At 44.2% G+C, this 119,344-nt stretch overlaps 2 protein-coding genes and 1 long non-coding RNA gene across 5 annotated transcripts; 2 read left to right on the forward strand and 1 right to left on the reverse strand.

The window, feature by feature from the left end:
* Nucleotides 1-5,129: 5,129 nt before the first annotated feature.
* On the forward strand, nucleotides 5,130-20,769 carry LOC307199064 (transmembrane protein 151B-like). Its single transcript, XM_079946643.1, has 2 exons — nucleotides 5,130-5,393; nucleotides 17,783-20,769. The coding sequence occupies exons 1-2, from the start codon at nucleotides 5,301-5,303 to the stop codon at nucleotides 19,211-19,213; spliced, it is 1,524 nt and encodes a 507-aa protein (XP_079802769.1). The 5' UTR covers nucleotides 5,130-5,300; the 3' UTR covers nucleotides 19,214-20,769.
* Nucleotides 20,770-34,622: 13,853 nt separating this feature from the next.
* TYRO3 (TYRO3 protein tyrosine kinase) lies at nucleotides 34,623-116,231 on the forward strand. Of its 3 annotated transcripts, XR_013835568.1 has the most exons (20): nucleotides 34,623-34,876; nucleotides 42,961-43,168; nucleotides 47,469-47,569; nucleotides 57,578-57,748; nucleotides 62,356-62,442; nucleotides 67,214-67,329; nucleotides 76,769-76,943; nucleotides 78,424-78,566; nucleotides 81,026-81,170; nucleotides 90,765-90,894; nucleotides 92,049-92,146; nucleotides 93,891-93,986; nucleotides 94,828-94,908; nucleotides 95,975-96,067; nucleotides 97,222-97,343; nucleotides 98,331-98,440; nucleotides 105,648-105,807; nucleotides 107,652-107,788; nucleotides 108,250-111,728; nucleotides 115,261-116,231. XR_013835568.1 is itself a non-coding variant. In XM_079964423.1 (19 exons), the coding sequence occupies exons 2-19, from the start codon at nucleotides 43,002-43,004 to the stop codon at nucleotides 108,623-108,625; spliced, it is 2,508 nt and encodes an 835-aa protein (XP_079820549.1). In that variant the 5' UTR covers nucleotides 34,623-34,876; nucleotides 42,963-43,001; the 3' UTR covers nucleotides 108,626-110,108. The 3 variants fall into 3 exon arrangements, 2 of the variants coding, with proteins under 2 accessions (XP_079820549.1, XP_079820548.1); XM_079964423.1 differs by lacking the exon at nucleotides 115,261-116,231 and having other exon boundaries at nucleotides 42,963-43,168; nucleotides 108,250-110,108; XM_079964422.1 differs by lacking the exon at nucleotides 115,261-116,231 and having other exon boundaries at nucleotides 42,985-43,168; nucleotides 108,250-110,108.
* Nucleotides 98,604-103,458, reverse strand: LOC307214504. The gene is made up of 2 exons (XR_013838166.1): nucleotides 103,425-103,458; nucleotides 98,604-98,725 (listed from the first exon to the last, which is right to left on the reverse strand). It is a non-coding gene; the product is annotated as an uncharacterized lncRNA (long non-coding RNA).
* Nucleotides 116,232-119,344: the final 3,113 nt, after the last annotated feature.

Raw genomic sequence — 119,344 nt, forward strand, 5'->3', positions numbered from 1 at the left:
CGTCACCCAACCCTTTGATCATCTCCCCATGAGCTATAGTGGAAAATGTAGTGAAGCTCTTTCAAAATGGTGTTGTAATCACCATTTTAAATATTTTCCCCTCTTAAAGTTGTCAGCTGTAGCCTTAAAATAGCTGCGGCAGATAACGGTCAGAACCAGCTTCTGCTCAGTAAAATTAATTCCAGATCCTCATTTTCTATTCGTGTGAAAAACTGCCCCGCTCTGATGTTCAGCTATTAAGAGGTAAAATTAGCAGGGGGCAGCTGAGTGTGATATGCCTGCACACAAAGCACTTATCACACATTTAGCATGAAATACATAATTAATGTGTGTTAGACTAGGAAGAAAGGCTTATGAGGAAAGATAGCTCTCCTAGGCAGCTAATGCCAATGACACTGATCCTAAGCATTGATGGAATCCCAGAATTAACTTCTTAATGTGGATTTTGAAAACTCTGTTTGGTTCACTAGTTTTAGGACAGCTTTCTGAAGTCAGCCTTAATTGTAAAATATAGGCCATCTCTGCAACCATAGATACAAAATGGCATCGGACCCTACACAAATCCAGAGTGGATGGTGCCTTGTACACCTCCTTCTAGGTGCAGCCAAGCTGGCGCTAATCTTATTGCTCTGCTTTCCTTTGGATCACATCAGTGGATCACATCAGTGAGGCTAAGAGAGGGATCTTGTCATCTAGGCAGCCCAAGACCTCTATACACACTGCCCAGGGTGTATTTGCACCCTGGAGAGGTCACTTTAGTGCTGCTAGCGCAGGGGTTTGACTTCATCCTCAGAGGCAAACTCCATTGTCTCTCGAGACAGACAGGTGCCAGCACCTTACTAAAGAGGTTATGTTTATTTTATCATAGTGGTTTTTGCAGTTAGAATGTCTCTGTAGAAATATATCTGTCTGGACATTGAACATAAAGCATATGTCAGTCTCCAAGTAAGGTGTATGTGTTTGTGTGTGCACATGTGTGAGAGCCTGTACCATTATTTTTATTCATTACAAAATGTTTCTTACAGAAGCTGGCTTCTACATTTCTGCTTCTACCTGGTGAGACTGAAATAATTACAGATGAATGTGTCACTGAATGTCCTCATATTGCATTTGAACTAATCCTCAGGTGTGGTGTTTGACAAAGGAAAGTGAACCCATGTTGTCTTTAAAAAGTTATATGAGAAGTAGCAGGAAAAGTATGAAACTTTGAGCATGTTGTGATGCCCTCACCTTGGCTGAGCTGCTGTGATATAACGAACACTCAAACTGATGAGGGGAGGACACAGTCCCCAAATGCTGAAAATCAGTACAGTTGTGCTCAGAGAAACTAAGTACCGTATTTTTCGCTCTATGAGACGCACCAGACCACAAGACGCACCTAGTTTTGGGAGGAGGAAAACAGTGAAAGCAGCAATCCCTCATGCTGTTCTGGCTTCTGGGATAGCTGCGCAGCCCGCATTCGCTCCATAAGATGCACACACATTTCCCGTTACTTTTTAGGAGGGAAAAAGTGAGTCTTATAGAGCAAAAAATACGGTAATTTGGCTGGACTTTCCTTTCCTTTCCAAAGAGCCCCAAGGCAGAGGATGTTGTGTATGTGTTTACCTGTGACAATGCACACTACAGGCCAACGATGCTGCACCCAGATTGCTGAATGGTGCTGTGCTCTTAATTTGGCTGGAGGGACCTGACAGCAATAGATGTGTGACAGGGCACAGCTGTGGATTGAAGCAGCATCTGGAGGATCACTCCTCAGTCCTAATTTGGCACACCTTAATTGGCTTTTAGTAAATTACACCTTCAGTTAATCTGTTTGCTGTGGTCTCATTGCCCTGAGACTCTGTCCTGCTGTAAAAAGAAGCAAGAAGGAAAAGTTTGCAGGGTGGTCAGCTGTGGTGCATCCCTGTTCCTGAATCTGTCTGGATTCTCCACTGCTACTTCCTGGTTTCCCGGTGGGTCAAAACTCAAAAGGACACTGTCCCATTATCTCAGCCAGCTCTCAACCAGCCCCCACCTGCCTGCCTTCTTACTTGCAACCAGTCAGGAGATGGCTCTGCCTCTCATTGGCTCTGGCCCCACCTACGCCCAGCCTCCCTGCCTTCCACCCTGCTAATCCCAATGAACACCAGCCATCACTGCCCCCCCAATGCTAAACCTTTTCCAGCTCTTTGTCTGCTCCCTATGGTGCTGAAGCTGCATAGATCACCCCCCTGAGTCAGTGGTGTAGTTTATGCCCTAGCCTGTGAGTCCCTAACACAGGAATTGGGGGGGGGGATTTGGGGCCCTCAAATTTTTGCTGGACTACAACTGCCATCATCCATGCCTACTTGGGCTGATGGGTGCTGGAGTCCAACAACATCCAGAGGGCCACAGGTTTCTGATGGACACTTTTTATTTTTGTGTTGCAGAAAGGGAAGGGAAGGGAAGGACAAGGACTTTTTTATTTAAATCCCTATGCTGAAGGTTGGGGGTTCTGCAGGAAAGGGTTGAGCTTTTGAAAGTGCTAGTGGCATATGAATATCCATTCCCAAAATGAAAAGGAAAGCCTGCTCAGGACACCCAGGAGAAACAGCTTGGATGAGAAGGGTCATCAGAGGCTGCAAAGGTAATGAGACACGAAACAAACAGGCAGCAGTGTGGTGGCACCGCAGATATTCCTGGACAGCAGAAGAGAGAGAGAGAATAAGCACTCTGAGCTGAGAATGCAGGCAGCAAATGGGGGCAATTGCCCTGCTCACCAAAGCAGAAAAAGTAGTGGTGGAAGTTGGTGATTGAAAATGCAATGGAACACCTAAAAGGGAATATGTGCCCAGTGATATTTAGAGGAAGGGAAGCAGAGGGAGAGAGCATGCAAGGAGGATGCATTTCTATGACCATTCAGAAGCTGAAGTGGATCCCAATGACTATTTGGAAGGAATCAAACCAAAGTATGCCACTGGCCACTCAGTGCTATTCTTTTCAGCTTCCAGAGGGCAAAGCACCTACCCCACCACTTCTGCTGCCAAGAGGAAGATGTTCTGGCATGTGGTATTGCTGCTCACCTTCCCAAAGGTGCAACACTTTGAGGAGTGCCCTGGCTCCAGCTGAGTTTGGCAAGAGCTGAGCCATAGCAGTGGTAGAAGGAAGGGGGCACAGTAGGGAAGGGGGCAAGAGGCAGTAATTCCCAGAATGGTTTAGCAGTCAATCCCTCTTTACAGGGAACTCTAGGAATTGTATCTCTGTCAGGAGAATAGGGGTCTCCTAACAATTCTCAGCACCCTTAACAAAGTACAGCTCCCAGGATTCTTTGGGGAAAGCCATGATTGTTTAAAGTGGAATCTTTAAATGCATGGTGTGAATGTGGCTTTTGTCGCTTGCATCTAAAACAACAAAAAGTCTTGTGGCACTTTAAAGTCTAACAAATGGTACAAGCGTTCCTGGACGAGAGGCAGACAGAAACAGAAACTGGGGAGGGGGCTGTTTTGTTTGGCTTTGGTGTCCTAGCCCCTTTGCTAAATAACAGAAGAGGGACACCTTGGGATGAGGGGGTGGCAGCAGCATAATTTATGCATTTAATTAAATACTTTATACCACTTTTTTTTTTAATATTCCATTTATATCCCACCTTTTCCTCCAAGGAGCTCAAGATGCTTCTCCTCCTCCTTGTTCCATCTTCACAACAACTCTGTGAGGTAGGTTAGGATGAGACCCAGTGACTGGCCCAAGGTCACCCAGTGAGCTTCATGGCTAAATGGGGATTTGAACCCTAGTCTCCCAGGTGGCTAGTCCAGCTCCCTAACCACAACACCACCTCAGGAGGGGTATTCAGCTAAGTGCTTCACAGTGTAGATCCACTGAAACTGATGGATGCAACTTAGTCATGCTCATTATTTTCAATGGGTCTACTCTGAGCAGAAGTTAGTTAAATGCCACCCTTAGTACAACACTGTAAGTCAGAGGTTTTCAACCTTTTTGAGTCCACGGCTTTCTTGACCAATGACATTCTTTCTGCAGCACCCCTGTGGGGCTCAGTCACCCCTTGGCTGCAGAGCTGGCAGCCTCTCACCTTTTTTCAAACACCCTCCCTTGTGGAGCGTTCCCTCTGCCGCTCCCCTCTCCTTGGGAGTCCTCCATCATTCAAGGCACCCCAGGGTGCCACGGCATACTGGTTGAAAACCACTGCTGTAAATAAACAATGTCAAAATTAAAACCACCACACCCACCCAAAGAGAGACAGAGAGATCCAGGATCACATTGCTTCTGTTAGGAGATGATGGACAACATCCCTGCTGCAGGATCATAGGACCAGTGGGATCAGAAGGGAACTAGCCACAAGTTACCCGAGCAGAAGGCAGACCCCATTATGGGAGAGTTCTACTCTTAGATTATGCCCGATATCCTAAAGTGTTGAATGGGGATCACGCATAACTTCCCGCGAGGCAAAAGCACTTCCGACTTGGCTCTCGGCAGAGGCGACGAAGAGCAGGAGAGGCCTCTTGTGGCTTCTAGTCCTGGCAGGGGGGATCTGAATAGTGTCTTCGGCTTCTGGGATGGCTCTGGCTGGGGTATCCGCTCACTAGCTGGCTAGGGAAGAGGAGTCAGGTTTCCGTGCCACCCTGCTGCCAGCTGGGCACTGGGCAGATGCCGTCAGCTCCCCTGGGATCTGCAGGAGAATCGCTCTCGGGGAGATCTTGCTTTCCTACGGCCAGCCTCGGGAATGCCAAGTGGGAGAGAGAGAGAAAGAAAGAGAGAAACCCACAGGCAAAGGGAAGCCCGAAGTTGGCAGCCCAGTGGCTCCACTGCAGAGTTGGGAACCGCAAAGGTTGAGGCTGCACCGTCCCCGGCGAGAGGAGAGGGGGGGGACCCGTCTCCCTGGGCCAGGCATTCTCGCCAGCCTCTCGCCAGAGGCGCCTTCCGCGTCTTCACAACCCCCCCCCCTTCCCACCGCTGCCCGCCTCAAAGTTAACGAGCAGCCGCAGTGTTGTTTGCCGACCTGCCAGACAGGCGATGGTCACGGCAGCGGGAGCCCCCGAGCCCGAAGCGCCGAGGCTGCCCTGGAAGGGGACCACGCAACGCGCCGGATTGGTTCCCGCTCTGGGAGGCTGGCCGGCCGCTGGTAAGCACAGGCGATCGTTCAGAACCATGGACAGCGACCTGCGGCAGTCCCGGGGCAGAGTCCGGTAGGGGCCACCCGGCCCGCACCTGCACTCCGGCCCGGCCCGCCAGCCTGCTCGCTGGCTCCCGGGGAGGAGGAACTTTCCGGTCCTGTTGGCTTCTATCGAGACGCGCGAGTAGGGCAGCGAGATCTGTAATGGCAAAGCATGTCTTCGGAGGGGGAGCCAGAGCCAGCCGCTGGAACAAGCGCAAATACTCCAGAAGAAGCAGGAGCTGCAGCTACAGCGGCTGGCGAGGAGGTGAGGACAAAGGGGAGGACAAGGACAAAGGGAAGCCTCGGTTGTTGTTGTTGTTGGTTGTTGGTGTGTGTGTGTGTGTAATTTTGAAGGGGGGAGTCGTGTGGTTGAGTGTATACAAGCAGACACGCAGTGTTGTATGCATGCGGGGACACAAACACACACAAGTTGGAGGGCGAGAGTGGAGCTGTGCATTTTGAAGAATCACTCAACTCCAGTGTGGTATTGGAGGGATGAGCTCTGGGTCAAAGCCCGGGACCAGGGTGCTTTCAGATTCCGGGTTGGTGAAACTCAAGCAAAATTGCCGCAAAAAGAACCGGGTCAGGAAAAGCCGCACCACTAAATGACAAGAACCGTTTTCGTATTCCACCTCTACCCACCCCCTTGAAATTTAGGAGGTTTGGAGAGCGGGAGAGGAAGAGAGGGAGATAAGTTGTGGTGTAGACTTCTTTCTTGCGGATGCTCAGCTGGGGCAGTAAGCAGCCAGCTAGAATGAAGGTTCCAGCAAGTCAAAAGCGATCAAGCGAAGGGTATGCAAGGGTAGGGAGCTCTCCGAGGTTCTGGAATTGGAGTAAACCCTGAATATGCTCCACCATAATTCAGGTTTAAGGAGCTCCAAAGACTGAAGCTTGGGTTTCTCTCCCTCCTTCCTTGTATGAAATCATCCCGCACCATCGAATGTCCTGCACAAACATCAAAGGCACATCCTAGTAATTAAGGGGCTTTTTTCATTCCATACACAAACCTCTGCTTTTCTCTTATAAGAAAGTCAAAACAAGGGTTCTGCTGCTGTCTGGGTGGGATTGATACAGCTGAGTTTCCAAAATGCCCTGCTGCAGTCTGGTGGATTGACCTCAACAAATCACTTTTCTCCATCAGGGTCATAAAGCAGTCTGCAAAGATTTGTGTGTTTGTGTTTGTGTGTGTGTGTGTGTGTGTGTGTGTGTGTGTGTCTTTCTGTGGACTGTCAACCATGTCAACAAAGTCTAAATAATCAGCAATGATTGTATGTTTGGTGCTTTGGTTGTTTTATATTATAATATTTTTTTTTTAAAAAAATATTAATATTAGGCAATATATGTTTCTGATTTTACCCCATTGCAGAAATATCTTACTATTTTAATCTTTTACGCACACAAAAACCCACTCGATTTTACAATTAAAAATAAACTAGCCTGCAGCAACATAATTAAAAGATCATACAAACATATGTGATACAAAACGTTATGAACATCAGCATAAGAAAATAATATAATATATGGTGCATGAAGTTAAGCACTTTGTTGCTCCATTGATTTCAGTTATGACATAACCCACTTCACTGTGCATCTCTCATGAAACTTTGTGCCACAATAAATGGGTTAGTTTTTAAGGTGACACAAGGCTCTTGGTTGTTTTCACTGCAACCGACTAGCATGGCTATCCCTGTGAAATTTGATTTGAATTAGAGATAGTGCCATCCATGACCAGCTATCACAGTTGAAATCAATGGGACTTGGGTGTGAATAACTTTGACTTGATAAGGCTCAAAGTAAATATCTCATTAATATGCTATAATATTCCTATCAAGCATGACTTTTGTGACAAATGGAATGTAAGGGGCAAAGTTTCTCAAATGAGCATGTCAGCTTTATGTTTCATAATATCCAACAATTTATTATTAAAACATAACACGTCAGTCTTATTCAATGAGTTCAGTGGAAATTTCTGGAATATGGACGTATGGACAGGCATCATTTGCCATGCTACTGCTAAATGGCAGATCTGTCGCAACTGACATAACTTGAGCAGCTGCATTTCTCACACTCAGACCTGGCCTTGTGGCCTTGAGACATGATGAGCATTGGAAGAGACTCATGGGGCTATCACATTGGCACCTTGCTCAGAGCAGCAGCCATCAGTTTCACCACCTCTTAAATATGTGTGAGCTAATAACATCTGATCAATATCACCATAGGAATATTTTGAACTATTATTTCTTCCATGAAATCATTTTCATTTTACACAGTGGTCATTCCCTCCTAAAGAATAGTATCTAAATAGCAAGTCTACGTTCACAACCCTGGGCCATCCCAAATAAAGGGGAAATCCTTAGGACATAAATTCACACCTGCCTTTTATGTCCCTTCCAGAACCTACTTCTGTTAAACTAGTGGCTGTAATTATGAAACTTTGGAGAGCTAGTGTAGTGCAAAGATTAACAGAGTTAGGAAATGCTTAGCTCAAATCTCACTTAAGCTATGAGCCTCTGGATTGCCTTAAGTAAGCTGTTATCTTTCAGTAGCAGCCTCCCATTTGTAATAAAGAGATGGTAATGATATTCGCTTATTTCAGAGAGTTGTTGTAAGGAATATTGAGGCAATATCAGTCTCCAAAGGGGTTGCCATGTTAGTCTGTTCAAGCAAAAACAATAAATTTACCCAGAAGTGCTGTTATCACCAATCACTGCTGCTGTGGAAGGGTCACTGTGCTCATTTTTGCATATATTTAAGTTCTAGCTGTATTGTCACTTAAGACAATCACCTTGGCACTGGTGAGAAATCACCAGTTACGGACGTGAATTGCTGTTTTGCATATATTTGAGCTCTAACTGAATTGTCACGGACTATACTTTTGCATTCTGTTGTTATTTTCACTCCAATATTTACACTGTTTCTGCTTTATACCCCTGTGCAAACTGAGCAGCATGCCCCAGGATTCTTGTTTAAACTGACAAGCGAGGATCATTTCCCCTGCATTTCATGCAGTGAACTCTATTCCATGAAAGCTCATGCGGTAATAAAATGTCTTGGTCTTTACAGTGCCACAAGACTTTTGCTGATTTTGAGACATTGTATGTGGCCGTTAAAAAAAAAGCTAAAAGTGATATGTGAATACTACATGCTATCATGAGAAGCACTAAAACTTAAAAAGCTAAATCTGACTTTGCAAATGCAAACAGACGCACCTGTTCTAAGTTCAGTTTTCAAAAAGTGATCACCACAAGCCTTCCATTTTACGCTGGGAAAAACATAAGGCTGCCCCTTCCTATCACATTTCGGTTTGCCCTCTTTGGGTTGGGGAATTCACAAAATTTTGAAAGTGAAACATTCCTTTCAGCACTAGCTGTAAGTGCTAGTGACTGAATCTCTGGATTAAGTCTAGTTGTTCCGGTTCTGGCTGTGATCAGTAGCCCACAGTGTAAGGCAAAGTTTTTGCGAGACAGATCCTGCTAAAAGGATGCCTCCAATCCATCTGTTAAAGAAACATGTTTCCTTGGGCATGGGCTGTATGCCAGCTGTAAGGATAGAGACAAATTAAGCTCTTCCATTCTTGTGCAGACCCAACTAAGCTCTGCCTTTCCCAGGGAGGGCCTCTCTGAAGTGACCATACTTGCCCTGGGAGCCTGCACTCTTGTGCTCCTCATGGCTTCTTTGGAAGGCCCTTCAGCATCTCTGGCAGGTGGGGCTACACCTGAGATGATCTGGAAGAACACTGCTAGTTGCCCCCCTGGGTTTCAGATAAAAAGTAAAGGTAAAGGTACCCCTGCCCGTACGGGCCAGTCGTGTCCGACTCTAGGGTTGTGCGCCCATCTCACTTAAGAGGCCGGGGGCCAGCGCTGTCCACAGACACTTCCGTGTCACGTGGCCAGTGTGACGAAGCTGCTCTGGCGAGCCAGCACCAGTGCAGCACACGGAAACGCCGTTTACCTTCCCGCTATAAAGCGGTACCTATTTATCTACTTGCACTTAGGGGTGCTTTCGAACTGCTAGGTGGGCAGGAGCTGGGACCGAACAATGGGAGCTCACCCCGCCGCGGGGATTCGAACCGCCAACCATATGATCGGCAAGTCCTAGGCACTGAGGTTTTACCCACAGCGCCACCCGCGTCCCGGGTTTCAGATAGCCATCTTCAAATATCCAAAGGTCTGTCACATGGAAGACATGGAGTGAGCTTGTTTTCTGTTGCTCCAGAGGATAGGACGCAACCCAGTGACTCAAAGTGACAAGAAAGGAGATTCTGACTAAACATCAGCAAGAACTTTCTGGCTGTTTGGCAGTGAAATGGACTCCCTTGGGAGGTGGTGGACTCTCCTTCCTTGGAGGCTTTTAAGCAGAGGTTGGATGGCCACCTGTCAAGAATGCTTTAGTTGAAATTCCTGCATTGCAGGAGGTTTAGGCTAGATAACCCTTCCAACTCTACAATTCCATGTTCCTTCATGATACCAGAGCCTCCATTGTACACTCTCTCCTCCTCAACGAGGTACATGTCTGGCTTACTGAGTGGGGCCATGACAATTTAAATGAGCCCCATTATTCAAACAGGTTATTTCCCAGTGGACCCTGTATGCCCATCCATTTTGGACCCATTTTGACACTGTCTCCTTAGGAGTCATTGGAGTCCACATTGGAAGACTCCTGGCTTTCTGGAATTGTAAGGAGGAATGTCAGGCTACAGAAGGAGAAGGACTAATGGAAAGGGGTGGAACTCCTGAGCATAAACAGCAGCTCAGCCCGCAGCTCTTTGGATCATGTTATTTATTTTGCTCACTTATCCCTGCAGTATTAAATGGCTGTAGTCCAGGGCTGCTTTTAACTTGCCACTTACATTTCAATATAAACATGGGAACTGCAGAATCAAATTAGTTAATCTTTTTAAATGAAAGAGAGGGAGCTTCAAGGAGCCAAGGATGTGTATTAGTGAAATCTATTCTGTTGGGCAAGATCATACTCATGATACTGCAAATATAAAAATGGAAGTTTTAAATTAGCTCGGCCTGCCTCCTGTTGCCAATATGGAGACATGATGTAAGCGTACTTCCTATAATTTAAAAAGCACAGAAATGTTTGCTTGGTCTCCAATGTCTAAAAATACTGACTGCCAATTTGAAAGCTTGTCTCTTCCACACTTAATTATGAATCTTGATGTTAGTAATGAACAGCAGTGAACAAAAAAAAGCTATACTACCCAAACACCTGCCTTTGTATTGTGTTTGTAATGTTCTTGCCTGCCAAAATACAGAAATCTGCTCACAAGGATTAGTCAGTTTCCTGGGGATCTGATTGCCGTTTTAGTATTGTTAGTGTTTCAGTTTAATTATTTTTTAGATTGAATGCCTAAAAGGTTTTCCTTCAACTGTCCTCCTCACTCCTGGCCTCCGCTCAGAGTTATCCTCTGATAAAAGGTGGGCTATAAATATGCATCATAAATAAACAATACTGGAAAATCCAAATATAAGGTCAATTTTAAGAACAAGACCCATTTCCCCCACACGTTCCCCATTACCTTGGTTGCTCTCCATTATTCATTCATTCATTAGTTTATTCGTGTTGGATCACAACATAGACATATAGAAAGAATAATTTCTAGATGTCAAGATCCAAGTTTGGGGCAAGTACTCTTTGGTGAGAGAACACCAGCAAAGCAAAGTATGGAAATATAGGCTGCTAGACCTTTAAAATGTACCCTTCCAAGTGTGTTCCAAAAATTTCCCTCTTCCCTCAGCATAGGAAAAGACCACGTTTGGTAAGTTTAACATTGGTTTCCTTATAAACTCTTCAAAGGTCTGGTTCATGTGCCTTTCTATACATCAGTCAGAAAAGTTGCACAGGTAGTAAAACTGTAAGGCAAGTGATATAACTAAGCCTGACAGTACAGCTTATTCTATGGTATTAACTCCTTCATGCATTAATTAGACTTAAGCATGTTGGTTATATGAGACTGCTTATCCCACAATTTTCATGCCACATATTCACAAAAAGAATCATGCTCAAAGCAGCTTACAACAAAGAAAACAAAAAATCAACTATTACAACAACAATTTCATAATAACACAATAAAGCAACAACATAATAGCAAATATAACATAGAGAACATTTCAGAATTATGAATACAACAAGTTTTTGTTGACAACATCCTTTCATTCACTGAATATGTGTAAATATCTTATGGCACCTCCTGTTCTCAGAAGGAAACATTACTTTTCTATACTCTATTGCTTCTGATAAATGTAACACCCACCACAGGACACAGAGATGGGGAAAAACTATGGCCCTCCAGATGTCATTGGACTCCAGTTCCCATCAGCCCCAGCCAGCATGCCCACTGGACAGGGATGGTGGGAGACGTAGTCCAACAGCATTTCAAAGGCACCATGTTGGCTGCCCATGCAGTGAAAGATATGAAGAAGTGGCTGTTTGTTTTGTATTGGTGATAGAGCTGTAGTTACTGTGGAGCTTGAAACAGAAAATAGATCCCAACTTAAAGCACACTGCTGTTTTTCAATTTAGTCTTAAGTGTATTCAAGCACAGGACATTGATCCTTATCTGAGTCTCTCTCTCTCCTTACTAACATCTCTTTGCCCACCCGCATTTGATGCCTGAAATGGTGTTCGTGTGTGTGTGTGTGTGTGTTTGGAGCTGGATGGCAATCATTGCTTCCCTGTGGCAAAACAGCCAGGACAAGAGGTGGTAGCTGGTCCATTTGTTACAGAAGAAATGCAAGGAGGCAGCTTTCTTTTAGCATCACTCTACTATTAATAGCAAAATCTTGATTGCATTTTTATAGCTGCCTCATTCTAGGTTTATATTTCTGAACAAAGACTGATTCACACAGCCCATATCCCTGATTGTAGTGCTTGAAGATTGATCCACTTAGTTCATACTCCTCTCTAGTGTTATTATCATTCCTTTATATCTGTTTGCTCTGGAGTGTTTGCCTTCTGATGGCCCATTAGTCAGAATATGCAAAATCTTTGGAAGCAGGACCGAAAATTAGTGGCTATCCTTTCATTACCCAAGGAAGCTACCTATTAATAAGGCTCCATACAAATGCAGCCATCTTCTAAAGCACTACATATCCTCTCCCTATAATCCATATTAACAGTATTTATGATAGGTCAGTATTCTTACTTTGATTTTGCGGAAGGAAGTTGAGAGGCAGTGGCTTTTCTTAGGACATGCTAGGAGTGCTGGGTAAGACTTCAAACATTTGTAGCCATTTACTTGGGAATAAGGGACGCGGGTGGCGCTGTGGGTTAAACCACAGAGCCTAGGACTTGCCAATCAGAAGGTCGGCAGTTTGAATCCCCGCGACGGGGTGAGCTCCCGTTGCTCAGTCCCTGCTCCTACCAACCTAGCAGTTCGAAAGCACAGCAAAGTGCAAGTAGATAAATAGGTAGCACTCCGGCGGGAAGGTAAACGGCGTTTCCGTGCACTGCTCTGGTTCGCCAGAAGTGGCTTAGTCATGCTGGCCACATGACCCGGAAGCTGTACGCCGGCTCCCTTGGCCAATAAAGTGAGATGAGTGCCGCAACCCCAGAGTCGGCCATGACTGGACCTAATGGTCAGGGGTCCCTTTACCCTTTTACTTGGGAATAAGCACAATTGAACTTACTTCCAAGTCTACATATACGACTGTATACATACTCCTGTTTACTCTGTATCCAGTGCGCTCCCATTCCTGGTTTGGGAAGTGATATATGTACACAAATTAGCCACAGCCCACATCTATCCTGTTGTTTCTTATGAAATATTGCATTTTGATGCACTTCCCCCCCAACCAGCTTCAAATCAAATTAAGAAAAGAATGATAGCTGTGTTTTAAGCCACTAATGTGTACACAGCCCATTTAAGGATTGACACGGGCAACAATTTAATAAAGAGTTAGGTGCACTTGAGCCTGCATTATTGGCTGCAGTTCTCTGTTGCGTCTACATTCAGTGGCAACCAGGATTTCTTTCTAATGGGTGAGGCATATAGGGATGTACTTTGAGACTATCGAAATCCTACTAGCTTTAGCATTCATTTCAGCCAGCGAACTCTGTGAAGGGATTGCAGCCAGTTTCTTTAAAAGTATAGCTTCTTTTCTCCTCTCTCCAATTTCCTTTTCAGAAAGCCTGGATGGATTGCAAGTGTACCTCAAAGTTCTGCTGCTGCAGTATTGGGCAGTGACCAAAAATGAAGGTGTTCAGATTGAGTCAGTTGGTAGAGCTGTGCCCATTCACAGAGTCTGGGCATCACAAAGAGAGTTTTTATCTATCATATATTTACCCCAACTCTCCTCTAAGGCAGGGGTGAACCCATGACCCTTGACATGCATTGGACTACAGCTCCCATCAGCTGTGCCCATTAGCCATGCTGGCTAGGGTTGATGGGAGTTGGGGCGCAGTAACACCTGAAGGGCCACTTGCTCACCCCTTCTCTGAGGAGTTTAGAGCCCTGTACATTAAGCATTCCTGTTTTACCTTCACAACAACCTCATTTGATAGGTTGAGAGATGGTGACTTGCTCAAGAAGACCCACCAAGTTTGTTTAATGGCTGGACACAGCACTGAATCCAAGGCTTCCTGGTTCACAACCAGGTTCCCTACACTGCCCTGGTTCCCTAGAATGCCAGCCTGCCATGCACAGCCCTCCTTTTCTAGTCAATCTGGTACCTCAATTTAATGAAATGGAAGCAGATGTCTTGCAAGAGCTAAAAAGGCAAAACGAGAGAGAGAAAGAGAGGGGGGGGGAAAACGATTTTTGCAAGGAAAGTGGTGGGAATGAGATAGGTACAGTCTTTGGGCAGGAATAAACAAATGCCTTTCCATTTATAAAAATGCAAAGGCACTGAGTGTGTGCAGGCTCCTTCTTTTCGTTTTAAATCAATGGCAAGGAACATCCCTGTTCAGCTTACAAAAGAAAAGATTGCCTAATGATCTCTGAAAACTTGTCCAGCAGCAAAGAACAACTTGTTGGCACACCCAGTAACAAGCAATAAACACAACATTTGTCCAGGTGCTGTGGGAAAATCCTCCCTAAAGCTGTTTTATTTTGCTTATGGCAGAGGCTCACAGCTTGGTTTCTTAGATGTGCTGGGCCACTCCCAAACCTCCCAACCAGGTATTTATGGACCCTGAGAAGATGATGCACCAGAGGCAGATCCTAGATGGCTTAATTAGAATGATTGAGACAAACTCCTGATGAGGCTGAGGAAGGGGGCCAGTTGCTGATCTGGAGGGTTATACTGTAGGGCAGGAAGAGCCAAGATGGTGCTGGTTTGCTGTTTCTGAACTACAACTCCCATCATCCCTGATCACTGTCACACTGGCTCAGGCTGATAGATGCTGGAATCCAACAACATCTGTAGGGTACCATACTGGGTGTCTGCTGTAGGGTGCTGAAGAGTGGAATTCACCCAGTATGTACTCCAAAGAACCCCAAATCTCCAAACCAAAAGACTCTACTTGCTGAGACTTTAAACTAGGAGAGTCCAGAATTTCACTGCCTTATTCTACATGATGCATAGATCTGATTTCAGGAAGCAGCCTTCAAAGTTCTTGCAGAGCTTAATACGAATCTATGCATGTGAAAGCACTGCTCTCAGGCACTGATATCTTGTGGGGGGGGGGAGAAGAGTATCAGGTAAATTGGAATGATGTTAGGTTAGCTTGGAACAGTATGTAGCAATCAAAGTCATGAGATCAAAAGTAACTACAATTTTGTCTGGTTTTAATGGAATACCTGTTGGGAGTTCTCTGAGAAATGGGTGGATGCTGTAATCATAAAACATGCTTGAAAATCACAGTCCTTCCAGACTGTCACTTTATATCACTAGAGAAAGATCAAGAATGCCTTTCTCATCCATCCTGGGAACCACACACTCAGCTTTAAGCAGGCTAGATAAAGTCTGCAACTGTCTTCAACATTCAGGGCTATCAGGACTGGGAATCCTTCAATCTCTTTGCCCCTGACTTCCCTGTCCCTTAGCTTTCCCATGTCTCAAGATCTCTTCTCAATCTTACTGGTTATGCTGAAGCTGAATGAGGTTTAGTGCCAGCCAAACTGACAATCTTTCACTCCATCACAGGAGTACAAAGTGTTCTGCATCTGAACAGTCTATGAAACCAGACAAGCTCAGCTAATTTCAATAAAAGGATTCATCCTCTCATGCACAATACAATAGAGATCCCATGAAGATCTGGCAAAACAGCGCTACTGACTGGCTAGAAGCCAGTTATCCCTCATCTAGAAGTAGAATCATAGAATCATAGAATCATAGAGTTGGAAGAGACCACAAGGGCCATCGAGTCCAACCCCCTGCCAAGCAGGAAACACCATCAGAGCACTCCTGACATATGGTTGTCAAGCCTCTGCTTAAAGACCTCCAAAGAAGGAGACTCCACCACACTCCTTGGCAGCAAATTCCACTGTCGAACAGCTCTTACTGTCAGGAAGTTCTTCCTAATGTTTAGGTGGAATCTTCTTTCTTGTAGTATCAAAGGTTATTAAATCTGCTGGTATTTACTCTTCAGCACCTCATTTATGGCTGCAAAGAGTGTGTACAAGTGCTAATAACAGGTGTTGTGAACTAGATTCTAGGCTTCAGTCATTGACAGAACTTTTGAAACCCTATAAAATGACTGGTGGCCAGGGTCATGCAATTAATTTGGGATTCCAACGCTTTGTTGTTGTTGTTGTTGTTTAGTCGTTTAGTTGTGTCCAACTCTTCATGACCCCATGGACCAGAGCACGCCAGGCACTCCTGTCTTCCACTGCCTCCCGCAATTTGGTCAGACTCATGCTGGTAGCTTCAAGAACACTGTCCAACCATCTTGTCCTCTGTCGTCCCCTTCTCCTTGTGCCCTCAATCTTTCCCAATATCAGGGTCTTTTCCAGGGAATCTTCACTTCTCATGAGGTGGCCAATGCTTAATAAGCTGCAAATGAATGAACATTTAAGCCTTAACAGGTGTATCTTAGAATGAGCAGCAATGCAGCTGGGCTGAATATATTTTGAAAAACGAAATAAATCATTCATACCAGATTTTCCGCTCATTTGCCTGTGTGGTAATATGCATGTGGCAAAGGTACTAGAAATTCCAGTTCTAAATCTGCAGCCTCTGAAAGGTTTGTAAATATAATAACTACAAGAGCAATTTATATAACCCACCTGAAACAAGTCCTGCATCAGAAGTTTTCACACCATAAGCAGTAAACAAAGGATGACTGATGCAAGTGCAAGTGATTAGCATGTTTCCATTAGCATATTTATTAACTTCAAATGAGTTGCTCTTGGAAAGCTTTTCGTAAGGTTCGGGAGTGGTCGATTCATTTGTCGCAAATAGATAACAGTATGTAGCAACCGTTATGCAAACATCTCTTCAGCTGCACATTCTGATGCTAGGCAGGGATGGGGTTTTTCGTTTTTACTATATTCTGTTTCATTTCGTTTCTGTGAAAAGCAGCAATACGTACAATAAAGGTAGCTAGGAATAAATTTGTCAAACTGGGGTGAATGGGACTAGGATTGGGAAGCATTTTATTCTTTGGTGTGTGAGTGTATCACACAAGCCTAATGACCAGGAGCTGGTCCAAGAGGCAGAAATCCACTCAGCGAGGGTCAAGCCTTGCATCCAGCTTGTATCAGGGTGTTTGCAAATAGTCAGCATTTTGTGTGAAGGATTCAAGTGCACACCGAAGAAATTTAGGTTTGCTCAGTTAAAGAGGGTTAAAGAGCTGTTCCCCCAGCACACCAGATCCAATTTTTTTAAAAAAAGGAAATTTAAAAGATTGCATCTAATACTTAAAATAGCAGTCCTGAACACCCTTCAGAAACTGGGTTTAGCTCCTCAAGGCCTTCTAAGTCTGGGGTTGGGCCAGGCAAAAGCTACGGTCAGGCAAAGAATCATAGACACTGAGAGACAACAGGACTGCTCAAGGTGCCCCAACTATAAAATTGGAGAAATCGAGAGACATATAGCCACAGTGGCAGCATCTCTCTTCTTTCTCATATCTGAAAATGCAAGAAGAGCTTTTACACTCGCCAGAAGCTTGGCTCTGCCCTCGCCGGTCCTGGAAGGATCCTTTTAAAAAGTCCCATATGCTCCGAGACTTTGCGCCTGTTCATTGGGGGATACAGGAAGCCCAGAGCACTTGTTCTTTAGATGTCCCTTTTATGAAGAGGCACATAGTGAGACCATTGATCCCCTGCTGGTGAGGCTTACTGACCTCCCGGAAAAGCAAATATTTGACTTTTTCCTGTTAGACAAAGATCATAAGACGACCTGAATGATTGCCAGATTCTGTGTACAGATCTGTAGGTGCAGACCATCCCCCGACCCAAAGTAGTTCGTTAAGAAAATTCCCAAACTCGGTTCCATGGGTGACTCTGGGTTCTTTCTCTGTGGTAACTTATCTTAAACTTTTAAGTGTCTATACGCTTATTGCATTTATAAATTTTAAATTTATTGTTGTACATTGTTTTAAATGTTTGTTTTCCTTCTGGGATTGTACCCCCAAGTGTGTTTTATAAGCTCTCTGACCGTAAAAAATATTAAATTACTTAAAATGATCTCACAATAAATCCTCTCTTTCTCTCCCCTCTTCCTTTCCCCACCCCCATCTCCTATTTTGCTGCCTGATTCTTAGCAACAACCAGTCAAGCAGTCTTTGAGCTCTTCCATGTGCAGAGAGTCCCACTGGAAATGCCTCCTTCTCTCCATTCTCATGTACGGCTGCCTGGGAGCTGTAGCTTGGTGCCAACTCACACAAGTCACTAAGCTTAGTTTTGACAGCTCTTTCAAAGGCAAGTCCATGATCTACCACGACAGCCCTTGCTCTGATGGCTATGTCTACATTCCATTAGCGTTCCTAGCCATGCTCTACGTAGTCTACTTGGTGGAGTGCTGGCACTGCCGCGCCAAAAGTGAACTCCAGTACAAGGCTGACGTGGAAAGTGTCTATGACCGAATTGCCAGGATGAAGCAAGCCACGCCATGCATATGGTGGAAGGCCATAAGCTACCACTTTGTCCGGCGAACCAGGCAAGTGACTCGGTACCGCAATGGGGATGCTTATACAACCACCCAAGTCTACCATGAAAGAGTCAACACCCATGTGGCTGAAGCTGAGTTTGACTATTCCCACTGTGGGTTCAAGGACATCTCTAAAGAGCTCATGGGCCTGGAATGTTTCTCAGCCACCCGACTGAAATTCACCAAATGTTTTAGCTTCGCCAACACAGAGTCTGAGAACTCTTACCTGACACAGAGGGCTCATTTCTTCACAGAGATCGAAGGGCTAGATGACTACATGGAGGTCAGGGAAGGCATGAAGCTCAGGAACATAGACTTCAAAGAGCTCATGATGGCCTACGGTGACCCTGATCACCTTCCATGGTACGTGTCACACTATACGTTCTGGGTGGCTGCTTTGATGATGGTCTCGTGGCCGCTGAGAGTTTTCATAGAGTATCGAACTGCCTATGTGCACTACCACGTGGAGAAGCTCCTTGGAGTGGAGTACAGAGTGCCCACCGGGGCGGAGGAGCCCTTGTACAGATATCGCATCCCAAGGGTCAGCACTCAGGACAGCACGGAGCTCGAGTGGCACATCTGCACCAATCGCCAGCTGATCCCCAGCTACTCAGAGGCAATGCTCATGGAGCTGACCAGCTCTCCCGTCTGCAACGGCTACTCCATGTGCAGGTACAGCGAGATCACGCGGGGCTGCGAGCGCTGCCACCACGCCTCCAGCACCTCCTCCATCTTCTCCCGACATGCCTTCCACAGCTGCAGCGGGAATTCGCAGCTCTCCCTCAACACCAGCCGCTTCTCCCTGTGCCGGATCCATGGCTCTCACAGGACAGGCCTCTGGAGGAGCCGCAGCAGCAGCATCGCTGACCGGGGCGGCCAGGACGACCCGTGCTGCTCCCACTCGAGTCAACTGGCCCTCAACGAAAACCCACCCACCTACCACGATGCTCGGTTTTTCCCAGTGCTCATTGTGCACAGGCCTGAAGGCCAGGAAGCGAGGCACTTCTGTCTCCGCCGAGCATCCTGCCTGGAAACGTCACTATGAAAGGGCACCCTGTCACTTTCCCGGGACAACTTCACTGCCAGAAGGCTGCTTGCCAGTGACAGCAATACTAGGACGGCTGTGGGATGCAACTGGTTTAAAGTCCCAGCCGCCCACTTCTCCAAATAAGGAAGCATGTTCCCCCAGAAGCTTATGAAGAGTCAATTCTAAGCCAGTTCACGTGTTTTGTTTGTTTCTATTAAGTTAAAAGTTTTCCAACCCACTCTTCATTAAAACAATTCCTGGATAGGATGCAATATATAGGATCCAAACATAAATAACACAAACCAAAAGAATGTTAAAAGAGCACCGGTACAAGTCAGACGGATCCCGTGAGTCTCCACCAAGGAACAAATTAGCAAATTTAACCAAAGTTAGCAAATTTAACCAAATTTAACTGGTGCTGAAAACTGACCAGGCTTTGTTTGCCCTTCCAAGGAGCTTGGGGCAGTCTTCACAGAATTAGCCTCTTTTAACGTGGGATTATCCCTTTTAACAGTAAGAACCTAAGGAGAGCGGTGCTGGATCAGACAGAAGGCCCATCTTGTCCATCCCCCTACAGTAGCCAACTAGATGCCCACGAGAAGCTCACAGGCAGGACATGAGAGCAACGGCACTCTCCTGCATGTGATCTCCAGCAACTGGCGGCAACGTGCTTCTGAAGCTGGAGGTAGTCCCTAGACATCATGATGTCCCTAGACACTAGTAGTTCTTGATAGCCTTATCCTCTGAAGGTGTCTTATCTGTTTGTAAAGCTGTCCACGTTGGCAGCTGTATGCTGTGGTGGCAAATTCCATAGCTCAACCAAGTGCTTAACTTAAGGATTTGGGCCAGGGGGAGAGAAAATGACTTCCCCAAAGCCGTTCAGTGAGCTCCATGTCTGAATAGCAATCTGTGCCCCAGTTTCCTCAGCTGAAGCCCCCCCCCCCCCGCCCACTGTCTAGTATGCAACACTACCCCCCATTTAGATATGAGGTGGCAGAACCCACTCATGGTGACTTTGGGAGGAGTTCATTGTAGCGCTATGGCAATTGTTCTGTGAGTGCAAACTTTTCAGTTCTCCCTTCTTCTCCCTGCTTGCTGTTCTGGGGTTTCCCTGGGTCAATTTCAGGGAGGAACAGGGGAGAAGAGGGAGAAAACCCCATTGTCTTAAAGGAAGTCCTTTCACAAGCATCCACTAGGAAGACTAGTTAGTTGAATCCTCCCCTTTGCTATCTCATTTCCACCCAGGGTAAACTATTGTGACTGAATCGCAAGACATGACTGAAACATTTGTCTGAAATGCCCTTCTCCATCTAACTTCCTCTTCCTCTTTAATACAGCCTTTCCCCTTTACTTCCCACATTCTTATGCACTTCTCTTTTTCATTTCCCCCTCTTTTTTGCATTCATCTAAGTATATGCATTTGGCATCCACATGTTTGACATCTTCTACCCATCACTGTGGGATGCGGGTGGCGCTGTGGGTTAAACCACAGAGCCTAGGACTTGCCGATCAGAAGGTCGGCGGTTCGAATCCCCGTGACGGGGTGAGCTCCCGTTGCTCAGTCCCTGCTCCTGCCAACCTAGCAGTTCAAAAGCACGTCAAAGTGCAAGTAGATAAATAGGTATCCCTCTGGCATGAAGGTAAACGGCGTTTCCGTGCACTGCTCTGGTTCACCAGAAGCAGCTTAGTCATGCTGGCCACATGACCCGGAAGCTGTACGCCTTCTGGAGCAGCTGTCTGAGTTAGCAGTGGGTGACACTGCTTTGTGGTGATTCCAGTCCTTCCAAGATCTGTCCTGAGAACATCTAGTCTAAGTGTCCATCCTCATTTTCAGCTGGCTCTGATATAAACTGTTTCCATTCAACCTATATTTAACTGGGCAGGAGCTCTGGGGAGCTAGAAAAGATCAGCTGGCTTTAGCTGCGGGGGCAGAAGTGGTAATTGGAGCATCTGGGTCCCACACCTTTTATAAGGAGTGTTGGACAGACAACTGGGCACTACATGGCTATTTCTTGCCTAACTCATCCTGTCTCACAACACAGGAGACTGTGCAAGGGAGGTGGAAAAAGCAAGAAGCTCCATTTCTGCCTTTGTGCACAATAGTATCAAAGGTTGTCAGAGGTTTAGATAGGATGCCAGAACAAATGTGGAGGCTTAGCCATGTGCCAGTACTGGGATCCTAGTCTTATGTATGTTTCTGATTATATTTCTAGTGGGCAAAATGCATTACAGAATTTATATTGTTTATCCTTAGAACAACCCAACAAGAGCAGCTGATATATCCTGCCCTGCCCATGAGGGTTGGCTACAGGACCTTCAAGGCCCCATTCAACACCTATCCTAACTCTGATTCTCATTTTACATATAGGACACTGAGAAGATGGCTCATGCACGCATATGCTTCAATGTATGTCTCATTACTCAATTAGCTGACTCATGTGAACACAGAACTGTTTCCATTGGGGGGGAACTGCATTATGAAATGTTAATATTGGTGATACCATATTCAAACCTGCAAGTCGCTACTTGATGCTATAGTCCATGAGTGGAAAAGATATGTATGAGGTGCATATATCATATCACAGACCAAAGGTGACAGCTGCTCCACTTCCCTTTCACTGTAAGTCCCACCCCTGCTTAGGATTGCTTTTGCTTTAAGGATGCCATGGAAGATTCCCCCCATAGGCTATTTTGAGGTACTACCCTAAACAACTTTCAACATATGTTATGACCCCTCCATGTGTTCATATCATGTGATGCAATCATGTGACCCCAGAACTCCATTTTGGTTTAAGGGCTTGATGAGCAGGAATATGGTTTTCAGGATGGCTTGAAACCCCTCTACATGACTATCCTATCACCCCCAATCATATGAAACAGGTTTTGAGTCCCCCACAAAACTAACTGTAACCCTTGAAATCCCATTTCAGTTTACATGCCCAATGATGGAAGAGATTTTTTTTGGTTGCCATGTCTACGGTCCCATGCCATCATCCTTGATAAAATAAAATGTTTTGTGTGTTCCCCAATCCTCCATGTGGCTTCAGGGTTTCTGGGGCCCAATGAACATAGAGTTTGTTTCAGGGAATCATGTAAGAACCTAAAGAGTGTTTCAGGGTTCAGGGGCCGCACAGAAGGTCGGGGGAACTCAAAACCCATTCCTTTTTAGATAGCTGGATGAGATGCATAGAGGAGTCACAGTCTGTCCTGAAAACTATGATTAGGGAATCTCCTCCAAATAGCCCACGGGGGGGTCCTATATGGCATCCTAAAGGCAAGAGTGATCCTAAGTGGGGGGGGGGGCTTCCAGTGGATAGGGACTGGGCCACCTGCCACTTTTTCTTTGCGATATAGGATATGTTTGCTATTCTTCTCTGGTGACTTACCCAATGGGACCTAGTGAATCTATGATGACTGTACAGGGATTTGAACTCAGGTCATTTGTCCAGTGCTCTCCCCCTTGGACCACACCAGCACCCTGCTCTCCTCAGACAGTGGCTCATATGAAAAGAGCCTGAGCAGCTAACACTGAATCAAAATCATGAGCATTGACCTCTGTTAAGAAGCGTGGGAAACAAAGCTTTCCCTGCCTTTCTGAATATTCACTCAATCTCTTTAGATCTCAGAATCATAGAGAAGAATGTTAGAGTTAGAAGGGACCCTGGGGAGGGGGTTATCAATCCAATGCAGGAATCCTGCTTGCAGTTGTCTCTGGGTGGGCTTGAACCATCAACCTTCTGGTTAACAGCCCGACTCACTGACTCACTGCACAACGACTGTTACTGTCTATACGGTCACTGGACCTGGTGTCTACCCTTGTTGCCCCAATTCCTCTGCTTCTACACTTTGGATTTTAAAGCCATGTTATGTTAAGCATCCTTTAGTGCCAATCAGGAGCTGATGTGAAAATCTTGTATTAGAGCAGCCTTGGGCACTTTAAGTTTTGCTTTTCTTCCTCTTGTCCTCAAACACAGAATGTGGTGTGTTAAGCTATGCACCCTGGCCCACTCTCACACTTCCAATCCATACACCTTGCAAGGAACACGATGAGCAGAGATGAAATCAAACGTTCATTTTTGTGTGATCTTCTCAGGTACAGCTATGGACCACTTCAAAACACCAATTCCCTTCCCATCATCAGTCTTCACACACACACACACACACACACACACACACACACACTGAAGAAACCCTGGGAAGCGATTTTTTTATATGGGTGGCGAATGCTGATGATCCTCGTTGGCCAAATGTTATTTGTTGTCTTTTCAGAGCAAAGTGTTCCAACCCCACAGCAAAGCAAATGTCATTAGCAAGCAGTGTCCAACTAGGGAGTGAGTCTTCGCTTCCATTATTTCTACCTGTATGTTGAAATTTGTAGTGTCTAGTATGTGTAGATAATTATATATGCATATCTGTGCACATATACGATTGTTTCTTACGGCACTGACTGTTGCATCACCTGAAATATAATTCCTTTTGGTATAATGATCCTGTTTTGCAATGGTGTGTTCCTTTTACCACAGAAGACGCAGGGTTTGTCTTACACAACTTGGCTGGTTGCACTGGAAGGTTACTGGAAACAGTGCAAAAGTCTTTCTGGGGTTTTTCCTGATAGCTAAATGGCATTCTGTTATATAAAATGAAGGCTTACATCATGATGCCTTTATCTTGACAGACATTCTTATGGATTATCACATGCCCAGTTTTAACATAATTGTCCATCAGTCAACATAAATGGACAAACGAGCTAAATTATGGAGGCACATTAGAGTCCATATTAAAATATGTGGTTCTTTCTGTTTTACATTTCAATTCTGAGAAATATTTAAGACTGAATCGCTACAGCATTGAGTCAGTATTGAGTTGTGTATGCCTGGGCCCCCTTCTAATTCCTGGCTCCAGCATGGATTCAATTGCTGGAATAGCCAGGACAGCCTGGTAATGGCTCGCTAAATCTTCTTCTTCTTTGACGATCACTTGTAGCCAAGTAAGATTGTCTTCAATAAATATGGTCTTAACAGTGAGTCCGTAAGTGACCATGGAGGCCAGTTCTGGATCCACATGTCTTTTCACAGTGAGGGTTTGCCAAATGTGCCTTCCTCTTAGTCTTCCCTTTCGTCCTGAGTTCGAGTGTCTTTGAAGTTCATGACACCTTTGGTAAAGGCTGTTCTCCAATTGGAGGGCTCGCAGGCCAGTGTTTCCCAATTGTCTGTGCTTATACTACATTTTTTTAGATTTGCCTCAAGAGAATCTTTAAACCTCTTTTGTTGACCACCATTGTTACGCCTTCCATTTTTAAGTTCAGAACAAAGGACAGTTGTACCTCAGTTTTCGAACTTCTTGGAAGTCGAACATTTCGGTTTTTGAATGCTGAAAACCCAGAAGTAAATGCTTTGAAAACCGAGGTACCACTGTAGTTGCTTTGGAAGATGATAATCAGGCATCCAAACATGACCAGTCCAATGAAACACTGGTGATCTTTGCTTCTTCCAATACACTGACATTAGTTCATGTACTTTGCTCACTAAGTATGGGTCATTAAGGGAGCAAAGCTGGACAAATGGGTGGGCTTCTCCCCCCCAACTATCTTTTGGTTAGAAAGACAAAAGGTCAGAGTGGAAAGGCAGAGAGAGAGACAGGCCTGGTTTCTGCTGGAATCCAAGGCTGTGGCTATGGGAGAAGCAGGACCTTCTTGGGGTGTTGACGGTGTGAACTCCTCCATCACAGGCTTAGGTTGTATACTGGTATAAATAAACCACATATCACAAAGACACTACAGTCTCCGCTGTGCTGTGCCTCATTCCAAAAGGAAACATGAACCCTGGGTAAGTGCCTGGAACACATGGAATCTCGCACCACTCAGAGTTTGGGGCAGCGTGCAACTATATACCCTTGATTTGATCAGCGATACAATCTTTTCAAAATGTGATAGTCATTTACACCTCCAGTGCCCACCTACATAATCCTCTCACGGGGGACATGGGTGGTGCTGTGGTCTAAACCACTGAGCCTCTTGGGCTTGCCAGTTGGAAGGTTGGTGGTTTGAATCCCCACGATGGAGTGAGCTCCTGTTGCTCTGTCCCAGCTCCTGCCAACCTAGCAGTTTGAAAGCATGCCAGTGCAAGTAGATAAATAGGTACCGCTGTGGCGGGAAGGTAAACGGCGTTTCTGTGTGCTCTGGCTTCTGTCACGGTGTTCCATTGTGCCAGAAGCGGTATAGTCAAGCTGGCCACATGACCTGGAAAGCTGTCTGTGGACAAATCCTGGCTTCCTCGGCCTGAAAAGCGAGATGAGTGCCGCAACATTAGAGTTGCCTTTAACTGGGCTTAACTGTCCAGGGGTCTTTTACCTTTACCTTATCCTCCCAGGGGACGGTACTATCCACTTTGGAAACCACTGCACAAACAGCAACTCATGTGTTAACACTGCACCAGAGTGGTAACACTTCAAAGTGCAGGTGGGAGAGTGGCAGGCCCAAGGCTATGTGGTATAATTAGGCAGGGGCAGAGGCAGGTCTAGATTTGAAGAAACACTGGGCAATGGCCTCTCTGATGGAGTCTCTCCTGCAGCAGTGCCCCCCCCCAGCAAGCTTACCCGGTGCCAGGGGCAGCAGTGGCAGGCAGCAGTGCAGAGCGACTAGGAGCCAGCAAGCCACCACCTACATTTCCTACTATGTGCTGGAGTGGCACTACATCAAGTGAAGTCTGGCATCAAGAAGAAATGTTTAAGGTGGGCCAAGGGCAGAATTTCTGGCGCCTGGACAGCTACTTGAGATCGCCAGACATAGGTGGGGGCAGCAACCGGAGGGGAGAGAATAGTATGGAGAACAACACACTTCATGCAAGATGCACTGCAAGAATCCAGAGTATTTAAAGATTTAGCTGTGTCAAGGAAGAGGCACTTACGTTGCAACGTGATCCCTAGTCAGAGTTGTCATTGTGCAATTTTGCTATGCAATGTTTGCAAGTCTTAGAAATCCCATTATTGGAATGGGCAGGGCAAGCCATCACCACCCAGGTGAAATCACCATGCTCATCATTTTTGTGTACACTCAGCCCAACAGAATGTTCTTAGTTTGCATTCTCCTCCTCCTTTTTGTTTTGGTCCTCCGAGAATCTTAAGAAGCCATAAGAATTCTCCCTGTCCTTTTGTGTTCGAACATGCCTTCCACTATATATCAAAGCTCACCTAGACCACACAGATAACAAATCAATAGTATCTCTTCTTCAGGACACTCCTTAACATCAGATCCTGAATGTACTTGTTGCAAAATAAACCAATAACCAAGAAATTTAAAACGTAGCACATTGTTGAAGCAGAGCAAGGAGTCATTCTGGATTTAGATTCCAATGCTGCTTGAATGCCATCTCACTGTCCTGTTCTTCACTCCATCAGTGAACCAAGGCAAAGATTTGTCTGCTAAAGGAATAACTGTGACCTCTCATGTGAGTGGGCAAACAAACCACAAAGGTTTGTATCACATCCAAACACAGGACCATGGTTTGTTTTGTCCTAACAAACCACAATCACTAGCCAGCTTTAGTCCGATGTTTGTTGTCGGCTTAGTGATAATTTCTACTCATTTGTTTCATTGACAATTTTTAAGCAGCTTGATCAAAACATCCCTAAGTGGTGATTTTTATAATATACAAAAGATATATATGAAACAATTATCAGTAATATACAAATAAAAGCTTTTTCTAAAAAGGATACATAACTAGCTTATATTTCCTGATAAGCTTGCTGTTCCATACCTCTTGACAAGCACTGCAGAGGACATAATAAGTAAGGGGAACTAATTCCTCTCTGCCGCTGCAATCACTGAGTCTTTTGTGTGCCTCTGCTTACCAACCTCATTAGTGAAACACTAAACAGTGACTTCATCAGGGATCTAGAATAAATGGTACCAGGAGTCCCCAAGACATATCCCAGGAAACAAACTAGTGCAGAAGAACAGATAAGGCTCAAGCTGAAGTGAGGGTAACAGTGACAGACAGCTCAGTAAGAGTCCTCAGCAGACTTCCTTTAGGAAACTATATTGCATGCAAAAGAACAGGTATGCTTGCTTGGGATGACCTCACAAAAGCTTAGTTTTATAGTAGCTAAAGGTTATGCCAGGGATTAAGAAACAGCCAATTTACCTTTGTTCCAGCACTTGGATCCCTGCTGAACAAAACAGGTGCACATGTATATATCAGCGAGAAATGTTGATATTTCTCTACTATTTAGCACCTTTAAAGTTATTGTTTATGTCTGCTATTAATTGAAAATCCGGAAGAAGAAAACTACAAAAACACATTTCTTAAAGTGTTCTGGGTTATTACAAACAATTGTTTATACTGAACAACTTTCAATAATTATTTTCCAGCAATGAGTAGCAGCCCGGTCTATAATGTGCATTGAACCAAAGTATTTGTAGTGAGATTTGCTTAGATCCATTGATTTCAGTGATATTAAACTGGTTTCAGTCCTTCATTATATCTGAATTACAATATTCACTAGTTTTGCAGGGCAAAATGAATTAACAGCTGCGCCTGCACTGCAAAAGGAAAGCATAGTGTCATCAAAAGGAAGTGTTCAAAGCAGATGCCCATCTTCCTCTCTTCTCCCACTTTTGTCATCTGCTCAATGTAGCTGCATCTCTGAAACTGAGCTGTTCAGGGCCTCACCACGACTTCGATAGGTGTGTTCAGGGCCTGATTTAGGTTTGATGAGGCCCTAAGCTACTGAAGGTAATGCAGCCCTTTATACGTCCAGCTGTCCTTTGAAAATAACAACGAATTGTACTGTTTTTTTGTGTTGAATATATGCTATATGGTAATTTATGGACCTAATAGGTATCTAAAGCCATTTGCACATGTTGCCATGCAACCAGTCCATGCAGAATGTAGGCACCCTATATATAGAAATGAGCAAGCCAGTGATATTTTAGGGAGTGGGGCCCTAAGCTATAGCTTGTTTAGCTTATACGTAAACCCGGCACTCAGTGTGTTCCAAGGAATCCAGGTACACTGCGTGAAGCTCTTTGGAAATGAGATATAAATCCAACAATTGATAAATAAAACATTGTTTTAAATTAAACTATAATGATTGATGGAATCATTACCTTATACCGAAGCTTCTACAAGAATTGGTTAGAAACACCCAATGTAATCAAATGCAACGATGAACTAAATACAGCATAACAGAGCCCTTGTTAGCAAACCAAAAGTAACTAAAAGAACTGCAAGGTCTTCACCTCTAAAAGCACAATCATAATCGCCATCAAGTGGATTGAAAGCAGAAGAGCGGGATTAGTTGGCAACCAATGTTAACAATTCCTAGAACAGTTATTCCATCCAGTAGCCAAACATATTATAATATTTCCTGTGTTTTTTAAAAGTGTGCAAGGAAGTCAAGGAGGAGACAAAAACATTAACAAAGTGGGTTCCTCCACTATTCAAGGCAATATGCCTCTGAGAATATGAATTGCTGGGAACTGCATAAGGTGGGAGTGCTGTTTGTGCTTCAGGGCTTCTTCTATGTATCTGGAGTAGGATGCTAGACTGGATGGGTCATTGGCCTGGTCCAGCAGTCCTCTTCTTAAACTCTTGTATTCTTATAGGGGATTTGTGTTTGTGTGTGCCATTGTGGAATATCTGACCCAAATCTGTTTTCAGGGCAGACAACCACTAGCTTGCTACACTCAGGTGCAGTGGAAGATATTGTCCTGTCACCCATCACGCAATGGGATTCATTCTTATTCACTTAAAAGGAATAAGGAAAAAGGAAAATCAGTACAAGATTTTTTTGGATATGGGAACCATCTGATTTATTTTCTTTTATTTTCTGAAAGGCAATCACTCTACAGTGTAGGTTTAGCACAGGTACCTGAACTATGCATAGCTATCAATCCACATTTATATCTGAGTTATACTCAGAGTAGATCCATTAAAATCATTGGATTTAAAGACTCCCTTCATCTTACTAAACTTAAGCAATGTAAAAATCCTAACGGAGAACCAATCATTAGACAGTGCAAAAGATTAGTTGAGGCTGGATAGCTCAGTCGGTAGAGCACGAGACTCTTAATCTCGGGGTTTTGGGTTCGAGCCCCACAATGGGTGAAAGATTCCTGCATTGCCTTGCAGGGGGTTGGACTAGATGGGCCCTGAGGTCCCTTCCAACTATACATTTCTATGATTCCAAATGTAATCAATGGATGTACGAAATGGATCCCCAGTTAAATGCAGTCAATGAACATATGCCAGTTTACACCAGCAAAGACATTGTGAAACAATTGTAGGATCTTGAAAAAAAAAGTTTATATATTGAATACAAGTGAAAAATGTTTGGTTGAAATAATTAATTTCCCTGAGATCACTTCAGCTAATGCAGGAGGAATAGTAGCAGGAGAAATGTCATGCAACAACATCATGTCAGTACAACTCATTAAAGATCCGGACTGCATTGCCAACATGCTTTGTTCAGAGTAATTGGAAGCCAGGTTAATGCCCAGGCAGTGCAGTTTCTGCGCGAGTGGTATGCACTAGAGAACTTTAAATGAGCACCAGGTGGCATTAATCTGAAAGCACAAATACTGTCTGTATATGGAAAAATATACATGTGTAACTCCTCCACTCCGTTGGGAGGACGGGCAGAATCTAAACTGAATAAATAAATAATAAGAAATATAAATTCATAAAAATATACTGATGTTTTTAAAAGTGCTTCCCATAATCAGGCTCTGCTTATATTTATTTACAGTTTTCACCAACATGCATTTCAGTTGTGGACTTTGAGGGGACTTATTCAAGCAAATAGTATTGTGAGGGGTTTTTTTTAATCATTATTATTTCACAGAAATCAATAATGACCATGAAAAACAGCACATTGTGAAGTAGAAAAGCCCAACACAGAAGAAACCATTAGTAAACCAGCAACCATCCAGAGCTTGGTAACAAATATATGCAAAGAATATATTTAATAGCCTGAGACAGTACCTGAGAACACCGTGCCTCTGAACAAGACCTTTCAAAGGATGTCATGCCCCAAGAGAACCAGGACATCTTCTCAGTCTCTCACCTACATGTGGTTTATCAGCCTCTCTTTTGGTGATTCTCCATTGAACAGGAGCAAAAGAGACACGTATTCTTATTCCAGTCATGGAGTCTGCTTGGCATTGTTCCAATGCTAGGGATTCCTCAAGGATATGAGTAATAGTATGATTGCAGAGCAGGCTTGGCAACTAACAGAGCAAAATAATTCTAACCAGGCCCCTTTGCATGCTGGGACGCAATAGGACTTGCCATGTCTAGAAAGAGAAATTTAAGCTTAACACGTACAGATTGCTTTAGCAAGCAGGCACCTTTAAAGTGCCACACGTCACCAGTGAGTTTAAAATAACTGCCTGCCTTCATCCTTTTATTAAAAGTGGTACCCTTGCCTTTTGCTCTGCACAAAGCTTTCCACAGCAGCCTAGAACAGACTCAGGCTACGCCCACTCGATGGCATTCTAGTGCAATCCTAAGAATTTGTTATCAGACGTAAGCCGTCTAAAGCTCTATGGGACTTACTCACAGGTAAGTGTGCATAGGATTGCAGCCTTAAAGTCCCAAAAATCATTTAAAGCAAATGCTCTACAATTTATTTATTTTTTAAGTTTGGGGGGCCTTGTAGGAGATTTTAGACTCAGAAAAAGTAGTAATCACCAAATGGGTACTTTCAATAGATTTTAATGCTTTTTGAATTGTCTTTTGGTCATGTAAAAAGCAAACAGATAACAGAACGGAGCATTTTAAGCCACAGGGGCTGAAATCCATAAGCATGGTAGTGCAGTAAAATAAAACAACAGGTTCTATATTAGGAAATCAGAATCACATGGCACTAAATCATAAAAGGAAAGTAGGCATGTAGAAATATGGTAAGCAAAGTTGGCTTAAAAAGAACAAGGCTCATCCTTTCAAAGGATTTCATGGAACAGGAAACAGATTCCATGGAATAGGAAGCAGCCATTTGGATACGGTTACCTAGATTTTCAGGACAGATGAGCAGGATCAAACACATTTACTGGGTACCCCATAAGGGAAAAGGAACAGTTTTTTCTTTTAACAATATCAATACTGATCTGCACCTGCAAATCTGAACGTCCCGGGAACTAGAGCTGTGACCTTTTATCAGGTGAAACCTCAATGATTGGAAAAATTGGCAAAATCCCTGTAGGGATCTCAATGCTTTAGAAGCAGAGCTTATTAAAAAACCAATCATAGAATCTTATGTTAATAAGAGGTCTCTATTTCCTATGCAAATAAGGGTAATTTGAACAGAGCACTCGTAAAGTGTTTAACTACTAGGCAGAACTAAGGGGGGGGGGGGACACATAATGGCTACTTGAAAGCCCATGAGTTAATCTGACAGAAATTAGGGCATTATTCCAGATCATTGATGTGTTGATGGGCAACAACCAACTTGGCAGAAAGAAGTGGGAGGGAAGTTAGGTTCTTGTTGCTATGGCAACAGACTAGAAATGCATGTGAGACATGCTATAGGCTGGCAGAGTTGGCTGCTGCAAAAAAAGGGGGGAGGGGTTGGATCTTTTTACCAATGGAAGCCAGAATGTCAGTCTAAGGGATTATGTGCATTATAGGTTTGCTCATTGCAGGCCTAAACTTCAAGTTATACACACAAACTTGTGTTATAAAAGTCCAATAGCTGCTTTGGATTCATCTACAGGAGGGGGATTTGCTTCAGAAATAATAGCAAAGGAAGAGGAGTTGCCTGTTGCTTCTCTACTCTAAATACCCCCAAACCATATTATAATATTAATGACTGTGTCAGTATCTATGTTCCCTGTGCTATGAAGAAACTCTTGCAATCTCAGTCTCTGTGAGAGGTAAGCAAAGGTGAATATATATACAGTGGTACCTTGGGTTACATATGCTTCAGGTTACATACACTTCAGCTTACAGACTCCGCTAACCTCGGGTTAAGAACTTTGCTTCAGGATGAGAACAGAAATTGTGCTCCGGCGGCGCGGCGGCAGCGGGAGGCCCCATTAGCTAAAGTGGTCTTCAGGTTAAGAACAGTTTCAGGTTAAGAACGGACCTCCAGAACAAATTAAGTACTTAACCCGAGGTACCACTGTATATGAATTTTGGACATTTAATTTTCACGAGTCAGAATGTTTACTCAGTTCCCATTTATTTTGACAATATTTGGGCAAATCCCAAATTCATGAGGAACGAAGAAATCAATGACTAACATATTGGAGCTAAGAAAGTGGGGTCAGAAGTTGAGGGCCCCACACGTGGGGAGATGGCATTGGAACTCCGTGGGCTAGTTCTACCCTCTCCTCCTGATGTGTGCTGTAGCCCCCAACAACATCATGGGTACATTCATTTGAAGGGGCTCTGTGCTTGCCTTGAACCACATATACAAAACTAATCAGAAAAGAGCACCTCAAATGATCAAAGGGATGGAGCAAGGCACCTATGAAGAAATGTTAGTTCAGAGAAAATGTGAGCAAGAGTTGCTATATGATACAAGTGTAGAAAAGAACCCTGGAAACTGTTGGTTACCCCATGGGATTTCACTTCCCGAAAGCCCAGGTTCACAGCTGTGGGGGCCCCTCCTAGACTACGCAGTAGCGAGAAGTGACTTTTGCCAACTTAACCAGCTGATATGCCATCTCAACCTGTTATGTATTGAGTTGAATAGGATCCAAAATGCAGCAGTCTGATTGGTCCTAGAACAACGCAGCAGTATGATTGGTCCACAGGAGCTACCCAATCCAGCTCCAGATGGAACTGAATCCACAACCTGATTGGCCTAAAGGAGAATCCCGGAATTAGCCAATCACGTGCAGCCCATTGTGTAAATAATGTATATAAAGCAGATACTGCGGGGGAACTTCCATTCCTCCTCACCACTATGAGCTGAATAAAGAGCATGAAATCCATTCTCGACTCCGAGTATATTTCACAACCCTATCAAGAGAAAGGACCTTACAGCCAGTCCATACCTTAGTTAGAATGTGGGTTGTGAAACCCTTGCAGCTCCTTTAATTCCTACATACCCATTTCCTATGCTTCGAAAATCCAAACAGGAGAGCTACATTGATTGCATGGCGAATCGCTGGAACTGTGGGAGAGCAGCAGAACCATAGGTCATCTAGTGGGGCACCTGTGGGTCATCTAGCCCAGCCCCTGTAATGCAGGAATCTTTTGCCCCATGGGTGGTTGGAAGAGAGCACCACACGCGAGGTGGGGTGTTAATTAAGAGAGACACATGGGTTCACAGTCCTCATTAAGCCAAGGTATGGATGGGCCCTTCCTTAGTTGCTCTGGTTCCATCAAGACTCAACTATTGTAATGTGCTCTTGGGGGGGGCTGCCTTTAAACATGGTCCAGAAACTTAAAATGCAAAAATGCAGAATGTAAAATCCATGCAGCTTTTGAAAGAAATAACTAAGGACGACAGAATTTAGATCTGTGATTTCTCGCCCAAAGCCACACGGGTACTTCATGCTTTCAAACTGCCTGGTGTGTGTTTACTCAGTATACATTCCTCCCCGGCTGTTCCTGCATGGAGGAAACGTATTACTTTATTTCAGAACTGGGCTTGGTGTCTGATACTGGCTTTTCCTTTCCCGTTGTTAGACACCACCAATGTATTCATCTGAATGTTGGGTGAGGCCGACTTGGCCAGCGCGACGAAACTGCGTCTCTTTCCCCGGGTTGCTGGCGCAACAGGGGGTTGTGGGCGCGCGCGCTTCCAGCGCCCCTCTCGCGCCTCCCTCCGAAGGCGTAGAGAGGCTGCGACCACCCCCGAGAAGAAGCCCGCCATTTCCCACTCGGCGAGGCGGGTGGGAGCAGAGAGGGAGAAGGGCAATAAATAGACAGGCTGGATAAATATTCATGATGAGGCCGGTGATGTCACGATGAGAAGCCGGGCTCTGCCGTGTGGCCTCGCGAAAGCGCCATTTCCTGGAGGAGAAGAGGCGGAGAAGGAGCAGGAGGAAGGCGAGGAGGAGGAGGAGGAGAAGGCGACTTGTTGAAGGAAGTCGCGGCGGCGGCGCAGAAGCGGCGAGAGGGGGAGCTCCGAGCCCGGCCGAGGCGAGCGGCGCTTGCTCGCCGACTGAACTCTGCGAGGCCGGCAGGGGGGGAACTCGTCGGCTCGCGGATCTTGGATTACAAGCGCAGCGAGCGGAGGAGGAGGCGGGTCAGCCAGCCGGGAGCGAGCGCTGGTGCGGCTCCCCAATCTGCCGCCACCTCAGGCTCCCCTGCCTCGCTTGCCCTCTCTCACACGCGCGCGCGTGGGAAGGAGAGACCCTCGACGCGGCGGGACCCCCAGCCCTGCTGCTGCTGCTGCTGGAGGCGCCCAGCGCATTCCCGAATCTGAGGGCATTGCTTTGGCTCTCCTCGCGGCTTCCCCTCCCTCCCTCCCTCCCGATCCCGCTCTCTCCCCCCCCCCCCCAACATCCCCAAACCGCCTCTCCTTCTCGTTCGCCTCCTCTCCCCCCGCCCCCGCCCCCGTTTCATTTCTTCCTTGGAAGCGAGCGGAGGCAACCCGGCGTGGAGGAGGATGACAAAGATGATGATGTGGAAGAGATGGAGATGAAGCAGACTATGCAGATCCGGGGACTCCTGTTGCTGCTGCCGGCACTATGGGCTCTCCTTCTGCGGGACGTCGCGGCTGTCACAGGTAAGGCGGAGAAGGCATGGCTGACCCCATGGACTTACTTGGCTGGTTGCTACTACTCTCCTCCCCGCGCTTCCTCTCCGGACTCGTTGGGGATGCCTCTCCCCCCCCCCAACTTTGTCCCTGTGGGAGCCCTTGCTCAGGTCTGACCTCTTGCGTGGATCTGTGGGTTTGGTCTAAAAATGCCCTCTTGATTTGATCCAGAAATGGGAATCCCTCCGCCTCGCGCGTGCCCACCCCCGTCGTTTGCAAGGCTGGCTTGTTCGGGCGGTTCAACAGACAAACAAACAAAACCCCTCACGTTGACAGCTCACTTTTTTCTCCCGGAAGGGACTCCCGGGAAGAGTTAGGAACAAGAGCTGTTTGCCACCCTTAAGTACAGCGGCCATACATCCCAGTGTGTTGTGGAGCTGGTCTAAATCAGAGTTGCTGGTCTGAGCTGAAACAAGTTACAGAACTTAATTGGGGGAATGTGTCTCTTCCCCACCCCTTACTTTCTTTGTCGAGTATCCTTTATTTGAATTGTGTATTAGTATTATTTCATCTCCCACCTTGTTGCTGTGCACATCAATAGTATCTGCAGCAGAGCCAAGCTTGTAGTTCTTCTGTTTTCTGAATTTGACTCGCTTCCCCATGGCCCCTTGCTATCTGCAGGATGCCAGCTCTTCCAAAGAGAATGAATGCAGTCTTGGAGCTGTCACGATTTCAGATCTCACACCCCTGTTGTGAAATATGATCTCTTCACCTAAGTGCCTTAAGCGCCTCATTACTTTTCCAGAGGTCCTGAGTGAGGGCACAGCAACACTTACTGGCCTCAAGGGGACTGCTCTGAGGCTGGCATATTTGGAGGTGGAGGGGAAAGTCAGAAAATCTCAGATTGGATTGACATTCCTTGAAGCCATATTTTGGCAGCTAATCTATGGAGTACATCTGTTTTGAAATATTCCTGTCTTTAAAAGATCACTTGCTTTGACTGGCGTAATAATCACTGGAAATTTTGATCTTAGGGTTTGCTTATTGAGCAGGCACTTTAAATGTGTGTAAGGCTTTTGCCGCCTAATTAATAAAAATAACTTATATTTTTGTATTTGAATATTGACCTACTTGTTCCATGTAACTTCTCCTTTTTCTGTGTAACTTAATCCCATACGTTCATCATTATAGCAAGATACACACCCACCCACCCACCCAGTGATACAAAAACTTTGGGAAACTTAAAATTCCCATGTGTGCTCATTGAGTATTCATTGTATTCATAGGGTATTTTGGGAATGCACAGTGTTCTGTCTATTGTGACCCATTTGGTGATGGCATAAAAAGAGACATTCCTGTGAATGCTGCAATTGCAGAATATTTCCATTGCAGCAATATTTCCTCCTTTAATATAACATAATCCTAAATACTCTTACTAGGGAGTAAATCCTAGTGAGCCCAGTCAGAACTTACTTCTGAGAAAACATACATAAAGTTACATGGTTAGTATACATCATGAAGGTAAAGTGGTTATTCATTTCTACAGGTATCTCATGATTTCACCTCCAATAGACAGAGTCAGTTGCGGAGACAACTGGAAGGATTCCAAACATTTACATTGAGAATTCATCTTCCTGTGGAATTGAACTAGCCTAAATAAAGCACTAATGAGTGAAACTGAATATGTGGCATGCTGTCACAAGGTGCAATTTCTCAGTGTTGCTTGATAGGACGGGAGCCCACCTGTAGGTGAATCTGATGCTCTTGGCTGGGCTAGTTATTTGACTTCAGGTTTCTAGCTCCTAATCTGAAGACACAGCAAGGTACATTAACAGATCCAGGACACCTGCTGACTCCAGCCTTGATAACTGTGATGATCCATTTTCCCACTATTGTACTGGAATAGGAGTTACTCTTCCTGAATGATGTCTAGTGTCGTCGCGTTCTGTCTGGGCCATGAGCTGACAGTTTTAGGTGGGAGCTGTCAGGCATCAGTTTCCAGGCTTAGGTGCTTTGTGTGCTTGAAGGCTGGAGTCAATATAAATCAAAGTTGTCCATTGGCTGAGCAAGCATAAGTAGATGAGAGTAAAAAGACAACAGAGGCTAGGCTGGAAGACAAGCCTAATACACTGGCACCACATTGACAGTAGTGGTGCCATGGTGCCATGTTTTCAGTTCACTATGATATAAAGTTGACAGCATCATAACCAGGAACAAAACTGACCAACATTATATAGAATTCCCAGCCAATCAGAGTCCGCAAATGCTCTTAAAAAAATATGGAAAGGTGAGAAAAGTCTATGGCAGGAGTGACTGGCCTGTGGCCCTCCATATGTTGTTGAACTACAACTCCTAACATCTTTAACTATTGGCCATGCTGACTAGGGCTGATGGGAGTTGGAGTTCAATAGCACCCAGAGAGCCACAGATTAGGCACCCCTGGCTATGATCCATTTCAAGTTCCAGGTTTGTTGTGGACCAGTTCAGTCATTACAGCAGTTATCCAGAACCTGTAGGAAAAGCTGCTGCTGCTGACTATACATGGTGGCTATCATGCTGTACAATGTGCCCCTTTGCATGAAGAGCCTCCATGTTAGGAGCAAGATACAGTAGTCCAATGGTTCTAGCATGGAGCCCATATTCATTGACATAATAAACAGCTCCCATATGTTATGGTCATGATGTGGAGCCCCCAACTCTGAATTCCCCTCTACAGTATACACAAAGGATCTGGGGCTCTGGTCTTGCACACTTGGCATCTGAGAGAAAAGATTGCTCTCCCATGCAGACATGTTTCTCCAGTTTCCCATTTTCTTCCCTTAAGAATGCATTTTGGATTCCTTTTCTGGCAGTAATCTGCATTCTCAGAGAATTAAAGTTAACAAGCTGCTGTGCAAAAGAACTTAGCAGCACTGGGTTGTTGTCAAGTTTAGATAGCATATCGTTTCTGTAAAGAAATAGATGTGTGTTCCCTAATTGTCTTGGGAACAGTGGATGATTAAAGGCAGAGACCCATAGGAACCAGGCCTGGCAAGCAAGTACAACTCACAGGATGTTCCCAGTGCTGCCCTGTTTCCTGCTGAGCGTTTGTCAGGGGTGGTGGTGAAATGTAGAAACGTCTCTTTCCCAGTCATGCCATTTCCTCCTTTCATGACAAGACACACTTCGCAGTTGGGCAGGATTTTCTGCCCACATTGGACCCAAAAGGTGGAGCAGCTCAGCTAACTTCCCAGGCTGCCAAGTTGTCATCTGAACTAACAGAGAAAGCCATCCCGGTTTGCGAGGAATGTTTATTATGTTTCCTACATAATATAATTGTATACAGTTACATAATTGTTGTCAATTCTCTAAGCAGCTGCCATCTGGCTAGGAAAGGTAGGTGGCTAAGAGCCACACTGCTTCTTGAGTCCAAATCTGTAAGAATTGCGAAGCTGCACCTCCTAATTGAGCAACATCTTTTGATTTCCATAATCATTACATTGTGAAGAGACGTTAATGACTAGGTTTTAATTATCTCTGTGCGTAAGAGCTTAATTAGGTAACAATCAGGGTTGGAAATTGGGAATATATATGTGTGTGTGTGCGTGTGTGCACACTCAATATATATTAAAATTAATCCCTGTTCTTTCCAAACCTTCCTATCTCTTAACCATTCGTCCTTTTCCTTTCATCAAGAGCCAAAAGAAGACTAAAGCCAATTGGTCCCTTAAAAATTCCTGCTCCCTGCGCAAAATCCGTCCTTCTTGTACTTTGCCCAGTACACTCCTTCCAATGTGACTTGCACTGTGATTTCTTGGAACCACAGCAGAGGGTGGGAATGTAAATCTTAAGTTGCCTCCCAGATATATCAATGCTTGTGTGTTATTAACCCTGTTAGCCAAGTGCATTACTGAAAGCTGAGCAGTCTTGTTGCCACAGGGTGCTGCCTACATTTCATAAGACTGCTTGTCATGTCATGCGTGTGTTTTAGGTGTATGTGGCGTGGCTATGCAGGGCTTGTTATATTCACTTAGAGGGAGAGCTAAGAGGGAGGATGCTTTCTGGTACACACACTCACACACCATTTATGTCATTGTTGAATCTAATAATAAGGGGTTAGATCATGTTTCTTAGTGGCATGATTAATTCCTTAGCCCAACAACAACAAATGCTGCGTCTGAACATAAAGTATTATTTTGCCAGCTTCATCGCTCTTAGCAATTTCCACTAAGTTTACAGGAACAACAAAAGGGAGAAAAATTACAAGGAGTGCAGCATGGGAACCAGTGAATTAACAGGCTTTGTAATCCAATAAAAGTCCCAATAAAAGAACAACATGCTTTTCCCCTACAGAGGTTCTCTAGTAGGGAATAACATTACTGATGTTGTGCAGGTGGGCTGTACTAACCACAGTTGGGTCCCCTGACACTAGCTTCATGTTCTTACTTTTGCACAGTCAAAAAATCCCCTAATTACTTTATCAGTCTCAGTATGAGCGATTGCTAGCATGCCATAGAAATATGAATGCAATTAAGTTATATACGCAGGGGGATCCTATGGTCCTGGCATGCTGGGCACATCCTAGCGGGGCATCTTGGAAAGCCAGTGTCACAGCAGGCCTAGTACTCCCTGAGGTGGTAAACCTGTGTCTGGGCACTTCAGACTGCTGTTGAGAGCTCACATAAATGAATGCGCCTTCATACAAAAATCCCACTTGACATAGGGTGCTTTCAGATGTGAGGTTGTTCAGGTACCATGAGTGGATTATTAGAAGCAGAATATTTTTTTTTAAGCCTGTTGGATTTTCTGCAGAAAGGGTTGTTGTTGTTTAGTTGTTTAGTCATGTCTGACTCTTTGTGACCCTATGGACCAGAGCATGCCAGGCACTCCTGTCTTCCACTGCCTCCTGCAGTTTGGTCAAACTCATGCTGGTAGCTTCGAGAACACTGTCCAACCATCTTGTCCTCTGTCGTCCCCTTCTCCTTGTGCCCTCCATCTTTCCCAACATCAGGGTCTTTTCCAGGGAATCTTCTCTTCTCATGAGGTGGCCAAAGTATTGGAGCCTCAACTTCACGATCTGTCCTTCCAGTGAGCACTCAGGGCTGGTTTCCTTAAGAATGGAGAGGTTTGATCTTCTTGCAGTCCATGGGACTCTCAAGAGTCTCCTCCAGCACCATAATTCAAAAGCATCAATTCTTCGGTGATCAGCCTTCTTTATGGTCCAGCTCTCACTTCCATACATCACTACTGGGAAAACTCATCTGGAACCACCCATAGAGAATTAGGTGTTGGAGACCTCCTCCCTCATGGGCTGGTTTTCTATATAGAGGAACATTCAGTAATCTGAACTCTCCCCTGGGACCTGTAACTAGGTAATAGTTACAGCACTATGCTCAGTCTGTTGTAGGGTCAATAGCACAGCAATCCAACACACATCCAAAGCAGGGGTTGGGAAATGTTTTTGCCCAGAGGGCTACCTCCATCTGTGTCCCTGCCCCACGGGCAAACTTTGACAGGTAGGTGGAGCAACCCACTTGTCAATCATCTGGTGTCATGATGTCAGCTGATAGGGCCCTACCCACTTGTCAAAGTAACTTATGCAGCTGTAGCTTTGCCAGGGGGCATGAGGAACATTACACTGGGGGCCCACTCAGCTCTGGCACCAACCCTGTTCACTGTTTTTTAATGAGGAGCCTCACTTGTAGAGTACTGAGTGATGTAGTTCCTCTGCCTTTGAAAGCTGTCCTACAGAGGAGAAAAAGATAAACTTTGTGCATCACCGCATTTCGGTTTTGTGTCCTATTGCACCTGATACGTTGCTGCCAGGCAGTCTGGCAAATCAAAGGAGCCCCAAGGAGGACAATTTGTTGCAGGCCCCCAGAGGGATTGCCGGCTTCCTACTGGTCATTTCTGTGGTGGGCTTCACTTGTGGTCTGCATGACACTGAGAACAGGGTGCCTACTTTCCTCTGTGCACTATGAATGGCTGAGTTAGAGGAGGGGTGAAGGAAGCCTGTGTCCTAATTTGAGACATCATCTTATTCTCCCTGGTGACTCCCTCTACCTTGCTTAACACTTTGGGGAACCTTATCCTTGCAGCCCAAGTTAGAGGGGTAGAGTTGAGGCTCTCGTTGAGAGTTCATGTCTGGGTCTTGAGATAGGTACCTGTTAGCAAGACTCCAGAAAAACAAGTGCTGATCATGATAATTCATTTACTTTCATCGGACTGTTGGGTACTGTTGCTGGTGTACAGTGTTTGCTTCATGTGCAGTGTCTCACCATCAACTTAAGCACCAATGAATCTCCACCTTTGGGTGTTCCTTGAAATCAGAATGATTCAGCCCCATTATGTGCATCTTGATATCTGAAATCTGTATTTTCCCTCCTGGGGCTTTTATACCCTTGATGGGATGCCATGGTTGGCTGCAGAGGTAGTAGAAATTCGATCCTTGACTAAGCCTCTAAAGGCATTAAAAACAGCAACAACAAACAAACACCTCCCAGCATGTTACAGGACAGGAAAAGGCTACTCTAGGGAAGATCTAGTACTTGCTACTGCCAAAATCAACAAGTTAAAACAGAGTGAACCATCACTGCCTCTCATGCTGAAAATACTATTTATTTGTTTGCTGTGGGTTGTAAACAATGCTGCACACACAGAGTTCCACTCATGCATGGAACATCCACTTCCTCTCCCTGTGTGTCCCCAAAACCTGCTCCAGAGGGTCCTCCAATCCTCTGGAGCATATTTTGAGGGGGTGTGGGGGACTCCAGGGGAGAGCAGAAGTGGGGAAAGTTTTGTTGTATAAGTGGAAGCCTGTTGTGCAAGTAGAACAAAAGCACTGGATACAACCCTCTGCCTATTTATTTTCAATGGAATTTATATACTCGCCCCCTTTCCATTGGCATGCTGAAGCTGACAAATAAAGTCAGCACTGCACCAAGTAGTTACAGAAACTCAAGACAAAACTGTTATAATAAAGATAAGACTATTATGATGAAACCCATCAATAATTGGATAGAAAATTGACGGCTGGCACTTTCCTATTCTGCCAATGGTTAATACCTACAGCAGAGATGGTACAAAAGGCCTGGTCTTCTCTGGAAATTGGCAGCCACATTTTAATTCTCTACCTTGCAGCTTATTTACCATTTTGCTTATTTTCTTCCTTCCCACATATGCTCATCTTCTCCCCAAACGTTCAAACAGCTTGCATCAGTGTTTATGCAGCTAACGTATTCCATACATTTTTCTTATTGTGGACGCAATAGCTCTCTCTCCACCCACTCACTTAAACACATTTGAGAGCCCTGGAGCACATTCTGAATGCGTCGAACCCCTCCACCCCCACCCCAAAGGAAATCTGAGAAACGCCACCACCTGCAAATGAATTGGTGACACTCATCCAAATGGGGAATGAGATCAGAAATTTGGCACTGCCTCCTGGGTTTGGGGGTTGCCTGGCTACTGGTTGAAATAATCCCACACCACAACATTAAGAAGGAGAGGGAGAAAAGTATGCTCTGTAAATGGTTAGTTTCCTTTCATGCCAAGGCTCTTCACCAGCCTTTTCTTCCGTAGTGTTTGCAAAACTGCTTGGGAGTTTTTGCAATAAAGAGAAAGTGCTTGCCGAACAACCACCCCCCTCTCCCCCTATGAATAACTTTCTAAAATGTCAGCTCTTTTCATAGGCGTAGATCAAAAGCCACAGTTTCCCAAAAGTGCATGAATACTACCTGGCAGCCAGAAATCCAGAGAGAATTTTGGGCAGAATTTGTGCTACTGTTCTGAGAATAGCACTTTCAAAAAGCATTGTCAGGGCACAGCTGCAGGGATGTCTTCTGCATCTGTATCTACCACTGACAGGTTGCTACTGTATGGCTTTCACCCTGCTGATCTCCAAATTGGCATGTTGTTAACGAAGCCCTGCATGGATTTAACCTCCTCCATTATTCCCTAACTGGAATTTCAGTACTCTCATCCTATAATCATTCAGCAAATGTAATAAAGCTCTGATGAGGCGTTCAGGTGCCTGCATGTTCTGTTCTCTGGATGTATTGTTGCACTGCGGACCACCAACCTTGGCTAATTTGCTGTATTCCCGACCTCTGCGCTCCCCTTTTGTTGGTGTGGAGAGGAGGGAGGTTGCTTTCTTCCAGGTACAAAGGCTACTGGAATGCCAATCAAACTGAAGGTGTCTCAGGGACAGCCTGTGAAGCTGAACTGCAGCCTCGAGGGAATGGAAGACCCAGAGATGCTCTGGATCAAGGATGGAGCCGTGGTGCAGAGCGTAGACCAGGTGTACATCCCGGTAGATGAAGAACACTGGATTGGGTTCCTCAGGTAGGACTGATGTACACAACAAGGGCTTCCAAGTTATATTACATTATTAATTACTATCTTCATTATCATTATCATTATCATTATCATTATCACCATCCTCACTACCACCTGCATTTTTTTATCCTGTGACAGACCACTGGTCACTTAGTGAGCTTTGTGGTTGAATGGACATTTGAATCCTAGTCTCCCCAGTCCTAACTGTTGCACTCTATGGCAGTTGGAGTCAGAGCTCAGTGCATTCCACATATTTGCTGTGCAAAACATGGTATTTGCTCCCTGGAATTCCACCCAAACCTTTTTGTCTTCCCTTGTTTAAAATCTCAGGTGTGTGCCTAAGACCTTTCCCCATTCTTGTAGTTGACAATAATACTAAGTACTTGAATAGTACCTCAAAGCGCTCAAATGCATTATCTAGAGTGATCCAAGCAGTAACTCTGTAAGTACACCAGTATTATTATCTCCCAGATTTCAGATAGGAAGCCTGAGGCTGAGAGAGTGCCTTTACTAAGGCCACCTACTGAGTTCATGGCGGAAGTGAGATCCGAACTGCAGACTTTCTGATTCATAGCTCGTAACCATTCTGCTGCAGCTATACCAGCCCTCCAGTTGTGGAGGAAAGCATAAAGGCAAATGAGCAACAGTCTGGTAAAAAATCAGAAACCAGAGGTAGGCTGAACAAGGCTTTCATTGGTCAGAATGAGATTTAGCTCTTCCCCCCACCATTTTCTAATGGTTGTTTCCCAGCCTTACTATCTTCATGACCATCTCCTATTTTATTCATCACCCCAATATAAAATTTTGGTGTGTGGGACCTTGGGAACGGAGGGAGGGAGAGAGGGCTAGATTCCTCCCTAAGATTGGCCAGGAGGGCTGATTTCCCACAGGGGTGTTCAGGCAAAAGAAAGGCTTCTGTTGTAGTCAAGGTTAATTGATAAAGAAGAGGGGCAGGTGCTATCCATTTGCTAAGACCTGGTGTTTTAAAAACTCGCATTGCTTTCTGTGCCTGGTGCAGAACTTTGCTGTAGAAGGAGGAGCTGAGCTGAGCCAAACCAAACCAGTTTGGTTTCCATCCTCTAATTTTTCACAGGTTTTCAAGATGGCTTACAGAATAAAACCAAACAGTTGAAAAAAAATTTACACTGCAATCTGCTCAATGGGGCTCGGTCCAGAGTAGTCAGTAGCGGATGGCATGGTGGGGGAGCCCTCTTCAGATAACCTCTGGTTGGTCGCAGTGTTGCTGCTTACCAGGAGGTAGAAGGGGAAGGGCAAGGATAGCATGGTACAAGCCTACCAGTGGGAACACCAACTCACTGGTGCATTGGCACCACACCAGCCTCCTCCCCCACCAGCTTACCTCTCCACCTCCGGGTAAGCATCAGCAATGCAACCGGCCAACGATTAGGTGAGTGGCAGAGCCTCGCCATGTCATCAGCTACTGTGAATGGTCATATATACCAGGTGTGAGGAATGTGTGCCTCTCCACATGTTGCCGAATTACAACTCCCATCAGCCCCAACAAGCGTATCCAACGGTCAGGGATGATGGGAGCTAAAGTTCAGCAACATCTGGAAGGCCAAAGGTTCTCCACCTGATTATATAGCAGTAATGCAGTAAAAGAGGATGCACCATTAACCAAAACCATTCCAATCCAGTCTAGGACATCTTGAGGTGTACTGGCACCTGAAATGGCCAGCCCAACCTTTTCTCATGTTTGGTAGCTCCATTAGGCAGGAAGGCCCAGAGAGGCTATTAAGCTCCTTGGGGTGTAGGGAGTTGCCATCTACATAAATATTGCTTACACTGACTGGCAGCACCTGTCCAGGGTTTCAGGAAGAGGTTTTCTATCCCAGGGACCTTCTGCAAAGCAAGTTCACTACCACGGAGTTAGAGCCCTTCCCTCAATTCCCCTGTGTGGTTTTCTAAGACCAGCATTGGCAGCAGATGTTGTTTCCGCCACCACTGATTGCATGTTCATGCTGTATCTGTCCTTCTGATACTGGGAGCTTTCCCCTTTTCTGGCCTAGCCTGAAAGCAAATGACAAGAAAAGCTTTACAGCCCCCCTTTCACCTTGTTTGTTCCAATGTTCTCTGCGGCAAAACTGGAGATGTACTTAAAAGTTTCCTTGCTCTCATTTATTCCCACCATGTCCCTTCCTTCTCTCCTGGTCTCTGACTAAAAAGAGATGCCCTAATTAAAATCAGACTTCTGAGACTAGATCGGAATCCTGTAGGGAGGGGAGAGGATGTGTCATACAAACCAAGTCTTAGTCATCCCCACAAGAGATGTTCCAGCACATTTACTCCATCATTTAAATCAAGCCAAGCGTTCTGCATTTGGGCCAATTATCATAGGGTAAAATATTCAAGGATAGTTTGCTTAGGATGTTGCGGTGGGACAGGTACAGCGGGTGGGCAGGGGGTGGGAGAGGAAAAGTGTCAGTCATCTTTCCAGATACTGTTTGCAAGTACAGTAATTACTGCAACAATTGCCAGAAGTATACAAGAATTACCTATTCCCAAATCCATCTCTCCGGAGGCCTTTTGAATTAAATAGTTACTTGAGAATCTTGGATTCCCAACAGAGCCCTTGAAATGAAAATGTGCTCCTGGAAACACTTGTTTTACAAGGAGCCGGGATGGGTGGGGAGAGGATATATTGCTGCATTACAGCAAACAGCATTGAAATAGCACCTCTGGCAGCCCTAATTAAATACCCTGTAGGCTGTTGCACTGATGTCTGATTTAGCAAATTGATAGGCGGATTGGGAAAAGCTGAGAGTGTTGCTGCTGGTTGTCCCTTCCCAATCAGAATGACACTTGATCACTTGAGTTTCATATGGTCACCCTGTGATGATCTGCCACAGCTGGAATTGGTAGGGGCTGGACTGACTTTGTCCTGCGGCTATTGCAAGCTGAAGCCGTACAAAGCTGTCTTCAGTCTGATATAAATTGACATATGTGTCTGAACTTGAGGAACTGTGGACAGAATTTCTCCCTTGGTTCATGGTTTAAAGCAACATTCTATGCATCTAGTTCCTCTCTACCCTGCTTCCCACTTTGTAAGAAAATATTAGTATGTGAAATATTTATTTAGGTTTATGCGGTGCTGAATAAGGCCAGAGATGAAGAGCTCCAGCTCTGAGTGATCACCTTGATGAGGGAATGTTTGCTCCTTCCCTTTCACTCTTGTCTAACCAACACATTTGCTTTCTCTGCATGTTTTTAGACTCCAGTCTCAGGGTTAGAGCAGCTTGGCAGACTCTTTTTTCCAAGATGAGGACAGTTAGACTTCCTGGAACCAGGGAGTTAGCTAAGTCACGTTCTGCAAACAGGAATTGCATGGCACTTGGCTAATTAATTCGTGCAGTATTTCAAGATAAGCACTTATTTCTCCGGTGTGAGTGCTAAAGATTCCTTCACTGTTTTGAAAAGGGTAGCCTCCCCTCCAATCTCTGTCTCAGTCTCCAAAATCATATGTCTCTGGTGAAAGGGCTGTAGCTCAGTGATGGAGTATTGCCTGCAGGTTCGTCAGCATCTCCAGGTAAGGCTGAGGAAGGCCTGTCTTTGAAATCCCGCCAATCAATTTGGACGGGGAGGCACAACGTAGCGCCCTCCATGTCTTCCATCAGCTCCAGCCAGCATGGCTAGTGATCAGGGGTGATGGAAGTTGTAGCCCCAACAATATATGGAGAGTAGAGGACTAGAGGGACCAATATTCTTACTCAGGACAAGGCAGCTTCCTATATTCCTGACCTATTTTCTGTCACTTGTGCTCCTTCTGCTTCGTGGTACCCACACAAATAGGTGGAAGACTCGCCACATGGTTTATTGCTTTCCCTGCATATTCAGGCTGGATGCAGTCATGGGCCACTATAAGGCCACAATTTAACATGTTCTCTGGAATCCTGGAAAACAAGTGCTTCTCAGGATATGGCAAACTGCATTCCTTTTGCAGAGCCAAAAACCAGCATTCAGCAAGTCCTGGGTTCATTTGCTGTGCTTTGCATTCAGCAAGTCCTGGGTTCATTTGCTGGCATCTGCAGCGGACATAAACCTGGGTTGCAGATGTGAGAGGCTTTGGACAATTGTTTGCAGTAATGGGCCAGATAGAGCCAGGGCCTCGTAGTTAGGACAGCTTTCTGTGATCACACGAGTACATGCTGAAGCAGGAGGGATTTGCTATTTCAGAAATGGCTCCAATGTTTGTAGATCACTGGATGGAAATGGAAGAGCTTGTGATGACAGCTGCTTGTTTATGCCACAGTGCCATTTACCATTCATCGCTCTCTCAACACTTTAGCTTGAAGTCTGTGGACCGGAAAGACTCTGGGAAGTACTGGTGCCAAGTGGAGACCAACGGGAAGAAAGAAGAATCGCAGCAAGTGTGGCTCATTGTGGAAGGTAAGGGCCCTGTCACTGGCTCTTGCCCAAGGCAGGCATGCTGAGGACGCAATACTTGGCTGCATGTAGAAATTGTGAGAAGAGACTGCCTGGCTGATGTTGGCTCATTTCCAGTGTCTGTGCTGCTATGACCAAAACAATTATGCTGTCGCAGCAACCATCTAAAGATCAGAAGAGAGTGGTAGCTGGTGTAGGGGACCTATCACACAATTTTTGCTGGGTCTTTAGTTCTGCAAAATATTGAGTGCTTCCAACATTATGTCTGCCAACTTTCATTTGAAAGCATGCCCAAGAAACAGCTAGAATTAACATCTTCATAATGTTTTAATGGTGAGTGTGATGTCAGATAGGTTAACTATAGAATGAGGGCTCCAGAGAGCCTACCAAAATATGTGTGACTCTTCAGATGATATGAGAATCCATGTCTTCCATTTTCTGGCTTCTCCATATGCATGTTTAGACAGTGTCAGACCCTGGGGCTTAGCCTTGCATTTGGCTGCTGTGGGGCATGAGTCTGCATCAGGTTACGGGCTAGTCAGATGAGTAAGAAGCAGAAGACATGGTCAGAGACAGGCAAAACAAAAGTAGAAAACCAACAACCCCACAGGGTTAGAGGTAATAGACATGGTCAAAGAGAGAGACCAGAGTCTAGTACCAGATTGGGCAGAACTAAAGTACCAGAAGCAGAGACATAATTGAAAGGTGCCCTGGAGGTTAGGTACCACAGGAGGCAAGCTTCAGGCATCTCAGATTAAGGGGCTGGCTTGGAAATATATACTTTTTATAAGGCTGGGTGTGTCTCTATTGGCTTTTCAGGTCAGCTGACCACCTTCAGACTATAGCAGGCATCCCCAAACTTGGCCCTTCAGATGTTTTTTGGGACTACAACTCCCATCATCCCTAGCTAACAGGACCAATGGTCAGGGATGATGGGAATTGTGGTCCCAAAACATCTGGGGGCCCGAGTTTGGGGGTGCCTGGACTACAGTGTCCCATGAGAACAATGAGAACAGTACCTCAGCCTAGAAAGCAGCTTTTACTTATAGAGCCTAGTCTGCCTGGTTCAGAAATCAGAATGCTAGTGATGTAGGAGACCAGGTGCTAGTGATATAGGAGACCAGGTGCTAGTGACGTAGGAGACCCGGCTACTCTGGAAGTCCTGGTTCTAAATGTCCCTTGGTGCCTTATAGAAAATGATTTTTTGATTGATATAGGGCTGCAGTGGTTTTTCTAGGCTCATTGCTCAAGCCTTCAAATAACCCATGTTTCCAATGCCAGGGAGAACCTCACAAGACAGCCATTGTTTACCCATGAGCCATGTTTTTAACTGTGCTAGAGAGGCATGTAGGGTTTCATCTGCCAGGTTTGCCCAGACTGACAGCATATTGGTTTTACACAGTATTTATTGTTATAATTTATTGCATTTAAATCCCACCTTTTTCTCCAAGGAGCTCATGGCTCCCCCTCTCCTCATTTAATCCCCACCACAACCCCATGAGGTAGGTTAGGCTGAGATGCAGCGGTTGGCGCAAGGTCACCCAAATGAGGGTTTAAACTCTGGTCTCCCAGGTCCTAGTCTGCATCACCCTGGCTCACACAGACTGCACGCACAAACCTAGAGGATACACTGAACAGCACTCTGGCCTGGTATCTACATAAGTATGTACCATTTAGAGTGGGTGGCTCCCTGCATTTGCAGCTGTACATCCTTCCAGGGTTATGATGCTAGCAGACCTCATAAAGCTGCCAGCGTCAGATCTGCACGCTCTCTGGAAGGGAATCTGTGGCGGCTGCAGGCTATCTGCAGCAGAGTTACATCGTTGATGGAGTAGGCAGCACTCTCCTGTCTGACTCACAGCTGAATCAGTGTCCCAGCATGGGCTCAGAATACTGTGCTGCTTCAGTTATTTGTCTTTTTCCATGAAGAACTTCGTATTTCCTAGTCATTTGAGGTTTCATAGTGGTTTGTTTTTAAGAAGAAGAGATGTAATCTCCCGTGGCAGTTGGTGCCTGGATGTAATGCAGAGGTGTATGTTTAGACTTTGTCTGCCACGCTGGAGAGAAAGGAGGTGCCTGTTACTCCCAAGCCAGGAGTGTATAATACATCCTTTCTTTGTCCTTAGGGGTGTGCCTTTGCCACAACCATTGGGTGGAATGGGCCCTTCTGTTTTTCAATGTCTATACTGGAGCTTGACAGCAAATTATTGACCCTTTACTGGCCAAGCTGCCAGGAAGCGCAGCTCAAGTCTATGTTAAATATTTGCTTGGAGATAAAGATAAGTGTCATTGATGGAGGCAAATTTCTATCAGGGTCAGAGAGTATGATAAGACTGCAATTAACCGCCTGAAGGTGGAACAATTATTATTTGTTATTCTGTATATAACTGAGCTGATGTTACTGGGCCACACTCTTTTTGTGGCTCTATAAATACAAAAAATATAAATAAAGGTATCTTCAGATTTGTGGCAGCAGGAGGATAATGGATGAACAGGATATGTGCTTGTGCATTGTGGCTAAGAATGGGTGTATGAGAAAGAAAATGACTGGGTGATTGAGGAGAGATGCATCTGATGAAGTGGAGTGCTGTCCACTGAAACTGATTCCATGGTACATGTTTTAATCTTTAAGTTACCAAAAGATTCTGTAACAGAACATTTGATGAGCCTGAGTTCAAATTGCTTCTTAGTGCAAGGGCAGGGCATCCCTTTCAACCCAAGAGCTGTATTCCTTTGTGAACTATCATCCAGAGGCCACATGCCAGTAGTGAATGTGGTCCCAATTTAGGCAAGGCCAAATGCACAATCACACACATCTGCCAATCCACTTTACACTCCATTTAGCCACGCATATACATGCACATCCCATTCACACTCAGCCGTCCATTTCTGCCACTCACGCCTCTCTCTCTCTCTCTCTCTCTCTCTCTCTCTCTCTCTATCTCTCTCTCTCTCTTTCTTTCGCTCTCTCTGTCTGCCACTCCATTTTCATTCTCTGCCCCTTTCTCCTCTCCACCATCCATTCATTCTCTCTTTCTGAGGCATCCCTTTTTATTCACACACCAGAAACATATACCCCATTTATCCATTATCCTCTCTCATTCTCTCTCTCTCACCCACCCACACCCATGCATAACTGGATTTTTCAAGTTTTTCAGCTTGAGGATTGTTGTTTTACAAAAGAGCAAGTGATCTTTCTTCAGTCACCTCCCATTATTTGAAAAGAAAGGAGCTTCAGTTCTAAAGGGGATGCTATACTATCAGGCATGGTGAATCAGTCTGCCTTGGGCAGCTGATCATGCGTAGGGTGGGGTTGGGGTGCAGTATGAATTTTCTGCCTTAGGCATCAAAATATATTGAGCCATTTCTTCATGTAGCTTCACTTTCCATTGTAGATCTATTTCCTACTATGGGTTATTTTTTTATATTTTTTTGACATGGTAAAGCCACCATGCAGCAGTTTCTTTCCTTGGGATCAAATAGGCTGGAAGGTATTGTCCAATCGTAGGGTGGGGAGCATGAGCAAATCTCAAACCCTTGTCATTCACACAAAGATAATACATCCAAATATGTCTTGTGCGCATAAAACCCAATTCTCAACCCATTTGTGTGGCCAATTGCCAGATTTTCCCTATGAAATTGACCACATATTCATGGCTGCACACATTGAATGTTATTTGTGTAGAGGCCATATTTAGCTGCACCATCCCTATGTCAATGGATGGGGATGGGGCATATGGGGACGATGGAAAAGGGGAGGCTCATTCAGCCTATGGTGGATGCCTCAGTTCACTGTACCCTCACATAGATGCATTAGCGCAGAATTTAGTTTTCAGTAGTTTGGCTTGGCCTGGTATAAATACTAGAATTGTTCCTCATCCAGATTTCTATCGGAGTTATCTGATCTTGTTGGCAGAGTAACCCCAGTGAGTTAGCAATCCACCAATCTTTCATTTGTTCAGAATGCAGCACATGCAAAGTTTGCCCCAATATTCAGCTTATGTCTCTCCTCACCCCCTAGTTTACCGATGTGCAGTATTACATTGATTAAATCACCATGCAATAAGAAGTCTTGCCATGGCCACACAGTTGTATCAGGTATCCTTTCCGTGCAGCATTTTAATCAATGTACATATTTCGTCCTATGAATTAGTCCCCAGTTTGAGATGGGCAGGGATGGTAACTAGGATGAACTGCTCATGTGCCATTTCCAACAAAGCTTTTAGAACTGGAAGGTTTGGGTGCACATTGAAGGACAAAGCCAAGGTACTGCAGATAATAATTAAATGCAGGGATGTGGGAATCTGTGGCTCTCCATATGTTGTTGGACTACAGCTCCCTTGACCCTACCATTGGCCATGCTGGCTGGGGCTGTTGGGAGTTGGACTCCAACAACATCTGTAGGGTCACAGGCTCCCCATCCCTGATAACATGAGACATCTGCAGCCCTGATGAAGAGCCTGTCGCCATAGAATAGCGTTGTACATCTCAGGGCAATAGAATATGCACTGTATAAGCATTTTGTGTCAACTTTATGGCAACTCAGAAAATGTTTGCCCTTCCAGAGGAAAATGTTTCAGCATACAAAGAGGGTTACTTTCCTCTCCCGCTCTTCAAGGTCTGCAGCAAGGATGAGTGAACATCCTTGAAATCTTAATGAGCAGCCATTAGTGATAATCATATAAAACCCTTGTAATATTGCAGAATACTGTGCATTCATATATTCTCTTACAATTTTGTTTGGTAATGAAATAGCACACCATTGCTAACGTACACAAAGTCTGCTACCCGTCTGCCTAAGATTAAAGGAGCCCAGGTATGTCTAACTTGAAAGAGACACCATTAGACTTTGGCATCCTTGTTATAAAAACACTCTGCATATATATAACCTATTCAGAAGCTAACCAGCTTCTGCTTCCTTAACCCGAAATCTAAAGGTCAAACTGTACTTAAGAAATTATTTTATTGAATTTAGAGCCAGTACCACCAGAGGGCTATAAGATTTGGCATTACGTTTCTTATTTAGGAGCTAAAGCGAAAGAAGCTGCCATTTAAAATTGGTTCCCAATATTGAAGCAAGATTTCCTAATGTGGAACATATGTGTTATTTGGTGCTTGGAAGAATAATGCAGTAAGGAGCGAGCTAGGAGTAAAATGGCAGACGTAGGCAGCAGGCTTCCAACTTTTCTTTTTGGACCTCTGTGTCAAAGAGTGACGGGAGAAGGGGCCTCTTAAAATCTTTTCCCCTTGGTTGTTTGTCTTGCTCAAAATACCTCCCAGCTACTTTCCCACTTGCTTGGGCAAAGGCACAAGTACTCATTATCTTTTTCTCCTAAGGGTGCAAAAGCACTGCATGCTGGCAGGGAGTTGTCAGAGGGAAGTGTGCCGTATTAAGCTCCCCTTCCCTTCACTGCTCAAATTTTGCGGCCTCCTTGCTTTTTAAAAAATGTATGAGACTGTTGAATGCATCTGCTGCGTAACATCCAGTTTTGCCTTTACCATGTTACACTGCCAGGTATCAAATGACAGGTGTGTGTTAATGTTTGCACTAGACCTGAGATACCATATTTTTTGCTCTATAAGACTCACTTTTTCCCTCCTAAAAAGTAAGGGGAAATGTGTGTGTGTCTTATGGAGCGAATGCAGGCTGCGCAGCTATCCCAGAAGCCAGAAAAGCAAGAGGGATTGCTGCTTTCACTGTGCAGCGATCCCTTTTGCTGTTCTGGCTTCTGAGATTCAGAATTTTTTTTTCTTGTTTTCCTCCTCCAAAAACGAGGTGCGTCTTGTGGTCTGGTGCGTCTTATAGAGCGAAAAATACGGTACATAGGGCCGCCTGATGAATGGCTTAGCGAAAGAGACATTTGAACTAGGGACTCCATGACTCAGAACTCACCCATCATCCTCTCTCATAAATAAAAAGGGCAGAAAGAGGAAACTTATATTTGATGGTAAGAAAGTTTGCTCAGGAGCTTATCATAGTTTTATTGTACACGTGTGTCCACAGTAGCAAACAAGATTGGATGATAAGCAAATAAAAGTACTACAGAGGTGGGGGCGGGGGGCGGTATCTACCCTGTGGCCTGGTTGCTGTGTGTGTGTGTGTGTGTGTGTGTGTGTGTAGTTAATTTCATTTCCTTTATCTTGTTTTGAGTAAAATAGCTAACTTGAATAGCTTATTTTGAAGTGCAAATATTTCCAGGTACTTACATAACAGAGAGCATGAAAGGTGTTGACAGGGAGTGTTGTCAGGTGTGTTTATCAGCACAGGAACGGAACCTCAAAACCTATATTTAGAGCCTTTAATAATAAGCTGATTGCCTGAGCTCCCACATATCAAATAGGTCTTCTGTCTACTTATTTTGCCATGATATCAACAGCAGCTCATGGTGTTTGGCGTGGGATCTATCTAGCTGTGTTGGATATTAGCAGAATGACATCTGACCATATTGCAATTCCTCTTCTAATCGGTTTCCAGGAAAGTCTTGTTTTCCCACTCTGTTTACCCAGGGACATGTGGTCTTTATCATATTCTTTGCTCTCCCCAAGATTTGACTATTGTGTTTTACATTGAATTGTACCTGAAATTCAGAGCTGGCCCAAGGCATTTGCTGCCTGAGGCAGAGGGCAAGAATCACCCACTCCTGTTTCACATATGGATGCTAACTTTATTGATTCTTGCTTAAATATTGATGATAGGACAGTGTGCTCCAACACACTTGTGGACAGTAGACTAGCTTTGAGGGCACAGGGCAGGGCAGGTGGCACACGCAGCTCTGTAGGCAAACACCTGCTCACTGCCCATTGCACAGTCCCAATACCTGCTGCCTGAGGCTGCTGCCTCAATCTGCATAATGGTTGGACTGGCCCTGTTGAAATCAGCCAGAAGCAAAAAGAATGTCATGTCTAGAATAATGGCTTTATCTGCAGCACAATGGCCGTTGTTTTCAGGAATTGCAAAACTTCCACAGGATGATGGGACTGAGCTTTCAGGTGCTGTGTATTCCAGAAAACCTCATGCTTCAAGCAGTCAGTGTTATCAGAAACTGTTTGCATGATTGCTATATTTGTGTATGGTCAAATAGTTAATCAGCAGTCAGTTGACTTGAAAGTGAGAAGAAGCATTAGCAAGGTCTCTTGCCTTGCCTTTGTTTAATCTAGTTGTGATGTCACGGTCTAAATATCTCCTTGTGGCATTATCCTGCCAAAGTTAAGCACTTTAAAAATTGCATTGATTTCATTGTGAGATGTGGGGGGGGTGTTTTGTTCTTTTCGTTTTAACTGATTTTTAATTTCAAATAACAAAACATATCCATACAAAGGAATACATAGCTTAGTAGTTGTATAGAAAATAAAGAAACATTGTGGCTGATGGTTGTTCTCTCAGCTGTTTGTCTTCATTTGGTTGAAGTCCCAGTTGATTTTTTTAGTTTCCAGTTGTGTAGAGGCAGCTTTAGTTACTTCTTCATAAGTTATTAGGCGTTTGAATGGGTAATCCGATCACTTTCTTATCCCTGCTCAGAGGCAGACTTTGGTCTTTCAAATTTCAGCAGCACCGCCCCATCTCTTGCCTTCTGCTTTGCTCGGTTCACTATGTCATAGCTGCCATGCCCTGTGGCACCCCCAGGCTTGGCACCCAGTGTGGCAGAACTGGTCATGCAGCCTTAACTCCACCTCTGGCCTGCTTCATGGAGAGCTGTGGTGTAATGTTTAAGTTCACTTCTGCATTGCAGTGTCCCTGTGCAGAGATTATGGTGCATTCCTGGGAGGCCAGATCTGCTGCATCTGTGGCACCTGCTGCCCGAGGCAATCACTTCACCTTGCCTCATGGGTGGGCCGGCCCTTAACCACATTATTGTCCACTTCTTAACTGCAGCTTGTTAGGGAACAACAACCCATGAACACTATTTCAGATGAAACCAAAGCTTCCTGGTTTGTTTCTCCCGCTCACACCAATAGGGAGGAGCAATTGGGCAGCATGGTCAAGCAAGCATCTCATGTTTAGTAAACCACGATAAGCAAAGCCAGAAAGTCCAGTTTATTGTGATGTGTGAACGTGGCCAATGAGAGTGGCACAAGATTGTGTCATTTAGATATCCTCCCACCAATGTGAGCAAAGGACAGTTCAGGATAAGAACTGAAACTAAGACTTCAGCAGGAATTTTTTAGACGAATACTGTATATAGAAAAGAGAACAAGATAAGTCATGGCCATCAGTCTCACTCATCCAAGATCCAGCATTTCCAGATCCAACTTTGATCACAGGGAGGTACCATGGTGGGGTGGGGAGACTTTTTGGCTCAGTGGGTCATATATTTATCTTCACTCACCCTCTTGGCCAACTTTGACGGGTAGCCAGAACAAGCCACATGTCAATCATGCGACACCACAATGATTACATGTGATTGACAGGTGGGCACATTTACTCACCTGTCAAAGGTAGCCTGCTGAGTGAGAGAGATGTGATCAGACTCCCTACATATCAGCTAATGTGTAGGGAGTTTAGCCCCGCTCCCTAGTCACATCTCTGTCTGCCCCACACCTGATGTCCCATATGATGTAAGGTGTGAGGCTGCTGGGCATAGATTGGGGAAAATGGCCTGGTGGGTCAAATGAAGAGATTCCCCAATCCTGAACAATGGTTTTCATAGAGAAACTCGCATTGTTCCCCAGAACAGGTCTATCTTGCAATCAAATTAACCTCAAAACTCATTTCTAGTATATTTTGAGCTATGCCTTCTCACACTCAAATTTTTGGTTTCTCTGAAATTTCATATTGTGGTATTTAGATTTGCAATCTAGTATAATTTTTCAATATTCCTTTTGAGTTCTAGCAAAAAAGTTACTGTTTTAAATAAGCAGTTGGTTTTTAACTAAGTTACTGTCTGACAAAACTCCTTTTTCCCACAGACATTTTGAAAAATAATACGGGATGTGTATTAATTATATTTCATGTTTAGAGTAAGGCATGGCTCCAGGTTCAGCATGACTCTGCGAATGCATTTTTAATATATTCCTAAAACCCCTAAGGAAAGGTGTTCAAAGTATACAAGAATAGTATGTCTTCTAATTAACAGTGACTGTATTTAGAAGTTAGGCATCTTGCTTTCATTATGTCTTTGAAGCATTTCCTTAGGAACCATGAGAGGTGTTTTATATGTGTATTATTACTAATGAATATCTTGGCATTTATTCTTACAATTTCTCAGATTTTCCACTTCGTAGCATTGTTCTCCAAGCAGTTAGCTTTTAAAGCCACAATAAAACTGAAGCAAGGTACTCTTCCAATAGAGTGTGTTGACTAATAATTTCATGGCCTCAGACCAGCTGGGGAATTATCTATGAAAACAGATATTATTATTATTATTATTATTATTATTATTATTATTATTATTATTATTTCCTTCATCCTAAGGTCCCAGGACAGGTTACAGTAATAAAAACACATGCATTTCCCAAGGGTAATTATGAAGCCACTTTTTAGAAATCTGGAATTTCACTGATCTGCTTGGGAGAACAAATGGAGAATTGAATCTGGTCCCCACCACCATTCCTCCTCCTCCTCCTCCTCCTCCTCCTCCTCCTCCTCCTCTGCTAAACAGCTGATTGGTGATATCCAAACTTTTCAACCAGGGCCATGCATTTGCAGCCTCCGCCGCTGCTCTGCTTAACTGGGGCCCCTGCCTGATAATTTCAAAGCCCATCAGGAAGTCTTTAAAAAGGCAGTCTTTAAAAATAACCTTTCCTACTGCTATTCCACTCAGTTATATCATAGTGTAAATGTACACGGGACAAAATGGATCCTGTACTGTAGGCAGCTCTAACCAAAGAGAAAAGGGCAAAGATGTACAATAAATGTAAAATGTTCCATTTCTTAAAATATGTGTGGTTTTTTTTTAGAGCCCTGGCAGCCAATGTTCTGTACAAACTACAGTGAAAGAATTTAAAGAAACGGTTTCAGCACATCATAATGAAAACTCTCCCACTGCTAACATTTATGCTTTGTTCTTCTAGGTGTTCCTTACTTCACTGTTGAGCCAGAAGATCTGTCTGTAATCCCCAATACTCCTTTCCAACTATTTTGTGCTGCAGCTGGCCCACCTGAGCCGGTGACAATTGTCTGGTGGATGGGCGATTCCAAAGTTGGTCGTTCCGACGTCTCCCCCTCCACCCTAAATGTGCCAGGTAAGGCTTCCTCCTAGGATAAATAAGGGCCTTAGAAAAGGAGTGGAGTGGCTGACGAAGAGACCATACAAATTGCACCAGTGTCATGTCGCTGGTGTTACGTGAGACTAAAAAGCAAGTATCTAGTATAGTCATATCTCGGAAGTTGAACATAATCCATTCCGGAAGTCTGTTCGACTTCCAAAACATTCAGAAACCAAAGTGTGGCTTCTGGTTGGCTGCAGGAAGCTCCTGCAGCCAATTGGAAGCCGCGGAAGCCGCGTCGGACGTTCAGCTTCCAAAAATAGTTCGCAAACTGGAACAGTCACTTCTGGGTTCGAGAGCCAAAATGTTTGAGAACCAAACTGTTTGAAAACCAAGGTACGACTGTATACAGTAGAGGTCACCAAAGATGAGGTTATCTTTGGTAAAATTTCCATAGAATTTCCATGTGGGGCAAACTAGATAACTGCAGAACAAATACACCTTCTCAAAAAAAATACTCCACTCATTCTAGGTATTCTTCTTGGTGTATATTCTTGTTAACAGAATTTAATTTTTTCCAATTGGCTTATCAGTTCTAATGCCTTAAGCTGTTCTGAGTGCTTCTGTTTCCTCCAGCATGGCTAAAAGCCAGCCCCATTGCAGCTGAAGGGAAATATAATAGAACAGAGCAGCAATGGGAAACTCGCAGCTACTGAAACATTCCTATGCAGTTGAATGAGCCTTGTTAGAACTCTGTGGTCAAGCTTATACAACCTTCCCAGACCTTCATACTGAAAGGAAGGACTTGGTGCTCACTCAGCAGTGTAACGTGACAAAAACTTCCACCAGAAACTTTCTCCTCCATTTTGTCCTAATGTCATAGACAAAGGGTTGATCCTACTGAGTCATCAGATTTTTTGCATCTACCCTCACTGTTTATCCCCAAACAACAGCAGTTAGGATGGTGAGATCGAAGGCAGGTCTCCTGCAGCTTTAATAAGTTGGGTAGAGGAAGGAATTTCAGCAAGTGCAATTTGCATGAAAGCCCATGATAGATGTAGCATGCATGGAAAGCAAACACACACACAAATACACACACAGGTTATGTGTACAAACTAACACATAACCATAAAAACAGAAACAGCATTTCAGTATAAAACAAATTACAGAGATGCAGTTACTTACAGTAAAGCTTTTAAGATGAATATATGTAGACCAACCACAACGAGGACTGAGTCATGGGAGGAGTATTTATATAGTAAAAAAAAAAAAAAATAGAGACCAGTCCGCATCAAAACTGCTCAATTTGGCTTCGGCCCAGACTACATGTTTTTGCCTGACCAGACATTCAGATGAAGCAATGTTCCATACATTAGCAAATAGAACTTTTGATGCTTTCCAGTATTGGGCTATTACCAATCTGGCTGCTGATAGCAACATAAACAATTGATTTTTATAAGTTATAGGAGGATTGACATTTGTGTTCTCAAGAAAGAAGGGCCATGGAGCTTTGCATGTAGGTTCTTTCTCTGAAGGGAAGAGGAAGGATCAGAAGGTGAACCTTCGTGTGCTATCTCTGGGTCATGCAGTTCCTGAGGTATGCAAGAAGAAGCGTGTGGGTGTGGGGAGCTGGTGTTGCAGGAAAGAGCAGGAAAGAGCAGCAAAATGTTTAAAGGAAATAATAATTAGCCGAGGGGGTGGGGAAGTGGGGCAGGGCCAGTATTTCAGCAGTCAGTTGATTTATCTTCAAACGCTAGATTGCTGCACCTTCCTCAGAGCAGAATGTCTGCATTTTCTTTTTGTACCTGGAAAACACTGAGGACATTTTGGGTGTTACCACCGTCAAAAAAAGCAATGCTCTTAGCATTGCTCGATCTGTTATCAGCCAGGATATATCACTCTGTGTTTTAAAATGTATCTTGTCATCTCTCTCCATCTTTTGATCTTCCACTCCTACTCTTAATTTTCAGCAAGGGTAATGCAAGCTTACTTCAGACATGCTTTGTCAGTGCATCACGCTCCTAAAATGCAGCCTCAGCTACTGTTTCAGACTCTGGTTTGTCCTGTACCAAGGACAGTGAAGCAGGCAAAAGCTCAGACAGAAACTTCAGAGTCATTTCTCTGGCAAGCTTCACCAGGAGTGTCCCAATTCCGCTTTTAATTTGAAATAGACTAATTGTTTTGTCTTTCACAAAACTGGAGACATAAAAAGTAAACTAGCCCTTAAAGTAATAATATTGAAAAACAGAATAATACATTGAAAAAGAAACCTATCGTTAGCTCTCAAAGTCATCTGAGTCCAGTCTAAGGACCCAGTTTTTCTGAACAACAGTTTAGTGCTTCCTGTGAGCAGGATGTCAATAATGCTGAGTTAGGTGGCATTCCAGAGGCCTTGTTCTTTATCACTTAATCCCTATGTGTGTTAAAGGGCAAAGTAAACATTCCAATAAGTATTCCCTTCCTGGCTGAGCAACCTTCAGTCCTGTCATAATTACAGGCACCTTGAGACATTGCTGCTCGTCCAGGGACTCTCATATAGCTCACTTGCTACCAGCACTTTCTTTGGTTCCTCTGGGTGGGAGGATTGTCTGCAGCCATTTTGAATTGCTCTTCAGATGTATGGCAACCCATGTCAGAAGTGTAGATTTTGGCAAATTACTTTTTAAAAAAGCTCAACAACTTTGGCAAAACTAAAAAAAGAGCTCAACAACTTTTCTCTCTGGATTTTCATCCTTATGAAATATGGTAACCCTACAAAATGGAGGGGCCTGATTTGAAGGCCTTGTTTCAAATATAGTACATGGTGTAGTCTACTGTAAATGGGGCCATTGTCATCTGAATATTGTTACTGTTTCACTTTTGACAATCTGAAAGGGCGGTTTTCTGCCTTGTGTTGAAACCCTCAATTTTAAAAGACTATTTATATAAACACTCATATTCTGGTGTGCAGACAAAACTAAAATCCCTTTTCAGACATTTAGTCTTCTGCTGCTGCCCATATGAAAAATAACGTTTACCTGAAGTGTAACTCTGGGATTAAATGAAGGCTGGATTCCTCTCCCCCCCCCCACCCCTTCCAAAGTACTGTACAGTGGTACCTCGGGTTACATACGCTTCAGGTTACATACACTTCAAGTTACAGACTCCACTAACCCAGAAATAGTACCTTGGGTTAAGAACTTTGCTTCAGGATGAGAACAGAAATTGTGCTCCGGCGGCACAGCAGTAGCAGCAGGAGGCCCCGTTAGCTAAAGTGGTGCTTCAGGTTAAGAACAGTTTCAGGTTAAGTACGGACCTCCGGAACGAATTAAGTTCTTAACCCGAGGTACCACTGTATATTTGCACTGTATATTACTACTAAACTTGACAAAAGACAGATGCAGGAAAAGTTGTGCTATTGTGGTGCTGGGGAACCTTTGGTCCCTCAGATGCTGGACTACAACTCCCATCATCCCTGGTCATTTGCCCATGCTGACTGGGCCTAATGGGAATTGGTTCCCCCAGCCCTGTGTTTTTGTCTTTGCTGGTTGGGGAGGTACCAGTTTTGGCAATCTTTACAAAACTTTAGTTTATGGTTGCCATCAATTTTGATTTTAATTAATTTTTATAATGTTGCACTGTTTTAGTGTTGTTAGCCGCCCTGAGCCTGGCTTCGGCTGGGGAGGGTGGGATATAAATAAAATTTATTACTATTATTTATTATTATGCTCCAGACTCATGCCCATATTAACAACCAGAAACCTACCGTGTGTTTCTAGACTCTTAGGCCAACATTACACAGACACATTAATGGTGTGTACACGCATTCCCCAATAAAAAGCGCAAAGCTGAAAATAGGAAATAGTAATTTGTTAACTGCAGCTAGTGACCTCTTTCCCAGAGGACACAATTAGTGTGCCCTTGGAAGAACGCTACATTTATGTGTAAATGCTTATAAGGAGCACTTCATTACGATGGAGACAAAAGCGCTGATTTCTGTGACTGCCGATTAAATAATCCTGTTGCCACTGAGTTGTGGAATCTCAGTGGCGTTAATCAGGCTGCAATGTAGGCATCATGCCTTTGGACACAGAGGTGCCTCTTGTTTCTAGTGGAGGTCGAGGATATAATTTGAAATCAGCCAGAGACCTTGGCCAGGCCAAGCATCCTCTTTTCCTAGGCATTGCACAAACAAAGGGATGGAGAGTATACAAGCCTTAACTTAAGAGCAGCAAAACAATAGGAGAGAGTCCGGCCAAGGACAGCAGTGAGATAACAACAATGAGAGAGCTAACAGCCTAGTACTTGGGCTGCCCTCCCCCCAGCCCATTCCTGCCCTTCCCTTTCATATTTTGCAGAAGGAGCTTCCAGTGCAGGCTTCTCTGTGCCACATTCCTCCTGTTTTATAAAAAGAAAAGAAAAAACCGATTGACATGTTAATTACACCCAAATCCATGTGAGTTTGATCCGCTTCCAGCTCAGCCACCAAAAGTTGCACATAGAGAGAGAGAGTCTGAGCTGCGAGTCAAACATAATTGAAATTCTGCTTGAGGTTGAAGCTGGGGGATTATTATACTGTACAGCAGTTTTGTGTGCTGCTTTCTTATTTCTCTCTCTCTCTCCCCCTTCCCCTCCTGCTCTCCCATTTCTTGGCTGTATTCCAGGTATTAATCAAAGCACAGTTTTCTCCTGCGAAGCCCACAACATAAAGGGACTGTCTTCATCCCGGACAGCCACTGTGCAGATTAAAGGTGAGAGAGATCCTTCCCTGTTCTCCCAGAAAAGGAAATTGAATGGACTGTCAGGAGTGGGAAGAAAGCAGGGAAAAACAGTTTCTGTTTCTCCCTCCTTCCCTGCCTCCCTTCTACCCCCCCCCCCCAACAGGAACAGTTTTGAGCCGCTTTCCAGCAGTGCCTTCTCTCTCTCTTCTCAGCAAATGAAATAAAGCACTGTGCTCACTGTTTGGTATGCGGGCCTGTGTCCCTGCAGCAAAATTTGCAATCAAAACCAAACCCCAACTGGCACAGGAAGGGAAGATGTGACACGAAATAACAGATTTTCCTTGAACCGGGGCATCAGAACTGTTTGTGGGAGGAAGGTGGGCCACAGTGATGTCATCTGCAGCGGACGAACAGGGAAATCTTCCTTTTCTGCACAAGTTTGATGCCTTCGTAGCAAAAATACCACCCCAAACCTTCTTCTGTCTTTTCTCCCCTCCCACACACCCACACTCCCCCCCCCTCTAATACATTGGCATCTCGTGAACTGCAGAGAACAGGAGGAGGCAGATCACCGTGAGGGTAATTAAATTTCAGGAATGTTATGCTTCTGTGGATTTCTGTGCTTTGCAGTGCCAAAGCTCTCATTTAAAGCTGGTAATTTGGAGCCCTATTAATAATTTTTGTTCCTTTCACAACTGCTACTTTCCTGCGGTGTTTCCTCCCCTCATAAGAAGCTAAAGTAGCTGCAGGCCAGGAGGGACTCACACTCTTATTTTTAGGGCAAATCTACAGCTTTGTTTTGGTTGGTTGGTCATATTTTTTAGCAATGCAAAATGCGATTAGTTCATTTTATATGGGTGCATTGTTGTGGATGAGGATTATCAGAACCTTTATTTTCAAAGGGCTGTTTCTTTCTCCCCTCATTTTAAAAAAATGGTTTTGCGTTTTTTTGTTTTGTTTGTTTGTTTGTTTTTGCTCTGCCCACCATTGGAATGTGGCCACTGAGTCAAACCATTGTTGTGTCTTCCCCCAGTATTGTCCACTCGGACCTTTTAAAATACAAAATAAAAGATTCAGAAGGTAAAACAATAAAACAGTAGAATTCTCTCAGACTGATGGTGGTTTTTGCAGGAGGTGAACTTCCTGTTCTGACATCAATGCATTTCACAGGCCATATAGGTCTGATAAGCAGCACTGTGAAAATGAGGAAGGAGCTGTTCCAACTGAATTCACCCAGGCCATTGGTGGTCTTTGATGCTTATGGCGTGAGTCCTCAGGCCTGGGCTTCTCATCAGCAGATCTTTTGGTAGTCCCTCAGACAGTGGAGAGGGGCTTCCCCACCTAGACTCTTTCAGACTATTGTTGGTTCCTTCAAGAGCTGATGGTGTAAGCTCCCTGGCTTCTCCTCCTCCTGACATAAATTCCTGAAGGAGGCCAGGTGAGGTGAATCATCTCTTCAGTTTGAAATCAATATCCTTCCTCATCCTCAGGCTCTCTTTCTGAGCCAAACAGTTGGAGACTGCAGTTCATATCAGCTACCCAGCAGCCATTGGATGCTGATGGTGGTTCATCTGCAGTCTTCAAATTGCACCTGTGGGGCTCTTTGGCTTCCTTGACCTTATACCAAGGATATCCAATGTGATGCCCCCCTGATGTTGTTAGACTGCAGTTCCCATCAGCCTCAGCCGGCATAGACAACAGTCTGGGATGGTGGGAGCCCTCAACTACTGTTACTTCCTGCATCACCTGGATATGCTAAGTTGCTTGAATTTGTTAACAGTCGTAAAGAGATCATAATTTAATGGTGGGACAAATGCTTTGCATGCAGAAGGTCTCAGATTCATTCCCTGGCATCTTAGGAAAAAGGATGTCAGGTAATGGTAAAATCTTCGCCCGAGATCCTTGGGAGCTGCTGCTAGTCAGAGTAGACCAGGGTTTCCCAAACTTGGCTCTCCAGCTGTTTTTGGACTACAATTGGCACCATCCCTGATCACTGGGCCTGGTAGCTAGGGATGATAGGAGTTGTAGTCCAACAACAGTTGGAGACCCAAGTTTGAGAAACCCTGGAGCAGATAATACTTAGTTTGATGGACAGTTAAATCTGAAGGCAACTTCCTATGCATCTGTGTCTTGTTTATCACTGGAGAAACCTAGGGTTGAACCTGTGGTGTTCTACATGCAAAGTGTTGTTACATACTCCTTCCAGAAGCTGGATACTGTTGAAACAAATTTCTGGCAGCAGAGTTCTTCGTACATTCCGAGGAATATACTGCACTGTGTCCACCCTCAACATAAAGGACCATTGTTACCAAACAGAACTGGGACTGATTGCACTGTCACACATGTTGGTGACAAAACATTTGGCAGTTAAGAATGTAAGGAGAGATGAACGAGTCCAAAGGCCTATGCAGTCCTACATTCTGTTCTTATGGGAGCCAACCTGATGCGTATGGGAAACCCAAAAGCAGAAGGTGGGTGCAGCAGCACTCTTCTCTTCCGTTCAGGGCAAGCTGCAAGAACACCTTTCTTCCTTCTCCCTAGAAGCTTGCTGAGAGATAAAGAGATGCTGCCTCTTAGGGCCATATAGGTAGAGTTTATAGCCATGTTTACCAATCTTTGAAGCAAGACAAAGGACAGCGCTGCAAGGAAAGAAAACGGAGAATAAGGGCAAAGTGGATTTATGGAGAAGGATCCTGGCAAGGTGTGGGGAACCATTTCAAGAGAAAGTGGCAGCATGAATGGAACTGCTGAGCCAAGAGTGGGAGCAGGAGATGACGGGAGCAGGGAAGGGGTGGGCTGGAGGGAACATATGGAGTGAGAAGATTGGGAGTAAATCAGAGGAGTGGGGGCCAGAGCAGTAAAAGAAGCGAAGGGCAAACAGCCTGGGCTGACGTGGTTCAAAGACAACAAAACAAGCCAAGGAAGACATTGCAGATGGCTCAAAGCAGGGAGTCATACGCACACATGTAGTTTTTCCCAAGTGCAAATCCTCTGGGTGAAGTCCAAGGATGCCATTCTGCAGAGGCATCTGCTAACGTAAGAGAAAGAGAGGCAATTTCCATTCATTCTCCCTTCCCCTTTGAGCCCACTGCACCACCTCCCATGCTCCAAATCTAAATCTGGAACAGATTTCAGTGATTCTGAACCCAGCTTGGCTCCTGGAAAGAGATGTGGCAGGAGGAAGCTGTGATCTTGACCAGCTTCATCTGTGGCAACTCCAGCTTTTTTTAAATTTTGATCATGGCACAGTTACACAAGACCTGGTCACTTCAAGATTAAATTACTAACACATCCTACATGGAGTATGAAGAGTGTTCAGTAGCTTCAGTTGGTGTACATATTATATGGACCTGGAAGTCCATCAGATGGACTTTAAAATTCTGCAGGATTCACAACCTGTGGTTTGACTTGTACACTAATCTCAAGCTTCTTCTGTGTTTCACATCTCTGAAGTATTAGCTATTTGCAACATCAACCATTCCTCCTTCACCACTGGCTGGTTCAGCACTGTACCTGGTTCCACAGTAGGCTTCTCCTGTTTTTCTCCCATGTGAGCCTAGATTTTAAGTTTAAGTACTGTAAAGGCAAATGATGTGATTACTCCTTTAAAGCTAAGCGAGTCTTGGCCTGGTCAGCTGCTTGGAAGTCTCATGTGAGCTCTGAGCTTCAGAGTGGTGTATAAGTGCAACAAAAAGAATGGATTTTGGCTTAGCACTAAAGCATTTAAACGTTGGTAAGCCACATGGATACATATGTGAATGTACGACACCCAACTGCTTTGGGTCCAGAATGACATTGTAGTGGTTGTTTAAATTTTTTTAAAAAAGATATTTATTAAGTTTTCACAACAACAACAAAAAAGAATTACCTGACAATCAACAAAAACAAAAAGCACAAGAAAAAATACAAAAACACAAAAATACAAAAATACAAAAACACAAACAATTTTTTCTGGTTTCTCCTTTTTTTGTATTCCACTTAGAAATTGGTTCAGCAAATTCATATTATTCTTCTTCACATATTTTAGCTTCAAGCTTTCATCTAATATCAATCCATTTTTACCTTAATACTAGAACCCCTTCATATCATTTCAATGTCATCAACATTCAAAAAGTTTACAATGTTTCTGTAAATAGATTTTAAATTTCCTCCAATCTTCTTCCACCAACTCTTCTCCCTGGTCTCGGATTCTGCCAGTCATTTCCGCCAAGTAGTGGTTGTTTAATAAGAGGAATAAGACAAGTTTGCATTTGTTTTATGAAATTGGCCCAAACATACCTAGATCTACTTGGAATTCTTTTTTTTTTTTTAAAAAAAAAAAAAAACCCAAACCCAAATCTGTATATTTTTGGTGTTTAAAATAAGAATTAGTGGAAATCAACTCCCAGCATATCAGTTCTACCATCTGCCTATTAAAAGGACTAGGCTTTGCTTCCACGTTCCAGCACCCCTGCCCCTCTGACAAGAGAGATGCTATGCAAAGGTTTTAGGAACTTCAGGCTAGCACTGCTTGCATCTCAGATTCCACAGCAGAATGTTTTGCGAAGTGCCTGTGTCAAATGTTCTGTGTTTGCTATATCTGTTTAAATACCAAACACTGAATAAAGAATAAAGAGAATAAGTTATTCAGTGTTAATCAGGATTTATAATGCCATGTGCAAGCCACCCCTGTTCATACAAAGCTTGATTAGCACCTCTCAGGGACCTTATCCAAATTCCCAGACTGTAGCGTCTGCACATTTCCATATAAATATCTGCTCAGTTCTACATATGCTAAACAGCATCCGTCCTTCTTTTTCAGCTCTCCCCTTTCCACCTCTCAATGTGACAGTAACTCAAATCACCAGCAACAATGCCAGTATCACTTGGCTGCCAGGATTTGATGGCCGTTCTCCACTTCATTCTTGTACAGTTCAGGTATGTGACATGTGCATAATACCTCCTTGGCCAAAGCAAATAGTCAAACCCAGGAAATGTTTTGCTAGATAGCCCCTTGCTTTGCATGTCTGGGACCCTGGAGGCAGGGCTTTTCTACCCAGAAATTCAGTGGGCAACTGGCCTCAAAGGATGCAGTGCTTAATTTGTGACCAGAGCAGCATGGACCAAAATAAACTACTGTCTTGGAAAGACCCTGCATAGGAAGATAATCAAGTGTCATTGCAAAGTTCTAGTTTGCTGTACAGTGATGATACAATGTGCATGCATAGAGCTCTCCCATGCACAGAATGAACCTGGACCAATTTGAATCCCTCTCCCCTTGCATGGAGGAGTGCTGTGTGATGGTACATGCACAGAGCCATTTCTCAGGCACACTGATGAATCCCACTTGTAAGTTCTAGTAGTACATATTCCATGCGTTCATAGGCAAAATAAAATACATAATGTCCCATTTTATTTTTAATTTGGGGAACTGTCCTATTGATGGTCAAGAGACTTCTGCTATTTTTAAAAGGACTGCATCCAATGACTAATAAAGTATATGTAATCTCTACCTCTGGTGTTTTACAATTTTTTATATACACTGGTGCCCCGCAAGATGAATGCCTCGCAAGACGGAAAACTCGCTAGACGAAAGAGTTTTCCGTTTTGGAGGTGCTTCGCAAAACGAATTTCCTATGGGCTTGCTTCGCAAGACGAAAATGTGATGGCCTGGGATTCCGATTCAGAGGCTGAACCAGAGGAATCCCAGCCTGCACAGGAGTCCCCACCTCCAGGGCCGGCTGAACTGGGGCAAGGCCTAGATTCTGAGGAGCCTGCACCTGTGTCAGATCCTCAAGAGCAGGCACCAGGTGAAACCCTTCTGGCCCCAGAGGTGCTTGAGGACTCAGTGGCTACAGGTGAGCCTCCTCCGGGGCCCAGTAACCCTTCGGCCTCTCCTGAACTACAGAGGCTTAGGGCAGAGAGGCGAAGGGAACTGGTTGCTCCCAGGAGGAGAGCTCGCCTTAAGGCCAGAGGAGGCGGGGCTCCTGGGGGCCGGGACCGCCCCTGGCCTTAGAAGAAGATAAAGGTCAGTCAGCCCGGTCCCAGGTTGCGGGAGCAACGTCGTTGTTGGCTTCAGACCTTCCAGTGTTCCTGTTCCCTGCTCGGCCTCCTGTTCCTGACCTTCCAGCATTCCTGTTCCCTGCCCGGCCTCCTGCTCCTGACCTTCCAGCGTTCCTGTTCCCTGCCCAGCCTCCTACTTCTGACCTTCCAGCGTTCCTGTTCCCGCCCGGCTCCCAGTTTCGGACCTCGCCTCTCATCTTGTGAACTCTGACTACAATCACGGTACCTTCCCCCCGGGACCAGCACAGAAAATGTATTGCGAGTTCCTGCGGGGGTTTTTTCCTCCCTCCCCCCTTTTTCTAAGCCGCTTATCCGCTAAGCCGATAAGCCGCTAAAAGCCGCTAAACCGCTAATAGCGCTAATCCGCTAAGCCACTAATGGGCTTGCTTCGCAAGACGAAAAAACCGCTAGACGAAGAGAATGTTGGGATTCAGAACTTACTGGGTTAATTTTGTTCTGAGTGTGCCTCCCATTCTTCTGACGTTTGGAAGGAGGGAGGAGCTCTACTTGTTGTTCTCTCTTGGTCTCTGAGAGAGACGGACGCCATGAATGCTAGCAGTCCAGGAGAATCTGAGTGATGCTGAGCTGTAAATATTTGCTGCAATAAAGAACTGATGAATTTGGACACACACAGGTGCTTGGTGTGCTTGTCTGGATCTGAAGCAGGCTGCAACGGTTTTGATCCGCTGTGTTTTTACTCTGCAAGGCGAAACCGGAGAAGAAGAAGGTCTGCGCAGCTCGGCTGGGAAGCGTGCCGGACCGCATTATACTGGGGCTAATTGGGGCCATAAAGTAATTAGCCAGCCAGTGCCAATTAAGATCTTATCACAGATCGTCACAGGTTATGGAGGACCTAATTACCGCTAATAAAACTGTTGCTGAGAGTCTGCCGGTGAGCTTTGAAGTCTGCTTTGAAGTCGGCTTGCTCATGCTGGGAAGACGCTACTGAAGCGGAGCAGAGATCTGCGTTCTGTGTTTTGCCTGATGCTGAGAGGCAGAGAGCTGAGAAAGCAGCTGAAAAATCGGGTGCCGGAGAGCTGACTGGTGATACGTGAGTACAGCTGGGGCCGCGGGAAAGAGGAGAGAATGGCAGACAGCCAGGTCCTTGAGGACGTTCCGCTTGAGAAGCTCACTGTAAGAAGTTGGGCAACCTGGTCCAGAAGAGTAAGGGGTTGGTTTCTGGTTACTGGGCTTTGGGATGTAAGCCAGAAAGAGCCACTTCCCCTGACAGACATTGCAGGCTTTGAGGCTGCGTTGCCTGAAGAAAGCCAGCAGAGAATGCAAAGAGAGCTTGCTATGCTGAAAGCATGCGTACACGCTTCATTTTTGCCCAGTTTGGAGGGCGTAAAGTCAGCAAGGGCTGCCTGGGAGGTGCTGAGAAGTTTGTGTGAAACTTCAGCAGGAGGCCAGGGCCCTGGAGAAGTCATGAAGAGCCTGGAAATGGCTGTAGCCCCAGTCCCTGAGGTGCAAGTCGGGGGGGCTGAGAATTCCAAAGGCAAGTTTCAAAAGTTTTCCACTGTGAGTGCTGAAGTGAAACGCAGTTTCAGCGAGGGCAGGGCTGGCACAGAGTGCTCTTCCGGAAGAAGGGGGGCCAGGCCAGCTGAAAGGAGCCCTGGGCAGTATTTTTCCACTGGGGATTGTTGTCGTCAGCCAAAGTCAGGAAGGCTGCGGAAAGCTAGACGCTTCAAGGTCGGCCACCTGGACAAAGTGAAGATAAGGCCTAAAGAGTCGCGTGGGAACGCAGAGGCCAGTCCGGTCTCCAAGGCAACGGAGGAGGCTACTTCTACGGAAGCTGCCAAGGCCCTGAGCAAGGGGGAGTTGGTTGCCAAGACAACCAGAGTGAACTGCTGCAGAAGCCCAAAGAGAGGGGGCAGCGAGACGTTTGTTGCCAGTATGGCGTTGTTTGAGGACAGCTCTGAGAAACACACTGACTTTCGCTTTGTAATCGACTCAGCAGCTAACTGCAACCTGATCCCAGAGACCCCTGCAGTCGAGATGTGGAATTGCAAGGCAATTCCGGCTGGGAAAACTGTTCAGTTTGCAAGTGGGGAAAAGAAAAATGTGACTAACATTGCAAATGTATTTTTTTCTGTTTTGCAGGAGCAGATGGAAGTTTGCATTGTGCCGGGAGTGCAACACTGTATTTTATCTGTGCCTTATTTGTTGAAAAAGGGGTTTAAGGTTTGCTTTGAACACGATGTTTGTACAATCTCCAAAGGAGGGAAGCAACTGGTCAGAGTTGCAAAGGGGCAGAATGATCTCTTCATTCTTAAAACGTCTCTGGAGGGTGAGGGGAAGGTTGAGAAAGCACAAGCCCTGCGTGCTACAGTTCCCACTCATGTTTCATGTTCTTGTGCGTGGCATAAGAAGACAGCTCATGCTTGTCTTGAAGAACTACAGGTGCTACCTGAGGTTTCCAAAGGCTGTAGAATTGAGGAATGTGCAAGAGTCCTAGATTGTCAGGCTTGCAGACAGGCAAAGGTAAGAGGGTGCAGTTACCCCAGGGTGGAGAGGGTAACCACAAAACCTTTTGATCTTGTGCACATAGATCTGTTGGGTCCCATGAAGGAACCAAGTTTGGGAGGGGCCAGGTTTCTGCTGACGCTGCAGGATGATTTTTCGCAGAACACCTGGACACATGGTCTCAAATCCAAGGAAGATGCAGCACAGCTGATTAGACGTTGGATTGAGGAGGTGGAACTAAGGTTTTCCACGAAGGTGCGGGAAATTGCTAGTGACAGAGGCGCACAGTTTACTGGGTCTGCTTTGCAGAAGTTCTTTCACAAGAAAGGGATAAGTCACACAGTGACTTCTCCTCAACAGAGGGGGGTGGCAGAGCTCAGAAGTGAGGCTCTGGTTAAGGCTGCACAGGTGATGCTGTCAGACTCTGGGTTATCTCCAAGGTTTTGGATGGAGGCAATTAAATATGTGAGCTTCACCTGGAATCGGTCCTACAATTCAGTGGTAGGAGACACACCGTTTTTCATGCTTCACGGGAGGAAGCCTCAGGTTCACTTCCTCCGTGCGTTTGGATCGACAGCCTCGGTGCCAGTGCCTGAAGCTTTGCGAGGGCCAGGTGAACCCAAGTTCCAGAAAATGATCTTCTGTGGGTATGAGCCAGCGGCTCGTGCATGGAGGTTTGCGTACCCGTCAAGTGATCAGAGTAAGCTGCTGATCAGTAAACACGCTGAGTTCTATAAGCAGGAGGAAAAGTCAAAGACCCCTGCCAGACGCGATATTCTTTCAGAATGTCTTTCCGATTCAGAGCAGGAAGGTTCTGATGAGGAGGAAGGAGAGCCAGGGGCTGAGTCTGCTGATGACGATCAGCTCACTGACCAAAGTCAGGAGCAGGATGGGGCATCTCCACAAGTTGTAAAAAGAGAGCCCAAGAGTGAGCCTAGTTCTCCTGTGAGGGTAATTCCAAGGGTTCGAAGACGTGTTAAGTCAGAGGGGGAATCCCAGGATGCAAAGGACACACCTGCTGACCACAGTGAGTCAGAGGAAGTGCCTGAGTTCGTGCCCAGGCGGTCCAGTCGCACAACGAATGGAATTCCACCTGAGAGGTATCAGGCCACAGGTGCGTGGGTAAGTTTCGCACAGTGCGAATCTGAGAGTTGTGAGGATGTTCCACAGATGCCTGACAGGAACGCCAGGAGAGGGCGCAAGGCATTTGGGAAGGGATTGATCTCACAGAGGTCTGCAAAGGTACATCCACAAATCACCTCAGGAATGGAGGCAAGAGGGGGTGTTGGGATTCAGAACTTACTGGGTTAATTTTGTTCTGAGTGTGCCTCCCATTCTTCTGACGTTTGGAAGGAGGGAGGAGCTCTACTTGTTGTTCTCTCTTGGTCTCTGAGAGAGACGGACGCCATGAATGCTAGCAGTCCAGGAGAATCTGAGTGATGCTGAGCTGTAAATATTTGCTGCAATAAAGAACTGATGAATTTGGACACACACAGGTGCTTGGTGTGCTTGTCTGGATCTGAAGCAGGCTGCAACGGTTTTGATCCGCTGTGTTTTTACTCTGCAAGGCGAAACCGGAGAAGAAGAAGGTCTGCGCAGCTCGGCTGGGAAGCGTGCCGGACCGCATTATACTGGGGCTAATTGGGGCCATAAAGTAATTAGCCAGCCAGTGCCAATTAAGATCTTATCACAGATCGTTCACAGAGAATCGCGGAACGGATTCTTTTCGTCTTGCGAGGCACCACTGTAAGGTGTAAGCCACCCAGAGTGACTGGGGAAACCTAGCCAAATGGATGGGGTATAAATAATAAAATTGTTGTTGTTATTGTTGTTGTTCCCTATATTGATACTATACATATTTTACATAGTCCTTCCCCAGTGTTCAGTGCTGGCATGAGACTAAACCTGTGGTACCACGTGCCTCAGCTTTAGTGCCCAGAGAAGTCTTAACTTCTGATGTAACTTACAGCTCCTCCAGATAACCTATTTATTGAGTATTCATCTAGATTTTCTTGCATAAAGCTTATGTGAAACCTGTGGCTGATCTATTTTTGGGCATCTCTTGTGATAGGTTTGCAGGTATGCAACAATGAGCATTCATTCTGATTTTAGCCGCCCTGAGCCCAGCTTCGGCTGGGGAGGGCAGGATATAAATAAAATTTATTATTATTATTATTATTTTATTATTATTATTATTATTATTATTATTATTATTATTATTATTATTATTATTATTATTTTACTGACCAGTGTTTGTACATCTTCCCATTAATCATTAGTTCATCCCAAACTTTTCAGTGGATTTCTTCTTCATGTGAAAAGGGTGTTTGTTTGTTTGTTTGTTTGTTTTAGTGGATCTGTTGCACTTTTAAATTTCCAGTATGTGCTTGAATCCCTCCTGTCTGACATTCTGGAGGTGACTTTACATATTTTTGAGTTGGCAACATGCAAGCCTAAATGGCAGTTCATTGATTGGTACTTTATTGCGGGTTGCACAGCAGTTTGAAACAAATGCACACCTGCATATTCCTGCATTGCAGGGGGTTGAACAAGATGATCCTCAGGATCCCTTCCAACTCTACAATTCTTTGATTCTGTGACTGAATTTCGGTGTTTAGAATGTGAGCTGAGTGGATTCTGTGCATTGTCCAGCAAGTAAGGTAGTTTTATGCTTGCTCGACAAGTGCTCGGTTGGCAACTCGCCCTACATTTGCAGTGCCACTGCAACCGCTGAACAATGGGTGTTGGGGAGCTCACACAGTAAGTAACTGCAGACTGAACACGTGGTGAAGCAATTACGCAACCGCTTTAGTAAGGCCAGCTCCTTTTAACTCATGTTTTCTCTCATCATGTCAAGTTGGTCCATTTAATTGATCTTCCGAGTGAACCAATTCACGCTGTTCTCTGGTGTGCTGTTGTCAGAGATGAGTCGTAGGCACAGCTGTCAAGCAAGAACTACCAGCCAGAACCAATAAAGATCACTCTTGCCCAGGCAGAGTCCCAGACTAGTTCTCTTTGCCCCCATAGTTGGCACCTAGTGCGGAAGCAGAAACTAAGGAGTTTTGAAACTTTTTAAGTGAGTCCAGAGGAGTTCAGAAAGAAACTGTTAACCCAGCAAGGCTCCAGAGGAGATTAAGAGGCTTGTATCTCCACTGCAAATTCCTCCTTCTCCTTCTAAGATTAATCTACTGGGATCATTGTTCACAGCTAAGTCTTCTTGCTTTTTCTGACTTGATCTTTGCACCCAAGGTGACACTTGGGCACCCGGGCACCTTTCATGCCAACTCTGAGATTCCCACTGTGTCTGCTGCAGCTTTTGCTCTTGGAGCCCAGGTGGCAGAGAGGGAGAATCAGTAACCAGGGCACGACACAGATAGATTATTGGAAGCACAAGCAAGACGTTCGTTTGGGACTTGTTCGGTTCTCCCAGGTCCTAATTTGCACTGGGATTCTCTGCAGGGTCCAATGGTGGGATCCTGACACCCTTCTTGCTGAGGAAAGCTTGGGGGCACAGAATCACTCAGATACCTGAAAACCCTTTATGGCCTAGTGGGGTGGTCCAACTCTTTTCTTCTTCTGCATATGGGGCACCTGTGCACAGGACATCTCTGGATCCCAGGCTCTTGGTCCAGCTCATCATGACAGCTGTCCCAACAACATTCAGTTCATCCTTAAAAGATGCGAACGGTTAAAAACAGCATGATCTCCCTGGACTCTCCCCGCTTATTGCGTCAGAGAGTGGGTTCCCTGCACTGCCACCATTGTCAGCATTCTGCCTTGGAAGGGAATTAACAAAAGCCCAAGGCAAGCGGCTGAGGTGATCCAGCTTCCTTCTGCTTCGGCAGGGTTGCGGAAGGAGCTTGTGCATACTACTTGCATGAAATAAAAGAACCCATTCAGATGGCGATGATGACATGAGTCGTGACTCTCTGCACACAGCGGCTTTGCTCTTCTTTCTCGCACCATTTCTGCTGCTGCCGCTCTGCTAGAGAGGCTCTGTCTTGACAGATTAGAATGAATTTCCTCCTGTGCATTGGAATGCCACGCTTGCCCCGCCGAGTACAGCCTATTCTTCCTGGTTTGCACGTCCACCAGTCACTGTACAATGCTAATCTGTCTTCTGAGTCCTTCCCCCAACCTTCCTATTTCTCTTTTTCTTTTCTTTTCTTTGCAACCGGTGATGTGGGGGGGGGGGTGGAACAAAGCGAGAGCAGCTCAGATTTCAACCTCCTCAGGCAGCCTCATTTTCCTAAGCTTCCCAGGCTTTTCTGTCCCATGCTGGAAGGGAAAAAGAAACAGGGATTTCACTCTCCAGTCAGGCTTAACATGACAGCCACCCTCAGTTATAGGGCCTTGGGGAATGACAAAATGTTGAGTACCTCTCAGCTCTGATTTTTATTTACAGGCACCCTTGTCCACTGACCCATATTTCTACCTGCCTCTAACTGACAGAATGTTTGTCATTCTTGTAAGCAATGTTGTTGTTTTTTAAGCCAAAAAGTGGTACCCACACTTTTAACATCCGGGGGGTGGGGGGGGGAAGGTGCCTGTTCTTCATACCCTTGAGTACCTGCAGGAAAAAAGCATTGCTGGTAGCGTTGGAGACAGCAACAGTTCCCTATGTCATGCCCACACAGGAACACCACCCCACTGTTTGTTGTTAACAGGTTTTATAGCTTCACAGACCTGCACTGTATGTTTGACCAAAGCTGGCAATGGGACAAAACAAATGTGACTGTACATCAGGAGCATGGTTAATGTAGTGCCCGCCAGATGTTGTTGGACTGGGCTTATGGGAGTTGTTATCTGAACTGGAGGCTGCTGTGCCAGCTACCCTTGCCATTCACCATAGAAAACAATAATTCTATCATATCACTTTCAAACAATAGTTTTTAAAATGATTAAGATTCTCTCTACAGTTCAGTGTGCAGGTGTATGTGTTTTTTTAAAAAAATTAGGCATACAAAAGTACTAAGTCAAATTAAAAGGAACCAAGATCCAAACCCCCAATTATCCTGTGTGGAAGAACACAGCTACAAATTGCATCTTATTAGATAAACAGCAAAAGATAATAGTGTTAGATGGGAGGAGTATTTCCTTCTGCTAACTGAGCACACAAAGCCAAATCCAGATTCAGAGGGCTATATCAGGGCGAACAATTAAGTTCCTCTAGAAATGCACATAACTGCAAGCCTTGAAGGATTTTGTTGAACGCTTATTTATTTTTTGTTGAACTGTCACTTCAAAATGTAGCTCATTTATAGTCTTCCTTCTTCTGTATCCTTGGTTTGTAAGACAGTTTTGTTGATAATGAGCAGTTCCCAGAGTCTATCATACCGTTGCTGGACAGATGGAGTTTATTGCTTTCCCATTTGTGCAGTTGACTGAAGTCTTGCTTCAATTAGAAGAGAGAGAAAAAATGTGGGGAGGCGGAAGGAACCAGTTTAATGCCAAGTGCTAGGAGTTGTTTTGTGCCCATGAGGCTCAGAAAGAGTATCTTTGGGCTTTTTGGAGGGCTGCAGTTGGTGATGATGATAACCACCTTCAAAACTCTTGGGTCATAGGGGATGCCCTCTAAATGGGACAAAATGTTCCCACATGCCCAAGCAGGTGTCTCCCAGCCAAGAAGTTATTCTAGAGTTTTTTGGTTTGCTTACAGCCTCTAGCATTTTGAAGAATTAGTCATTGCATATCAATGTTTTGAAGCCAAGATTATGTGAAAATGTATTACTTGTTGGATGCAACTCTCCTAAAGATTTATGGCATAAAAAAAAATGAGTCACTTTATTAAATCCATGAGAGTGTATTTGGCTTGTGTGTTCATATCTGCTTTATCTCCCTTCTGCAACAGGTGGCTGAGCTACAGGAAGATGACGTTTCCACAGAAGTTGTCCCTGTCCCCTCCTTTTCCCAGGCTTTTCCAGGATTAAAGCACTCTACCAATTATAGTGCTCGGGTCCAGTGCACTAATGAACTGGGCAGCTCCCCTTTTACAGACTGGGTCTATTTTCAGACCATGGGATTAGGTAAGAACATGGTTTCATGGAAATAGTGAAACATTTTCCATTAAGCTATGCAGTTCTAGGGCAGAAAACCATTGAACAACTTGACTGCATCTCCCATTGTAGTAACTAAATACAAGGACCATATAATTCACATGGCTGATTCAAACAACCAGCCATCAGCTTCAATTTTTTGCCATTGTTGTGCCTTAGACTGTAGTTTACTCATGGCAAATCATGTGAGGGTGTTCCTAGTTTATGCAGGTATAAAGGTGATGCTGGAGTTTCCCAGTATTCACAGCTTATTCCAGGAGAGAAAAAGAATCTTAGATGTTCCAGGACCTAACCCCACTCAATGGACCAGAATGTGGTCTAAACCCCCCTTTAAATCCATATTAACGAAAAGAAAAGAACTCACACTGAAACTCACCTACAGGTGGTACCTAACACCAAGGAAACTAGCGCTAATACACCCAGGAACCTCACCAAAATGCTGGAGAGGGTGCACCTCCACAGGCACATACCTCCACATGTGGTGGGAGTGTCCCAAAATCCAACTATTCTGGACAACAGCCATGCAAGAAATATGTAAAATAACAAAGCAAGTATTAGACTTCACCCCAGAATTGGCCCTACTAAACATCTTCCAAGACAACAATGCCCATTTACTCCACAAAGAACTCATAACCCACCTACTTTCAGCAGCCAGAAACACCATAACCAGACACTGGAGAGACCTGTCAGGAGTAAGCATGGACCAATGTTACCAAATAGTATGGGAATCAGCCCTACTAGAAAAATTAACTAACAAACTGAAACTGACACGGGGACAAACAGAAGAAGACACCTTCACCCCGGTATGGCTCCCCTTTATCACATACACAGCCCAACAGGACAATGACAATAATCCACCAACAGCATACAAATCAATATGGCTAACTTGATCCAAAACACCCACCCACCTCACTCACACACGAAAACAAAGATCACCACAGCCAATCACAAACAAACAATCACATCCTAGGCCAACCCCAACCTCTCTCACCACCAAAGGAACACAAGTGAACAACACAAGCACGCTGACACCAAACTACATACATTAAGCATAATAGAAACACCGCTACCCCACCCCACCCCCATCCATCTCCCCTCCTTCCACCCTCCTTTTTTCTTTTTTTTTCTTTTTTCTTCTCCCCCTAATGTCTCAACAAATGAAATGGATTTGTAAAAATGTTACACGGGGGAAAAAAAAATACACGAGGCATTACACTTACACTGTAAAACAAGAAAACCCTTAATAAAATATATTTAAAAAAAAAAAAAAAGATGTTCCAGGACCTTTGGTGAATTTGCAAGGGAACTAGCAAATGAAATAGCTTTTTGCCCTAAGGCTGTTCCATACCTCTCTGTCCCTGAGAGTTCTCTCTCTCTCTCTCTCTCTCTCTCTCTCTCTCTCTCTCTCTCTAACAACAGGATATATGTTGTGATTTTCTTTCCGTTACAGCACCAAACAGTACTCCACAAAACGTACACATTATCCAAAGAGATTCTTGTCTGATTTTGGAATGGGAAACAATGGCTCCAGAAATGCATAGGGAAAATGCCCTCGGATACAGGTTGGAGTGGAGTCAAGATAACATCACTCAGGTAACAGACTGAGCAGCATAAACATTGCCTTGGTGGATCAGAGCATGGTCCAAATTCTGTTCTAACCAGAGCCAGCCAAACGTCCCTGGGATCTCACAAGCAGGTCATGATAATGAGGACCATCCGTTGTTTGTCCTAGTCATTTGATATACTCAAGCTGTGTACACACTATAACTTAAATGCACATTTGAAACACACTCTTTCTATCAAAGAATTCTGGACACTGTAGTTTACCCCTCACAGAATTGCAATTCCCAGCAGCCCTTAACAATCTGCAGTACCCAGAATTCTTTGCGGGAAAGAATGTGCTTTGAATAGGCTTTAAAGGCAGCACTTTTTTTCAGCCGGAATGTGCCTGTGAGTACCAGTGCCATTATAAGAGAACAAAGAAGGTGTTCATGGTGAGTTATGGCACCTCTTTTTCTAGAAAAACAGCACAGTTTAAAGGTATAGTACATACATATCTTCAGATGCCTGAAAAGAGAAGTTTCATTCTGCTATGTTGGCTCATAGCAGTGATAGACTTATCCTCCACAAATGGGTCTAATCCTTTGAAGAAGCCATCAAAGCTAGTGGTTGTCACCACATCTTGTGGCAACGAATCCCACAAGTTCATTAATGCAAATTATGCAAAAGGACTTTCTTTGATCTGAGCCTACTGCCAATGTTTTCACACACGAGGCTTAAATGGATTTCTGCCTGTATCCCTCCGTAAAGAGAAAGGAATACCTATATCAGTTAGAATAGACTTTTGACTATGTTTTTTCATAGTATGCAACAGTTAACAATGGTTCTGTCACTTGTGTCAGGAACAGTAGAACACGATGCTTCTCTGTCTAGTCATGTGTAAAAATTGTGTTAGGCAGAGCAACTTGGATAGTAGATTCATCAGGAGGAAGCTGATAAAGGCTAATCATACATTCTGGATCAATAAAATTCATCGTATTCTGTTTGTCACAGACTATTCCTTGTTCCAGATTTGCCAGGCAATATCTTGAGCTGTATCTCAAATTACAGTGGTACCTCGGGTTAAGTACTTAATTCGTTCCGGAGGTCCGTTCTTAACCTGAAACTGTTCTTAACTTGAAGCACCACTTTAGCTAATGGGGGCCTCCTGCTGCCACCGCGCCACCAGAGCACGATTTCTGTTCTTATCCTGAAGCGAAGTTCTTAACCTGAAGCACTATTTCTGGGTTAGCGAAGTCTGTAACCTGAAGCATATGTAACCTGAAGCGTATGTAACGAGGTACCACTGTACCATCAATTATAAAAGTAAATTATAAAATTAATTCAGAGTGAGAAATTTAGTGCTTAGGGAAGGTTCTAGACCAGGGGTAGTCAACCTGGCATCCTCCAGTTATTGTTGGATTCCAGTTCCCATCATCCCTAACCATTGCCCATGCTAGCTGGGGCTGATGGGAGTTGTAGTCCAGCAACACCCTCTGGCATTCCCTCCCCTTAGATATTTGACTGGCTCCGTTTCTGTTGTCTTTTCATGGCCTACTGAAGACCTTCCTCTTTCAACAAGCATTTTAAGTTGAGATCTTTACCAGACTGCATCTGCGTTGGAATGGTTTTAAATATGTTGTTATTGTCGTTATCACTTCTTGTTTGCTGCCCTGGACTCCTTTGGGAAGAAGAGTGGAATATAGAAAAGTAATGAATAATAAATATCATCAGAGCACCATATTAGCTGCCTGTGTTCTAGACTGACAGCTTGGAAATGAATCCTAAAAAGCCACGCGCAAGTTTTAGGGATGGGTTTGTGTCAAACTGGAATGTGGTAACATATGTTATCCGCAGTCTGTTCTGGGTTTGATTTTGTGCAACATGCTCATTAAGGAGTGGAGAATTTCCTCCCCACCCCCCACCCCTCTCCTAAAGCGGCTGTCACAGAGTTTGTAGGCACTACAATATGACAAAGAAAAAGAGAGAGAGATTACAATCCCACATCTCCAAGTATTTATTGCACCTCTGCAGCTAACCTTGGATTGATTATTAGGAATTTTAATAAAAGTAAAATAATAAAAAAGCAATGCAGGCACAACATATTAGTACGCAGTGGTACCTCAGGTTACATATGCTTCAGGTTACATACGCTTCAGGTTACAGACTCCGCTAACCCAGAAATAGTGCTTCAGGTTAAGAATTTTGCTTCAGGATGAGAACAGAAATTGTGCTCTGGTGGCGTGGCAGCAGCAGGAGGCCCCATTAGCTAAAGTGGTGATTCAGGTTAAGAACAGTTTCAGGTTAAGAACGGACCTCTGGAATGAATGAAGTACTTAACCAGAGGTACCACTGTAATCGGTTTTGGGAAATCCCGGGGTTCAGAAAATTGTGGAGTTGCCTAAAAGTATACCTGCATTCAGGGAGCCTTACAGCTTCCTTGTGTGGTATTGTAAGCAAGTGCCAGATGAGTGCTGATCACCAATGGGTTTTTGTTTGCTTGCTTGCTTCAGGGGGAAATGATCGTACAGGAGACGAGAGCCAACCTCACTATGTGGAATCCCTTAAGAGATCTTACCATCAGGGTGTGTGTACTCAACTCAGCAGGCTGCGGGCCTTGGAGTGAACCCTTGCTGCTTACAGCTGAAGATTTAATAGGTGAGTTGCATGTGCTGTAAGCTTCTTCTTTTATAACTGCATCTTCTCCTACTGTGCTTGCAATGAGCTGCTGGTTGCCACCGTGTTTTTCTATCTCTGCTCTTCCCAGCACTTACAACTGCATGTGTTGCATTTTTAAACGGAATGAGACCGAAGCGGAACAACGTGGAGCAATCTAGCAAAAGCAAAGCGAAACAAACTCAGCTGCAACTGAGTTGAAAAAAATCTGTGCATGTGCGCTGAAAAATCTAGTTCTCATAATCCTTACAGGTTCCTCTACACCTGGGTTTTGTGTTAATTTCTATACACTGAAGGTTCTGTTTGTGGATTGTGGGGGATTTGACTGTGAACAATAAAGTGTGTATATATGGATGGATGTACATGTTGGTTTCTGCTCTCTTCACTGTGCAGCGAAAGGCTTGTCACAAGACAATGTTTACATTCCACAGACAGCATTACTGTTGTGTTTCCCACGGGAAAAGGAGACTGGATGTGACGTACACTGGTTTCCTGTTTTTCACTGTTCTTTGCAGTTCAGTGTGATTCTCTCCGTGCTTCAGAGGAGAGAGGATGCAGTTTTCTGCTCCGGCAGAGACAAGATGGTTTTCTGTAATCTACCAGCTTTGAAATGTAAATAAAGCGATATAGAGCATGTTGGCACGTATTCCTCATCATTCCGCTGTGCACTTGGATGCTACAAATCAACATTCTGGTTATGGGCCCAGAAGACGCAGTCATTGGAATTCCGGAAAAAGGATCGGAATGCAGAGGGACGGATCGGACGGTATCTGCGCGTCAAGATGATTGATGAGGTATGTGCTACTGCTCCGGGCAGCCTGCCAGCTTCTATTTAATGGCTTTATGGCTGGACTTTGAACTTTTATGTCCGTTTGCCGGAAACAGGCAGCGGCTATGGCTATGCTGGCGAAATCGAAAGTAACTTTTGGGCTGAAGCAGCTGCTGATAACAGAAGTGACGCAGCATGTTTTAAAGGCAGCAGAGAGAAAGCTGTTTTGAACTTGCCTTTGGAATGAGGCTTGAAGCAGCAGAGATGCAGCTTGTATAAAGCAGCTTGTTTAAAGCAGCAGAGATGATGCAGAAGGCTAATGCCAGAGTCATGATGGCCCTTCAGGATGCTTGTGGGATTCCCAAGCTCAATAAGAAGAACTACGTGGACTGGGTTATCTATGCAGAGGCTATTCTGCGGAAAGAGGGTCTGTTTGAGGTTATTACAGACACCCCCCCAGCTCCAGTTACAGATGCATGGAAAGTTAAAGATTCCAAAGCAAGGGGAACTCTTACATTGATAGTATCCCCAGAAGAGCTCTGTCTATTGCGTGATAAGACCTCAGCCAGAGAAATTTGGGGCGCTTTGAGGGAGGCACACTTGAAGACAGAAGCTGAATCTACTATGTTTTACTTCAACAAGCTGCATAATATGGCTAGCTGCAGAAGGCTGGCTGATGCAAGTGGGGAATCTGATGCCCATCAGCCACATGCTCAGCTCAGAGTAGCCTGTGATACTGCCATGATTCAGGATGAAGCAGATTGCCAGGGTGATAGCTGCATGGGAAAGGGGGAGTCTTCACAGACGTCATCCCAGAGTGCAGTGGAACCACCAGATGGCGCTAAAGCTTTGAAGGCAGTGAAATGCTACTCCTGTGGACGTCTAGGCCATATGAAGAGGGAATGCAGATATCCCAGGGCCAAGACAGAGCAGCGCAGCGAAAGCTCATCGCGTGGAAAAGGCCAAAGCAGAGGCAAAGGTCCGGTGTCCAGGACAACGCAGCCCAAAGCAATGGTCTCACGCTTCACTCCAAAAGTTGCAGAGGTCCAGAAGACGTCTAGATCTTTCTTCGTTGTTGATTCAGCAGCAACGCACCACATGTGCAACGATAAGCGACTGTTCGTGTCTTTTACACCGCAGGAAGGTGCGATTCACCAGGCGGATGACCACACAATTCCCAGTAAAGGCTACGGAACTGTTGTTCTTCACAGTTTGAACTTATCGATACAGAATGTACTTTATGTTCCAGATGCTAAACATAATTTGCTCAGCGTTGGACAGCTGAATGAGCGGAACATTGACGTTTCCTTTAAGAACAAAAGGTGCATCATCACAAAGAAAAATGATTATGTATTGTATGCTGAATATGTTGATCGTTTGTATGTTTTGTATTATGATGATGTTGTGCAGGATGATACTTGTTGCATTGCAGGTTCTAACAAATGTTTGCATGCAGAATGTATTCATGATTTTCATCGAAAATTTGGACATTTGGGTTTTGAGGCAGTATCTAAAATGCCTGCCTTGGTTGAAGGTATGACTATTAAACCCTGCAGGTACCACATGAAGTGTAAGGCATGCGCAGCAAACAAGGTGAAAATGGCTGCGAAAGGTAAGGTGTCTAGTAGGCAAGCTACAGAACCATACCAAATTGTTCATGCTGATTTGGTTGGACCACTAGCGCCCTCTTTGGGTGGAAATAGGTACTTCATGGTTCTCATTGATGCATTTTCCAGGTATATTCATGTGTACAATCTCAAGCAGAAATCAGAGGCTTTTCCTAGGTTCAAGGAATTCTGTGCTTGGTTGGAAAATGTGCATGGTAAGAAGGTAAAGACTCTTTTCAGTGATCGCGGAGGGGAATTCACTTCTCAGCAGTTTGAAACTTTTCTGACTGAGAAAGGAATTCAACACGATTTGTCTAGTCCTCGCTCGCCATGGCAGAATGGACTTGCAGAACGAGCAAATCAGACATTGCTTCAAGGGTTAAAAACCTTGCTGCATGATGCAAATCTTCCAGAGAGTTATTGGGCCGAAGCTCTCTCATGTTTCACTTACAGTTATAATCGCAGGTTATCTTCAGCGATTGGTTGTACCCCCTATGAGAAGATGTTTGGCAAGAAGCCATACATCAAACACATGAGAATTTTTGGTTCTGACATGTGGGTTCACTCACCACAAAACTCCAAGTTAGACAAGCGTGGTTTGCATGGTATCTTTCTAGGTTATGAGAAAGGTTCTTACAGAATAAGGATGACTGACTCTAAGACCATTAAGCTCACAAGAAGTGTTGAGTACAATGCCAAGTGGGGGGAGAATGTGGGAATTTTCCAATGTTATCCTGATGACAGTGATGAGACTGAGGATAGTCAAATGCAACCACAGCAACCCACACCCACTGATGAAAGTTCTGATTCTGAGTCTGAAACTGAATCGGGTGATTCAGAGGATTTCAAGAGTGCGAAAGCCTCTATGCGACCCTCTGAAAGTTCTGATCAGGAATTGGAGGAACCATTGTTCACAATAGGTCGTTTTTCTCCTAAGAAGGAAGAGGAGAGTGTTGAAGACCTAAGGCTAATTCGCAGGTCACAAAGAGCCACAAAAGGCAGACCTCCAAAGAGATTTGCTGATGAGTTTGCTAAGATAGCAGTAACAGCTGTTAAAAGCTCCAAGAAGGTATTTGAACCTTCAAGTTTCCAAGAAATCCAGGATTTGGATTCAAAGGAAGCTGAGCCATGGTTAAATGCCATGAAGGCTGAGCTTGATTCCTTGGAAAGGAACAAAACATGGGAACTTGTTCCAGTAGTTCCAGGAATGAAACTGCTTGGAAGCAAATGGGTCTTCAAAGCGAAGACTGATCAAAATGGCAAGATAGTCAGACACAAAGCCAGATTGGTAGCCAGAGGTTTTGCACAGGTACCAGGTGAAGACTATCACGAGACCTACTCACCCACAGTGAGGTATGAGAGCATTAGGCTTATGCTCAAGCTAGCTGCAGAGGAGAATCTACACATTAGTCACCACGATGTGAATACAGCTTTTCTGTACGGATCTCTAAATGAATCACTTTATATGCTTCCACCTGATGGCGTACAGGTAAAACAGGGATTTGTTTGTGCTCTGAAAAAGTCCCTTTATGGTCTCAAACAAAGTGCACGGTGTTGGCACACAAAACTCACTGAGGTATTGTTTTCTCTAGGTTTTAAGCAAGGGAAAGCTGATCCATGTGTATTTGTCAAAGAGGAGGGGCAAAAGAAACTGTATTGTTTGTTTTATGTTGATGATTTATTATTCTTTTGGGATGATGTCACGATGTACAATAACGCCCTAGCTCAACTGAAAGAACACTTTGACATGAAAGATCTTGGTGAGGTAAACAACTACCTATCTCTGGAAATAGAGAGAGATCAAGATGGTAACATTCTAGTACACCAGTCACGGAAAATTGCTGATGTGTTAGGCAAACTAAACCTGATGGATGCTAACCCTGTAGACACACCGATGATAACAGGTTATCAGGTAGATGACACTGAAGAAGCATTTTCTGACACTACACTGTACAGAAGTGTGCTAGGCAAGCTAAACTTCATTGCCAGATGTTCAAGACCAGACATTGCTGTTAGCTGTAATTTGCTAAGCAGACAAGTCAACAATCCTACTGTTAAGGATTGGAAAGCTCTGAAACGCGTAGCGCGGTATTTGAAAGGCACTATGCATTACAGACTGAGATTTAACAATCAGAAGTCTGGTGGTCTTGAGATATTTGCAGATGCAAGTTTTGGAAGTGACACTACAGACAGGAAAAGTACGTCTGGAGTTTGCTACATGTACAATCAGGCTCTATTTGATTGGTCATGCAAAAAGCAAACAACAGTTAGCTTAAGTACTTGTGAAGCTGAACTGAATGCACTGTCTTATTCACTAAAGGATTGTGAATGGTTGTTACAATTGTGCAAAGATATGAAAATTCCTGTCAAATGTCCAATCCAGGTTTACCAGGACAACAAAGCATGTTTGGCTTTGCTGAATTCTGAAGGTTGTAAGCAAAGCACGAAGCACTTGCAATTGAAGGTGCAACATGCTAGGGAACGTATTCAGAAGGGACTCGTAACGGTGTCCTATATGCCAGGTAATGAAATTCCTGCTGATGTATTGTCCAAGATTGTATCAAGGGATCAACACTGTACCTATGTGCAGAAGTTGGGTTTGTACTGATACTGTACGAACACGCTGCCCAGTGGTGTTCACAGAAAGGGGGAGGATGTTGGTTTCTGCTCTCTTCACTGTGCAGCGAAAGGCTTGTCACAAGACAATGTTTACATTCCACAGACAGCATTACTGTTGTGTTTCCCACGGGAAAAGGAGACTGGATGTGACGTACACTGGTTTCCTGTTTTTCACTGTTCTTTGCAGTTCAGTGTGATTCTCTCCGTGCTTCAGAGGAGAGAGGATGCAGTTTTCTGCTCCGGCAGAGACAAGATGGTTTTCTGTAATCTACCAGCTTTGAAATGTAAATAAAGCGATATAGAGCATGTTGGCACGTATTCCTCATCATTCCGCTGTGCACTTGGATGCTACAAATCAACAGTACATTCCCAGTGCTTTTTTTTTCTTAAAAAATGTTTAGGGGTACTCTCATTTTGACTCAAGAAAATCACCATTTTATAGTTCAAATCTGGAAAAATAAATCCAGTAAAAGGACAAAAGGACAAAGATTAAAAAATGTTTAGGGGGTATGCGTACCCCTGCGTACCCCCCAGAAAAAAGCACTGTACATGCCTATACAGAAGTGCTTTGTGTGTAATAATTCCATAAGGTGTGAAGCAAGCCAAAGCTCTTTGAAAACATAGGAAATGGGTCTTATACCAGTCCATTTAGCTCAGTGTTGTTGACACTGATTGTCAATGGCTCTTAAAAGGTTTCTGAAAGGATTATCTCCCAGCCCTGCCTGGAGATTCTGGGAGTGAACCTGGAGTCTTGTGCAAGCAAAGTGTGTTCCCTACCACTGGGCACTCCAAATCTGCAACTCTTAATCCTGTGCATGACGGTTTCCGATTCCCTACTTATCTGTGCACTGTGCATGGATGGCACATTCAGCAGTGAGGAAGGAGCTTGGGAAATCTTGTACCACATTGCACTTTCCCCCCTCTCAGGGTTCACTGTGCTGCTTCCTCCCCCATCCCTACCCAAAATTGTTGTTCCTTTTTTCCTCAAAGACCTTTAAATACATAGACACCCCTCAGGGGTTTTTTTTAGTCTTAAAACCACCCTTTCTTCCTTTGCTAATTATGGTTCTTCTTCATAGCAGAGAGCAAAACAATACAAATAAACATCTTCCACAGGTTCGGAAATGTGACTGATGTCAAAACAGGGCTGAGAGATTGTAGATGAAGGCAACAATCTTATACAAAGTTAGGCGCTCTCAAGTCCAATTATTTCAGTGGACTTAAAACACATTCTCTCTCCCTCTCCCTCAGCCTGAGGCTTGTTTGTGTCCCAACCACAGCCACACCTAACACAGTATGTTGCTGAGCTTATAAACGCTTGAAAATAAAGCTTCATTACGGAAATGCTGACACACCAAAACTATAGATCTGTAAAAATAATGAAACTTTGTTCTACGCTTGAGCCTGGTGGAAAATAAAAATTGCTTACTTTCTAGAATTAACTAGCTGGTACTGAATAGGCATTTCCAGTTCCCACTGCGTGTGAAATATCTGGGGCAGCTTGTTAGCATACGGGTGGGGAAGCTTATAAAAAGATTTAATGGTGCTGTTTGAGGAAACCAAATGCATTCTTATTTGAAGCACCCTCAGCCTTGCGCCCTGTTCCTTCAGGGCTGTGGGAAGGGTCTAGTAGGCTCTTTCTGTTGCTCTCATCAGTGTCAGCAACAGAAAACAACTGGGTGTATGTGTGGCACAGGAGGGGCAAGGTATATTTTTAGGTGGGTGAGTTGTGTCCCACATGTTAAGATCTCTGAAAGAAAAATAACAGTATATTTTAAATGGCGGAGTCTAGCAATGGGGAGGCAAATGGGGGCAGCTCCCTGTTCATGGGGCACTTGTCTCCCCTGCCCCCTTCTAGTGCCACCTGTGGCTATCACTACTACTGGCACTGTACTATTGTGTCATTTACTTCATGCCAATCATGTTCTTAATGCATCAGAAGGGCCTTTTTCTGAATGGCGATGTGCCCAGTCTGTTTGAAGGCACTGCATTTGGCTGCCTTTGTCCCGTCCCAGTTGAAGGAGTGTGCTGTGATTTCCACAGGAACACTGGAGACATTTTAACTTTGGAAGAAGAATAAATAGGGAGCTTTCATGCCTGCCCCCTAGCAATAGCCACCAAGAACATGGGGTAGAGATGTGGGTTCTCACAACGCAACAGCCCCAATCCACATGGGAATACTCCCAAAGGTGATGACATGCGCCTGGCCCTCAGGTGCTTCTGCAAGTGATGCTAAGTGCAAGTTTTTGTATCTAATTCGGACTTTAGACCAACACACAAAACTTGTGGGTTTAAAGTGGCATGTAACGTGTGAAGTAAACATTTTTAATGTAGGATGATGCAGTCTGGAAATGGAGAGCTTTTTTGGGTTAAGTTCAATATTGAGCTAGTGGACATTTTCCTGTTGTTCTTTTTAGCAAGCATGGTTCCAGGGTAAGGGCTAGAGACTTCCTGCCTCCATATAGAGCAGACCAGAGAATGAAGACCATTTGTTCCTGGTGCCAGCACCACAGGTGCATTCCTGATGGCAAACCTCCCACTTTTGCCAAAACGAAACAAAAAAATCAGAAATACTGATTTCTCCTCCTGGTGTTGTGGGTGTGTACCTTTCACACTAAGCACAGTAATGATTACAGATAGGTAGCCTTGTTGGTCTGCCATAGTCAAAACAAAATAAAAAAATTCCTCCAGTAGCACCTTAAAGACCAACTAAGTTAGTTCTTGGTATGAGCTTTTGTGTGCATGCACACTTCTTCAGATACGCACTGTATCTGATGTATCTAAGAAGTGTGCATGCACCTGAAAGCTCATACCAAGAACTAACTTAGTTGGTCTTTAAGGTGCTACTGGAGGAATTTTTTCACAGTAATGATGTTGCTTGTCTGCTTCTTCGTTGCTGAGATAGAATTCCACCTTACTCTAGCATTTCCTGGTGAAAATGCTGCCTGTCTGTACTAGTCCCACAATTTAAATTTTTAAAATAAAAACCACTGTCTGTATTTTAAGTGCAATTTTATTATGCGTTCTTCATTTGTGTGTGCAAGTGTGGTCAATCTCTCTCAATTGCCATCTGTTGGTTGCACAGTCTTAAATGTTCTTGGGATCAATTGCAGCATATTTTGCAAGGTTTTTTTTTTGGGGGGGGGGAGAAGGGGGCTGACCAAAGACCACCCAGCAGTAATATACCACCCACTCCTAGCTTTTCTAGAGTGATTCTGGAGGTGAAAGTTGCTGGAATTTAAAGGGCACAAAATCAGATGTGTAAGTGGAAAGGGAATAGATTGCAGCAAATCAAGGGAGAATAGAGTACAGCCCAAATGTTCTGGTATCAGCATGAAGGTGTACAAAATAGAAAGGTGAATAGAAGCATCTCTTATGAGAAAAGCATTGAGTGGAGAAGAGTGAGGCTGAATATAGCTAGGAACAGTATTAAGGATATGGACATCTGAGTGGAATGGTGTCAGGTATCCATGCATCTGAGGAGGCTAAATGGATTTTCCTGTCTACAGATACAGTTTTAGTAAGATTGTATATTAGCCAATAAAAATGGACTGGCAAAGAACAAGCATTGCTCAGTTTTTCCTCATCATCACATGTCTAGGGCTTTTATAGCTTTAGTCTAAATTGGGATGCTTACAAATTGGCGTATTTCATAATCTAATTTCCCCCACTTTCTTTATGCTGATATTCAGAAGGCCTCTGGGGATGTTATCTTGCACAGCCTTAGGGTAAGAGAATGGGAGAGGGGACGAATAAGTTATATTACAGCACTCCAAAATATCTGCATAATACTGTGTGCCACAACCGAAAAACACTCCATACACAAAAGATGAGGGGGGAAGTTTCCCTCTCTTTTGCTGATACAACACATTTTAACAGGAAATTTCCTATGCCCTGGGCAGCTCGTATGCAGATTATTCCTGCTACAAGTTCCTTGTTCTGCTAAGATTTCCTTGTTCTCTTCAATAGCTAAAGGCCAATCCTAAAAGGCTGCTGCAATTGCATCTGGGATTGAAAGCAAGTTCAGTAGCGACTACTTGAGTGCTGCTTTCACAGACCACAGTAGACGCTTCCAAAAAAATTGTGCAATCCCTGCACCCTCCATCCCTACACTCATGTAAATTCTGTCATTCTTGCTTTTATATTTTGCTGGAATTTTGTAGCAACCTTATCCTGGCCCAGCAAGGATAAGGTAAACTCTTCATCAGATTCTGTTGAGGCTTTGGGCAACGAGTTTCAGCTCTTAGTTCTTTTTATTTATTTACTAAGTGTATTTCCTGCCCTTCCTCGCAAAGGAGCCCATTGATCTTCAGAATATGCTCACCAAACCTGGAATTTGTAGTTAGGTTTTGAAGATGGTTGGTGGCTGCCACTCAAATGCTGGGATGTCCTGTCACAACAAGGTACACTCTATTGCTGTAACATCTTTTTCAGGTTCTTTGGGACATGGCAGATGTGTCTGCTTCTGATGTTTGAGTACTTACACTGTGGAACATGCCCATTTTAAGATGGATTACTTTGAGTTGCAATTTTCTAAATGTGATTTCCTACTGTCTCACTGAGGATTTCTTTTGTACACAGGAGGACAGAGACAACCTCCCTATGGCACATCCTGGGTCCCTGTAGTATTAGGCATTCTTACTGCACTCGTCACAGCAGTTGCCTTGGCACTGATCCTGCTGCGGAAAAGAAGAAAAGAAACTCGCTTTGGGCAAGTTCTTGTCATCATCATCTCTTAATCTGGATGCATTAATGCAACCACATTGCATCACAGGGTTGCCCATAACTATGTAGCAACCCAGGTCGGATTGAGGAAAACCTCTCCTATTTACAAAGTGGAGCTGGCTTTTAGAGCAGGAAAACTGAACAGGGCAAGAAGGAAGTGCCATGGCCTGTGGCAGTGGCTAGCACAAGGATAGGGAGCCTGCAGTCCTCCCCATGTTGTTGTTCTCCAAATCCCATCAGTCCCAGCCAGCATGGCCAGTTGTCAAGGATGATGGGCATTGCAGCCTAGCAACATCTGGAGGGACATGGCTACCCATCATTGGCCTGATAATGCATCACAGCTGGCCAATATAGCTTGCTCTGCTCTGGTCATGCTACAGTTTGCTGTTAGAGACAGTAGAGGGAGGAGGAATAAGGGGAAGAGAGGGAGCTGTATTGGCAACCTGGACAAGAAAGAGCAGCATTGTGGGTGCTTCAGTAGGCCCAGTGTTTCTTGCTGTAGCTCAGTTGTAGAACACCACGCAAAGGAATACAGAGAGATAAAGAAACACAGCTCACAGAACTCTGTATGCAATTATAATTCAGTGGTAGAGCATCTGTTTTGCATGCAAGCTCAATCTCCAGCATCTCCAGACCTGGCTGGGAAGGCTCCAGTCCAGGCTACCTCAACCTCGGCCCTCCAGATGTTTTGAGACTACAATTCCCATCCTCCCTGACCACTGGTCCTGCTAGCTAGGGATCATGGGAGTTGTAGGCCAAAAACATCTGGAGGGCCGAGGTTGAGGAAGCCTGCTCCAGTCTGAAACCATGAAGAGGTGCTGTCAGCTAGTCATTGTAGACAATACTGAGTACAGTGTACCAATGGCCTGGTATTCAGTATAAAGCAGCTTCCTTTATTGCTGGGGAGGGTACTGTTCCTGTGCTCCTCTTCATTCCTGAAGCCTTTGGAAAACCTGAGGCTGGAAGGGCCTGCCCAAGGAGCTCAGACCTTTTGCACAGCATCACTAAGATGAAATGGTTGGAAATTCAGAGAGTTTCTAAGCTGTTGTATATGTATGTGGAACAACAACGCACCTTTGTAGCACTCCAGTGATAGTTCGGTAATGAGATTTTCATTTTGCTCCTTTTTGCTTCTTTTAGTCATGCCTTTGGCAGTGTGGTGGGAGGGGATCCAGTCGTCCATTTCAGAGCGGTGAGATCTTTCAACAGAGAAGGCCCAGAGCTTATTGAGGCAACATGTAGGTAAAATGTTCTGAGTGATTCTTTACTACAGATCCCATTGATCCGATGAGTTTCCAAGGCTCTCAGGGCAAACTGCTATTTTCTCCCCTGCTACTCCATGCAAAATTTTCTCATTATTTTTGTCAGACACTAAACGTTCCTCATGTAGGCACTAAGAAAGGAACACAGTGATCTCACTGACAGACTTTGACAAAAGACTCATCTTGCCTCAGATGTAACTTTGAAATCCACCAAGATACTATAGTCAAAATCCCCTATCTAACTCTGCAATTTGTATATTGACTTCTTCAGCAGGCAAATCATACATTGCTGGATTGAGATGGAGGCAAGGGAATATTTTCCTTCTCTAGCCTAATCCGAACTATGGTTTAGAAACAAAATGACAATCCTATGCACAGTGGCGTAGCGTGGGCGGTGCAGGGGGGGCCGGCCGCACCGGCCGAAACATCTGGGGTTAGGGCAAATCCACGGGTTAGGGGGCGCAAATCCATGGGTTAGGGGGCGCAAATCCACGGGTTAGGGGGCGCAAATTACTTGCCTTGCCCTGGGTGCTGACAACCCACGCTACGCCACTGCCTATGCACATTAACTAGGGAGTAAGCCCTATTGACCAAAATGGGCCTTACTTCCAAGTAAGTGTGGCTAGGATTGAGTTTCATGTCTCATTGATTTCAGTGCGGCTAACCTCCAAATAAACACGCATATAATTGTGGCCCTAGATTTCACAAATTGTTTAAGTTATCAAGATGTACTGTACTGCAATAATAAGAAGCCTTGTCTCTCATAAATTTCCCAACATCCAAGATAAATGGGGGCAACTCTGCTTTAATTACCATGGTCTGTTGCATATAGGACTGGCTTCAAGGACCATCAACTTTTCAGTTTTGGTAGCCATGTTGTGAAATACCTTATATGAGTAAGCTTCCGAGGTCTTCTTTTGCCACTTTTTGGAGACTGATTAACATTTCTTATTCATACAGACATTTAATTAATGTTACTTGAGTTTATCTTGGTTTGGTTGCTGCTGATATAGCATTTAAAGTGTATTAACTGGTTTTATTTTTTGTTAGCATCCCTTAGACATGACCTAGATATGGAATTTAAACCTGAAGTGTACAAAATACCCTTTATAATATACCTCAAATGGAAGTTCAGATAGTCCACAACTTCAAAGATCTAATGGTTTCCAAACAGCTGTGATTTATCATCCGCAGTTTGCTTCTCAAATGGCCGTCTGTCAAACGGACTGGTGCAAGTCTGATTCGTTTTTGCTGCTTAAACTTTTTCTTAATTCCTCTTAGCTGTTTAAGAGAAATTCTCTGAAACTTTAGCACTGGGCGGTGCTGCAAAGCAAGGAAATAATTCTGGAAGTTTGAAGCATCTCATATTTCATAAGACTAGAAAGGGGAATTGCTGTCGCAGCAATCGTGAACATATAAGTAGCCCAGAGGTGGGAAACCAGATGTTAACTGGACTTCAGCTTTCGTTACTACTAACCTGTAGTCATGTTGGCTGAGGCTGGTGGGAATTTGAGTCCAACAACATATGGAGGACCACAGGTTCCCCATCCCAGTACCAGAGAGGAACATCCTCTCTGAGTAGAAAGGCTGAGCATCTTTCAAAGTCGGTGTCTTATTCAACACCATCTGGAAACCTCGTGATTCTAGGGAATAGCAACAGTTAGGTTTACTGAGATTCTGTGCTTACGTGCCCCTTTTTCTATCTCTCTTGTTTCTCCAGTGGACAGTATAGGTATCAGTGATGATTTGAAGACCAAACTGAAAGATGTCCTGATCCAGGAGCAACAGTTTACTCTAGGAAGAATGCTAGGCAAAGGTGAGTGTGAACCAGAGCCTGGACCAGGGTTGGGGAACTCGTGGCCATCCATATATTGTTGTACTCCCAACTTTCATCAGTCCTAGCAGGCTTGCCCAATGGGCCTTGGATGATGAGAGGTGTAGTCCAGCAACCTCTGGAGGACCACATTTTCTGCACCCTTGCATTGTTGGGATTAATCCCAATGTGTCTAGAAGCTATCTTTTATCTGGGTCTTAACAATAATTCTGTATATCCTTTAGCCTGCCCAATAAAAGCAGTGTAGAGCTATGGTTGGCAGTTTGAGGTACCCTGGGAACTCGAGAAGTCAAATAAGTGAAGAGATTCCACAAAGAAAAAGGTAGAGAGTACTTTGTAAAATATATGAAAGAGAAGGAGATGAACGGGAGGTAAACAGAGAGCAGAAAGGTTGTTACGGGAAAAGGGGAAAGCAATAAGAGCCAGGGCTAAAGTTGGAGAAAGGTTTAAAGGACATGACTGCTCTAGCTTACTGCTAATGTCCTTTTCCACCATTTGGTATTTCATTGCATGGTAAAGAACCAGAGGCACAATGCAGCCAAAACTGAGCTCTTCTAACTTCCATTGATTTTGGCTGACTTTGGTTGAATTATGCCCTAAGTTCCCGCCAGCTCTTAATTGTCTATATTTCCAGGAGAGAGAGAGAGAGACTGTAGATTTTGAGTTTCAGTGTGATATTGCCCACTTACATCTTTGAAAATCATTCCAGCAGGTGTTTCATTGACCCTCTACCTAACCACTCCATCCTTAATGGCCCCTTGGATTAAAAATCAGTTGCACTATGCTTAATGTTACCTTGTTTTCTTCTTGTGATCCTTATTAGGGGAATTTGGGTCTGTAAGAGAGGGTCAGCTGAAGCTGCCTGATGGCTCTCTCCAGAAGGTTGCGGTGAAAATGCTCAAAGGTGAGTAATATCTAGGGTCCCTGAAATGTCCCCAGTGCCTCAGTGTCACTACACATCTTACTATGCCTGTGATCCTTGGAAGGGTTCATAGTTTAGTGGTAGAGCATGTGTTTTGCATACAAAAGGTGCCGGATTCAATTTTTATCTTATTTTAATATTTATCAAATTAATATACCTCCCTTCATCCAAGGATCACAGGGTAGATTACAATATTAAACCGCAGAAATACATACCAAAATAACACACAAAACAATAACAATAACCCAATCCCCAGCATCTCCAGGTAAAATGCTGCCTGCCCCCAGGAATCCTTGAAACTGTGGTTCATTTAGGGTCTCCTAACAACTCTCCATTCCCTTAACAAACTACATTTCCTAGGATTCTTTGCAGGTAAGTCATGACTCTTAAATTGGGATGCGGGTGGCGCTGTGGATTAAACCACAGAGCCTAGGACTTGCCGATCAGAAGGTCTGTGGTTGAAATCCCCGTGACTGGGTGAGCTCCCGTTGCACGGTCCCTGCTCCTGCCACCCTAGCAGTTCAAAAGCACCTCAGAGTCCAAGTAGATAAATAGGTACCGCGCCGGTGGGAAGGTAAACGGCGTTTCCGGGCGCTGCTCTGGTTCGCCAGAAGCAGCTTAGTCATGCTGGCCACATGAAGCTGTACGCCAGCTCCCTCGGCCAATAAAGCGAGATGAGCACCGCAACCCCAGAGTCGGCCACGACTGGACCTAATGGTCAGAGGTCTCTTTACCTTTACCATGACTCTTAAAGTGGAATAAGAATGTTTTAAATGTATGTTGTGGATGTGGCTACAGGTTTTTTAAAAAAATGGTATTCTATATAAATATTTAAGACAGTCTTGTAAACCCAGTTAGAGCTCTTTTGTCCTACTACATTATATGAATCTTGTTAAAGATATAAAATGTGTCTGTATGCTTCTCAGTGGAAACATTCAATGAAGGGTGGCCAATGCTTCTAGGAGCTCTAACTTTTCTGGTTGTTTCCTTGGAAGTTACCCCCACCTAGTTCAAAAGGAAACCTCAGCATTCTTTTCTTTTATTGTAGCGGATATCTTCACCTCAAATGACATTGAGGAATTCCTGAGGGAAGCTGCCTGCATGAAAGAGTTTGACCATCCGCACGTTACTAAACTGATTGGTGAGCTCTTTTGAATCTTGTATTTAGCACTGAAAGCATATTTCACAGCTCATGTGCACAGCAGCTCTTGACACTGCCATCCCAGCCACTTACCAATAGCAAGGGCAGTGGAGCATGGGCACCCTCCCCTTGCACCATCCCAGTTAGCAACAGTCATGCAAGTGGCGGGAGAGTGGCTCTATGGCACCATCCCAAATTGCTAGCCCTTCCTAGCTGTGAAGCAGGCAGTGCTAAACTGGGAGACGGCAGCAGTAAAGTCGTGTACTGCCCTGTTTTGATACAGTATAAATTCTCTGAGAACTTACATGCTCTCACATTCCAAATGCTTGTAACAGTACAGTGGTACCTTGGGTTAAGTACTTAATTCATTCTGGAAGTCCGTTCTTAACCTGAAACTGTTCTTAACCTGAAGCACCACTTTAGCTAATGGGGCCTCCCGCTGCCGCCGCACCACCGGAGCACGATTTCTGTTCTCATCCTGAAGCAAAGTTCTTAACCCGAGGTACTATTTCTGGGTTAGCGGAGTCTCTAACCTGAAGCGTATGTAACCCGAGGTACCACTGTACACTGCTTCTCTTCTCTGACACTCACTTCGCCAACAAATAAACATTATATATCAGACAATTACATTTACTGCACTGCAGACAGAGATGCATTAGGTGAGCAGGTTAAGAAATGGGACCTCAGAGCACACACTATCCTGTTGCATTAAATGGGATGTTCCTGGGTTCAAGGGAAGGAAGAAAAAAGCCCATTTTTGGATTTATAGTATATGGCACTGTGAAGTGCAGAGCTTTTTCTGATAACTCCTTAGAGGAGAATGATCAACATCTGTAAATGACTTAATGCTTACACATTCTTGTGTAGTAAATAAAAATAGATATCACTGAACGCAGGGGCTGGATCAGACCAAAGATTTAGACATTCAGCCCTCCAGAAAAAATAGCAATATATTTTTAGCAGATTATGAACAAAGGAGTACAAACCGGTGCCCTCCAGATGTTTTGGACTGAAACTTGCACCAGCCCCACTTAGTAGGCCAATGGTCAGGGACGATAGAAGCTGTAGTCCAAAACATCTGGAAGGCAATAGGTTTGGGCAGGTGATCAGGGATGACTATACTTGCTAGTTGCTCTTTTCTTCTCTCGTATCAGGAGTCAGCTTGCGCAATCGGCCTAAAGGCCGGCTTCCAATCCCAATGGTTATCCTTCCGTTCATGAAGCATGGAGACCTTCACTCTTTTCTACTGATGTCCCGGATTGGAGAAAACCCTTTTGTAAGATTCTCTCTCGTACCAAATCTCTCAAAGGAGAATTAATTGGAAAGTCACACGTCTTTATTTGTTGAATGTACACTAAGCATCTTCTTGTATTGGGGCAGACCTATTATACCCTACATTAAGTTCAGGCATTCTACTTTTTGCTGTCAGTTAAAGACAAATTACAAGCTTTGTTCATTGCTCAGCATATAAACATGTAAAGCTCATCCTGGGCACCTCCAGACTGGTGTGTGTGTGTGTGTGTGTGTTTGCAGTTGTGTTCTGCAACATTTATTAAATGCAATGGATGAGGTAACAGTGCATTAGTTGTGGCCTTATACTAGGCTGTCCATACACCATTCTGCTATATTAGTTGTTCTGTGTTGCTTCCCGTAAGTTTTTTGCACTGTTGTTGGGAACTACAGTGCAACAAAAGCAGGGTGATTAAACCACCAGAACATTTGTGATATAAGAAGTTACAGGATTTCAGCAGGAAGGTATGTGAAGTGCACTGACTGGAAACAAAACAGAATGCCTGCCCTGAAACCTTTGCAGGGGCAAATGGTATTGAGTGTGGGATCCCATGCAATTGGCACAAACCCACGATGAGCACAAATAATCATGCTTGCACAATAAAAGGATGCCCAGAGGGGCATGTAGTCAGATTGGAGCTAGCCAGTAAGATTGTTTAAATTATATAGTCCTTTGGACTGGGGACTCAACTACATTGGCAAAGAAAAAACGCTTTTTATACGTTGTTTATTCATTCTAACACTGTGACACCAGATGGTGCTGTGGAGTTCCGCTTTTGCTCACCCAATTTCTCATATAAAGTTTGCAACACGTTTAACTGAAATGCTTCTTTGATGTGTCTACATCCAGCCTGGCTCTTCTAATCAGAGTTTGTCATCTCTAGAGTTGATCATGAATGGGGAAATGCCTGAACGAAACATTTGTAGTTTGTCCAATAATTGCACATTTAATAACTGTTCTTCTTTTCTGCAGAACCTGCCTCTTCAGACACTCTTGAAGTTTATGATTGACATTGCTAGTGGCATGGAGTACCTGAGCTCCAAAAACTTCATCCATAGAGACCTTGCTGCTCGGAACTGCATGTAAGTCCACAAAGTGCTTATTGGTTAACTGAAGCATTTGCAGAGATTAAGAGAAACAGAAAAGGTCAGTTGGGAAAGCCCAAGGGTCCCCAGGTGTGGCTGCAGCTGACTTGTTGATTTGTAGCATCCAAGTGCACAGCGGAATGATGAGGAATACGTGCCAACATGCTCTATATTGCTTTATTTACATTTCAAAGCTGGTAGATTACAGAAAAACATCTTGTCTCTGCCGAAGCAGAAAAATGCATCCTCTCTCCTCTGAAGCACAGAGAGAATCACACTGAACTGCAAAGAACAGTGAAAAACAGGAAACCAGTGTACGTCACATCCAGTTCCCCTTTCCCGTGGGAAAACTCCAGCAGTAACTCTGTGGAATGTAAACATTGTCTTGTGACAAGCCTTTCGCTGCACAGTGAAGAGAGCAGAAACCAACATCCTCCCCCTTTCTGTGAACACCACTGGGCAGCGTGTTCGTACAATATCAGTACAAACCCAACTTCTGCACATAGGTACAGTGTTGATCCCTTGATACAATCTTGGACAATACATCAGCAGGAATTTCATTACCTGGCATATAGGACACCGTTACGAGTCCCTTCTGAATACGCTCCCTAGCATGTTGCAACTTCAATTGCAAGTGCTTCGTGCTTTGCTTACAACCATCAGAATTCAGCAAAGCCAAACATGCTTTGTTGTCCTGGTAAACCTGGATTGGACATTTGACAGGAATTCTCATGTCTTTGCACAATTGTAACAACCATTCACAATCTTTGAGTGAATAAGACAGTGCATTCAGTTCAGCTTCACAAGTACTTAAGCTAACTGTTGTTTGCTTCTTGCATGACCAATCAAATAGACCCTGATTGTACATATAGCAAACTCCAGACGTGCTTTTCCTGTCTGTTGTGTCACTTCCAAAACTTGCATCTGCAAATATCTCAAGACCACCAGACTTCTGATTGTTAAATCTCAGTCTGTAATGCATAGTGCCTTTCAAATACCGCGCTATGCGTTTCAGAGCTTTCCAATCTTTAACAGTAGGATTGTTGACTTGTCTGCTTAGCAAATTACAGCTAACAGCAATGTCTGGTCTTGAACATCTGGCAATGAAGTTTAGCTTGCCTAGCACACTTCTGTACAGTGTAGTGTCAGAAAATGCTTCTTCAGTGTCATCTACCTGATAACCTGTTATCATCGGTGTGTCTACAGCGTTAGCATCCATCAGGTTTAGTTTGCTTAACACATTAGCAATTTTCCGTGACTGGTGTACTAGAATGTTACCATCTTGATCTCTCTCTATTTCCAGAGATAGGTAGTTGTTTACCTCACCAAGATCTTTCATGTCAAAGTGCTCTTTCATTTGAGCTAGGGCGTTATTGTACATTGTGACATCTTCCCAAAAGAATAAAAGATCATCAACATAAAACAAACAATACAGTTTCTTTTGCCCCTCCTCTTTGACAAATACACATGGATCAGCTTTCCCTTGCTTAAAACCTAGAGAAAACAATGCTTCAGTGAGTTTTGTGTGCCAACACCGTGCACTTTGTTTGAGACCATAAAGGGACTTTTTCAGAGCACAAACAAATCCCTGTTTTACCTGTACGCCATCAGGTGGAAGCATATAAAGTGATTCATTTAGAGATCCATACAGAAAAGCTGTATTCACATCAAGGTGACTAATGTGTAGATTGTCCTCTGCAGCTAGCTTGAGCATAAGCCTAATGCTCTCATACCTCACTGTGGGTGAGTAGGTCTCGTGATAGTCTTCACCTGGTACCTGTGCAAAACCTCTGGCTACCAATCTGGCTTTGTGTCTGACTATCTTGCCATTTTGATCAGTCTTCGCTTTGAAGACCCATTTGCTTCCAAGCAGTTTCATTCCTGGAACTACTGGAACAAGTTCCCATGTTTTGTTCCTTTCCAAGGAATCAAGCTCAGCCTTCATGGCATTTAACCATGGCTCAGCTTCCTTTGAATCCAAATCCTGGATTTCTTGGAAACTTGAAGGTTCAAATACCTTCTTGGAGCTTTTAACAGCTGTTACTGCTATCTTAGCAAACTCATCAGCAAATCTCTTTGGAGGTCTGCCTTTTGTGGCTCTTTGTGACCTGCGAATTAGCCTTAAGTCTTCAACACTCTCCTCTTCCTCCTTAGGAGAAAAGCGACCTATTGTGAACAATGGTTCCTCCAATTCCTGATCAGAGCTTTCAGAGGGTCGCATAGAGGCTTTCGCACTCTTGAAATCCTCTGAATCACCCGATTCAGTTTCAGACTCAGAATCAGAACTTTCATCAGTGGGTGTGGGTTGCTGTGGTTGCTTTTGACTATCCTCAGTCTCATCACTGTCATCAGGATAACATTGGAAAATTCCCACATTCTCCCCCCACTTGGCATTGTACTCAACACTTCTTGTGAGCTTAATAGTCTTAGAGTCAGTCATCCTTATTCTGTAAGAACCTTTCTCATAACCTAGAAAGATACCATGCAAACCACGCTTGTCTAACTTGGAGTTTTGTGGTGAGTGAACCCACATGTCAGAACCAAAAATTCTCATGTGTTTGATGTATGGCTTCTTGCCAAACATCTTCTCATAGGGGGTACAACCAATCGCTGAAGATAACCTGCGATTATAACTGTAAGTGAAACATGAGAGAGCTTCGGCCCAATAACTCTCTGGAAGATTTGCATCATGTAGCAAAGTTTTTAACCCTTGAAGCAATGTCTGATTTGCTCGTTCTGCAAGTCCATTCTGCCATGGCGAGCGAGGACTAGACAAATCGTGTTGAATTCCTTTCTCAGTCAGAAAAGCTTCAAACTGCTGAGAAGTGAATTCTCCCCCGCGATCTGTGAAAAGAATTTTTACCTTCTTACCATGCACATTTTCCAACCAAGCACAGAATTCCTTGAACCTAGGAAAAGCCTCTGATTTCTGCTTGAGATTGTACACATGAATATACCTGGAAAATGCATCAATGAGAACCATGAAGTACCTATTTCCACCCAAAGAGGGCGCTAGTGGTCCAACCAAATCAGCATGAACAATTTGGTATGGTTCTGTAGCTTGCCTACTAGACACCTTACCTTTCGCAGCCATTTTTACCTTGTTTGCTGCGCATGCCTTGCACTTCATGTGGTACCTGCAGGGTTTAATAGTCATACCTTCAACCAAGGCAGGCATTTTAGATACTGCCTCAAAACCCAAATGACCAAATTTTCGATGAAAATCATTAATACATTCTGCATGCAAACATTTGTTAGAACCTGCAATGCAACAAGTGTCATCTTGCACAACATCATCATAATACAAAACATATAAACGATCAACATATTCAGCATACAATACATAATCATTTTTCTTTGTGATGATGCACCTTTTGTTCTTAAAGGAAACGTCAATGTTCCGCTCATTCAGCTGTCCAACGCTGAGCAGATTATGTTTGGCATCTGGAACATAAAGTACATTCTGTATCGATAAGTCCAAACTGTGAAGAACAACAGTTCCGTAGCCTTTACTGGGAATTGTGTGGTCATCCGCCTGGTGAATCGCACCTTCCTGCGGTGTAAAAGACACGAACAGTCGCTTATCGTTGCACATGTGGTGGGTTGCCGCTGAATCAACAACGAAGAAAGATCTAGACGTCTTCTGGACCTCTGCAACTTTTGGAGTGAAGCGTGAGACCATTGCTTTGGGCTGCGTTGTCCTGGACACCGGACCTTTGCCTCTGCTTTGGCCTTTTCCACGCGATGAGCTTTCGCTGCGCTGCTCTGTCTTGGCCCTGGGATATCTGCATTCCCTCTTCATATGGCCTAGACGTCCACACGAGTAGCATTTCACTGCCTTCAAAGCTTTGGCGCCATCTGGTGGTTCCACTGCACTATGGGATGACGTCTGTGAAGACTCCCCCTTTCCCATGCAGCTATCACCCTGGCAATCTGCTTCATTCTGAATCATGGCAGTATCACAGGCTACTCTGAGCTGAGCATGTGGCTGATTGGCACCAGATTCCCCACTTGCATCAGCCAGCCTTCTGCAGCTAGCCATCTTATGCAGCTTGTTAAAATAAAACATAGTAGATCCAGCTTCTGTCCTCAAGTGTGCCTCTCTCAAAGCGCCCCAAATTTCTCTGGCTGAGGTCTTATCACGCAATAGACAGAGCTCTTCTGGGGATACTATCAATGTAAGAGTTCCCCTTGCTTTGGAATCTTTAGCTTTCCATGCATCTGTAATTGGAGCTGGGGGGGTGTCTGTAATAACTTCAAACAGACCCTCTTTCCGCAGAATAGCCTCTGCATAGATAACCCAGTCCGTATAATTTTTCTTATTGAGCTTGGGAATCCCACAAGCATCCTGAAGGGCCATCATGACTCTGGCATTAGCCTTCTGCGTCATCTCTGCTGCTTTAAACAAGCTGCTTTATACAAGCTGCGTCTCTGCTGCTTCAAGCCTCATTCCAAAGGCAAGTTCAAAACAGCTTTCTCTCTGCTGTAAATCATGCTGCGTCACTTCTGCAGCTGCTTCAGCCCTTTTAAAAGTTACTTTCGATTTCCCCAGCATAGGCATAGCCGCTGCCTGTTTCCGGCAAACGGACATAAAAGTTCAAAGTCCAGCCATAAAGCCATTAATTAGATGCTGGCAGGCTGCCCGGAGCAGTAGCACATACCTCATCAATCATCTTGACGCGCAGATACCGTCCGATCCGTCCTTCTGCATTCCGATCCTTTTGCCGGCATCAGATGACTGCGTCTTTGCTCCTTTGCCAGGAGCCCGATTCGACTTCTGGAGTCCATAACCAAAATGTTGATTTGTAGCATCCAAGTGCACAGCGGAATGATGAGGAATACGTGCCAACATGCTCTATATTGCTTTATTTACATTTCAAAGCTGGTAGATTACAGAAAAACATCTTGTCTCTGCCGAAGCAGAAAAATGCATCCTCTCTCCTCTGAAGCACAGAGAGAATCACACTGAACTGCAAAGAACAGTGAAAAACAGGAAACCAGTGTACGTCACATCCAGTTCCCCTTTCCCGTGGGAAAACTCCAGCAGTAACTCTGTGGAATGTAAACATTGTCTTGTGACAAGCCTTTCGCTGCACAGTGAAGAGAGCAGAAACCAACATGACTAAGTCCATGAAGGAAACTAGGTCATGGAGAGCCTTTGTGAACAATGAAACAATTCATTGATTGCTTAGCTCTTGCAGGAGATCCAAACAACATTGCCTGCTGCTAATGCATCCATTGCAGGAAACTTGCAATTTCCCAACATTCGGACTAGTATTTTGAGTTGATAATAATATAATATAATATAATATAATATAATATAATATAATATAATATAATATAAATAGTAATATTTATATCCCACCCTCCCCAGCCGAAGCCGGGCTCAGAGCGGCTAACAACAGTAAAAATAACCTTAAATAAAAATATATTACTCGACTCCAGCCCCCATCGTCCCTGGCCACTGGCCATGCTGGCTGGGGCTGATAGGAGTTGGAGTCCAATATCATCTGAAAGGCCACAAACTTCCCTTACCTGCGCTAATATCATGGATCTTTCACACTTCTCCATGGCATGAGCCTCACACCTTCCCATCTCCCCAGCCTGAACCTGTGCCACTTTGTCAGTCCCCGTCCCCCCAGTATATTCCCTGTGGGTGTGTACCTGTTGAAGTTCTTAGATGTGACTAACCAAAAAGACAAGCAGCGAGCTCATATAACCCATCTCTTAGACTGCCCACCATTTCCAGAAGGTGGTGACATTGGCTCAGAAAGACAAGGCAAGGAGAAATGTTTCAACAAAGAAAAATGTGGGAAGGCTTGCAGGAGAGGATAAATTTTATTTTTTAAAAGAAAGATACATAAAGGAAAAAGCTATTCCCCCCCCCCCGCCTCAAATTTTATTTATTGTTTATTTTATTTAGCAAGTGTATATACCTCTCAATCAAAAGAAAAATCTCTCTTAAGTGGCAAACAATTTTCAAAAATATAACACGATATAAAATTCAAAACATGGGTAGAATTCAGAATCATGCTGTGACAAATGTTCCCTCTGCACAAGCATTTTAGTTTGCCAGATGGAAGAATCCCCCTCCCCTGAATGTTGTTCTGGGGGCAGGACTCTCATGACCTCTCCCCCAAGACCTGTTTTTTCAGGGAGCCCTGTTGCATAAGCGGAAATCCTTGCACAGGGCTCCACTGAGAGGGCTTGTCAAGTGAATCCCATCATTTATTTTTACTGAGACGAGGCAGATCAAAATCAAACAGAGCCATGAAAGTGTCAGAAGCAAGTCTGGAAGACCATAAGGAGGAGTTGTGTTTGGCTGTTCCTAAGCAGAAACCCTCTTCTTCCTCCTATCCCATTCTGTGGGGATTGGATATTTTGGTATGGATATTAGTATGCATATAGCACTTCACCTTTTTTTTCTTTCTTAAATCTCTTTTGCAACATTGTCTGGAGAGGTGTTTAGAAAATTTAGACCAGTTAGATAAGTGGAGCAACTGGAAAAATCTATAGCAACTTTGTTACACAGACATATGCTTGGGTACCATTCTGCTATTGTCATGGGTATTTCTCATGATATCAGTGGCCTCTTCATGAGCCTGGCCTCTTCAGCCTTCCTCTCAGGGGGTGTGTGCAGGTCTTTGAGGAGCTGCTGTGAAGGATGGGGAAGGGGCCTATTGGGCCCTTCAAGAGCTCACTCCTCCCTGAAGGAGGCAAGCTGAAGTGAATCACCTCATCCATTTGAAACCAGCATCCTCTCACTGTCACATAGGAAGGTGCCTTCTACTGAGACAGACCATTGGTTCATCTAGCTCTGCGTTGTCTACACTGACTGGCAATGGCTGTCCAGTCTCTCCCAGCCTTACCTGGAGATGCCAGGGATTGAGGCTGGGGCCTTCTGCATGCAAGGCAGCTGCTCTTCCACTGAGCTATGCCCTATGGCCTTTAGACATAGGTAGCTCACTTCCTAAGGTAAACAGCTGGGAGACTACCAGTCATGCCGACTACTCAGCAGGTGTCAGCTGCTGATGACTCAGGTTCACCAATAGTCTTAAGCATACTTCACCTTGTGAATTGTAACTGTGAGACTCTCAAGCCAGGGAAGGCGGCAGTGTTTGAAGGAGAAACCTGCACTTGTTGTTTTCTTCCTGCGTATGCCAAGTTGCTTGAATTCTTTTTTCTTCTTTTTTGTTTCCTTTAGGTTGGATGAATACATGAACGTGTGCGTTGCTGATTTTGGGCTTTCAAAGAAAATCTATAGTGGAGACTATTACCGCCAGGGCTGTGCCTCCAAGCTGCCAGTGAAGTGGCTTGCACTGGAAAGCCTGGCGGACAATCTCTACACAACACATAGTGATGTGGTGAGCCTTCTTTGCTCTTCCCAGGAGCACCTGTTTCCCTACGTACAAATTCTGTTGCCGCAAAAACCGTGAAGATTCTTGTGGCACCTTAAAGACGATCACATTTATCCAGGCATAAGCCGGGGTGGAGACCTCCAGCCTGCTGGCCAAATTTGGCCTGACACAGGTCTCCGTTTGGCCTGCCAGGCCATTTCCACCAAGCCACACTCACCTGCCCCAAATGTGATGTCAGCTGTGGGCAAGGGATATGTACAGTGGTACCTCAGGTTACATACGCTTCAGGTTATAGACTCCGCTAACCCAGAAATAGTGCTTCAGGTTAAGAACTTTGCTTCAGGATGAGAACAGAAATCGTGCTTCGGCGGCGCGGTGGCAGCAGGAGGCCCCATTAGCTAAAGTGGTGCTTCAGGTTAAGAACAGTTTCAGGTTAAGAACGGACCTCCGGAACGAATTAAGTACTTAACCCAAGGTACCACTGTATATGGAAACTGGGAGGCTCAATTGCACAGGCAGTCCCTTCAGAAAGCAACTTGGCCACCCCTATGCTTGGCACTGGGAAACACTGAGCAAAGCACTTTGTGCAACACTTCCCAAACACCCTACAGTCTGGTACTTGTTGGGAAGCACCTTGGAAGCCCTGGGCTAATATAACACAACGTTTGTTCTCAACGTTTCCCAGTGCCCAAGCATAGGGCTGGCCAAGCTGCTTTCTGTGGCATTTGCCTGTGATGAGGGACCATCACGCTTCTCAGTCCAAAGCCAATGCTGGCAATTTTGCAAAATCGAAGTGTGGTGTGCGTGTGAAAGTGCCTTGCACGTCACCAGGGCTGTGACGGAGCTCTGAAACATAAAGCAGCATGAAACAAAAGAAGCGTTTGCAGAGTTGTTACTGTTCTTTATATCGTGTCATCAGGGCACACATGGTGCTTTTGACGCTAGGGAAACAACAGCGGAAAGGGAGGGAAGTGGAGGCAGGAGAAGAACACTGAGTCATGGGAACTAGACGGTGGGCCAGAGGCAGAGTGTTCTGTGGGGAACATCATTTTCTCTATGAACTGAAGAAGAACCCTGCTGGATCAGACCAAAGATCTATTTAGCCTAGCATCTCATTTCTCACAGTGGCCATCCAGATGCTTCTGGGAAGCCCATAAAGAATAGCCCTCTCCTGCCCATTGATCCCCGACACACACACATAATGGAAAGAACGAAAGAACACATATCTTACATTTGTATGCTGCCCATTATAACTTGGGTTTCTGTGCAGCTTCCGGAGACATCACAATACAATTCACACCGTTCTAACATGGTGCAATTACTGAGAAAGATCACTGATTGTCCTATTGTATGGTACCCTGAGCTCCCATGTAAGGATACAAATATTGAATTTTGTTAATATAGCGTGATTGCTCTGCGAAAAGAAGACTGCCCCCTCTAGTGTAATGTTGTGGTAGTCCTCGGCCGAAGAGGGATGTTTGTGTTCATTAACAACTGGATTTTAAAAAGCAGTGAGTTACATACCTATTAGCAGTTAGTTGTCTTTTCTGGGCCTGTTAAAATGATCCTCAGTTTGTGCAGGTAAAGAACTGCCTTTAATATTATTTAGGATTATTTACAGAAGGAGGAAAGATAGAAAATTATGACTGAAAGCACAGTCCTTTGACACATGCAGACTGAACTGCACTGGAACAGAAAATCCAGGAATCATCTCTGTCCGATTATACTGGGAGCAAGACTGAAAAAAAGATGACTGATATTCTAAGCATGTTTCTTCTCCTGAAATGGTTTTTAAATATGATTCTCCCGTTTGTTTAACTATATTTCCCCCCTCCCCTACTGTATTTCAGTGGGCATTTGGTGTGACAATGTGGGAAATTGTGACGCGGGGGCAAACTCCTTATGCAGGCATTGAGAATGCAGAAATTTACAACTACCTCATCAGTGGAAACAGACTGAAACAGCCCCTAGAGTGCTTGGAAGATGTGTGAGTAGTTTATTAAGCCATTTGGTTTTCCAAACATGAACATTTTCTTCTGCAGTGCAGACCACACTATGATAAGCAGAAGTTCCACAAAAATACAGCCATACTTTGGGCCAGCTCAGATAGGAGGAAGTCCCATTGGGCTGTGCCCATTGTAGAGAATGCTTTCTTAATGGACAGAGGGGTGGGTTGCATGATTTAATTGAGATTCTTCCATATTATTTTGATACTGTTCAGCTTGCCTTCAATGTGCTTTTGCCAATGTGCTTTTGAAAATTTATTTTGCAATCAAAACAGAAACGAATCTGTTTAACCACTGTGTTCCACTGGGCAGAGGGAACACACACTGGTATGCAGCTTTTATTTTTAAAATATAAATATATGTTCCCAGTGCTGCTTACACAGCCTTTGGTTGTCCTGAGGTGCTTCTTTTCTCATTTTGTTTTGTTCTGTTTGTCGTGCAGTTACGATCTCATGTGCAGATGCTGGCATTCAGAACCTAAGCTACGCCCCAGTTTTGGAGCCCTGAAACTGCAGCTAGAAATGATCTTGGCCAGACTGTCTCTGCTCTCATCCAGTCAGGACCCCCTGTATGTCAACATTGGGAAGCCACAAGAAGCTTACAGGAATGACCCCTCAACGGATTGTCCCTTTGGAACATTGGATGGTGACGCGAACATTGCAGGAGCGGCTGCTACCGCTGTCACGAGTGACTATCGTTACATCATGAGCCCCTTGTGCCTTGGGAGTGATGCTGAAAGCGAAAGGCATCCGGACACATCTGAGGGGGAAGCCAGGAGCCTTCTTTATGATTTGGAGATGGGACCAAAACGATGTTAGCCTGAAAGGAAGGGGGGGGGATGACACTCCACTCTCCTCCAATAAGATGTGTGCATTTTTATCATCATCTGGTACTGCTTTACAAAGACAGTTGTAGGCTGCTTTTAACCAGCATAGGTAGCTGTAAAATGAGCTACTTCTGCAGCTGTTTGAGTTGCTGTGGCTCATGCTCAAAATGACCACAAATCTTTATCACCTATTGGCCTTCTGAAACTAACTTCCTGCAATGGTGAAATGAAATCCAGTGGGAGTGGCCTAGTCTGTACTTACAGCCAGCGAATGCCTGTTTGTCAACTGAATTGATAACGGAATACTGTATTAGAGTTGAGCAGAGTGCTACTCAGCATGCTCTCTTTTTCGGTAAGATTTTCCAGCTCTGAGCAAGGAAGATTGGGACCAGATTGGGAAATGATCTTCTATTGATGGATACTGTATTTAAGGGCGTGAGGGGGAACAGTAGTTTAGCAGTACCACCTAGTCCTCTTGTCTACCTCAGTGGTTCTCAAACTGGCTGCTTCTGTACAATGAAGAAATATTGCGCCGTTTCTCAGATTGTTACAGTATTTGGTTGTTGGATGGAAGCATTCCTCAAGGCTGACATTGCAGCTAAGCGACAACATGCGGGCACGGTTTTTGCCAGCCTGATACCCTCCAGATCTTTTTTGGCTACAGTTCCTATCAGTGCCAGGCAGCGCAGCTGATGGGATTTGTAGAAGAAAACATCTAGAGGCCACCAAGTTGGTGAAGGCTTTTCTGACATCTCCCTGCAGAGTTGGCCTTCTCCCACACTGCAGGACTGGGTTTTCTTGTCTTTCTTTGCTTTTCGATGTTTGGCGTGAAGTTGGTTGTACGCACAGTTGCCTTGTCAGCAAAACTCTATGACAGGGTGACAAATGCATACGGATGAAACCAAACTTCAGACAGACTTTGAGAGACCAGTGTAGGACAAGCAGTTAGCACATGGGAAAATTTGATACTAAGGCTGCAGTAGCATACTTACCTATCTAGGAATAAATCTCACTGAACTCAGTGGGACTTACTTCTGAGCAGACACGTCTAGGATAGCGCTGTGTGGACAAAGTACAAAAAGTGCATATACGAAAAGGAGGTCTATAATGATAGTAAGAGGCAGAACTTTAAATTAAAAACAGATGTTTATTTTATAAACTTTATCCTAAAAAAATTAATATTAGCTGCAGCAAGGAAATTGCTCAGTTGACATCAGCAGAAAAACTCAGTAGGTACCAATGGAATGCTTTCCATGCAGAGAAGTAGTTTTCAGTCAGAAAGACTTTGAGAATCACTGGCTTACTTCATTAGAGGTTGTTCCAGCATCCTGCAGAGATTTAACTGCATTGGAGCATAACTTCACGTATTTTGGTAACCTTACAGAAGGAAATGTTCATTTTTGAGCTCTCATTTTTCCAATAAGCCTGTTTTGATTAATCATAACTGAAAAGAATAACACGCGCTTTGAAGAAGACTACTTTGACAATGTGTAAGTCAGTCAGTGTTTCTGTATTTTGCTGTTCCTAACATAAGGTATGCCTAGGGCATTACACCTTACCATGGCTGCCTGAATTTTTAGCAAACCTAAATTCTTCCTATTGGGCTGTTAGAAAAATTCCCTGATGCAGCAGTATTCAATATGCATCCACAGAATCGCATTGGGTGCATCAATTTTTAAATTAAGTATTTTTTGGTCCAGCTGGTTTCCATGAGAATGCTTAACGTATGTGTAGCTCTCTGCTGTTGAAATCCATAGGTATTAAAGCGGTGGGAGCAGGGGTATTGGATCATGCCTAGTATTATATATGTTTCCAGGCTGCAGGTCTCTTATAGCAGAGATGGGGAACCTGTTGACTTTCCCAATGTTATTGTATTCCTAACTCCCACCAGCCTCTGCCAGTAGGGTCAATGGTCACGGATTTTGAGAACAGTTCTCCAACAATCTTCCCCATCTCTGCCTTAGAGGCTTTTGGCACAACAAAACTCCACCCATGGTAAGAGAATACCACTGATAATATGTTTGCATTATTAGTTATGCTTAGAGCTGTTTTTCCTATTGGGCTTACTGGTGCGTTGCGCCAGGGCGCTGGCCTCTCAGGGGCACCACAGCAAGTGGGGGAGCTGCGCGCCTTTGCCGGCGGCCCCCCCTTTCCCTGCACACCTGCCAGCTGTGCCCCACCAACTATATGACTGGCGGGCTGCAGCTTCCTTCCCAAGCCTCCGCGGAAGGAGAGCGACCCCCGCAGAGGCTTGGGAAAAGGTCAACAAGTCGACAACTTTGGAAAAGAGGGGGGCCTTGGAGGGATCTTTGCACCATGACACCGGATATGCCTAAGACGGCCCTGGTCATGCTTTCCTTTTTTTGCTGTTTCATTTAGTGCTCACTGAGGCTACATTTCTTCCTGCCCCTTGTGAAACAAGGTAATCTAGAATTACTGGAATTCAAACCACCAAACAGATCCTCCTGAGAGACACTGACAAGGCCCCTTCTCACATTCCGTTTACCACTTTCAGGTTTTAACCAGTATTGTTCACATATGCTTTTCTAGATGGTTAAAAGACTGGAGGGGTCACTCTCACGTGCCAGGAACTTTGCAGAGTCAATAACTCATCAAAGCTTTTCCATCCCTGCCCCGCCTCTAGCACCATCCTTCAGCATGACTACGAAACAGAAGCCAGGATGGGGAAGGGCGGGCTATGCAGCTGGAACTAGGCCCTGTTCTCTCCTTTTATGCAACAGTAACCATGCTGATTGTATGAACAATGGAGTGGCTAAAGGTCTGGTGGTTTGCATTAAGTTTTCGTGAAAAGCAAGCATAGAAATATTACACGTATTAATAAATCTGTTAGGTTGTGAACCACCTTGAGCTCGGCGGGTGAAGGGCAGTATACAAATTCAATTAATAATAATAATAATAAAGAAACAGCATGAGCTAGGGGGAAGTTCTTGATTTGTGCAAACATCATCAGTGGTATGCTTTTATTGCCCGTGGTACCTGTTGTGCATATGGGCTTCCCATCATCACAACACTATGTTACCAAAAGCAAGTAATAGATGTGTTGCTGGTGGTATGAGTTAAAAATGGTTTTATGAGTTAAAAATGGGTGCCATCCAGAATATGCAACTGGGCAAATCTCCAGGTCCGGATGGGCTTACCTCCAAGTATTATAAGATATTGAAAGATTATTTGATACAACCATTAATGGAGGTATGCAATCAGATTTTGGAGGGGAAGAAGGCACCGGAATCGTGGAAAGAAGCCTTCATCACATTGATCCCTAAAGTGGAAACTGAAAAGACTCAACTTAAGAACTACCGTCCCATCTCACTCCTAAATGTGGATTACAAAATTTTTGCAGATATTTTGGCAAGTAGATTTAAAAAAGTATTAAATGAAGTAATTCACAAGGACCAGGTAGGCTTTCTCCCAGGAAGACATTTGTCTGATAATACTAGGAATATTATTGATATTTTGGAACTTTTGCAAACCAACATTAATACAAAATCAGTGTTAATTTTTGTTGATGCGGAGAAGGCCTTTGATAACATTTCTTGGAGGTTTATGAAGAAAAATTTGGAAGGGATGGGAGTGGGACGGGGGTTTGAAAATGGAATAGAGGCAATTTATTCAGAGCAGAAAGCTAAACTGATAGTAAACAATGTGGTGACAGAAGAATTTAAAATTGAAAAAGGAACACGACAAGGTTGCCCCCTATCCCCTCTGTTATTTATTTCTGTTCTGGAGGTGCTTTTGAACATGATTAGGGAAGACCGGTTGGTACAAGGAATACAGGTCGGAGTGAAACAATTTAAATTGAAAGCTTTTGCAGATGATTTGGTTTTAACACTACAGGAGCCAGAATCTAGTACGAAGAGAGTGTTAGAATTAATTTATGAATTTGGTCGGGTAGCGGGGTTCAAACTGAACAAGCAAAAAACCAAGGTTTTGGAGAAAAATCTGACACCTTTGGAAATAGATGGGTTTCAGAAAGAGACAGAGTTAAATGTTGTTAAAAAGGTAAAATACCTAGGGGTAAACTTGTCTGCCAAAAATTTGAATCTATTTAAAGATAATTATGAAAAATGCTGGTCAGAAATTAAGAAAGATTTAGAGATCTGGTCAAGATTGAAACTTTCCTTGTTGGGTCGAATTGCAGCTATAAAGATGAATGTATTGCCGAAGATGTTATTTTTGTTTCAGACCCTACAGATCGTGGACAGAGTGGAGTGTTTTGGGAAGTGGCAGAAAGATATTTCTAGGTTTGTCTGGCAGGGCAAAAAGCCCCGAATAAAATTTAAAATATTAACGGATGTAAAAGAGAGAGGGGGGTTTGCCCTGCCAGATTTAAGGTTATATTATGAAGCTGCGGCTTTCTGCTGGATGAAAGATTGGTTACTCCTGAAGGAACATTCTTTCACCTCTGGTGGACTTGCCCTAGAGTGAAGGTTTTCTGGGAAATGATTTATAATGAACTGAAAAAGGTATTTAAGTATACCTTCCTTAAGAAACCAGAGGCCTTTCTCTTGGGCATTGTTGGTCAGAGTGTGCAAAAGAAGGATCGAACCTTTTTTATGTACACTACAACAGCAGCAAGGATACTCATCGCTAAAAGCTGGAAAACTCAAGAACTATCCACACTGGAAGAATGGCAGATGCAACTGATAGACTATATGGAACTGGCGGAGATGACGGGCAGAATCCGAGACCTGGGAGAAGAACTGGTGGAGGAAGACTGGAAGAAATTCAAGGACTATCTACAAAAATATTGTAAATTGTATGATTGTTAAGAAAGATGTAAGATTAGCAAAAACATGGCTTCAACAAACTAGTTATAAAGAATATAAATTTAAATTCAATTGGAAGATGAAAAGATAAATTTGGGATAAGTAATATTTTATGATTAAGTTTCAATAAGAGTATGTTAAACCCCAAAATTTGAGACATTAAATATTGGAAAATTCTATTATATGAATTAAATCAAGTTAATAATTTGCTGGTAAAATTTATGTTTAGAAAGCAGGAACAAGAGATGTGAGGAAGTCCAAAGTTGAGAATGAAATGTGGATAATGGAAAATATTATGTTATTATGTATGTTCTTTATTGGTTATACAAAATTTAATAAATATTATTATATAAAAAAAAGAAAGATTGGTTACTCCTTGAGAACACTGACGTCCTAGATCTGGAAGGGTATAATAATGTTTTTGGATGGCATGCATATTTGTGGTACGATAAGGTAAAGGTTCATAAAATGTTTAAAAACCATATTGTCAGGAAAGCTATATTTATGGTCTGGACAAAATACAAAGACTTATTGGAAGGTAAGACCCCGAGGTGGTTATCACCAGCGGAGGCCAAGGTTCGAAAAAAACCCAATATGGAGGCCGGATGGCCGAAATACTGGGAAATAATAGAAAAAAAATGGAGATAATTGGAGGCTGCAGAGCTTTGAAAAATTAAAGAATAGGGTGCAAGACTGGTTTCATTATGCTCAAATTCAAGAGGTTTTTAAGTCAGACAAAAAAATAGGATTCCAGGTGGAAAAATCGAAATTAGAGACAGAACTGTTAGAACCTAAGACCAAGGCGCTTTCGAGAATGTATAACTTGCTGCTTAAATGGAACACCCAGGATGAGATAGTCAAATCAGCCATGATAAAATGGGCTCAGGATATTGGGTACAACATTATGTTAGAAGACTGGGAAGGTTATGGACCACTGGAATGAAATTCACGGCATGTAATGCCCTGAAGGAAAATATTATGAAAATGATATATAGGTGGTACATGACCCCAGTCAAACTTGCAAAAATATATCATCGGTCCGATAATAAATGTTGGAAATGTAAGGAGGCTGAAGGGACATTCTTTCATCTCTGGTGGACTTGTCCAAAAGTGAAGGCCTTCTGGGAAATGATCTATAATGAGTTAAAAAAGGTGTTTAGATACACCTTCCCTAAGAAACCAGAGGCCTTCCTCCTGGGCATTGTGGACCAAAAGGTGTTAAAGAAGGATAGAACTTTTTTTATGTATGCAACTACAGCAGCAAGAATACTCATTGCAAAATATTGGAAGATACAAGACCTTCCCACGCTGGAAGAGTGGCGGACGCAGTTGATGGACTATATGGAACTGGCTGAAATGACTGGCAGAATCCGAGATCTGGGAGAAGAGACAATGGAAGAGGACTGGAAGAAATTTAAGGACTATTTACAAAAACATTCTAAGTTGTATGAATGTTAAGAATCTGCATGACTTGGAAATTTTAGCTCCTGCAATTAGATTAGGAAAATAGAAAGTTAAGTTATAAGTAAGAAAAAGTTGAAATTTAAAGTTATTTTATGTATTATCTTAAGGTATAAATATTTGACAAAAGGTACTTTAAATTTAGAAGTAAAACACTCTGAAAGATATAAATAAGATACGAAACAAGGTAATAATTTGCTGATATGTTTATTGTAAAGAACGCAGGGTGAGGGAGATGTGGGGAAGTCCAGTTAGTAACTTAAAAATGTATTTTGAAAGTTGGATTGTTTTTCTTTCTTTCTTTTTTCTGGTTTGTCCTTCTTTTTCTTTTCTGTAAACTGAAAATGTAATAAAAATTTTAATTAAAAAAAAATATGAGTTAAAAATGGTTCTATGCAGTCAATGCTGAGAAAGCCATATTCTGTGTTCTGGAATGAAGCATTAGCTTTGGGATCAAAAAATTTCATTAGAACAGTTCCTCTATCTATTTAACAAAACTCACCAGTTCCTCTACAAAATATTGTGATGGAAGCCCAAGTTTCAAATTATACTTTTGAGTCTGAATGCATATGTGAAATAAGTATTTTGCAATTTCCAGCGTGGAAATTCTTCAGCATACTGCAGTTGTTTGAACCTGGGATTTTTATGGACACTCACCTGATTGAATTAAGACAGTCAAAGCAACTGTCCTACAGAAACCTTCCCAATGAATGGCCTATGCAATAATTCAACATGGGTGTCGAGTGGAGTTTGTTAGACGTTATGCCCTGCCTCCCTCAAGTTTACTAAACATGTTTACAGGAGACTGGTGAGAACATAGTTCTTAACCAAGTGCTGCCTTCTCACCATACCTGTGCTATCATAGCAAGCAGTGTGAAACATGTTGTTGAACAGACTGACCCTTTAGTTCCAGTATTCAAGAGTGAGCATCTTTGCTTGTGTGATCAGAACAGCATCACCCACACATAAGAGGGAAGTATCAACAGGTTAAAAGTTTGAAGTACCAAAAATAATGAAGGGGAAAACAAACCTAAGAGGGACCCTAAAGAGGCTTGAGCATGCTCAATGACTTAGAATGCTGCTTGACTGGGGAGGTGGGATGGAACCCTAAACAGAAGCAGTCCATGCTGCAACCTTTTGTTGCAGCTCCCACTTGTGCCTCTTTCATTCGGAATTAAGTCTCATGAGTTCAGTGGGATTCATTCCCAAACAAATGTGCATCAGATTGCAGCTTATGTTTCCTGCAGCAGCCACCTAGCAAGCAGAGCAAGTGTATATATAAAATCTAATTTTCTGAAGCATGTCATTAGTTTTTATGCTTTTTTAAAATAAACTATGTACTGTGTCCTAGTGCTTGCTTTTTATTCCCTTCATGTCATCACTTTACCGTTGCTTTTTTAAAAGGTTCAAAATAGAAACAAACTTGACTGTTCCCAAGATCAAAGGTAAAGGTAAAGGGACCCCTGACAATTTAGTCCAGTCGCAAACAACTGCGGCGCTCATCTCCCTTTACAGGCCGAGGGAGCCGGCTTTTGTCTGCTTCCACAGACAGTTTTTTCCACGTCATGTGGCCATGATGACTGGCGAAACCAGAGCAGCGCACGGAAACGCCGTTTACCTTCCCGCCGGAGCGGTACCTATTTATCTACTTGCACTTTTTGGCCTGCTTTCGAACTGCTAGGTTGGCAGGAGCTGGGACCGAGCAACAGGAGCTCACCCCGTCACAGGGATTCAAAATGCCGGCCTTTCAATCGGCAAGCCCAAGCGGCACAGTGGTTTAACCCACAGCACCACCCGCGTCCCCTCTCCCAAGATCAAACTACTGCTTAAAACATTGTTCTCAAGGTTGAGTTGACAAATTTGAAGGGAAGGATAGAAGTGTACCAGCTTTCTCATGATGCATGACTACTTTAGCACTGCAGCTGCCGAAGCCTTTCCTCCTGTTATAAACCATTCATCAAGCACTGCTTTGTGAAGTCTAATGCCAGCAACTTCTCAAAACTTCCTCATCAGAGTCGGTGTTGCCATTCGACAGAGTGAGGCGATTGCTTCAGGCAGCTGGTGCTGGGAAGCAGCCCCCTGGCTGTAACTTGTTGGAGGACAGAGCTGTGCATGCCTCGTGGCCTGCTCTGTGCCCCCACAACCTGCCTGCTGCCCTCAGGTGCCACAGTGTGTGCTATCCCATTGCCAGTATTGAAATAAGATTCAACGGCCTGTCCAGGGCATGAAATTCTTCTTCACCTCAGGCAGCAAAATGTACTGGGCTGGCTCTGCTCCTGTTGTGGAATATTTGATCTGAGACGGATGCTATGGAGGGGCTTTCTGTCAAGATACTTCCAAGTCCTTTCAAAATTGACTTATCGACTCTTACATTTTGTTATCCGCCACCCAAGGAACACGAAACGAGAAACAAAGGTGGAGGTTGTTTAACAAGAGACAAGGAAGGGCTGTTAAATGGCACCGTCAAGCTGGGTGGGAAACCTCAGTCCTGGAGGGCCACATGTCCTCTCTAGCTGGCTTCCAGGACTCTTCCCCACACCATGCCCTCACTGGCTCTGAACTGTACCTTTCTTGAGTGCTTTTGCTTGACTGAAATGTGTCTTTCAATGCCTCTTGCTTGCCTGGATAGGGAGATTTGAGGGAGGGAGGAGGTGTGGTAGCCGCTTTTAGATCGCTGGAGCATACACACCAAGAGTCACAGTCATTGTTCTACCCACTTTTGTCTCTAGCCCCACCCACTTTTGCATCTGGCTCCGCCTACCATTGACATGCAGCCCCCAGGGGGTTACTCATGAATGATACAAAAGGGCTCCCCGGTGTAAAAAAAATCCCCTACTGTAAATATTCTGAATTTGCTTCTTTTTCTTGAGAAGTAGGAAGTGTTTTCAATTGCACTAAGCCCAAGTCTTGGGAATGCATTGTTGAGTTAATTTAAATTTTTTTTGTTTTTGTTTTTATTTATACTTCAGAAAATATAAGTGTAAAAGATGTATTACAGTACTTATCACAGATGTATTACTTGTAACTTGAATCCATTGGTTTGGGTCCTACCCTCCAGAGGAGAAGACAAGCTTGCTCCATCTTCCATGTGACAGCCCTTTAGAGCAGGCTTCCTCAAACTCGGCCCTCCAGTTGTTTTTGGCCTACAACTCACATGATCCCTAGCTAGCAGGACCAGTGGTCAGGGATGATGGGAATTGTAGTCTCAAAACATCTGGAGGGCTGTTTGAGGAAGCCTGCTTTAGATATTTGAAGGTGGTTATCAGCTCCTCTTTTCCAGGCTAAACATACCAAACTCCCTCAACCATTCCTCATAAGGCTTGGTTTCCAAACCCTTGATCACCTTCATCACCCTCCTCTGCACACGTTCCAGCTTGTCAATACCTTCTTAAATTTGTAAATTTGGTACTGAATTGAATAGGATCCAAAATGTAGCAGTCTGATTGGTCCTAGAACAATAGGATCCAAAATGCAGCAGTATGATTGGTCCACAGGAGCCACCCAATCCAGCTCCAGGTGGAAATGAATCCGCAATCTGATTGGCCTACAGGAGAATCCCAGAATTAGCCAATCACGTGGGGCCCATTGTGTAAATAATGTATATAAAGCAGACATTCTTTCTGGGGGAACTTCCATTCCTCCTCACCACTATGAGCTGAATAAAGAGCATGAAATCCACTCTCGACTCCGAGTATATTTCAGGTACTGAGCACAGTACTCCAGGTACTGAATAGAGTGGTAATATTACTTCCATTGATCAGGACATTAGATGTCTGTTGATGCAGTCAAGTATAGCATTTGGGTTTTTTTGGTGCTACATCACTCTGTAGACTCAAGTTAAGCTTGTGTTCTACTAAGACCCCTATATCCTTTTCACATGTTCCACTGCCAACTTATTGGACAACTTCAAACATCACATTTGCTTGCACTTTATTTCTGAAATAGGCCACTGCTGTTTTTCAGATCTTCATTGCCCCTGTACAATCCACATTTGGTTATCCATCTGTGTGAGAAATAGCTAGTGAAGGTTTTCTACACTGCTTTTCATCTGTGCCCAGATAAGCTCTGGTAACACCCTTTACTAGAAGACACTGAACCATATGCTCAGTGATTTGTTTTAGGTTATCTTTGTGCTGCTGGTTTGTAATTAATTATTAATAGATTTTATTTGTAATTGTTGTATTTTAATTTTATAAGCTGCCCTGAAAGGTTCCTTAGAATGGTACAAAATCTTTGTAATAGGCATTCAATATTGGTAATCTCTATACACAGACCACTTTAATATACAGTAGTACCTCAGGTTAAGTACTTAATTCATTCCGGAGGTCTGTTCTTAACCTGAAACTGTTCTTAACCTGAAGCACCACTTTAGCTAATGGGGCCTCCTGCTGCTACCGTGCCGCCGGAGCACAATTTCTGTTCTCATCCTGAAGCAAAGTTCTTAACCTGAGGTACTATTTCTG

This window comes from Podarcis cretensis (assembly GCF_951804945.1).
Source record: "Podarcis cretensis genome assembly, chromosome: 1".
Lineage (NCBI taxonomy): Eukaryota > Metazoa > Chordata > Lepidosauria > Squamata > Lacertidae > Podarcis > Podarcis cretensis.

Bases quoted from the DNA above. Each gene is read 5' to 3' on its own strand.
- LOC307199064 (XM_079946643.1), top strand. From the start codon at position 5,301: ATGTCTTCGGAGGGGGAGCCAGAGCCAGCCGCTGGAACAAGCGCAAAT. The intron at 5,394-17,782 runs GTGAGGACAAAG...CCTGATTCTTAG, and splicing joins CTACAGCGGCTGGCGAGGAG to CAACAACCAGTCAAGCAGTC.
- TYRO3 (XM_079964422.1), top strand. From the start codon at position 34,783: ATGGAGATGAAGCAGACTATGCAGATCCGGGGACTCCTGTTGCTGCTG. The intron at 34,877-42,984 runs GTAAGGCGGAGA...GCTTTCTTCCAG, and splicing joins GGACGTCGCGGCTGTCACAG to GTACAAAGGCTACTGGAATG. The intron at 62,443-67,213 runs GTGAGAGAGATC...CTTCTTTTTCAG, and splicing joins AGCCACTGTGCAGATTAAAG to CTCTCCCCTTTCCACCTCTC.